The sequence below is a fragment of the Notolabrus celidotus genome, chromosome 6, assembly GCF_009762535.1.
Source record: "Notolabrus celidotus isolate fNotCel1 chromosome 6, fNotCel1.pri, whole genome shotgun sequence".
NCBI classification, from domain to species: domain Eukaryota; kingdom Metazoa; phylum Chordata; class Actinopteri; order Labriformes; family Labridae; genus Notolabrus; species Notolabrus celidotus.
The window spans coordinates 31645556-31768963 of NC_048277.1; the positions used below are offsets into that span (position 1 = coordinate 31645556).

General features: G+C 40.6%; 5 protein-coding genes across 11 annotated transcripts; 1 reads left to right on the forward strand and 4 right to left on the reverse strand.

Annotated features, from left to right (window-relative positions):
- Window positions 1-33998: 33998 nt before the first annotated feature.
- On the reverse strand, window positions 33999-42518 carry LOC117814879 (cyclin-dependent kinase inhibitor 1C-like). 2 transcript variants are annotated; one of them, XM_034686430.1, is made up of 5 exons: window positions 42438-42455; window positions 42208-42307; window positions 35492-40286; window positions 35212-35329; window positions 33999-34748 (listed from the first exon to the last, which is right to left on the reverse strand). In XM_034686430.1, exons 3-4 carry the CDS (start codon window positions 36027-36029, stop codon window positions 35214-35216), a joined length of 654 nt encoding a protein of 217 aa, XP_034542321.1. In that variant the 5' UTR covers window positions 36030-40286; window positions 42208-42307; window positions 42438-42455; the 3' UTR covers window positions 33999-34748; window positions 35212-35213. The 2 variants fall into 2 exon arrangements, with proteins under 2 accessions (XP_034542321.1, XP_034542320.1); XM_034686429.1 differs by having other exon boundaries at window positions 42208-42518.
- Window positions 42519-44912: 2394 nt separating this feature from the next.
- Window positions 44913-80129, forward strand: ptdss2 (phosphatidylserine synthase 2). 3 transcript variants are annotated; one of them, XM_034685493.1, is made up of 14 exons: window positions 45016-45305; window positions 47339-47390; window positions 47578-47944; window positions 55427-55528; window positions 60462-60544; window positions 62937-63004; window positions 64534-64668; window positions 67782-67832; window positions 68327-68440; window positions 70476-70594; window positions 70786-70900; window positions 71054-71199; window positions 71974-72159; window positions 76745-80129. In XM_034685493.1, the coding sequence occupies exons 3-14, from the start codon at window positions 47706-47708 to the stop codon at window positions 76896-76898; spliced, it is 1512 nt and encodes a 503-aa protein (XP_034541384.1). In that variant the 5' UTR covers window positions 45016-45305; window positions 47339-47390; window positions 47578-47705; the 3' UTR covers window positions 76899-80129. The 3 variants fall into 3 exon arrangements, with proteins under 3 accessions (XP_034541382.1, XP_034541384.1, XP_034541383.1); XM_034685492.1 differs by lacking the exon at window positions 47339-47390 and having other exon boundaries at window positions 45022-45106; window positions 45189-45305; XM_034685491.1 differs by lacking the exon at window positions 47339-47390 and having other exon boundaries at window positions 44913-45305.
- Window positions 80130-82448: 2319 nt separating this feature from the next.
- tmem168b (transmembrane protein 168b) lies at window positions 82449-90644 on the reverse strand. 2 transcript variants are annotated; one of them, XM_034685726.1, is made up of 5 exons: window positions 90401-90644; window positions 89133-90304; window positions 86074-86216; window positions 85682-85956; window positions 82449-83903 (listed from the first exon to the last, which is right to left on the reverse strand). In XM_034685726.1, exons 2-5 carry the CDS (start codon window positions 90267-90269, stop codon window positions 83356-83358), a joined length of 2103 nt encoding a protein of 700 aa, XP_034541617.1. In that variant the 5' UTR covers window positions 90270-90304; window positions 90401-90644; the 3' UTR covers window positions 82449-83355. The 2 variants fall into 2 exon arrangements, with proteins under 2 accessions (XP_034541617.1, XP_034541616.1); XM_034685725.1 differs by having other exon boundaries at window positions 89133-90644.
- Window positions 90645-92542: 1898 nt separating this feature from the next.
- Window positions 92543-103537, reverse strand: bmt2 (base methyltransferase of 25S rRNA 2 homolog). Of its 3 annotated transcripts, XM_034686070.1 has the most exons (6): window positions 103260-103537; window positions 97681-97822; window positions 97409-97537; window positions 95485-95599; window positions 94806-95134; window positions 92543-94696 (listed from the first exon to the last, which is right to left on the reverse strand). In XM_034686070.1, exons 1-6 carry the CDS (start codon window positions 103417-103419, stop codon window positions 94528-94530), a joined length of 1044 nt encoding a protein of 347 aa, XP_034541961.1. In that variant the 5' UTR covers window positions 103420-103537; the 3' UTR covers window positions 92543-94527. The 3 variants fall into 3 exon arrangements, with proteins under 3 accessions (XP_034541961.1, XP_034541958.1, XP_034541960.1); XM_034686067.1 differs by having other exon boundaries at window positions 92543-95134; window positions 103260-103536; XM_034686069.1 differs by lacking the exon at window positions 103260-103537 and adding an exon at window positions 98009-98205 and having other exon boundaries at window positions 92543-95134.
- Window positions 103538-110107: 6570 nt separating this feature from the next.
- Window positions 110108-115850, reverse strand: ppp1r3ab (protein phosphatase 1, regulatory subunit 3Ab). Its single transcript, XM_034686134.1, has 4 exons — window positions 114949-115850; window positions 114277-114347; window positions 114078-114172; window positions 110108-113532 (listed from the first exon to the last, which is right to left on the reverse strand). Exons 1-4 carry the CDS (start codon window positions 115848-115850, stop codon window positions 110542-110544), a joined length of 4059 nt encoding a protein of 1352 aa, XP_034542025.1. The 3' UTR covers window positions 110108-110541.
- Between the last annotated feature and the right edge of the window lie 7558 nt (window positions 115851-123408).

Below are 123408 nucleotides of genomic sequence, written 5' to 3' on the forward strand. Positions count from 1 at the left end.
TTAATGTGATGTGTATGATCAAGTTGTTCCTGGATTGCTTTTCCCTTGAGAATTAATTATCATCTTTTTTGAGTTTTGACCAATCAGAATCAAGTATTTAACCCTCCTGTTATGATGCGGGTCAAATTGAGTCCATTTTAGGCAATATATGCCTTTTAAACCAGCTACATGCGGCATAAAAATCTGGACAGCATGTGACAGAAGAGGTGTCGTGTTAATTTATCAACTTCACTTCATAAAAATAAACAAAAATAAAAAAATGTGAAATAAAATAAACAAAAATCTGTCCTATAAAACTATTGTATAGGTCTTTCCAACGTACATTAAAAAAGTTTTAACATGAATTTTCATGAAAACAAGTGAGTTATCCTCTTTGAACCATGATCTGTGAGAATTAAAGAACACCTATGGACTAAATCTGGATTTAAAAGGTTAGTAATGGATTAAAAATTAGATTTAAAAAAAAATGTGTATTTGGATTTTTTGGGGTTCTGACACTTTTGGATTATTGAATATACCCCGGGTCAAATTGACCCTGGAACATTATTGCTGTTCCAGAAAAACAAACATAACAGGAGGGTTAACAAGGGACTAATGGAAACTTATTTAAATAAATTCACTCTTTTATATTTGAAATGATATCCTCAGTGAAAGAGTTTTCTAAGATCGAAGACAAAATGAAGACTTTAGTGGGGGAAGTAAACACAGGACTTAAGTCAACAGCAAAGTTTAAAGCCTCTGATTCAGTTATATCAATGTGATTTGATGCAACACGTACACTGGTTAAGATGAAGTTTGAATTAACCAACTATACCAAACAAAGCTGATGCAGGGCTTCATGCATGAGGTGTTTCTTTGGACATTTCTTTGTCTGAAGTTAAGTTTGAATTACGAAAATGCAATCAGTGTTAAAAACTTGTTAATATGTCAATACGATTCAGAGAGGACGCACCCAAATTAAGGTTATTAAAGCAGCCCATTTCTATGACCAAATTTGTTTTAAATTGACATTGAAAGTTAGAGTATATTTACTCAAATTTTGTTGTTGCTTCAGATAAAAATGTTTTTGGTAGCCTTTTGTGTTGAGATCTCATTTTTCAAGGTAGTGTCCTTACTTAGAACTGAACTGGACTGTATCTGCAGCAGCTGAGAAAACATTATGTTCTATTTATTGAAGAAACAAGGGGCAGTTTATTACAAAATAGTCATCAACATCTAAGTCTAGTCACAACTGATACCCTACATTTTCCTCTTCATTAACATCTGTGCTCTCTGGCACTCGCGTCTGTTCCTCATCTCCTCAAAGCATCCTCAGACAGAGGATCACAGAGGTCCCACTGAGGGTTTATTCACAGATGGAAAAACTGTAATTGTTTATCACTGTGGCTCTCTGCCTACACTCAGCAACCGCTGCAGCCAGGTGGGATGCAAGCCTCCACAGACCGTCCTGTGCAGACGCAGCGCTGCCTCGGCCTGCTGTGCAACACCAGGCTGCTGCGGAATTTTCATTATTTTCAAAGCGGCTGCTCTTCTTGGGTGGTCTTCTCCATGTGTCGGCCCCCAGTATGTGTAAATATGCGTGTTTCTGAGCGTGTATGTGTTGGGGTGTTTGTGTCTTCTTGCTTGCAGATTTTGTGAATAAATTTTGCCAGTGTGGCTTTGCAAGTGTGCGCTTTTGCCCCAAAACTGCACAAGTCACGGATTTCCTTCCCACGTAATTAGCCATGGCTGCATTTTACGAGGGTGATAATCTTAACTGGGCAACAGCCAAGTGGTTAGGACACAACTAAATAGAGCTGCTGTCCACAGCTCTTTTTTTTTTGGAAGAAACTAAACTATTTGACTAAAATCTGGTTAAAATGTCATCTGTTTTCACGGCTACAAATAATGGTACAAACATACAGAACAGTAAAATAGTGACCCCTGACCTCCTGTTCATAACAGCTTCAGGGGCCCGTATCGACAAGGACTCCGGGAGACAGTTAATCCTTTCCAAAGGGTTGATTTCAGCTAGAATAGAAGAATGCTTAGTAACTCTTTAAACAGGACTTTTGAATAAGTTGTGTTTGCTTTAAATTAAGTGATATTAAGCTGATTATAGAAAGGCCAATTTGGAGGCTTATCAAACACAAAGGTACTACACTGCTGTTCAAACTTATCCCAGCCCAGCTTGTCTCACTCTCAACACTCCCTAAGAGAGCTGCATGAGGTGTGTTAAGTCATCCTTGCTGACAATTTGTCCCAGTGGCCACATATTTTCCCAATGCGCCACCATTGTACTCCAGAGGACATGTCTGTAAAACTGTTGAAACTAGAAAGCTAGTTTTATGTGCATGACCTCATCTCCCTGTATAGTGTACGGGACAGAGGTAATGGAAAGAGAAAGTAATGCACAGTTAGATAGATGACGACCAATAGGTAACTTTTATAGGACTCTTTAGGGTCCAGGATTCAGGTCTCATGATTTATCTATTCTCTCTTCACTTGTGATATTTTCATAACCACATATAACAGCTGCAGGCCTGTTATATTGCCTGTGCAACTGAACAAGTAACACGAATGGACCAGTTTTGTGTTTTCTGGATGACCCTGCAACTTTTAAAGGTCTTTTGTTATGATTCTGCTGTATGCGTGACAAAAGAGAGCAAAGAGAATCATGAAATACTGAAATATTTGTGGTGGTTTGAGGCAGGGAGGGAAATTTGATTCTCCTCCTCCAAAATGATTTTTCCATTGTTTTGGCCAAATCCACAAAACAGGGAAAGAGGCCAAGTACTGAGCCAGGCGAGCTAACTGTTCATCCCAGTAAGGCTGCAAATGTTTTTTAAAGTACACACCAGCTGTATGTGCTATCATACCATTATCTAAATACCAGTGTAGCACAGTAATCACAGAGAAACCACAACCAATTTTCTTGTCGTGTCTTGACGCACTGCCAAGTTACCAAAAATACTGCTCATTCGAGCTGGGAAATAATTCAGGGAGTACCATTGTGGATGGAAGAGCTGAGTATCTAAGAAGCCAATTACATATATTATGTTGTCCCAAATACAGTAATTATCACAAACGTATCATGTACCTCCAACCTCAAGTGACAATGGCATCCAAATATCAACCATTTAGTCTGACCTCCTTTTCCTTTGCTGAGGTCTTCAAGTACCAATAAATGTCATGCAATTATTTTTACATGTATGCCAGTCAAAGGCCCAACTGAGGCTTTGAAGGTCTCCTAACTGGTATTTCTGTATAGAGTACGTGAGCAGCATTTGAGACGAAGACAAATAGGCTTACAGAAACAATAGAGTGCATTGAATTGTATAGTAACTTATCGTATCATATCATATCTTATGGTATCATATATTAAGGTATCATATTGTAACTTATCTTATCTTAAGTTACAGCATCAAATCATGTCGTATCATAACGTATTCCTGTAGTTTCGAAACACAATGTAACATGATGCAAAGTTATGTTACGTAACGCAACGTAACACAGCATAATGTAACGCAACACAACCTAACGTAACACAACCTAACGTAACACAACCTAACGTAACACAACCTAACGTAACACAACCTAACGTAACACAACGTAACGCAACACAACCTAACGCAACACAACCTAACGTAACACAACCTAACGTAACACAACCTAACGTAACACAACCTAACGTAACACAACCTAACGTAACACAACGTAACGTAACACAACGTAACGTAACACAACGTAACGTAACACAACGTAACGTAACACAACGTAACCTAACACAACGTAACCTAACACAACATAATGTAACACAACGTAACCTAACACAGCGTAACCTAACACAACATAACCTAACACAACATAATGTAACACAACGTAACGTAACACAATGTACCGCAACAAATAGCAACGTAGCATAAGGTATAGTAACGCAGTTCAAGTTAACACAACGTAACTTTCACAACGTAACTTATGCAATGTAACATAACATAACGCAACTAAACACAATGTTACCTACAGTAAAGCAGCTTAACGCTAAGCAACGTATTGCAACCTAACAGAACACATTTCACAGTTTTATTCACACACTTTGTGCTATTTAACTACTATGAAACACAAACAAATTGTTGTGCCCAGTCCTCTATAACTTTTAGTTTTTACAGGAGAATGTCAGTACCCTGAATCAATACACCTTTCATATGTTTCAGAAAGAGGTAACTGGTGGACCGCTAATCTACAATAGGCCAGTGTGAGTTAGGATTACTATTGAAGGTAAAAAGAAGAGCAAAGAGAAGAGACTTGAGAAGTCAGAAAGACTTGTGGACCTTTAAAAAAGTCTGACAACCTCATATCTATGATTTTGATTTAAATTAGTGCAGAAACATGTAGAAGAGTTTTTCAGCAAAGATTCGACAGATTTCAGGTTTGAGAGTCTGTATGAGTGTAATCGTGTCTGTGTTTGTGTGAACATGCCTTTTTTTCTCTTCCCCGCTGACAAGAACAATAAGCCTGTGGTGCAGTCCTGAGGTGCAGCCAAAGCCAGGAACAATGAGAGGGGCGTCGCGTGCCTCAGCAGGAGGTGGTTCATGCCCCGGTCCTCGCCAGGGGAGGACGTTAAGAGTCAGCAACAGGACCAGGTGAAATGCCGGGCATGCCACAGTCCCATCTGGCTTCCTGCAATGGAAACCGAGAGAAGGAGAGAGGTGGAGGATTATGTTCACCTTCCTGCCGGAGGGGATGTCTGGGCTCGAAAAGGACAGAGATGAGTGGTGCTGATTGGACCTGGGACTGAAGAATCTGGCTTGAACTTCAGCAAGAGGGTAGGGGGTAAAAGGCCAGGGCCATAATGTGGACTCTTTCAAAACAATGTTGGACAAATTGTCCTCAGACGGATTGATAAGTATGTAATAACTTTATTCTGCAGTTAGGGGAGTGTGTGTGTACAATATATATCAAAAGTCTTACTCAGGTGACCCAAACTAAATGATACACAAAACTAGACTTGTATTAGTTTGTTCCACATGGTCCAACTTTCTCTTTTAACTGGTTGCAGACAAATCGCTGTCTCTCGTGCAAAAAAAAAATATTTTTTATTAAACAATGGCATTTTTTTGTCAGCATTTGACCGCTTTTTGGCCTTCATGTCCTCCCATCTCCAGTCAGACACTGTAGTTGCTGTCTAGAGACAACCCTTTTTAAAAAATACTCCCCCAAATTAAAGGACAAAATACTGATTTTAAGTCCACGCCTTGTTGAATGACACATACAATATTTCTTATCCAACACTCCAGTGTTTTGCTGAACTCCTCCTAAAGCAGGCATTGACGCACTTTAAAGTAATCTCCTCCACCTCATGTACTCCCATCACAATGTCTACAGCTGCTATGGAGGGATTGTCACTTGAAGAAAACCAAATGTTATATTAAGGCCTTTCTTTAAAGGACTGTTAATTTTGTGCGGTTAGTCTCCTTGCCCTCACATCACCCATTCCTTTGACTCTTTCTATAGCATTGAACTTTGTGGCCAAGGTGTAGTAACTGACACATGCAAATGTGTGCTAACTGTCCAGACAGTTTTAGAACAAACAGAAAATCCACAAACTGAAAACTCACAAATGATGCAAATTTGAAAGCACAAACGAAAGTCCAAGACAAACACAACAATGGGAATGTGCTGCAAATAAACAAAAACACACTCCTGCAAAAAGCTGAATGAAAGCATTAACATTAGAACATCAAAATGAATGAAACTCAGACAATATATGCAAACACTGCAAACTCAATCAGCACGATAGAGGTGCGTCAGGCCTGTAGCAGCCCTGGTGCAGCAGGCTTATGACTGATGGGAGACAAGGCAGTGAATATATTGATTTCGGATTGAGTCGTCAGGCCCATCTGTACATCTATTTGGTACGAATGTGGGGATCAGTTTGAACAAGAGGAGACAGTAGCACAGCCAACAACCTGATTAATTATCTGTTATAATGAAATATGGATCTGACAAATTACAAGTTTCATCTGTTTTAATTTGGGCCTTCTCATGCTGCAGCATATGTTCCAACTACATGCAGTTTCTCTAATGATCCCTCTCTCCTGATCCCTCCTTATACAGATTTCACCCTTACTTAGTTACACATTACAGTGTGATATCATGGGGGGGGGGGGGGGGGGGGGGGCTCTCTTTTACGGCTCACTTGTTTCCCTGTAAACTTTAATGTATACACCCAAACAGCCATGTGTTGTTAACACACACATGCACACAGACTCAGAGAGAGCACACTCACACACACATTCAACCTCGCCCATCCCCCGACCATCACTTTGCTGATTTGACACAAACAAGTTAGAGGGAGGCTGAATGAAAAACAAGCCCGGGCATATCGCTCTGCTCACTGAAACTTTTTGGCTCCGCTTCATGTCCCAGATCTCTCAATCACTCACACAGAGGGAGGACGGATTGAGGAGAAGAGAATCATTTTGTGTAAAATCTATCACAGTTTCCCTCAGCCATGAAGTGTAAATCCTCCTGATTTTATGTGCACCCTGCCTTCTCCCTATGGCAATCGCTCCTCCAGCTTTTCTTTCTTTTGCTCTTTCATGCCCTCACTTTCCCTCTCTGTATCTTTCTCTGTATCAGCCTCCCCTTCTTTCCCCAAGGTGTGAATATGATTAAAACCAAATGTTCTACGCTGGCCTTGAGACGCAGCCAGCATTTCATTTTATATAATTTTTTATTCATAGTCCCTGCAGAGAAGGAAAGAGCTGGACGCCAAAACACCTGGAATCACTCGGAGGAGGGTTTTAAGATAGACAGGTTGTGCTTTTAGTGCCAATACTGTGTGTCTCTGAGTGTGTGTGTGTGTGTGTGTGTGTGTGTGTGTGCATGTGTGTGTTTTATGAGCAACATATCTCAGCGTGGTAAAAAGTTGCGAAACATTTACATGTTTCCACTTAAAGCTCCTGTAAGGAACTTTCAATTTGTGTCCCTTGTATTGCCTCCAGCAGAAAAAAAAACGGTCTTTGGTGATTTCGTCCCATATACATTGTAGTGTTTTGACAATAAGTGTCACGCTGCTCTCTTTTAACTGTCAAATGCATCACTCAAGAATCCTTGCTGTGGAAGATGTGTGAAAGGCTGCATCAGTAGTGTGCAGTCTGACACCTACCCCCACCAGTGGTTGCAAACATTAAAAATAGTGATAAGGAAATGGTAAGTCTACTTGTTGATGATCTTTTTTTTTGGTCTTTTTAGGTCACGAAGAGTCATCAATGTTCATTTCAGTGTGTTTTGCAACCTGTCAAAAACTCCTCACTGGAGCTTTAATGGATAATTCCTGTTATGTCAGAGATGCTTGAATAAAGATACTGACTGTTTATAGCAAACAATAATGCAGGGAGATTTGGCTTTGCTCATAGAGAGGTAGCTCTGAAGACCATGTGCAGCAGTAAGGATCCAAACTGAACCAACCTGAACAAACACATATTTCAGGTAAGACAATTCAACAGTGTTGCTGGTAAAAAAAAAAAAAGGGTTTTGAGCTGCAGCAGATAAAACTGTTTTGAGCTTTGCCCGAGTAATTTAAAATCAAACTAGGTCACACATTCATACCTTTAGCCATGGTTCCTATCAGTAATGATAACGATGTCATGAATGCAGGATAAAGTTAAATGCTGAACTGTCTGATCATGGTGACATTGCCATGAGTAGAAATCATGCAGTCAGCAGAAAGAACAGGTTGTAAAGAAAACTGGTTCGCCATACTTTGGATTTTTTTCTCAGTTTGGAAGACAAAACATGTGTAAACAGAAGAATTAGTATTCCAGTGTCGGTTGTAAACTAATCATGGTTTGCATACAGACTTTAAACGTCCTGTTTGAACTGTTCGTTCTGAAGCTGTGCATACATTTCAACATTTACACACATCCGTTCAGTTTCACCTCCAAATGAAGCAAAGGACGTGTTTCTTGTCCTGTGAGGACTCTAAGTAGCAATGTGATTATGTTTATAGATCTTTGATCTTTTTAGGAGTTCAAATATTTTCATATCTCACAAAAATGATTAGAATGACCAAAAAAGTATTTAAAAAAAGAAGACTCAGCCATTAAAACTCAAAATCCACAATAGCTTTCTTTCTCTACAATTAAAAATTGAAGGACATTAAAATGTTGTCATTTTAAGGCACTGTGAAAAGTTGAATAGATTTTGAAATGGTCTTACTCTTACACTGATGTCTCTTCATGACCTACAGAATAAAATGAGATTACCAGAGACAATATTGTTAACTTCTTTATGCTGAACTTTAGTGCCTGCGTTGAGGTCAGATTTCCCACGAAAAAAGCATTTCTGATATTAGCAGTCAGATAAATACTCAGATGATAACGTCTGACAGTGAGAAGGAAGTTAGCAGGAGGAGTTACTTTATTTGCTGTAGTCCAGGGGTAATATAGTAGGCCACAGATGCCCTTTTTTCAGCTACCAAAGTTAAGATTATGCATAATTTGCAGATGGTGTTTAGTGTCACTCACTAAAGCAGTTGTAGTTCCATAATAAATAGAATAAGATAAAACACAGCCATCATTTAGCATCGCATTTACAACTTTTTAACTATTTAATGGAGAGCTTCATAGTTTGTAGGTGACCAATTGAAAGGACTCTTCTCCCTCTGACTGAGTTTGTTGTGTGCAGGTGTTTCTGTAAAAGTCTAAATCTGAAAAACAGCACTGCTGAGAGAAGAAAAACAGATGTGTGTAGATGTTAAAAATGCAGGTGGTTACTGACAGCTGAGTAAGGAAATGCAATTATCTGATTTTTTGTTTTCCTTTTATCAAACAGTCAGAAAGAATAAAACAGATTGCAGGCCAACACACTAAGAAATTGCATCAAACGGGTTCCTTTTAGCATATTAGTGTTAGATTTAAATTACAAAAGGAATCCACCAAAGCTTATTGACTCGCAGAGAATAAATCAATGTTTTAATTTGCATCACCAATGCTTGAGTCAAATTAATCTGCATGTTTTTGGCATCTGCCTTCAATACAAAGCCAGTCATTTCATCAAACAGCCTCATTTTCATATCCGAGGTCACCAGAGCTCTCTGTGGATCTTGATAGGTGTTTTGGGACGTGTTTAACCCTTCTGTCTCAGCGTCATGGCGTCCTGTCCTTTGTGTCAGATTTCGTTTAATCACTGTTATTGATTGCTCCTAATCACTGCTGTGGGTTTCATCTCATTTGGTGACCACTTCTTGTAATGATGATACGCCCAGTGCCATCTGTTCAGAGCGTGAGGCTAGATCTCGTTATCAGCCATGTGGCACCAATTCCCTGCAGACATGCCCATACAACAACCTGCTCATCTAGCATGGAGATGCTCCTGCCCACCAGCTCATTACTGTTTCCTGCAGGATACATTTGTGAGTTTGTGTGTGCATTTACTGAGATAGGCGCACGGGGGAGGATTTCTTGATATTTCCCTCCAAAATTGTGTATGCACATGAAAAAAAAAAAAAACTTTTTTGTTTTGGGGAACATTTGAAAAGTATTTTAAGGATGTAAATCTTTAGTGTTTGAAAACTTAAAAGGTGTTGCTCTTCTCTGAGCATTTTATGCATTTATTTCCTAACAGCTGTCTGCAGATGTTCCAGGTTGGATTCTGGTCTCTCCCCATCATTAGTCAAAACACCAAAGGGAGTGTTCGACATCCTAACTCAAGGGTAATTCTCAAACAACCTTCCACAAACGACACTGATCAATCATCAAACTAACTGTGGTGGCAAGCGTCTGGATTGTCATTGAGGGAGGCTGCCCAGAGGGAGGACACTGCACTGATAATGGGTGCTCTGTACTCTGCCTGATGGTTCACAGTTTTACAGCCTTTTACTGTGTGGTAACTCAGCGCCAACAGATGTGTTTACACAACCTTTATTACCTGTCATTAACAAGCTGTCAGCATGTGTGTGTGGAGACAACTGAAGGTTTACCTCAAAGACATGTGTGCAGGGGTTGAGCCTGATGAAGATATCTGAATGTGGGACAATCAGTGAAAGAAAAACTTGTCTTTTGGCTAACCTTATATTGAAGCATCTCAAATCAATTTTGATGTCATGCCATGTCTGTGCATGCAGTGAAGTGTTCCAACACATTTTTTTGTTTTACATTAACTTTGCACAAAGACTGGAATAAGTCAGAGGAGCGTTTAAAAATCAAGAACGTGTGTGAAGGTGGTTGGGGTTTAAAACATCAGGGAGTGTTAATGCCAACCAATTACAACTCCTGCTAAAGCCTGGTGTATACTCTGCATGGTAGCTATGCCATGGCCGGTGGCGTACTTCATCATGAGCACTACATACTTTTGAATTAGTGTCCACATCACTCTGCAATGCTCTGCCTGAGCGCTAGTTGGTAGTGGGATTTATATGCCTGTCATATCACCAGTTCCCAGTTCTGCTATTCTCTGCTTGTTGTGCACAGGAAACCAAAGTGTCTGAATCCGAGAGTATTATGTTGGCATTGCAGCTGATCCATTTCAGGCAGCAGCTGATCATACTGCAACTATTGCAATGAAGAACAAAGAGGAGACGTTGGAGGAGATGGAATGTACAACCGAGCTGCTCAATCAGTGTCAGCAGCATTACCGTAAATGGGCTTTAATGTATAATTTACTGTATAATAAATGGACGTTGTATCCGAGACATCACCCATCTGTTTCTGAAGTGCTGTTTTAAAGCCAGTTGTCGGCGGGTGCCATATTGGAAATGCTGAACACAACCTAACTTCGTCCGAGCTAGTGTGAAGTAAAGAGGCGGGCCTTTAGCCTTTTTACTAACAGCTACAAGGTGCCCACCTGTCCATCAAGCCAACCATGCCCTTATTAAGGCAAAACTCCAACAATAACACGTTCTTAAAAAAAAAACAAAAGGCTGTAAATATGTTTATTTTTGCATTAAAGTTAATCTTTTTTGAATGGTTGTCTATGTGGTTTCTGGTGTTTCTGCAGCCAGCCTCAAGTGGACCCTCAATGAACTGCAGTTTTTAGCACTTCTGCATTGGCTTCATATTTTAAGACCGGGGGTTGCCGCTTTATTTCAACACTTTGTTACATTTCTGAGGAGGTGCACATCAGGCTAGGACTGTAGGCTTTGCAGGGTATATTGCTACAGTGTAGATAACACACGGGAGTATATGTCAAGCTGGAGTGTGAGTCAGAGATGGGGACTCGAGTTTGGGACTTGGACTCTTGCACACAAACAGAAGATCGAGCGAAACATTTCAAAACATGTGTCTGTTACTGCGGCCTCTACATGAAACGTACTGCTGATGAGCACCGTAAAAAGATCCAACACAGACTAAGACATGAAGAAATTACTTGTGCCCACTTCTGTTGTGAGTTACTGATAATGTCATCAAGCCCATTGGTCGTATAATGAGTGGCCGGTTAAAAAGACAGCTTTTACATCTACACGTTTGCTTTATATGCAAACATTCTTAAAGACCAGTGTGCTGGATTGTTTGATACATGGAGGTTTCACCGTGCAGTAAACATATTTATAATAATAACTTTATGCTCCTCGGACCTTGCAACACACTGTTTTGTTCCTTTTTCTTGTGCAGACTCAGGGTGTTGCAACAGATTTTATCTATGAAAATTATGTTTTTAATGTGAGCATGGTTTATTGTGCCACATGTAAAGATTGTAGATAGCATGAACGATCAACCCCGTCTCAAGCTGGAGCTGAAGAAAGAAAATATCCATGATGCAGTACCTTATTTTTCACTCACAGAATAAGAGAGTAAGAAAATAGTTGTTATATTTTGCCCTCCTCTTGTTGAAGGTGTTATGAATAAGTGCTGAAGAAAGCTGGAGAACACCTCAAAGGTACTTAGTGTTTCTTTGTGTTACTGAAACTACTCAACCTTGAGAAAACACTGACTCAGCAAAACTATGAAAATGCCAACAGGATGTAATTGGAGTTTGTCAAGAGGAAAACTCAGGAAGGAGCAAAATAAATCAGAAATAAACTGTGCCATGTAAACAAACAATGCCATGTAAGGATGTGACAAAAGTCCTGAGGAGGGAAGTGTGGGTTTATAAGGAAGGAACTTCATGACGCTGCTACTACTACCATGAGTCACATACTTCTTCCATTTCAATCGAACAGTTTGTACTCTGACTCACTGCTGCTGTAGATAACATGTCACTTGTATGTCCTCAATTGAGCCTGGCTGTCTGCTTCAAGCTCTATAGCCTTTGCACAAGGAGTTGGTAGTTTAACACAAAACAACAGAAAGCTTAAATTCCCAGCCAACATATTGTAACTCAAAATAACGAACTAGCCAACGTAATCTTAGCCATCAGGAGCTGTATTCACATGTGCACATCAGGAAATAGTTTGGAAAATACACCACAAGTGAGTAGGCGGGGAAGATGATGTTTATATAATGCGATCAATGTGAGCCTGGAAGATTGATTCGTAACAGGAGGAATCAAAACATCTGAGCTTGAAAGGGGAGAATCATTCTGAAGACAAGAGTATAAAAGATGTCTGCGCACCCATCCATTCAAACAGCATTGATCAAAATGCAAAAACTGTTAGCACAGCATGAATCTCTTGCTTAGACTGCCATCATGTTGTAAACTGTCCTCTGAGATCCCCCATCCTCCACCCTCCATGTCTGACCGGGGAGACTTCACGCCGTGGGGGACGTGTGTGAACAAGAAACTTGGGAGAAATTTAGGGGCAGATCTCCCAAAACTTTCTAGAAGTTTTCAGAAGTGCATGTGTAAAAGAGGCTGCAATGTTATCAAGGACATGCTGGACTGCAAGCACTTACTGTTAGCTAAACATCTATCAAATGTACAGTAGTGTACGTGTGTTGTGTACTCTGAAATGTAGCCAGATGTACGACAGTAACAAGAGAGAAAAATGGCTGCCATGTAAATGTGGCAAATTCCAATCTCCTTCTGCATATGCTCTGGAAAAAAAGTCAATCCTGCAGGGGAAAATAACAAGAAAGGCCATGTAAAGACTTAAAGTGTCTGTTTATTTTCTGCCTGTCCACAGTTTGTTTCTTTTTCTGGTTGGCTGCAGCCAAAGCTTCAGAAAAGGCCACAGCTGCAGGCTGTAGTGTACCGTACAGACCACTACAACCATGGTGGAGCATGTCAGGCAAGCAAACAGCTTCAGTGGACACTCTGGGGAGTGTGTGTACATGTGTGTACGTGTGTCTTTTACATTGTGTGTTTAGTTATGGACAGCTGCCAGTGGAAGGATAGAGCACTAAGGGGGGGTTGGTTGTATATCAGTGTTTGCTCTGGATCGGCGCCAAAAGAGTTCTCTGTTTTTCTCAGCCATCGATAAAAATTGAAGGGAGAGACAGTGGGAGTGGGTGAGGGAAAAGAGAAAGAATAGGAAACAAGGAGGGTAACTAAAAATGTCAGAAGAGAGATACATTTGAAGAGACAATTGTGAGAAATAGAGAAAACTGCCAGAAAAATGGGTTGACTGTCCTCTTGTATGTTCATAGGGGGTTGGGAGAGGCAGGAGGATGAACAGAGAGTCAAAGAAGTAGGCTGAGGTGAAGGAACAGGGAGGAAAATGGCAAAAAGAAACAGGAAAAGGAAAAGAAAGGACAAAGGGAACAATGAGGGGAAGGAACAGGAGAAGTAGGAACACGGCTCAAGGTGCTCTCTGAGTCCTCAAACTGATATGAAGAGATTTCACTGATTTAACAGAGGAGAGGTTCAACAGAGCAACAGGTTTTTTATGTCAGAATTATAGTAAATTATATTCTGTTTGTAGCTGACTGGACAGGGAAAAAAGTGAGGCATAAAAGGTACTCCTTAATGACGACATTTATGCTTCACTTTAACTGATGATGGGATGAGAAAACAAACGAAGCATGGCAGGCTCAAAGAGTGAGTCAGTCCCCACAATGACTCCACTCCACAGCTGAGTTAAACTTGTACTTCCACTCAGCACAGCACTCATGTTTTATACCTCTTACTTTAACAGAATAAATAACAGGCCTTGAAGGCGTAATTGGGGGAGGGGTCTCCTTTGATTGACAGGTGAGTGCTGCTAGCTGTTTGCCAGGTGTTACCTGAGCTCAAGACCCAGCACTTTCAGGAAAACCTATGCACTTAAGTTTGACTCTTCTCCCCTGGAGTCCAACAGAGGAATGAGTTACCTAACTACATCTGATCCATGGAGTCCCATTCTACGTTTGATAAAGTTTTAGACCTAGCACTTTTGTGAATTCCCTCCATATTTCATAATATTAATGCTAGGATGATGTTGATACCAAAGGCAGTGATGATGGTGATGCAGCTGACAACAACTAGGAATCTAGATGAAGATTGTGTTAGAGGAAATTATGCCATAAAACATGATTATACCACTGCTGAGCCTCCAGCACTGCATGACAGCTCTTGATGTGTCCGACTGGTCTTGCACAGTCAGTTGTAACCCTCATTCTGCAGGGTTAGAGGTTAACTCTTAAATTAGCACCTGTGGCTGAAATAGCACGACAATTTCCAAATACTTTTCCTCTAGGTCCACCTTTTCGTTCAAGAATGGAGACAGCAGCAATGCCAAATTTGAAGCTTCCAAACAGCAGTCCGTAAATAATGCTGGACACAACATCCAAAATCTGCATACGATCTAATGTCAGTCCCTACTTTGAGGGATATCTTTGCATATATGGTGAATGGGCCGCGCATTTACAGACGCATGATGACATCCTGAACTGCCCATCACTATTAATCACATTTACTGCATTTACTGCTGGACACAACATCCAAAATCTGCATACCATCTAATGTCAGTCTCTACTTTGAGGGATATCTTTGCATATATGGTGAATGGACTGCGCATTTACAGACTCATGATGACATCCTGAACTGCCCATCACTATTAATCACATTTAATGACTCTCACAGTTTGGCCTAAGGAAGCAATTCAGGGTTTAGTGTCTTACTAAAGGACACGTCAACACGTGGGCTGCAGGAGCAGGGAATCAAACTGCCAACCCTACCGCTGAGCCACAGCCGCTCCAATACGTGCACACACGCACATGCACGGCTGGCAAGAAACACACACTCTTACACAAAGAGAGTGCGTCAGAGAGAAGCATATTAGCGTCATGTTCGCTCATCAAACTGAACAGCGGTTACAATCAGAGATTTACAACGACAGAACCCATACATTACCTCCTCTCTCTCTTACACACATACACACACACACACGCAGCAGCAGCAGTCCCATCATTCCCCTTTATGGACTTTGATCACAGACCACTAATCCAGCCGGCGCAGTGTTTATAGTGTGTAGTTGTCGCCTCTCTGCAGCTGTAGAGCTGAGGCTCTGGGCGTGGCACTGAATGACACGACTTCCAGCTTCATAAAGAGCAGCCAAGCCCAATTAGTACTGTTTTTGCACTACGGTGTACCCGGCCCGGTTACCCAGAAGTCCCTGCTCTTTTAAGATGGTCTTCTCTGGCTGTCTCTGATGAATATGAGGGGAAAAAGAAGCGGTGAGAGGCAGTGAACCAGCCATGTTAGCTAATTGGGAGCCACATCTGACACAGGCCTCTGCACTGATGTCAGATCTCAGGCCAGATGTGACTTTATGGGCAGATGAAAGATTTTTTTTTTCCATTCCCACAAATAAGAAATAAGTGGAGGTTTGTTCAATGACAGGTTTGTTAGAAGATAAGATAAAAGAATTGAAGAATAATGGTTTAATAACACTGGACTCAGCTTGTTGTAAGTGATTCAGAATCAAAGTGAAAGGCAGGAGGGAGGAAGATAAAAGAGGCCCGCTTCTTGGATCAGCCTGCTTTTTAAAAAAATGTTTGTTGTTGTTCTTTTTGAAGTTTTCTGTTGACGATAAGAGCCCCCTCTGATCATGGGCTTTTATTATTACACTACTCAGAAGGCAGCCCATTACGGCCATCTGATAAAAAAGAGCAAAACAAAAAGGCTGATTTGTGTTTTCATAACAAAAGATAAACACACAACATCTCAGTCCCAGTGGCTTTGTTTGCTTACTTTGCCGGCCTCCCCTCCCGTTTGTGATGCAAGTGTCTCTTGAGGCCGACAGTGTCTTTACTCGCAGCTTTAAAAATCTTAAAGCTCTCCGCCTTTGTTTTAATCAAAGGGGTGAAAATCCTCTTGGACGCAGTAGAAGCAGGGATTGGATCTTTCACTGAGACGGTCAACAAGCCACTCAGCTACCAAAGAGCCTAACACTTCACAAGAAAACACGTAATCCTCCTCTGAAGGGAGTACACATGGGGGGTCCAGTTAGTGTAGGTCTGCAGCTGCATGTGTCTCATCTCTAAAGATGATATTAAACCTGTAACTCTTAACTGGGTACATTTTACATCTTTCATCTTTCAGCAGATTTTATAATAAATGGATGCAGTATCTGTGACGTCACCTATCTGTTTCTGAAGCCCTGTTTTGAAGCCGATTGTCGGCAGGTGCCATATTGGAAATTCTGAACCTTACTTCTGTCGAGCTAGTGCGAGGTAAAGAGGCGGGCTTTGAGCCTCCATGTTAACATCTACAGCATTCCCGTCTGTCGGTCAAATCAGCTGTGCCTCTTATAATGGAAAACTTGTAATCTTAACATCTTCTAAACTGCTGCGATATGAAAAAATCCACCTCCTGTACATTGTGTGCCATTTAGGAAATGAGCAATTCAAACTAAAATCTTTTTTGTACCAGGCTGTAAACATGTTTATTTCTGCTGTAAAGATCAGCTTTTTTGAATTGATGTGTATATGATTTCAGGTACTTCCGGAGCCAGCCTCAAGTGGACACTCGAGGAACTGCAGTTTTTAAAACTTCCACATTGGCTTCAATTCTCGCGGGGAAGAGGTTGCCACTTGGTCAAACTCATAGACTGTATAAATAATGGACGTAGTATCCGTGACATCACCCATCTGTTCCTGAGCGCTGTTTTGAAGCCAATCATTGGCGGGAGCCATATTGGAAATGCGGAACTCAACCAGGCATAGTGTGACTTAAAGAGGCGGAGTTTGAGCCTCCTAGCCAACAGCTATGTGTTCCCGTCCGGGAGTCAAGTCAGTCATGTCCTTATTTGGGCAAAAACTTGTGATCTTAATATCTTCTGAACCGTCGCGGTAGAAAAAAATTCACCCCCAGTACAGTGTGTGCCGATAGAGAAATTAGCTATCCAGACTACACTCGTTTTTTGTACCAGGCTGTAAACATGTTATTTCTGCTGTAAAGATCCTATAGACTCCCTGTGATGTTAGGGACAGTAGCAAGAGGACCCAAAATTTACGTGTAGAAACAAGAGAAAAACTTAACACAGAAGTCACCTGGTGCTTAGGGCTTTACATTTTTCTGCAACCATTTAAAGACTGCCATATTATTTCTGTTTTACCTTCTGTATGGATTCATGTGTTCGTGTGACTGCATGCCCCCCCTTGCTCTTCTACTCCTGTCCACCTGTATGCAATCAGTTCATCACATCTCCTAGTCTGCTCACCTGCCTCTCCTCTCATCAGCAGAAAATCTACCCCGGCTCTTCATCCATTCTTCCCCAATCCCTACACTGTTGATACAAGACTGGTGGTAGCTACAGTATATTCCTTAATTGCTTATGTATGCCTGTGTTTCATGTGCTAACCTGCCTCTCTTTTGTTCCAGGATCAACGCCAGTCTCCCTGCCTCCAGCCTGCCCAACTGCCCACCTGCCTGCCAGACGCTTCCTATAGCTTCCAACACCTGCCGAACACACTCTCTACTCACGGCAATGCATTATACATCCCTCCTCCTGTTCCAACCATCAGCTACCCACATCTAGATTCACAGATAGCATCAATATGATTCCCACACTGCACTCTGCCTATGTTCTGCACCTGAGTTTCCAATAGAACCCACATCCTCTTTACTACAGTATCACTCCTTTAGAGTACGGCAAGCCACAGCTTAACCATAAAATCAAATCCATGTTCAAACTTCAGCTGATTTCCTGCTCAGGATGAGAAGCTCAAATTATGTTAGCTTTCCACTTTTGCAAAATGTAAATATGAGGACTCAAATTGTTACCCGTACAAGCGTACCAACTGAACAGCAGCTAAAGAGACAATGAATAGTAGCGTCTGGAGGGATATTGAGCCATACTCAGAGGTGAAACATCTTTTATAACTCATTAGCTCCAGTTAGACAACAGCATTTAACAGCATTTAACCCAGCTAACATGGCAGTAGTGAAGTTTTTGCCCCATATGGAAGGGGAAACAGAAAGTAGGCCTTCTAGTTTAAGGAAAGTTAGCTCGCTAACAGTTATGCTGATCAAGAAATGCTATCAGATGAGCAACGATTTTAGTCGCCCATGCCGTTCGATAGTGTTATCAGCTATCTGCTGATAGATGAAAATTTCCAACTAATAGTAATGTAAGCTATATAAGTCAGGGCTCTCAATACAGAGTGAGATTTTGGCAGCAGGGGGGTGGCAAACAGACTGCGTCTTCTAATCTGTGGTCAGTCTGCATTGCGCATGTGCATCCCTTTCTTTGATTTACCCAGATACAGTGATGCTATTTTTTGATTGGCTGTTGGGTAGCTATATTTCTTTCTTCCTTTTTGATTAGCTGGTGCGTGGCAAGCTCATTCTGAACTCTACGGGAAACCCACTTGATTCCTACCTGTTCCATAGTTTAAGGAAAAGCGGCGCAACTTGGTTGGCGTTGTCCTAGTAATTATTTTGCGTTAGAAATACAAAGCGTTGCGTGTGAGCGTTTGAACAGGTTGAAATGTGTGTGTCTCACGCCCAATGCGTGAGATTTGAGAGCCCTGGGACTGTTAGCTTACATTACTGTTTATATTTTCTTGCTAACACCATTTGATAATGTAACAAAATATGACAGGATAGGTGTAAATACCTAGCTAACAGTAATGTTAGCACTCTAACCAATGATTGTTAGCTAACATTACTGTTTGCTAGTAATGACTTATGGTTGTTAAGAATTGGTTGGATGCTAACTTCAGCTGTTGTGGCTTAGCTGTTGTTAGCTAATGAGTCATCAAATATGTTGATTTAGGTTGAAATATGCCCCATTTTATTTCAGGTTTCCACTTTCCAATGTCTTCCCCATTTCTGCTCACCAAAGTAGCCTTAAATGGTTATTTTTTGCCATGATTTCAATGATTTTTGGTGATTTTATTCTCATCGGTTCAGCATTGTAATTACTGTACCTCCAAAGCATGATGTAAGAGAAAAGGGGATGCTGTTTGAGTATGTTCAATGTATATAGGTGGACTGGTCCTTTAATTTGACTCCCAGCTGTAATTGATCAGACACAGTTGGGGTCAATTAAAGTTTAATCTTATTAAACCAACAGGTCTGCATTAAAAAAAGAAGCTACTAGAAAGTTATCCATCCATCTCAACCCTCTGCTTCTCACATCGGTCACATGGGGGCATACTTGAACAGACAGACTGCTCTTTCTCACCCGCTTCGGCCTGTTGTGACACACTCAGACACACGCGTGCACACACACATATACACACGGACACACAAGGCCTCACTCACAGAGGGCTCCGACATTCACTCTCACACAGGGAGACACCCCCACTCTTTTCAAAGTACACAATCACCATTCACTCTGCAAAATCCACACACACCACGTCCTGTCTGCTTGGGTACACTTCATCAACACACACACGCTCCTGCACACGCACACTCAGAGACACACACACACACTTCACAGAGGGCCCCTCGCCTTATTGCCTCTCCATTTGGCTGGTGCCATTTGTTCCACACATTTTGTCGGAGGCTGACGGAAAGCTGCTCAGAGCTGGTGGTGCTGGGAGGCCGCATGATGGAGGTGCTTGTCCTGACATGTTAAGAGACGTTTATCCTGACCTGAGACTTCATGGAGAATTTATCTGACATGCATGTGATTCTTTTCAAACACAGGACATCCTGATAAATCTGTTTCTACAAGAGTGAGGCTGTTAAGATTCAGATTACTGAGAATAAAACAACGTAGGGATTTTAAACTTCTGCTTGATGCATTTTCAAGAAAGAAAGATAAGGAAACATCTGTTTGTTGTCTGATTCAAATGTTGCAGATACAAGAGGAAAAATATATTTAAAGTATCTCTAGTCCAATTTTATCATTTGCATTACAACATATTATCTATCTTTGCATGCAATTGTGTTGCATCATGCTAAAATAACCAGGACTGAGTTCACAGAGAAGGAGAGGCAGTAGAGTCCAGAAAACGGAATTACTTGAAATAAAGTTTATAACCATGACAAAGACAAAGTTACTCTTATGGGTCTATCTTTCTGAAATCTTTGGGGAATGTTTCTTCCTCTGTGTTTTCTATGGAGCCAAATTTTAATATTTGTAGCCCATTTATTAATAATTTACACCCATGATAACCAGTAACATCAAAAGGAGTATGTTCAAATAGTGATTTATGGTCAAAACTTGTCTGTCAAAGCTTTCCCAAACACAGCTGTTCAACTCTTCTAGTTATTTGTGCTCCTGCTCCTAAGTGTCTTCCTACTGCCTTATCTTGCTCTCTCCCACTCCCTCTCTCCCTCTCTCTCTCACACACACCCTCTTTGGTTATCTCTCCCTCATTGCTAGTGAAAAGCTACATTAATTGTTTTCTGTGTGCACATGCAGGCACGTACAAGACCAAGGAAACCCATCTGATTATGCTTACATGAACTGGGCGGACCACACACCAGCAGGCACATGTGGTGAACACTCACGCGCACACACACACCCACACACACACACACACACACACCTGAGCCACACTTGACTCAGTGGGTGGTGGGGAACTCACCACATTTCTCCTCTTTAAACAGTGCAGCGATATGCAACGAGGAGGCGAAGTGTTCGGTTTAATCAGGGCTTAAAGAGTGAGAGTAGAGAGCTGGCATCGTGATAAAGGTGAACCGTCGTCTTTTAAGTGTTTTCAAAGTGTTTTTATTCTTTTTTAACTTGATTTCTTAGATCTCACTTCCTCACATGTCTTTCCAGAAGCCACATTTGAAACTTGTTGCAACAAAACATCTACTCAAGGATCAGTTAAAGCTAAAACATTAGTAGAAACAGACTCAGAACAGAAACAACAAAGCTCAGAAGTTAATTGCAAAATGTATCATTCAACAAAGTCCCAAACAACAGACAACTGCAAAACTATATCTGTATATTCATGTGGAAAATCAGGTGTCTGGAAAATAGCAGTCTGTAAACCATCAGGAGGGATGAGATGACTCCTGCTCAGGAGTTTGTATAGACTGAACCCAATGACCCCTGCCTTGAACTGGCCTTGCCGCCCTCTCTCTTGTCCCTGGGTTATAAGTTTCAGGACCGTCTTGCTCATGTGATGTCCCTACATATTCGAAGGTAAAGAAATGTCTCTTTGTCAGATGTTTTGCATTCAAAGCATGCTTTAAAAACTGATCGATGCAGCCTCAAACAGGCTGAGTTAACTGAAGCTCCACAAGTGAATATGAAACAGACGAGCAAAATAGATTCTCTGCAAAATGATTGACTCAATTATTTTTTTTATATCATATTACTGCTGCCGATGGGTGTCAGACACAGAGATTAGGATTACGCTGCTGAAACAGCCTTAGTTCACATTTTCCATGGGAGAGAATCACAGGAAGTGGTGTAATTGACTGTCAAAGAAAGCACATGGAGACTTTTTCTCAGAAAACAGGTACTGTGCACATACAGGAGAAGGATCAGCAAGTTCAAAAAGCTGTACTGTATTTGTAATTACTTAAGGAACCAAGCACCACAGAGTTTCTCTTCCCCTGTCTCTTGGTTTCATTCGACAGTTGTAGAGTAGTGGCTTTCTTTTGAAACAGTCGTCACACTTTAACACACGTACTCCAGACAATTTCTAGATACTGTCAGGACTTTCAGTCTGTGACGTTTTCAGGAACTTGCCTTTCACACATGAGGCTCACAGAGGAAGTTCATCTGTGTCAGATGCATCCTTGCAACTTGATAGACTTGTCCAATCTCCTGTTATTGGGACTGTATCTGAGTTAATATCAATCAAGCAGCAACCACCTGTATAAAAAAATGAAGGCAATGTCAGAGTGCAATAAACTGCAGTTCCCAGAGTGTCCAATTGAGGCTAGTTCCAAAAGCCAAGAATCCCCAATAACATCCATGTTAAAGTGCCCATTATAGCAGAAATTAAATATGTTTACAGCCTGGTACAGAAAAAAGAAGTTTGATCTGAACAGCTCATTTTTTTATTCTTACACACTGTACTGAGTGCACATTTTTAAAAATGCATTTGTTATAATGATACTAAGATAAGATGAGATATGACTTTATTGATCCCCGGGGGGAATTTAGGTTGTTGCAGCAACCCAGACATAAGTACAATCAAGAATAAGTTTCAATAAATATAACAAAATAAGAAAAAATAAAATTAGATAAATAAAGATAGAATACAAATTTAAAATATTTAAGATGTATCCAAATGTTACTAATGGCTTCAAGAGTTATGCATTGATTTGCATAATTAGGGGAGTGGCAGAGCTGACTGACCAGTAGCCGCAACATAGCCGTAAACCAGGAAGCAAAAAGCCCGCCCCATCTCTACCTGTCTTTTTGTCTCTCTTCAGAGGCCGATGGGGGACGACACTTGGACTATATCCTTGTTTCATAGAGTTTATGATATCAAGACAACATAAAAACATCACCCTGCTCACTTCCTTACTGTGGCCCTAACCTTGACCTGCAGAATTCACGCCTCGATTCACTCAACTTTACATGAACATTTATTGGGAGGGCTGGGAGTAAAAGGTCCGGCTTATGTGGGTGAAAAGAGTTTGCGTTAACACATGCAGTCCATTCAGACAATGCATGTGTGAGAGGAGCTAGTGATTATGCAGGTTCTTCATCAGTTGCTCTAAATTTGGGTGACAAGAGGTCCCCTCCAAAGGGGGTCCCAAGATTGATGTGAAGGGTCACACGAGGATACATATAGAAAAAAAAACCTGGTACACAAAACTTTCTTTTTTCTGGCAGTCTTCTCTTTCTTTTTCCTGTGAAATACTGAAACATTTACCTCCTCTGGACCATTTAATTCCTCAAATGGAAAATAATTCTCTCATAATAAAGAGCTGCCAGAGTAGAAGATAAAATGTTGAGGGGTCAAAGCTTAAGAGGGGCAATAATCATAAATCTGATGTATAGAAGTATCTCTATTACTTATCAAATTAAGGGGTAAAGCATGACACAGTTGTACTTGTAATTTAAGTTTCTACATGAGTTTGTTTCTTCAGATAAAGCGTCAATTAATGGTTTGATAAAAGCAGAAGTCCTGTCCGTTTTCACCTGTGTCTTAAAGAAAATACAACGTTATTCTTGTAGATATATCACCCTCAATAAAGACAATGATGCTGATTGTTTCCCCCATCATTCTCTCACATCTCCGCCATCTCTCAAGGAGTGGGTCAGGGATCAGTCATAGAGATATCGGGGGCTGAAGGTAAAAACAAAAAAGGTGGGGGATGAATTTTGAGGGCGGACAGGAAAGGGGGGATGCCCACGGTGTCCGGGAGCAGATGGCGTGCCTCTCCCTCTCTCTCTTTTTTGGTGACGTCCGCTTGGAATTGGAGAGGCCTTTAAGCATTCCTTTAGAGGCCTGAGACAGATAAGTGAGTTATGCAGTTCACCACCATCTGGGCTCAGACAGCGGCTGGCCTGCAGCTGACAAGTGCGTGCGTGTATGTGTATACTATAGTAATAGCACTGGGGAGGGGTCCAGGGTCTGTTTCCATAGTGACAGGTCCTATTCCTGGGGAGAGGTCCGTGCACACACTGGCCTGCGCACTCCTCCCCGGCGCTGTGTCGTCATTGTAAACTCAGATGCTGACTTTGACAACGTTTTTTTGTTTCTTTCTCCTTTTTTTTGTCCCTGTTTTGTCCCTGCCATCATTGTCAACAAATTTGGATCCTTTCTGGTGCAGCTGACAGTGTCTTCATGGAACATAGCATCTGTTGTGACACAGAGGGAGGGAGCAAGGGATGATGGCAGGGGACCATGTTAGGTTTGCCAATTTCCCTATTCCCATCCTTCTGGGCTTTGTGTGCATTGTAAGGTGCAGCGCTATGCTGCCAATTCTGATCTGCGCTTGACCTGCTGCATCCCTGCCTGTTGTTGTGCCTGTTAAGGTCTTTTGTTTTATATGGGGGGTAACATTGTGCACATGCATCTGGGAGTAGAATGCAGGGGATTTTTTTTTTTTAGATTTGCATTTTATTTGGTACCAGAATGTTACTCAAAGCCTTTTGTCAGAGAATCGTAAAGTTGAAGTTACATTACAATGCAGGAGGGATGCACAATGTGGATATCTTAAGTGTTACCTATAATCTGCCCCTGATGGCTGATACTGAAATAAGTACAGCTTTAGTTTTGTACTTAAAAATGTGCAGTTAAAGCACACCTGGGGGTAAGAAAGGCTAAGATTTAGTGAGCAAAACTGCATATTTGTTAATATTATACATCAATAAATTCTAACTGAAATCACTATTAACACACAAAAAAGAACAGTTTTGACTATTTCATTGCCATGCATCCTTTTATGGTTTATTGGTATATTTTCAAATTAATTTAATTAATTAAAAGAAATTCTATGTAATTATTTCTATTAATTGATCATTTTTTGGGCTTTTACACCTTTATTTATAGAGGAGAGGACAGTGGATAGTGTAGAACCTGGGAGAGAGTGGGGGAATGACATGTGGGAAGGAGGCCGCAAGCTGGATTCGAACCCTGGCCAAACACTTCATGGGCGCGCAACTTAACCATAAGGCCAAGTCTGCACCCTTGATTAACTTTTTCAATCTTTTATTTTATTTTATATATTTAAAACAGATCACTGTTGTGCATGCAATAAAGTCCTTTTCATGTTTAAGTCTTCATCCAGTCACTGGGCCGTCAAACCATGCATACTCCCAGGACCGACATCACAAGTCATTATGTCAGTGGTAAAACTCATGCCAGTGGTGTATTCCTGCAAAGACTGAGTTGGTATGGAGATCACATCATAGAAGGCAGTTAGGGATAGGTCTGCAAAGAAGCAGCGACGCAGAATACTGTTCAACATGAGTCATTAGCTGGTGAAATCTTTGGTATTCCACCTTGTAAAAAAAAGTGAGTCATGGTGTGGATTCAGAGATTTTTCATTAATTGTTTCAAGCTTCTGGTTGTGTCTGTTAAACTTTCTGCAGTTCTCAAATCAGCATTTCAGCACTCACCATTTTTTTGTGTTAATGCCAGCTGGAAATGCTGCTGCTGTGTATTTATACCTTTAGTTCTGACTTGTGTTGTATTACTATGATATCTGTGTATCAGCAACAGTCCTGAGGAAGCTTCTTTACCAAAACACAAGACACTGTAAGCCCGTTCACACCCTCTGAATAACACTGAGTCGAGTTTGAATTGTATAACTTTGGCCACTTTTATCCCTGACAGGCATTTGAATGCTCTGATGTGATACTGTGCCATCTCTGTGAAGATAAGCTGCAGCTCAGCCTCTGGATACATTGATTTCCATGTACACAATGTAGGCTGAATACCCACTGTGTCAGTACAAAACCCCAAAACACACACTGAGACTGTTTCCTTTTTTCTCTTTCTCTCTTAAGTCTTCTTCAAAGCAGCAAACCGCCACATCACCTGCTTCTCTTTCTCTGCAGACTATTCATCTTTCTATCTATCCATCCATAAACATGTGTGTGTGTGTGTGTCTGCAAGCATGCGTGTGTGTGTGTCTGAGGAGGCCTCTCCCGCTGTGTAATTGCAGTCTGCGTTTCAGCCCATTGCTGTTGCCCTGCTTGGAGACTAAAAGATGTTGCTAATCCGCCAACAGAATACAGCAGGTCAAGCAGCCAGCAGCGGCTGAATTCAACCCCGGGACCACTGCCACAAATTAGGACACGCTGACAAGGCCCTGCGGCATTCTGGGTATTGTTGTGAGCTGCCAACGGGCTTCTAAAGCTGCTGGCCCTGAGTGAAGGAGCAGCCAAGGAAAGGTGAAGATTAATAGTGGCTTGGTGACCCGGGAGTACGGATATAAATCTATATCGCCACCAGAAGCTCGGCTATAGTGCACGTCTGACATCTTGACAGTTGTGCACACACACTCGCACATCGTCTGCATTATGAGAGTCCACACTTAAAAACACAAGTTATGAAAATATGAAACAGGAGGAGGAATATTGTTAAATCAATGCTTCTCATAATCCTTTTTAAAAGTTCTTCAGTATCAGTTTTTTTCAAAATAAAGCACAGAAACCAGAGCATGATGCTAACTTCCAGCTAACAGGATGAGCCACAACTCCTCTGCTGCTGATGAATGACGGCCCTTTGTTGCACGTCTAATAAAGGCTGCCGTGGCCATCCTTTTTCTCCGGACCTGGCGAGCAAATGTGAGGCGTGAATAGCATTAGTCCGAGTCAGTGCACCCATAGCGGTGTAGCCAGCCCTGAAAACACAGCCTGCTAGCCCTCCTCCCAAAGTTTTATGAGCCAAGATGATTGAAGGAGAAGGAAAAGTGCTCTGCCAATAGGACAGGATCGGGAGAAGAGGAGCGAGGAGGAGGAGGAGGAGGAGGAGAGGCGTCAGAGATGGATGGATGGACAGATAAAACAGAGACAGCAGCCGCTCAACAGAGGACTCACATCCCCGTGTAAGGAGGGATGTGAAGGGGAACAGGTTTGGTGCAGAGCGGCTGAAAAGCCAGCGGACAAAGGGAGAAAGGGAAAGAATGGAGGTGGAGGACTCTGGCTGTCAGGACTGGCGCTGGGATGGAGTTAGATCTCATTTCTCAAGTGTCATCGCACTATCTGTGTCTCCTCCTCTCTCCTCTCTGTCCAATTACTGCCACAATGCGGCCGGCCCCTTCCTGCAGAGTTGCATATGGCTCTCTGGTTGTAAAGCCGTCTCTCCACAGTGAAGCTATGCAGTTATTGATGGGTACAGTATGTGTGGAACCCAAAGAGGCCACAGTGGATTGTTGTCGGAATGAGTGTGAGCTGCTGCTCTGACAGCTTGTCCCAACATGATTTCCTCTGAATGCCCACATACCACCAGCGTATCACAGACGATAAAGCAACAGTGTAGGACTAAATTAACAACTGCAGGCCTGAGAGGTGTTTTTTTTGCATGCAAATTCTATCATTTAAGTCTTTTAATGTGGACTTAATGGCAAGAATGCCAAAGATCTAGAAAGATATCCATTTGCAAAAAATGCACAGTACAAATGACTGATGCAAAATGCTGTTGAATGTCAGTATGCTCTATAAAACCTGCCATCCAATGAAAAAGAGGAGCATCAAATCAGACACTTTTTGGAACCTTGGACTACATATTTTTAAAGCTATCTTTTAGGGCATATACTTGGCTTTACAAGACAGAACAGCTGAAGAGAGACAGAAAACATGGGGGGTAGAGGATGGAGGAAGACATGCAACAAAGGGTCGAGGCCAGGAGTCAAAGGTTCGGACTGTAGCCTCTATGTTGGACGAGAGCTTTAACTCTGAAGCCCAACGAGCACCCTGGTACACTGAAATTTAAAGAAATGTCCTAAAATGTATTTTTCTTATGTATTGAATATTAAAATTTGAGTCCCTTCTCAAAATACAGGACTACTTTAATCACCTGGCCTTTCCAATTTCTTGAATAAACCTTTTTATTCCTTTAATTTTATGTCCTTTAACGTTTTGGTGTCCTAATTCTTGCTCAAGCTGTATCTCTGATAATTCCAATTAAACCTGATGCATCAGTGTCACATCAGTCTTATTTAGCGGAGCACTCTGTCTCTTTAATTTTAAAAAAGTGCTTCACAAATAATATCTGTAATATTAAAATGAACAACAAGTTGAATTTGCAGCACAGCATCTTTACACATCAGCTAGATTTCAACATGTGACATATGTGCCGTGGAGGCATTCAGTGATCACATAGCACCACTGGGTGCACTGGTGTGTGTCTTCTGTGGGAATGCTGCTCTCGTAAATCACACACACACACACACACACCATATGTTGATGGTGATCGAGTGAGTGAGCCTCAGAGAGCAGTGTTTGCTGCTGGATCAATCAAAGAGGAATCAGTGTCTTTTCAAGGATGCTTCAGTAGCTTCCTGACATGATGGATGATCAGGTCCTTCAGCTGCTGTTTGTCCTGTGTGGTTTAGTGATTTAGAAAAAATAATTGTTGACTTTTGCGCAAAGTGTACAGCTCAACATGTTGACATGTCATGTCAACAGATTCATTTAGAGTGGATAATTACATTTATGCAAGTATATACTGAGAAAAAAGGTTTTTTTAGCATCAAACTACAAGAGCAATGTGCGGTGAAGCACATTAAGACGAATGAGTAATCTAGATTGGATGTAGAGGAGGAGGAATATTCAAAGATATCAGCACTTTACAATTTAAATCAGTAACAAACCTTGTTTCTTTTATCACTCATCTGATGCTGCAAAACACATTTGGACATGTAGTTATAAATTAATTTTTAGAGACAATATCATTTGAGAAAGTGTGTGACTTGATGCTTTATAAAATAATTCAACCAAATCCAAATATGCACATAATTTGTGGCTAGAAATATGACTAAAAGATGTGTTGAATTAAATGATCATTGGCTATATCATTACAAATCACAAAGTGGCAAAAACTGTTTTCGGGGGTAAATAATGAATCCATAATGATGTGTAAAATAATTAATGTTCAAAGACTTTGAATAGATTTGTTATATATTACATTTTTGGACCCTTTTTGTCATTTCTGTGGTGGAATGAGGATGGAGGAATCCAGCACTTTTGGCGCCAAATCAATAGTGACCTTTTCACCTCTGAAGGCGGGAAAACTCCCGGGCCCTTTAGAGGATGACTTCCTATAATTGATGTTCTTCTTCCCACTCATAAAATGTCATCTTAAGGTCATGTGGTCAAGTGTTGCGTCTTTCATTTTGTCTCATGTTTCTTAATGTGAACTAATTGCAGGCCTCAGTAGCAGAAGCTGAATGATCACATTGTTTTCTATTGATCTCTTTGAACTGAAATCAAGTGACGGTTTGATCCCTTTCCTCAGCCATGATTCAATGAAGGGAGAGGTATCAGTGTCAGGACTTTTTCAGGGTCCTTTAGGCTCAAATTGGTTAATGTCCGTGATATTATTTTGCAGTGTGCATCCATGGACTGTGCAACTCTTACATCCTTTCACATGCTGGACTATCTTTGAGTTAAAAGCCTGCAGACGTTCTGTCCTAGAGTGTTTTGTATTCATAATAAAATCAAATGCAGTTCACAGTTTGATCAAAAACACACATATACTAATTTTAATAATTTATAACACATGGATTTCAATTTACTTTAAATATCTTTGCAGAAAATGCTGTAAATGAAATGCTTTTTGCACAACTGCATTTATTCTAACAGAAAACAGATCTTGAAAGTTTTTTGAAACGTGAATTTGTTTTAAACTTTGAGTTCTCCTGAAGAAAATCAAAGTGTTTAAACCCCCCGAGGCCTCCAGTTTTCCTAAGTGTTCTGTAAATTTGCAGGAGGCCGGACTAGACATTCACCGCTCGCTTCATCACGTCGTGAAACTTTGTTAAAGATCTGCTTTCTTACGCGCAGCATTAAAAATCCGATCCCCTTGATGCGTGGGGAGAGTAAAGTGAATTGATTGAGATGGGAGGCTGATTAACCCCCCACCTCCTCCTCCTCCTCCTCCTCATCTTCCCTCTCCTCCTCCTTCTCCCCTCTTCCAGCCGAGACCAAAGTCGAGATGCAAAGAAAAGGAGGAGACAGAAAGAAGATATTTGAAAAGCTGCCACGAGTTCCCTGTCACACCGCCTCCTGCGTGGATTGAGCCGAGCTCTTTGTTGTCCACAGGCATGAATACTGAGTGGATGTAAAGAGAGAGAAAAAAAAAAAGCCAGGAGAGGAAAAAAGAAAACACTGGGTCATATTTGCATGGAGAAAACTCAGACGCAGATAATTTGACTGACAAAACCACTTCGACATTCGATAAAAACGCTCTGCAGTCAGATTTTGTGACTTCTTTTTGTGTTTTGTGGTTGGCTTTCTGTTGTCAGCAAGACGTAGCCTACTATATATCGGGCATATGCGTTTATTTAAAGGAGAAACCCCCAGAGACTTTAAATACAGCTGTTCTCTGGCCTCATTATAGACTACTTACTTTCTTTTAATCGTGGCATTATTGCAATATTGGAAAAATCAGCCTGTGATTCTGCAGGCCTTTTTGCGCAAGGCTTCACCATCTTTGTTTGACGCACACTGACAGAGACATACAGAGAGAAAGTAGAGGAAAAGAAAGTAGAGGGAGAAAGAGAGAGAGAAAGTAGAGAGGGACACACGCACTCACACACACAAACAACAGATCCCTCCTCCGGATACAATCACCTTTATGCAAACACGTGGGCCTGTGTCTGCCCACTTCAGTCGTAGAGTGGAAGGGGGTTGGGTGTGGGGAAGAGGAGGGGTGCACAGGTGTCCAACAGTCCACCCACCCCACCCCCAAAACACCCTTTGCACGCCAACACACAAACGCTAACACACACATACACAGAACGAACTCTCGTGTCAAATCCGCAGTGCGCACACAATACGACACAAAAGGGAGACAACATGGACATCTTTATATTTCTGTAATCTACTTCCATCAAACCCTTCATAATTGTTTAATTACTCTTATTAATCGTCATATTAATGCATGTTTTGTGAGTTGAGAGCGCGAAGGGAAGTTTAAAGAGGCAGTATTTGGAGATCTCTGTGCGTAAAGCTCAACAGGCCCGTGCTGCGTCAGGAGGTTAAATTTAGGCCTGCAGTAAAATATATCAGCATAAACACAATTCATGCAGCGTTCAAGTCTTTTATCTTTTGTTACTATGGAAATAATTTCCCAATTCTTACTCGTTTTATCTGAATAACCCTTAAAAAGCTTAGAATAGCAGAATCCTTAATCGATATTTTGATGTAAAGAAAGTCAGCTTATGTTCAGATTAATAAAGCAGACATTGGACTGTTTTTTTTTTTCAATGATTGCGTGCTTATTTTGGTCTGAATCATCTTAAAATAATCAGAATCCTGAATCCAAGGCCTCGACTGGTCTCGCTATATGTAAAAAAAAAAAAAGAAGTTTTTTGGGTGAGGGGGGTAAAGGGGGTCAGGGAGCTTTAACTCGGTGACAAAGCCTCATTTGCAGGTCAATGCGATGGCACACTCGCCTCTCCTCTCCATCCAGCTCGCCTTTGTTCCCTGTCGCCTGCGCCGATGCCAGATGGTCATGGAAAATGCTAATTCTTCTTGGCTGATTTCCCTCCTTTCTGTGTTTAATTGCAGCCTTTGCAGACTGCCCCGTTAATTGTGTGTTTTGAGAGGAAAATACGATTTAGGTTTCTTTTTTTTTTTTACTGTCTGAAATTATATTTTGAGTTGCAACATTTGCAGGAGGCCTCAAAGCTTCTGGTGAAGTCTAAGTGGTTGAAATGGTTTGCAGTTTTCGGCGCTTTCAGGGGGCAACATTTTGGAGAGGGTTTTTCTGACGCATTTTACTAGGACTGGAGAGATTGTAAAAGCTATTAATGTGATTAAAACTACAGATTCAATCATGTGCGAGTCTGCAGGGACGCACACAGAGGCCTCTTTGTGCCTGCGTAAGATTCAATTCTGAGATAGAGTTGTAATTTGAAGGGAATTTCTTTTATCTTCTTTTTATTACTCGGATAGAAACATTAAATTTGATCCAATTTAAGACTTCAAAGTCTCTTTTTTTCTCGTTTATTTTACGACGATCCAAACATTCTTTATCTCTAAGTTTCAAATTCACACAAGTGTTTGAACCCTATTTTTGGGTACATACAAAGATGAACGTCAAGTCTTATACTTAGATAAGAAGATACATATTTCTATTTCGTTATTTGCGTAAACGTGGATCCTGCTTACGCGTGGATTACAATTTTATCCATCTTGCCCATAACAGCACACCTCAGGATAATATAATACATGAAGGTGCCTAATTTAATTTTGATAAACTGATAGAAGTTGATGTACTTGATTATGATTTCACTGATATCTGTGTGTGTCCCTGTGTTAAAGGTCAGAGAAGCTGACTGTCCATCAGCAGCCGCTGCTGCTGTAATTATATTCTCCTGCAGTGGGGCTGTTAATGAGCTCTGTATGTTAGCTGTCATCTCCTTCCTTTATGTCCATCATACACACAACAGGGCTGAATTAAGTCATAACTGTCGTACAGAAAGATCAGTGGTGCCCATTTAAACAGCAGAGGAAACATCCATGCAGTTGATATTGAAGCCTGCACATGGAAACTTTAATTATTCATGTCTTAATGTCATTTTAAGGCTCTGTATATGGACAGTCTGAATGACATGATTTATGGTCTAAAGTACATGCAGATATGTTCCTGTGTAATGAGAAGCTAATTCAGTTGAATATCAGGCCTTAACCTCTGACCTTTCCTGCAAAGGCTCAAATTCAAAGCCTCTTTAAGAGAATGAATGTGATTTTAGGTTCTATTTATTGGGACAAATTTTATATAGTTACACAGCTGTAGAGACAAATAAAAGAAGATGACCCCTTTAACTCGAAGGGGGGACTTGAGCCCCCTGAATGTGTCCAGTCTCCAGCACAGAGGGGACTTCATTAAAGTAACACATGAACAGCTGTTGTCTTTAACATGTAAACTATTGAGATTTTAAAACTCCACTGAATGGCCCTGCAGCTCCCCGTGGGCATATGGGCGTTAATTAGCTGGATATAGCCATAGATTAATTATAATATTTTTTTTAGCCAATCCGTATCAATGGAGCAGCCAGACAAAGTGTCTTTTGTTCTCTGATGCAGGACATTCTGTGGCTGACTGAATGGGTCTTGGCTATGTCTACATGGATTTGCCATATGGCAACAAAAAGGAAAGAATGGAGCCAGAGAGCGCTTTGTGTTGGAAATCAGAACAAGGCCGTCAGAGCTTATGGCTGCATGGTGCTGACAAAGTCACTGCTGCCATCAAAAGTCTCCATTTTCATCAAAACACCAATGTCATACAGTCGAAGTGATTCAAACTGATGGAGAAACTTAAGGGGCGAGTATTAAACGTGGGTCTATTTTTTCCTGCGCAATGCCAGGCTGGAAGGCCCCATGTGCATTCACTCTCTGCTGCTGCTGCTGCATTTGGCTTCTTTCAATTAAGGCTAAACTTGCAAGTATGACCTGTTGAATGGTTTGTTTCAATGGACGAGTACAATTACAAAGACTAGTAGTTTTCTTTTTGCAGCTCTGGCAGGTGGCCTCCACGCCCGGTGTATCCACGCCGGGGTAAACAGGGTGTGTGAGTGGGTCTTTAGAGGGCTTGTTGAGTGCGGGTTGCGTGTGGGGGTGTCTACGTGGCGGACAAAGCGGGGATCCAAAGGCAGCTGCTGCTTCTTTTAGAGGGGCGAAAGGGCCTTTAAATCCCAGCCTATATCCCGCAGCTGCCATGCTGCCCAAGGCTGAACGTCTCAATGCGTCAGTCCCCCTGCAAGGTATATCCTATATGAGCGCACAGAGAGGCAGACAGATACAGGTGGAGCGCAGTGAAAGGTGGAGTACCTACGTGCCGGAGGTACAGTCTGCGACAGCACTGCTTGAATTCTGGTTTTTGATTTACTTTGATTTGTTGAAATATGATTGTGAAGCTCATATTTCTTAGAAATCCACATCGAGTACTGAATGAGGACGCAGCGTTTATGAAAGCACAGTGAAGCTGTTGTTTCTGTTCCACTTCTAAATATAACAAAACACGAGACTGACACCAGAAACACACAAGGACGTCTATGTCTGTAATCTCGGTATCAATTTCAAGACCTATTTGACTCACAGCTATAGTTTCGAAACACACCACACTCAGCGTATATATAGGCCACAAACAAGTCACAAACAAATATGATCCATTTGAAGTGAAAATATTTTATTCTCATCTTTTGCGAGACATATTTAGGGCACTTGTAGAAAAACACACGCACAAAAAAACGGCTCAGAGACACAAAGAAACCTAATCTTTTCAAGTGTAGACTACTATAGAGAAGCTACATGATTGCAGAAACATCAAAAAATACAAAAATGGAAACAATAAAATAACGTGAAATAAAATAAAGTCATGCCCTTGTGGCTAAATCAACAAGGCATTTCACAAATATAAGGAAACATAAATAAATTATAAGTTAAAATAGTCTTAAAAATATACATTTACTGAGAAACCAGAACAGAATAAAACAAATTTAAGCTACTGTCTCTATAAAGCTGTACACTTTTGGCCAGTGTAGACAATTCTTTTTAAGTTATTTAGGATTGCACAGATGTTAAAACATTTAACACTGTCGAGTGGCTGTATGCAAAAGCAACAATGCTACATTTGTACTGGATAGAAGTCATTCAGGGAAGTTTTTTCCTCTCCCTTCCTTTCCTCCCCCAAACCGTTCAGTCCTGAGAGTCTGCTCCGGATTCCGGCTGCGCTCCGCCGGGGCGAACCGAGCCGGAGCAGCCGTCCGGTCGGGGGCTTTGTCTCCAACACACACCGTCCCCTCATTCACTGCTTTCCTCTCCGGTGTTCTTTAAGTTGCTGGAAGAAACATCGACCTCCTCTTGTTCCCAAAAAATGCGCAGGCAAAATAGTGCAAACAAAAAAAAAACCACACATCTGAGAAAGGGAAGAAGAAATAAAACACGGTGAGTTTTTCCGAGGAACAGTCATTCTGAAGAAAAGACGCAACTCAGCAGAAGGCGTCACCCTTTACCCGAGCATTTTCCCGCCACAGCGTGACGCACATCCCCCCTCCCCCAACCAGCAGTGTTACTACAGCGACTACTATCACTACTACTGCGATTTCACCATCACAAACTCTCCCCAACCCCCCCTCCCCGATAAGACGGACTGGCTCACGTAATCTATCAGGGTTTTACGCAGAAGAAAACATATAAACAAGACCCTTATTTCCAAACCCAAAACAACTACATGACTCCACATTACTTATTCTTATTCTTATTCATCATACATATATATATATATATATATAACAACGTTATAAAATAAAAGGGTAACATTAAATTACATTTTTTTTTTTTTAAATTCAACATTTGAAAAACACGAAAAATCCTCATACCTTCAGCGAATTCTCTTTCTTGGAGTTTGTTCCACCGGGATTGGAGATTTGGAGAGGTGGCACGCGCTCATATCACTTGATTTTCTGTCAGCAGCCCTCCTTCGTTTCACGAAAAAGTCTGATGGAAGGAATAAATCCAGTTAATTACACATTAATTCGCATTTTGGTGAAATTACGCACAGAAAAAATGACAAACTTGAGACTGATCAACACACACAAGGCAAATTAAAGTAAAGAGGACACACGGCTAAAGGTTAGTGTTCTTTAAATGTGTATTTACCTGTGATGTGTGTGTTGTTGTCAGGGGTGGTCGGCCTCTTGCGTCTCAAACACGGGACTTGTCTCTGACTCGTTTTCCCTGAGTTCAGCTTGTCTGTGCGGTTCTCCTGGTTGACCTCAGTCGTGCAAGGGGTGCTGCTAGAGTCGGGCAGGGCCAAGCGCTCCAGTACATCCATATGAGAGGTCTCCGGGAGAACAGAGTCCGATGTGATGATGGGTGTCTGCTTCACGGGCGTCGCCGGCACCCTGGTCCTCTCGTCCTGTACAGAGTCCTGATAAAACACGGGGGTCTTATCCACGACCACTTCTTCCCATGCGTAGTCCCCAACCAGCGGTGTGTTGGTCTCGAAATTAAAGTTCCACCTCTGCTGGTCCCGATCGGAAATCTCCCGGAGTTTGTCTTTCATCTCCCGGTTCAGCTCTTCGTGATCCACCGATCCGAAGAGGTTGCGGCAGACGCTGGTGCGCCGGTGGAGAGGGAAGGTCCTCCGGGCCACCAGCCTCTCCAGCGCACTGCTTGTTAACTGGACGTTGGACATCTCCAAGTTTTTCCAAAAAAACACACAAAATAGACTTTGATCCAAGATAAGAGAGTCAGGTGTTGTTGTTGTTGTTTTGCCTGAAAAGACGTGTGTCTCCTTCTTTCTCGCACGTATCTCCCCTCTTCACTGATTTGTTTAAATGTACCTTCGTAGTGAGATCTGAAGTATATAACCTCCCTACATCTCGTCACTCAGAGCAGCAACCTCTCGGGCGGCTCTCTCATTGGCTGCCACGGTGGCTCGTCCATCCCCCTTTCAAAAAAGTACGCACAACCCCCACCCTGATTTCCCATCGGCCCCTGATGCCCATTTGGCTGTGCGCCGAGCAAAGCGCAGCGATTTGAGTTGTCTCTCAGAGAACACCGAGTGGAGTTTCCCAGATGTCAGCGTCTGAGTGTTATAGTGCTGCACTTTCAGGTCGTCTTTACGCTTACACAAGCAGCTGCTGGGGATGCATCCATTATCGGACGCAGATCTATTTTCTCAGTATACGGTGTTGTGCGTCCGATGATGGACTACTAGGGGAACGACGGCCATACAGCGTGCAGAAAAGCACTATCTGCATGATGCACAATTAAGGAGTCAAAATCTGCCATGCAGCTTTGTTCTTTAGATTAAGTTAAAGGGAGTCTCGCTGTCCGATGTCTGACCTCTTTATGATACTCTGCACATTAACTGTGCACCCTCCTCCTTTTCTGTCTCACCACCACAACACCACCACCTCTTCCTCCCTCAGCGGGTCCTGCAGTGTACACTCAGCACTCTGCGTGGATTTCACACAGACAGAGCTGTTTGGTTTTACGCGCATGATGAGAGGTTTATATTTTCTAAAAGGCCAGCTTAAAAGGTTTCAAACGTTTGCACACTTCTCAGGCTCACCCTTAAATAAAAGCCATTTTTCCCGTGCAGACTAATCCCTATTAAAAGCATCCCTTTAGTTTGAAGATGCAATGGTGATACTGAAAATAACTTCACTTTCAAATATGTTGCTTGCAGTAAAAGAGGCACGTCATGATCATTCCCTGTTTAAAGGGTTCAGTCGATTAACATAGGTGCTCAGTTGCAGCCTGAAACAATGCACAGAGGTAAATCACTACAGCAGTCACAAGACCAGCCCGTCCTTTTAGAGTTAGAATACAGAGTACAAGTATAGGCAGGGTTGTGACTTTGAATCAAGGTCTCACGATACTTCACAAAAACTTGACTTTTCTTCTATTTAAAAATATGATTTTTATCAGAAAGTGTTCCTGTTCATCGAGACAGCGGAGGATCCAGTCTGCTGTCCTTACATTCAAACACAGCTGAGACACACAACGCCTTTACAGCAGATAGAAGGTACACAGCGACACGCAGCGGCGGTAACTGGTACTGCAGTTACGGAAACGTGCAAACTCAGCAAAACCAAGTGCTCTAAAAAAAAAAATCAGATTCCGTTGAGCGTTTGCAGCAGGGGCTTACAGCAGAAAGGTGTTGTGTGTTGTGCACATAGCAGAATGCTGATCCTGATAAATGAGTAAGGAAACTGCATGTGTCTAATGTATGCAAACCATCAGAGGTTAAAACTCTGTACTCTTTTCCTCAATGATTGTCATAGTTCTGTTCCTCCCAAATCTATCACCATTATGTCTCCTTATTGGGCTGATTTAATGTTAGATGCATATCCTCTGGATTAAAGGACATAAATCAGTTCTAGTCTTCTTCCATGAGGATAGACAGGCAGCTCAATCACACATTGTAGCTGCTGCTCCTGTGAGGTTTGAGGTTGTTCGTTATGAAAACTTTGACCTATGCATAACAAATTTACATCACTTGAGTGTAGGCAGGACTGATAAGGCATGGTTTTACACCTGAGATGCCTAATAAATACAGGTGTGACCACTTGTGGTGTCAGGACTGTTGGCAGCAACCAAGAGTCACATCTTCCACTCAATAAGAATCAGAACAAACTGTAAAACTATAAAATATAAATATTGCGCATGACTATTTCCTAACATACAGATTGGTAGAAGTATGGCAGAGTTATAAGGAGACTAGCAGCATGGACGAGTGATGGCCCTTGGAAAGAAACCGTCTCTGTACCTGGTTGTGTGTGTTTTGGCCAGCCTGCCGGGTGTCAGGTGCTTTGAATGAATACACAAACACATATGAGGTGGTTGGCAGCTCCCAGACACAAAAGGAAATAAGTTATCTATGATATAATCAACTATTCTATCAACGATTTCCACAATTCACAAAAATACAAACTCACTTTCTGCCTCAAGAAAGTAGAAGTTATGATAAAGCTAGAAAGGTGACTATAACTTCTAGAGGACGTCTATCCAGCTCAGAAGATGTGACTGTGTTGTCATTTTAAGGCGTATAAGTGTTAATTATTAAACTTACATATGAATGATGACACAGCTATATGAGGAAACTGCATTGGATGTGATGTTTTGTATTCGAAAACTGCAGGTAGTAATATCCATATGTTGGTTTATAGCTCCCTCTAGTGGTGAAAGCTTTCATCGCCCTCCTGAGTTTGTATGTATGCACAGGAGGCCATTTGTACTCAAATCAAAGAACTCTTGTAAGATGTATTGCAGTATATAACTATTCAGACATTAGTAACAGAGCTTCATTAAATCAGTCTCCTCAGAAGTGTGATTTTCATGCCTCATAAAAACACTGATATGGAACATCATCCTCTCTCACATCTCATTCTTCAGCTACAAGATGTACCTCACAGACTTCAGCTCCTCAGGCGCACTTTCACATAGATATCATCAGCTGAAGCGAATGTTTAAAGGCTGTGAAAAGTCAAAGAGAAAGTCTTTATTCAGAGGGAGAGATAAACCTCACTGCTTTCATCAGAGCAGCAGGTATGGTCAGTCCAGCAGTGTGAAGTCCTCTGACCTGTTTCTCTCTGATTAATGCAGCAGTGGTTTGGTTCTTTGATCTCTAAACAAACACACACACTCACACACTCCGCTGGCTAAACTTGCTCTTTGACAGAAATGGAAATACCCTCGGGGCTTATGCATTTAAAAACACGGAGGCTCTGGGGTCCACTGCAGACAAAGAGCAGGAACAGGTCTGGACACTGGGTGTTTAAAATGATGGTTGAACATGCTGCAGATTCAGCCAAAGATCCAGTCAATCACGGTAAGTCCCTGACCAAAGACGATGAAGAGGAAAAGAAAACTCAAACCAACTTTTCTGTCCAACGTCTATCTTAACAGAAAGTCTATTTCTTACAAATTCTCCTTGATTTATTTCATCTGACATTACATTTACACTTTTTTTTGTGTGCACAACAAAAAAAATCATCCAGAAGGAGAAATTTAAATGCTTTTCACTGTTTTAGTCCCAAAAAAAATTGCAATTGCTATTTGTAATGAAATGTGCTTTATAAATAACATTGCTATTGCTATCAAAAGACTAATTTGCAGTGTGACACAAGAGACATCCAGCAACAGAGTCCATAAACAAAATATCATCTTAATTGCAAATAAGGAAAATCCAACTTTCCTCTTACACAAAGTTTGCCATTTCTAAAAACGTCCCTTTAAATCTCAAAGTGGCTGGGAGGAACTTTACTTATGTTTTGGCTTTGGCGCCCCCTGTTGGTCTAGTTTTGTACATGCCAAGGCTGTATCCTGTGAAAAAAATCTCATCCTGCTCTCTTTAAATGTGTCATATCTGCTGCTGTGTCTTCATCACGCTCTCAGTCGTCTGGTTTTGCAGCAGTTTCAGGCATACAAATGATAATAAAGTATAGTCAGTCTTGTTTCTGGTGGTCTTGTTTTCTCTTGAAGGTTATAAAAAGTCATCACCTTTCATTTCAGCCTTCTTCACAAGGGGACTAAAAGCAAACAAGGCTTTAAGTAGCTTGTTAGTTTTAATCTCTACTATAAATGACCCATGCTTTATTATCTGCTGCTTCTGCTGAGAAGTGCTCTGAGCTCTTTTTGTGTCTCAGTTGAGGTTTGGTGTTTTTGTATGTGGCCATTTCAAGTCCCCCCCTCCTCCCTCCTTACCTGAACGGTCTGATCCCTTTTGATGTCCCTGAGGTGCTGCAGGCATCACCACAGGGAGGATAAACAGTCATTTGATCCCACAGCCATATGTGACACCTATAAAACTGTTTCTCTGCGTGCTGCCTTCACTCTTGAAGTTGGTGATGGTGCGACACACCCGGCTGGAGGGATTTCCTGAATGAGTTTGCTGCCGTTTCCTTTCTTAATGATCCCCCTCCGCCAAATTAAGAAGGTGTATCTAGGGGGGACAATAACAACTCTTTTAACAGCAGTGAGAGCAAAACAAAGCAGTGGACTATTTTCTCTTTCAGATTTGACTTCAAATGTGCAGAAATGTAAAAGAAACATGTACAAATTTAGCTCTGTCTGTCAAAGAACACAAACATCTAACAGAGACATTCGCAATTATGCATTAATGAGTGTTTATGTCAAACCAAAGCAGCAGTTTCAGAGCATGTCATTTAAAAAAAGAGAGGCGCTCTGACAGCTTCGACTGATATTGACTTCAGCCAAAATCAGAGTGTGTATTTGACTAAAGCCCTGCAGCTATTTCTGTGTCTCCGCTTTGATTTTTAATAAATCATGCTTTCATCTGGATGTACTGATAATGACACATCTAGGCTTTGAGGACATCTGTGCTCTTATTTTGTTAAGTGTTGATGGCAGATGACAGCTGTTACCGCCAGTGCTTTTATCCATGATGGTTATTTTTCTCAATAAAAATAGAACAGAAAAAGCCTCCTCCAATGACATTAAAATATGAAACAACCACAACAAAGAGAGATCTTTTCGTGCGTGAAGGTGCTTCAGAATGTGAGAAACTATTTCTGTTACAAACTTTTCATAATCAGGTTTATTCTGCAGCAACATAGTCAGATTTCTAACCCTAATTTGATCAATCATCCAGCAGCCAGTTCACTCAGTTTCAGCTGAAACATGCTCTGAATTACAATGACCTCCTGTGTTCAGACAGTGCTTCAAACATTCAGACAGAGCTGCTTGTTCAGGTAAAAGCTCTGGGATTGTATGTGTAATATTTTTGCAGAAGCAGAGACCCAACTGGAAAGAAAATATGAAAGCAGGCAGCTACGGGTTGCTGTTCTGAACTGTTCCTTTGAAGATAAATCTTTGAAAGGTGAGCTTTTGTCTTGCTGGCCACAGAAAACAATGACACCCTACCTGTCTCAGTTTGACTTGCATTCTGTTTGTAAAGGGCAGATATGTATTGTTGGAGGTTTAGTAGCTTCAAAAAAAGTCTTCCTAATTGTGGATTTCAAAAGCCAAAGAATAACCTTTGTGTGGAAACAGTAAAAGCCTTCAAAGGAGCAGCATTATTGGAGGTTTGTTTTGAATGCTAAATGTTTTATATCCCATGCAGTTAAACATTATATATGCGGTTAGGACCAAGAGTCCTGCCATTCATTCACCCTTATAATAACAAAACCTCTTTCCTGTCTGCACTTTATGACCTACATAGGATCCCAGGCCTCAGAGCCTGCAAACTAAATTGTTGCCTCAAGCCACAATCCAACACACACACTCACAAACTCAGAAAGAGTAAGGTAATCATGAAACAACATCTAAGGAGATCCACAATTTAGTGTTTTGCACACATATCTTGATCTGTAACAGAAGCGTAAATATTCTAATAAAGGGACACTGAAATTCTTGCAAACGCGCAATATCAAAATTCAACTCCTGACTTCGGAGTATCCTCACGTGAACAAAGATCTAGCAACAAGTATCACACTAAAGGTAATGTTCTAAATTTAGAGGAATATTGTCACTGAGAGCAAAACCTAATTTAAACAATCAATTAAAAGATGAGTGCATCATTTTCTCTGTGATGTAATTCTGTTAACATAGTAGGTCTATCAAAATGCCCCTTCTACTCTTTACCTCTGGCCTACAGACCTAAATTCTGCTTACACAAGAGAGAGCGTGAGATAGGGTGAGAGAGATATAATAGAACCATGTGTTGTCAGCTGAGGGATTTTCCCAACTGGGAAATTCAGTCTCCAAGGGAACTTTCAAAAAGAATCTTTGACAAGCAAAACATGGAGATGCAGTCCAAGCAAAGGTTGGAATTGCCCAACAGTGACTACTTTTAAAGAAGCATGAGAGCGCCTCTCACACAGACACAGACAGACAGTGCATACCTGGAGGGATTCAGCTGCATCATTTGTGGTTGAGTGAGCCAAGCCATTAGAAAACTGGTGAGTGGAAACAGCTGACTGATGGAAGTCAGATCCTCAGCATCTTACATTTGAAAAGCGTCCTTTTTTTTAATTTTAAGGTTCAATGTGTAGAAGTTGGAAGTCTATGGGCAGATGTGGAAAGCTGACTTAAGGTATAATCATATCAAAGTAGGTTTGGACTTGTGCACTACCTGTTCATTAACTCCAGCATGGCTTTCCTCTACAAATCCCGCCGTGCTGTACCGCCATGTTTCTACAGGTGCCCGGTGCGAACAGTGCAGTTGCAGCAGGTGTGCAAAAGGAGAGTGAACAAATTACTGCAATTTTAAACTTCACCGCTAGATGTCACTAACTTTGACACACTATTTCTTGACAGAAGTGTGATGAAAAGAATAGAACAGATAATAAAGTAAAAGAAAAACGAAATTAATAAAAATAAAAAATATCCAAGAACTTGAAATATGGGGATGTGAAGACGAACATTCAACACAGAAAAACGTTTTTCAAGTGGTTCAGTAATGTGTGAAAAATTGCTTTATTAATAAACTATCTTTAAATATGCATGCTTTGTAGATTAGTACAAAGGAAGTGCAAAGAAGGAATATCTTGATCATCAGTTTGCCTTTTTAAAAGTTGTTGTAATAATTGAAAATATCCTTAAATATAGATGTCCCTCATGTGCAGTCCTACATATTCTACAGCTATATCGCTTCTGTGTTAGAATCAAAAGCTATAGCATTTTCATCATAATAATTTTTACTTATTGGATTCAACTCCATACAACAAAATCCTTTGAAATCATCTTTTTTTAAGTAAAGTCAATTTAAAAAAGAGGGATTATTTAAATGAACCCATGAACACACCATTAGATGACTCCTCAACATTTATATATTTACATAATAATAATATTTTTTTTATTCAACAAAAATTGCTTCTATTCTTACTTCATGTATTGATTAAATTTTTTTTTTTTTTTAATATGTATTTAACATTTTTAAATAATACAATGACAAACACTACAGACATGTGCTCAAACAAATCAAAATACTCTAATGAATAAAAGAGACAAGGAGAGAAAATAAACAAAAACATGAATGGGACATATAACTCATGTTGATATATAAATAAAAATATATGCAATATTTCAGATGCTAAGATGAAAATCCTCTCCAAGAAACTCATTTAAAAGGTCTACTGTTTTATTTTTATTTTTTTAAATTATAAATCAATTCAAGCGTTTTTATAGTATAACTTTATTTTTATTGTAAATAAACACGGACATAGGGGGTACATTTTTCTTTTTACATTTGTGAATATGAAATTTACCATATAGTATCATTAAATGTACAATTAACAACATATTTGAAGTACTTTATAACAGCCTTACAATCAATAATGAGATTATATTTAGCTTTGCACATCAAATATCCTGTCATTATATGAGATAATTTCTTCATTTATGGCATATGACGTTTGAGGTGGAGGCCGGGCGGAAGTGACGACACATAATTACCCCAAACATGCTGTAACAAGAGAGGTTCTGATGAAACATGTTACTACAGTTCAGCTCTGCACCGCATAGTGACAGATGCACTGATATGTAACCGCTTATCACTGCTGAATTTAAGACCCTTGACTTTAACTCATGAGCTGTTGCAATTAAAGCGTAAAAGCGATTAAACGACCTCAGCTAAACCCGCCAGAGAGGTCAGACTGTCCAAGCTAGAAAAGACGCATACCAAAAGAAGAGACATTTCCGCTCCTAAAGTTGTAATTTCAAAATATTTTTATTCTCCATTCTGTTTGATTTAGAAAGGAATATAGGACTGGCATGTGAAACGTGTTAAAATAAAAGCATAACGTTTAGATTAGAAGATTAAGAGGATTGGATGCAAGTAGTTATACAGAACTGTGGAGGATTGCAGCATCATGATTAGACAGAGGCATAAAAACAGGTAGTGTTTATCTTAAAAATACAAACTGAAAATGTTGTTTTGCTACATATATCAGACCATCAATCAATCAGACTTTATTTATAAAGCACTTTTCATACAATGACATTGTAACACAAAGTGCTGTACATAAAAACAGCCTAAAATAGAATAGATTAAGAAAAAGACAATAATGTCCAATAACAATAATAACAATAATACTTTTTTTTTTAAGTAAAAACAAATTAGAGAAGAAAAGAAATATAAGTGGAAATGCAATAAAATAAATAGCTTAATATTAAAATAATTAGTAAATAGGATAAAAATAATAACAATAAGAAAATGGTAATAATTTGAAATAAAAAATAGGGGAAAAAATAAAATTGGAAACACAATAAAATAAATAAGTTAAAATTTAAAAAACGAATAAGTACAAAAGGTAAAAAAATAACAATTAGAATAATAAATTATAATAATTTGAAATTAAAAAAAAGAAGGAAAAAACAATAGTGGAAAAAAAGAAGTAGTATTAATAATAACATTAATGATAATAATAAAAATAAAGAATAAAAATAACAATTAAAAAAAACAGAAAAAATGAAAAGAGTTAACACCACGTGATAATCTACATAGAGCAGCAGAACGTATTCTTCCCTGAATTTAGAAGTTGTGCTACAGAAGGGAGTTAAAACCCCAAATGATCAAGATTAAATCTGCAACCAGCTTAATTGACCCAGGAAGCCTTTTTATACCAAATGTAAATGACCCTCTCTGATGTCTTGGTACAGTTGCAAAGTAAAATCATATTTTATTTTGAAAGAGCCAAACCGGATGTGGTGTATCTGTCACCGTGGGCTTCACATCAAACATCCTCCATGCCCATGTGATGTGCGTCTGGAGTGTAGCTCCACAGTCTGGTGTTACGCGCGGTTTGTCTTTTTGTTGCTCCTGTAGATGCAGCCTCCAGGCGGAATGTGACTCCTTCTTACAGCTGAATTATCTTTCCTTCAGGTTGATAACTTAGTAAACGGTTCGGAGGGTTTGTTCTGTTGTTGCTTATCGTTAGCATGCCCTGAACACATCCGGACCTGAGTCAGTATCATCAGGTTTATCCCTCTAATTCACCTGGTAAGTACTGCAGTGTTAAATACAATGTAAACAATACATTACCAGCTATTGTAAAGCCAATATCCATGCGTAAATTGAAGAACTATGTCTGACTAATAGTGTTTGGACGTCGCCCACTTGTTAGCAAGCTTTTGAGATAACTTCTCCTTGTTAGCGAGGTCAAATAGGCAGAAAATAGCCAGCTCCAAATAGCTAATGTAGTTATAAAAGCCAAGCTGTCTGACCTCCAGGTTTGGCAGAGCAGCAGCCACTGTGATTTGTTTACCACCAAATTAAAAACACCTCCAGTGGTTACGTCAGAAAGAGGTCGCCATTTCTGACATCTCACAGTATTGTCTCTTAGTTTAGTGTTGACTGTAAGCAGGTGCGTCCTGAAGGGTGGCCAGGGAGGGCATCCAGGGCGTGATGCCTCTGCGCTCTGATTGGCTGACCCAGGTGCTGCCCCAGAATCCTCAATTATGATTGGCACTCTGCCTGGACAAGGGCAAGGAAAGCACTCAGGTCTATTTGGACTGTGTTGGAATAGAATGCTGGTAGCTTTCTTGAATGCTACACTGAGACTTTTGTTGGCACAACAGTTAGGGTATCTATTTCATAAGACAGGTGTGAAGTTACTTCAGGTGCAGGAGTTTGTTTGTAGTTATCTGTGAACTTTAAATGTGCTTTTGGACAACTATTCTGTTTGTGAGTCTAAAGTAGGGATGGGCATTTCAAGCCAAAACACTATTGGATAATCACTGGCATCTATTTGGCTATTATTAGTAATCGGGCGGGACCATAGACTATATATATAATGGACGGCGCCGCTCCGCCTTTTCCCACTCTACAGTTTTGAAGCCAAAATATCCCGTTCCAGAACGTTGCCATCTTTTACATTTTCTGCAGCAGCTGTCAATCAAAGTGAAACCGGATGTAAAACCCTGTTTTTTAACCTTTAATAACTAAGGCAAGGCAGCTTTATTTGTATAGCTCATTTCATACACGAGGGCAACTCAATGTGCTTTACATTAAAAGATTAAAAGCATTGGAGACATTCAGACAAGCATAAAAGAACACAATTAAAATGACAAATATAATAAAACAAAAGAAAAAGAAAATTAGAAATATATTAAAAATTTAATTTAAAGTGGGTTAAATGAGCTAAGATAGGAACGCAGTGGCAAATAAAAAAGTCTTAATCTTTGATTTAAAAGAGGTAAGAGTTTGAGCAGACCTACAGCTTTCAGGGAGTGTGTTCCAGATATGTGGTGCATAATGACTGAACGCTGCTTCACCAAAAAGAAACGTTTCAGAAAAAGAGGCCTTGAACGAGGGCTGGGCGATATAGCCTAGGAATAAAATCCCTGATTTTTTTTAAACAAAAAACTGAATTTACAATTTTAATCGATTTTGTGTTTTTCTCCTGAAAATAGTAATAAAAGCAGTATAACTTTCAGCTAGATGTCTAACTTGAAATAAAGCTACAGTACAACTTAAAGAGACTTAATTTTCCATCTCATGAAAATAATAATTTCTTTAAAAAAAAAAAGTTAAAAATGTTACACTCAGGTGTCAGATCATATATGATAGTCCCCCCCCCCTCCTCAGTAAGGTGGGCCACCCGGCCATGCTCAGTCTCTGCGATTATCTCCGTTTCTGAATCTCACGCCTATACATATGTATTTCCAGCGACTGTCACTAATGTCTTTGGCTTCTTTTGCAATTAGCATTCTTGTTCTTCTGTTATTTAATGTGGTTAGCAAACAGCTTTAAGACACCCTATAGCCACCGTCTGGCGGGAATAATGTTTTACAACCAGGCACCGGGGAAAATAATGAAAATAGCACTTCTGAAATGAGATATTAATCACGTTAACTCTTCAATTTTTAATAAGTGAACGAATATTCAAGAATTCAAAAAGCATGTCCCATATCTAGCCTACAGAAAAAAAACTAATAGGATTCATATTTGAAGTTCTATTGGACTTCTTTAAAAGTTAAAAATGTTACACTCAGTTATCATGTCATGTATGATAATCCCCCCCCCCTGCTCAGTAAGGTTGGCCCCCCGGGTAACAGCGTGTGGACACGCCCCTGCTGCCCATGAGTAAGTGGTAGCAGAGAAGAAGTCCTAGCTTCCACATCTTGCATGCATGTCTGAAATGTGCTCTGCCTTGCTGTGCCTTGCTGCTGGGCGGTGTTCAGGACTCAGCAGCAGAAGCCTCTGCAGGCAGACGTGATTTTCAGGTTCTTGGTATAACTCTAAAAACGCTCCTTTCCTCCGACCACCCCAGGATGCCGACAGTCACTTGGGTGGGGCTGACGCGGATGACAGTACACGGGAGCCGAGCCCAGGGATAAACCACCGCGCTCAGGATCAGGGTTTAAAAGAAGGAGGGGGCGGATTGTCGGCGGCGAAGCCATGACCAAGTCCGAATCCAAGAAAAGCAGCGTGGCAGCGATCAGCGCCGCCGGCAAGTGCGCCACAGTCGCGTCCGCCGTCGAGCAGGTCAAGAACGGATCCGTCGAGTCAGGCAGTCCGGATCAGAGCGCGCACACCACCACCAGAGCCGGTGTGATGAAGCAGACATCCAGAGAGTGCCTGCACTGGAAAAACACGGAGTGCGAAGTCTATGACGACGGGACCAACACCTTTTTCTGGTGAGTGCTTTTTTCTGCCAATGTCAATAATGCAAAGTCAAACAGAAGCGCTGCAGGGCTGTGAGGGGACTGTGAAGGGGACTACCTGGACCAGGAGAAAACTGCACTAACATGCATGTGTTAAGGGGACAGGCTGGGTGTGTTAAAGCTTTTCAAGGTGAACTGAAAGACAGACCCGTGTGACCTCCATATATAACAACATGTTTTCACATATCTCACTATCTGTCTGTATGAGCTTTGCCTTTAAGATTGAAGATTCAAGAAAGCTTTATTGCCAAGTGAGCTTGCACACACAAGAGATTTGACGTGGTGAAGGGAACACTGGTATTTAACAGCAAGACAGTAAGGACACAACAAGACAGTAAGGACACAACAAGACAGTAAGGACAATAAATATATAAACCTAAACATAAATCCCAAAATTCTAAATAAAAATAAAAATAATATCTGTACAAAGAAAGGTATAGAATTACTTTTAAAGACATGAAATAAGTTAAATTAGCCTCAGCATGAGTGCACATGAAGTAGATGAATATAATAATAAAATATGTTATGGAATAAATTACAATACTGCACATGGTTATGAGGTATTGCACCGGAAATCAAGTATTGCACATGTATGTGATCTGTCACAGGACTCTTTAGTGGTTGCCAGTGTGATTGTTCATGAGGGATACGGCCTGCTCCGGTGCCAAGATGTTCTGGTGCTCAGAGTTCAGTTAACAGTTATTTTAAAGTGTTCTCCCGGCCTATAATTGATGCTTATAATGCACATCTGAGCTCAGAGCTAATTGCTAACACCTTTTTCTGGTGAGTGCTTTTCTAATGTCAATAATGCACCGTCAAACAGTAACGCTGCAAGGCTGTGAGGGGGACTGTGGTACCTGGACCAGGAGAAAACTGCACCAACATGCATGTGTTATGGGGACAGGCTGGGTAGGTGAACTGAAAGACAGACCCGTGTGACCTCCATATATAACAACATGTTTTCTCATATCTCACTATCTGTCTGTATGAGCTTTGCCTATAAGATTCAAGATTCAAGAAAGCTTTATTGCCAAGTGAGCTTGCACACACAAGGAATTTGACGTGGTGAAGGGAACACTGGTACTTAACAACAAGACAGTAAGGACACAACAAGACAGTGAGGACAATAAATATATAAACCTAAACACAAATCCAAAAAATCTAAATAAAAATAGAAGTAATATCTGTACAAAGAAAGGTATATAAGTACTTTTAAACACATGAAATAAGTTAACTTAGCCTAAGCCAGAGTGCAAATGAAGTAGATGAATATAATAATAAAATATCTTATGGAATAAATTACAATATTGCACATGGTTATGAGGTATTGCACCGGAAATCAAGTACTGCACATGTATGTGATCTGTAAAGTGTTCTCCCGGCCTGTAATTGATGCTTATAATGCACATCTGAGCTAAGAGCTTATTGCTAACAAGCCGATAGTGAATATCCCTGCCTGCACCTTGAGCAGAGAGTTACATGACACACTTGAGGTCAAGACAGATACTCTGACAATGCAGTAAACCACAGTTATGCATGACACAAATTCTCACACACGAGGGACTTACAGGGACATGCTGACATGTGCAGGATGCATGTGGCATGATGTTAGCGCTGGCACCAGGAATGTCGAGAAAAGTGACATTCTCTCTCTCTCCCTGCAGTCGTCTGTAATGTATCGCTGCATTGACCCTTCGAACCTGTCGCTTCAAGAATATTTAAGCCCGAGAGTGTGTGTCTGTGTGCCTCTCGTCTCTGCTGTGTGTGGGAAAGCAAGAGGGCAGGAAGAATCTGCTAAGCTGTCCAATATATTTCGACAGCAGAGGAGACCTGTCCTCCCAGAGAGAAGGCTTAATGAGAGTTTCTCATTACAGTGTTGGGACCTTGGCATCCAGGTTTCCTTGTATTGTTATATTCTGGGATTTAACAGGAACTAATGTGCAGCAGAGATACCTTTGTTAGGTAAGTTATTGAAGTGAACTTTTAAAAGGGCAATGCATTTAGAAACTTAACTTGCATTATAGAGCATAACTGAGCACAAACTAAAGCCTCCAGAACAAGAGACAAGTTTGATTATCACTCTTTAAGAACACAAGTCAGGATTAATGCAGTTGTTTTAGCTGCTCTTGAAGATGCAATATTGAGATACTGCATCTAAACTTTACAGTGAACCTGACTGGGGCTCACTTGGTTTTGTCACAGTGGAGCAGCTCTGCTTAATGACTGCATTTTCATCATCATGCACAATACACTGCATGCAAAACAAGACTAAAAGTAATACAAACTATGACAGACTTTTTGATGTAAAAAAAGCAGATTGCAGAATGGACACAGGACCACTAGATCAGGGGTTCCCAAAGTGGGGGTCGGGACTCTCTGTGGGGTTGCCAGACACTAATTGGGGGTCCCGAGATGATTTTTGTTTTTGATTAATCTAAAATGTTGTATATTGTCCATTACTGAAAATATGTATTTTTTTAAGTAATTCAATTTGAAATTAAAACCATGCAAATACATTATTTTCATTAGTTTTCTGCCTTTTTTGTTGCTAGATGGCTCCTAAGGTTAGGGTTAGAGTCAGGGTTAGTGAACAGTTAATCAACAAAAGCATCAGTAACAGCAATTAATTCATAACAGCACAGGACACAAAGCCACATGTGCATAGGTGTCTAAATTTCTGCAGACCAGCTGCCCTAGATTATTGCAAATATGCAAACTTTAGTATTTGTTTATTGCATGTTAAATCAACACAATAATAATCATTGCTATATTACACAGCACTTCTGCTCACATGGTAGGCCCATATTGCTGCTGTCGAGCGAGTCTGGCATTAAGAGGCGGGCTTTAAGCCTAGCCAACAGCTATAGTGTTCCCGCCTGTCAATCAAGTCAGCTGTGCCTCTCATTGGAAGACTTGTAATCTCAATATCTTTGAAATTACCACGTTATGAAAAAATTCACCCCCCGTACAGTGTGTGCCGATCGAGAAATGAGCTAACCAGGCCTGTGTATTTTTGATATCTGTTAAAGATGCCTCACATTGCTTGATAGGCTCTCTCAGTTTGTCACAAAGGAACACTGATCATGCACTGCAGCTGCAGCTGTAGCTGTTTACCTTGCAGAACTATCAGCAGTTTTCAGTAGCATTCCACACTTTGGATTATTTTAGGTTACACTGACATGATAGCTGATAAAAAGTCACGTGACTATACCAAATAAAACAGGCTGTAGAGGGAGGAATATGCACCACTGAGGGTAAGAAAAAATAGCCTGATTTAACCCTTGCACACTTGTATTGTTAATCACTATAATGCTGTTTTCTGATCACATTAGAGCATGCACACTCATTTAAATATATATACACCATATAATCCTGCTTTGATGTATTGAAGTGTATCAATGCAGCTTTGATCGGCTCATATATCCTAGCTTTGAAGATCTGACTGTGTTTGTTATCAGTCTGTACAGAAGCATTCTGGTCGTCTTGTGTAAAAGAGATGCAGCAAAGAGCCGTCTGTTGATGGAGGCCGCTTCCCCTGCTTGTTTAGCAGGGTCATGCATCACGTCTTATTGGCACAGGATGAAGTTGGCAAAGTGTTTTTTTTCTCTGATAACATCGGAAAAGCTCAGATAACCCTTATATAGAACTCAGCCTGATGAAGCAAACATTTGTGCTGGCACACTGCATTCGCCTTTTCCCTAAATAGCATCGCAGCCCACACATTTCAGCTCCAAAGCCCCCTTCTGACAGTGATTTCAGACTTCTAAAAATACCTCGGAAAAAGTTTTATTTTTAACATGTTTTTGAATCAGGAACTCTTTAGTCAGGGTGGTGACACCACTTAGAGGAAAATTGAGTTCATAACTGGATTTGATGTTATCTAAGTGTCACAAGGAGGGTGACCCTGTGACTTGTAAGGTGGTGACATCATGGAAACCAGAGCCGGCTGTGGTCAAACACAACGGGCTGCAGAAGATGTTGTTTTAAATGAAGTCAAGTCTTTTAAATCAGTGAAGTCAATCTGTTTTCATCAAGGTTATGTGATCCAGATTAGATTATGCACTGATTGGTCATCAAACAGTTTCCCAAGTTGAATCTTTGTTCCATCCAGAAGCTCAATATAAGTGTCATATTTGATCCCACGTTTGTCTTGTCGCTCACTTTCTCAAAGTGTTTCCGCTGCATGGTTCCTCTCCCTGCAGTGGTGCGTGGTTGTCAGGCAAGGGAGAAGCCAAGCCCTCCCTCGTGTCTCCTGCCAAACAGGTTGGATAAGGAGCTCGAGCAGGGAGAACATGCTAATGACACCCGGCTCACCGTGTCTGTAACTCAGACTGTAGGCCAAAGGGCTGGCAGACTGTGGGGGGTGACGCTCTGTAGGTTGACAGGTGACAATGGTCTCGTTACAGATAAGGCATTTTTTTAAAACCATGGCTTGAAAGCGTTATCAGGTTCCTTTGAGTTCTAAGACTTGAATCTGTAAATACCAAGTGGCAGAGAAAGCTACCGCGTCTCGTTCCACTGACCTTGTTTGCTGTTCCAGAACAATTAAAAACACATAACAGCGTTTGACTGTTGCGCCGCCTCACATTTCCCTAATGGGAGGAAACATGAACAGTTTATTTTTTTCTGAAGTGACTCATTATGACTGCCTTTACCCTCTCTGGAGAGCAGCTCTGTCAGGCAAATGTCACAGAACATGCTCGGGGGAAACTGTCTGGTGTTTGTGCGTTGTTTTGCTAGTTTGATGAGCTGAGGGGAACAAACTACACATGCTGTTTATGGTCTTTACTTTGTCCTCAAGAGAGCACAGTGTGTTTGTTCTGCCGAATGCTACCCGACATGTATTGATTATGATTCTTTTAAAAACAATCCTATTCATGGAGGTTTATTTACTTCACAATCAGTGTCAAAGTTCGCTCCCAGGTCACCCACCCGGCAGCACGCTGATGTTTTAAGCGAGCTGACTGGAGTAAATTTGACAGCTGATGCACCCCCGAGCGAACAAACGCAGCATCAGTGATAGGTCAAGCCTTTAAAAGTGCATGGATCGACCCTGAGCCTGAGTCCACGGATTGCTTTGGGTCATACCATTAATTATAAATATGTGGCTACAGCTAATGGCTTCATTGGAAATTCCCCGTTTCTCATAAGTTTAGTCCATGCACAAAATGGTTTAAAGAAACATCGGTCAGTGTTTTCCAAAACCCAGAATGACATCCTGAGAAGCTTTACTTCCACTATAATTGAAAAACATTCAGCGTGGCGTCACAGAGGAGTGAAGAAAGAAGAAAACACTCACATTAAAGGAACAAGAATCTGATCATTTTGTGTCTTTTTCTCCAGAAAACTCTAATTTGGCGATTAGTTTCATTGGCTAGAAATATACTTTTACAGTTTCAGAAAAACATGCCATGTGGGTTTACGTTTTCAAGATTACGACAACATTATGAGGAGGAATACAGAAGAAATATACATAGAGCTTACAGTATGAACTATTACTCATATTACTCACTATTTCTGTTGGGTGTCTGCGGTATTAAATAATACCTGAATCCATAATAAGTCATACTAATACTACTACTAATATGCCAAATCTTCCATCTGTTATTGATCTCAATCTTTTTGTCATGAACTCTCTTTTGACCTGCCGGGGACTCCAGATGAAGAATAGAATAGAATATATCTTTATGGTCATTGTAAATTGTGCTATGAAATTGAAGTGCAACCCATTCCAGTGCAAAAAGATGCATTAAAAGAACAGTAGTAAAAGAAGAAAGAAAAAAGAGTAGATAAAGATAAATAATAAATAAAAACAAAGAGACACACAGCATTCAACAGTCAGACATTCAAGTGATCAAATGATTGCACAGTCCCAATTTATGGGAGCTGTTGGCTAGGAGGCTCAAAGCCCGCCTCTAGCTCGACAGTAGTTATGTTGAGTTCAACATTTCCAATATGGCTGCCGCCGCCGATTGGCTTCAAAGCAACGTTCAGGAACAGATGGATGACGTCACGGATACTATGTCCATTATTAATACAGTCTTTGGTACAGCCACCAGAGTCAGTTTGGAGGTAACATTTCTTGCCTGGGTTTGAACCACCAGACGTCCAATGGATAGACGACCATCTCTTCATCATAGTGCATGTTTCCATCCATCAGAGTTACAGAAACAGCTTCGACAAGACTCCATGTGGTCTGGAGCTGTGGTTTCTAGACTGACGTTCAGAGGTCAGCTGATAGCTCTCTGAAGCTTCATCTGTCTACTTCTGAGTAATGCTAAACCAAGGCCTCCATCCTGAAGGGGACATGTGCACATATTGATTAGGAAAGAAATGCCTGTTAACATAAAATAATTGTCCTTATTAATTAACTTATTACTGTTGCAGTCGTGCAGCCAGCCAGGTTGATTGATCACTCTGAATTGCCCGTAGGTGTGAGTGTGTGCATGAATGGTTGTCTGTCTCTCTGTGTTAGCCTTGTGATAGGTTGGCGACCTGTCCAGGGTGTGCCATGCCTTCCGCCCAAAGCCAGCTGGGATAGGCTCCAGCCCCCCGTGACCCCCAACGGGATAAGCGGTCAAGATAATGGATGGATGGACTGTTGCAGTCTGTTCACTGAAAATGCTCGTATAGCAGCAACGATAAAATTAGGATTTTATGCAGATCTATGCAAAAACTAATGATAGATGATTGCAGCTATTAATCTGAATTCCAAAGTAGAGTATTAGACCATCATATTTTCTTTCTCTATTAATTACCTGCACTTGTATCCTCAACAACTTTCCCCCACTGCAGCACTTCATCCTGTTCCTGCTCCTTTATTGAACATTTGGGGGTCGCTCTTTGCATACCTTTGCACAACTGTTATCAGTGACAGGATAAACACAACTTTGCCCTTTGAGTTGAGATACGTCTCACAGATAGCATGGATGTATACTTTAACCACTAATCTATGTAACTATAGTAAGACAAAGGCCAAGGTGTGCTCCCTGCTGCTGAGAGATACGAGGCTGCAAGGACACCATCGTGGACTTTAAACTCAAGTCCACAGACGTACAGATATTATTACTGAGGTTTCTCAAAGCCTTTAATGATAATGTTGGTCCCAGGCACATCGAGACTCTTTCTGTCTTGCAGTCCTTGATTTAGAATATGTGGAAGTGACTCATAAAAATCACATCACCTGAGTATTTAATGGTTTGTTTGTTCAAAAGCCTTTAAACTATTTCCTGCTGCGGTAACCCAGTTTCTAACCACAAATCTGTTTCAACTCAGCTGTTTTATCTCCTCTCCACTTCCTGCGTTATATGAACATCTGATTAATAGAGACAAAGTGTTAAATCACAAGCTCAGAGTCTGAAAGCTTTCTATTCTTGTCATTTGTTGGTGCTTTTTAGGAAGTTTTCTATTCTGTATATATGATTCTAACGTCCATATCTCCCTCGTTCTGTGCAGGCGAGCCCATACTGTGACAGTGCTGTTCATTCTGACCTGTGCTCTGGTCTACGTCACACTGTTGGAGGAAACACCCCAGGATACAGCCTACAACACCAAGAGGTCAGTAGGCTGCACCCGTCACTTCCTCAGTGTCCTTGAATCCACTCAGGAAGCTTGTTTTATTGGTAAACAGAGCTATTAGTTTCAAGGTTTGTTCAAATCTGACACACTGGATTAGGTTATGATAAATCCAAGGCAGTAGATTATGAATGATTCACCGGATTGTGTGTGAAATAAGAGAAAAAGGGTTTTATTTGATGTCTTTTTCTGGGGGGTTGCAACTTTTTATGCCACCTTCAACACGACTTGGATGCCACAAGGCTGGCGCAGAGTGGGTGAGGTTCAGAATTCATTGTTTCAAATTTGATGACTTCCTTTTCCCAGCAGCATTATGGTCTATCCACTGAGGCGTTATTTTTATGCTAGGTTGCCAAAGTTGTCCCACGGCACTTCCACTTCCCTTACCAGTGACCTTTGGGTCTGGTTTAAACTGCATCATACTTGCTTTCATTCAACAGCATATTAACGAGAAACGGACCTCAGCAATTGCTGTTAACATAGTTGATATCAGAAGTCCCGCCTCTTCTTGATTCTGATTGGTCGGTGAACAAGAAGGGACATTGATGAGAGCGGCGGTGTTTTAACTGAGAGCGTTTTTGTGCTAAGTGCTGGAAACACAGAATCACATTGGGTTTGAATAGAAAACAGGCACTGTCAGCCAAAAAAACAGGGTTAGTGGACACGTCACGTACAATTTTTTCTCTGTCAACATCATGTGTATTGATATTTTAATACTGCAAATAAGAAGTTGGTACTTTTCTTTTTGGCCCAACTTCTATCTTACCAGCTTAAAACAGAGTATCTAATGATACCAAGTCTTGATCAGATACTTCTATCTCTCCACTTCAAGTACAGTAATCACATGCAAATGTTAGTCATTTATAAAGCTTTACAATGCACCAGTCATTATTGAAATATTTCACCCATAAATCTTATGTCATTATCATTCATAAATCACATGTCACCCAGGGTCTACATTTCTCCTTACTTACTGTAAAACCTTCAACCTTCAACCTTTATTTGTATAGCACCAAATCACAACAAACGTTATCTCAAGACGCTTTTACAAACATAGGAGGTCTAGACCACTCTATGTTAAATTATGAACAGAGACCCAACTTCAAGACAAGGTAAGACTCAGTCTGACCCCACCTTAATCCATCATGAGCATTGCACATCGCAGTATTTAGCTAGTTACAGTGGCGAGGAAAAACTTTCTTTTAACAGGCAGAAACCTCAGGCAGGACCAGACTCATGTTAGACAGCCATCATGCCTCGACCGAGTTGGGTCTGGAAAGACAGATAGAGGGGAGTAAGAGAGAGAGGTGATAGTGATGAGACGAGTAGTAGAAGTTGTTGCCGCTGGAGTCCAGCACGTCCGTATCAGCTTGAGTCCAGAACATCCGCAGCAGGAGGACGTCTACGGCAGCTCAGAGGAATCTACCTCAATTAGCGGCCCAGGCTTTTATTTGTTTCAGTCTAGAACTCATCTTGAAGACAGGCTTTTAATACACTACCAGGCACACCTTCTCATGCAATGGTTTTTATTTATTTTAATTATTTTCAACATTGTAGATTAATACTGAAGACACCAAAACTATGACATAATCTGGTTTTGCCCTAATCTGGATTACAACAGTAGTCAAATAGGTCTATCCATTGTGTGCTAACCCTACCTCTGAACAACACAACTGATGGTCTCAAACACATTAAGAAGGAAAGTCATTCTATAAATGAACTCTTGACAAGGCTCATGTTAATTAGAAACCATTCCAGGAGACCACTTCATGAAGCAGACTGAGAGAATACCAAGAGTGTGCAAAGCTGTCATGAAGGAAAAGGGGGGCTACTTTACAGAATCTAAAATATAAAACATATTCTGCTTTGTTTAACACTTTTTTTTTAATTAAATAATTCCATATATGTTATTTCATAGTTTGATGTATTTGGTATTAATCTACAGTGTTTCCAATAATTAAAATAAATACAAAACCTTGGATGAGAAGGTGTTTCCAAACTTTTGGTAAACATGCTTTTTGAACTTCAGACACATTTTTTGCACAGTTAAAATGGGAACAAAAGTACTGTTAATCCAAACCAGCAAGAATATTTACCAGTTTACAAAACCACTTAAAAAAGAAGAGTATCACTTAGATCAGGGGTTCCCAAAATTTTCAGCCTGCGACCCCCAAAAGATTGGTGCTAAAGACTTGAGACCCCCACTGTCCCTCAAATTATGATTTAATGTGGCTTCATTTAGCTTGTCTGCAGAAAATTAGCCTACCTATATGAGCATGTGGCTGTGTTTCCTGTGTTGTTATGAATTAACATACTGCTACTGATGCTTTTGATAAGTAACTGTTTACTAACCCTAAATGTAGGAGTCATCTGGCAAAAACCGCTTGTGGGTCACAGTTCAGGCTGCAGCTTGTTTTTTGTGTTGCTTCTGGCCTTGCAGAACAAAGTATCACACAGAGCCTCTTCTTTAACCCTGATGGTTCTCTCTGTTCTTTTAACTCTCAAGTTGTAGTTGGTTAAAAACTGAAATAATTAAGTCCAATTTTTGCAAAGCTTACTGGAAATTAAGAGTACACTGATTTCAGCTATTTTTACAGTGGTGTTCATCCCTCTCTGGTAGAGTAGAGAAGAGTTACATCAGTTTTGGTGATCATGCACTCAACCCCTGCTTCTAAATTCCAGTGCCTGTTTTCAGAGTGTTAAAGGAACATCTCACTTTAATTCCAACATTTTTAGATTTGCTTTTTTAGAGCTCACACAGATTTTCTCACTGTGACTGACTGGGCTTCTTCACGTCTGTTTATCTGACTCACAGTAATCTGATGACAGTTAGTACGTTAGCTTAATGTTCAACCACCTCAGGAATGTGAGGATTATTTAACACCTCAAAAGAGCCGCTTTGTTTTCACAGCTTTTATGAATTAACTGCGAGAAACAGAACATTAGTTTAAGTCTACTGATAAGGAAACGGGTTCATATTTTAATTTGCCTTTCGAGAAAAAGTGCCTTTGTGTGTGGGAGTTTAATTAGAACAGTGAAAAGGAGAGGAAGCTGGAAACATGGTGTGTGTGTGTGTGACAGAGAGTGAGTGGTTGTGTTTGTGAGGGATTGTGGGACGGTTCTTAACAGGATTTGCTGTAGTCAGCGCAGTCTGGCTCGTCGGGATAAAGACCCTAGAGCTTCTTCCTGGCAGCAGCGGACACCCTCACACACGCACACACACCCACTCACAGAGAGTCTAAATCTCACTCATGTATGCGTCCACACACTAATGGAAACACTTATCCCCTCACTCTCCTTTTAAAACATCATCCTTTTGACTAATTTGTTACTACCACCCGTTCACACACCAACGAACACTCTCAGAATCACACACACACTCATTCTCACAATCAGTCACTCACTCACACACACACTAATGCCCCCACACTTGTTGGCAGGCCTGAGCCTGAAATCTCATTGTGTGTCCAGTTGCGAAGCCTTCTGTTCATTTGTAAGCTAAGAGCGGCGTTGTCGCCCGCTCTCTTTAGTTTTCAGATGTCAACACAGCGGAGATTAAAGGCGATACAGCCGAGCAGCAGGTTGGGATTCATCTCATCTCCGAGTAAACACAGAGGGAATTATAATAAGGTCAATGATAGTGGCTCAGCTGGCTGAGACTGGCCTCCAGATTCATGTGAAATCTCATTATGTCACATTACGCTCCCCGTCCTGGTCTTTGGACCTATATTTAGACCTCTTACATCGATGGTGTTCTGAAGAGCTTTTAATTGATTTCAGTCGACACAGAAAATAAGAATACTAGTCCCTGAATATTCTTTCACTCAAAACTCTGTCATCATCTGCTGAAACTGTGGACAAGAAGATGTCCCTCTGCTCTATATAGTTTTTCATTAACGTTGTATTATCCTATTGCAATCTTCTTCTAAGTACCCTCCAACAAAGACCATTTAACAATCATACAGCAGCTAGCCATCTGCCTCAGTGAGTTTGACGTTGAGTTCCTCTCTCACAAATCTCACACAGGCTTGCTTTCCAACCAAGTCAATGCTTTGAATTTTGAGCCCCCAAGAAGTCCCTGTAAACAATGTTTTAAACCCAGAACAGGGGCTTTAAAGATCGCCTTGTGTCACTATGAATCTAAAAGTTTGAAGTCCAAGGGCTTTCAGGCTTTTTCAGTCCAGGCTTCTAAACTGTGGAACGACCTACTAGCTGAAATGAGGCGTGCTACTTCTGTATGTAATTTAAAATCACTTCTTAAAACAATTTTATTGTAAAAGGCCTCTTGATGTCTTATTATGCATTCTAGTACTTTGGAGTTCCTTTATATTTTTTATTTTTATTTATTTATTATTATTATAATACTTTTTTATATATATATTTATTGTTTTATATATTTATATATTTATTTTTTTATTTTCTTTGTTTATTTTTGTGTTTTTCTGTGAAGCACTTTGTAACTTTGTTTAGAAAAGTGCTATAGAAATAAAGATTATTATTATTATTATTATCATTAAAAGAACTTCCAGCTTCACACAGACGACCCTCATCTTTTGAGGAATTTCTCTGTCAGCTGTGAGTGACTTTAATCCAATTGGATTCTACTTATGCACTCAGCCCATTTTAGAAACACTGAAGTTACTCAAAGTGCTGCTCAGTGAATAAAAAGCAGGAATAAAAACAGTGAAGTGCATAAAGCATGAAAGTCTAAAATGGATCAAACATAAAAATACATAAACACATAAAGGCACCACACATCTCTCATGCTGGGTTAAAAACCAAGGTATAAAAAGTAAGTGATGTGACTCTACTGCTAATTCTTTCAAATGTTCCAGCTTGAATATATCTGTAATTGCCCATACTGTAACATCAAATCAAACTAAATCCCTTTCTCTTTGTTGTTTTGCTCCTGTAGAGGTATTGTGGCAAGCATCCTGGTGTTCCTCTGCTTCGGTGTCACTCAGGCCAAAGATGGACCCTTCACCCGACCACATCCAGGTAAGAAGAGGACACTAAACACACTGAATACTGAACCAGCTTTTTCCAGATTGATGGATTTATTTTCATCTTTTCATGTCAGGTGGTTTTGATGTCACTTTTTTCAATTCTTAAAGAACTGCTTATTATGGCGTCATGTAGTGAGCCATGCAGGGAACATTTAACACAGCTGGAGCAGACAATTTATGTGACATGTATTTGTCCTATTACATCTTTATGATAATAATGCATCTGTTCAATATGCATAAGTATTAAAAACACTTGTTTACAGACTGATTTATCCCAAAAATATCTGCCATTAGAATGCAAGTCAGGATCTTTACTCGACTTAAATATCATGCTGTTATCACTGGAAGCTCAGGTATTTAGTCTGCCTGTCTAATGGCTCATGCATCGATTCTTCCTCCATTTATTTCCTCTACAGAGAGGAAAGAGTACCTGAGCACTGTTACCACTAATCTTATCAGGGGCATCATATGAGAAGCATATGTTGACTCTGGAATGAAATCGAGATCCTCTGAGTGCTGCTGATCAGTCGTCACAAACGGTAGCATAATGCTATTGTCAAATTAAAAAAAGACAACTGAGTAAATGGAGAACTCAGGAAGGCGGGTCGGGGGTTTTCCTTACGAGGATAAAGTCCATTCAGATCAATTAGAGAAGAAATGGAACACAAACAAACAGGCATCATCTGACTTGGTCTCATAGAAGTTATAAAGACTTGAATAGAAATGAAAAGACATGAAAAAACATGAAAATGATTCACTCCATTTGAAGCACGTGAACCACTCCCACAGATCAGTGAGCTGCTTTTTCAATGCAGTACAATAATCTTATTCAAGGGTTTCATTACACACTATGAGAGTGAGATGTAGGCAATACACAGACATGCAAATAAAGCATCATATCACAGCCTCAGTAAGATTGGCCGGCAGGTATAATCTCACAGATCTGATGCAGATGTCTGTTTCCAGTTTGGATGTTTAAGCTCTGTTATAAGACAGCAGCATTGGAGTGTGTGTGAAGAGTTCAGAGTTGTGTTAGCTGCTTGTTTTAAGGGAGAGCAGAAGGGAAAAGTGGTCGAACTTGTCGGGTTGTGTCTCTCACGTGTACACGAACACAAACACTGAAAAAAGATGCTGTTATAAGGCTTCAACTGCAGCAGAAGCAACACCCTCACCTTAGTTTTAAGTTGATATGAGCCTGCTTTGTCAAGGCTGCCACTCGCTCCAGATAAGAGCATTAGCTTCATATCTGAGTGCCATCTAACCTTGTCTTGTAGTTGTGGTTTTGTCAGCCAGTACAAACAGTGCAGTGTGTGAAAAGTGGTTCATGTTGAGGTTTTAAAGCAGGTCAGTCGTGCAGAGTACTCATCTTGCGGCCCACACATGTTTCCTTCCAACTCCGGAGGGAAACACAGAAAGGAAGGAAGATAACAGGGTGTGGATGTCACATGAAGACGCGTGCTGAGTATTGTCGGTTGCTGAAGGCGTGAAGTAGCCGGGCAAGAACTTGATCTTGTGTTGTTGCATTACTTGTCTTTTCTTGCTCCCTTCTCCCTGTGTGAGCTGAAAGGTGAGGGGAGTTTGTTGAACTGTGTGTGTGTGTGTGTGTGTGTGTGTGTGTGTGTGTGTGTGTGTGTGTGTGTGTGTGTGTGTGTGTGTGTGTGTGTGTGTGTGTGTGTGTGTGTGTGTGTGTGTGTGTATTTGATGTGTGCGTCATACTCCGTGACCTGTTGAGCCTGCCAAGTAGGTTCAGTTGTTGTGCATCTTGTTGCCGTTGCATCACACGTGTGTGCATCCTGGGAAAAGAACCCAGAGGGAGTTCAAGTTTACAACATGAGACTCCCCGTGGTTCACCAGAGGGGAGCGTCACAGCAAACTGAGATTATACATCAGTTTACAAATAACAACAACAGTTTGAGTTAATCCTTTTTGTTGGATGAGAGCTTTAGGCTTTTAACAAAATAATTAAAATAATTTATTATCCCTCTGTGTGAGCTGTTATAAAGAAGCACTGATGGAGCTGAAATTGAATGGAAGCCAAATTATCTGTTACACTCCCACTGACTCAGTCATGATTGAATATCTCTGGATCCTTTATAACAGAAAAAGCATGCTCCAATTTATGTTGTTAAAGTAATTATGTATTAAAACATCAACCGAGAAAGGCTTTGACTGAAGGAAGCAGCACTGAAATAGCTGGGTGATGGTAGAATCAAGCGTCACTCACACTCTGTTGAGATTTTACAAAATGTAGATTATTTTTAATTCATCAGAGAAACTAAGAGGAGTCTTAAAGTTCATCGGATGTCATGACACACTTCATGAAAGCTGTCTTTGTAGCCGCTGTTCCAACTCTCACCATCTCTCCCTCCTCTGTCTCTCTGTAGCTTACTGGAGATTCTGGCTGTGCGTCTCCGTCGTCTACGAGCTGTTCCTGATATTCATCCTGTTCCAGGTTGGTATTGCTCAGATACTGAAGTCATGATGGGCTGAAACACTTAAGTGAAAACATTCATCACCAAAGGGCAAACCTCATAGAGATCACATGCAATCATGAAGTATCTTGATGACGTCACATATTTATCTTCATTGGGTTTCTTACCAGTCTCAATCCCCAGAACAAGGAAGAAACACTTCTGAAATCTTTGGATTCATATATTAACCAAGTCAGAGGAGCTACTTTCTGAGGATACATGTGGTGCAAAAGTGAAATGCAGTTTGGAAAACAGACCCAAACAGCTGCCAACATGTAGGATTTTGTTAAGAGTTCTTCTCCAATCCTTGGAAGCATCTTTTTATCTCTCCCAGTTTAATTCAAACGTCCAAATCTGTGCCAGACTGTGGAAACACTTTGCAGCTGGTGAAGAGTTTTTTTTACGTAAGCCTGAACATTCTTCAAAGAAGTTAAAGGAGCAGGATCATGCTTTTTCCTATTGTACACACAAGTGTTAAGTTAAAATGTTGGCTGTCAATTGTAAACATGGGCAGAGTTTCAAACTGTGTGTAGAGTAATCCCAGGATGAGACCACAGGCTGCTCTGAAAGTCAAAAAGTCACACGAGAACTTAAAAAGAGAGGGAGACAAGATTTGCTCAAATCATGACATCACTGATCGGTGAATCTCCTTAAAAGAAGACGATGACAGAAACATCCTGCTCTGTTTGTTGCTGGAGATTTTTGTTTTAGTCCCTATCCAAACTTTCTGGATCAGATTCAGTCTCTAAAATATACAATATAAATATACAACTTTAAATTTAGATAAAGAAACTCAACTTAGCCACCTTGCAACAGTGGTGGAGGCTTCTGGAGTGCTGAGTTCTTGGGAGGGGGGGACCTTAAAGAGACAGTGTTTGAAATGAAGCATTTCTGACTGAGGCTGAAATCAGGGTTTTCAAACACCAAACTTATTTAATTATTGATAAGTCAACAGTATTCCAAGCTGTAAATCATGTAAAGCTAATACAAAGCTATCATAAGGATGATATGAAGCCTGAAAATGAACATGATGCCCCCTCTTTAGATCACTAATCCATCTACCGTCTAAAAGATTGCAGCTTCGTGACAGCCTCCTTTAGCAGCTGTGATGTGTGCATCAAAGATGTCCTATTGACAGACAGAAGAAAAACAGCTTCTAAAAGTGCAGTGGAGAATTTCCAATATCATAAAGGTGTTTTACAACAGTGTGTATAAAATGTTAAATTGCACAGAAAGAGTCTGCAAAAGCATATTCAGATTGTTATTTATCTTGTGATCTGTGATATCAGTTTTAAAAAGTTATTTTGAACTTTTGACAATTTGATCACTTAAAGAAGTTTTTCTTCAATCATTTTCATCCCTTTGAATATGTCAGTTTCCCTTTATAACCTGTGGTGGGAGATGAGATTTCAACATTAACTGTCCCAGCTCTGTATATCTTTATGAAAGCATTGTTTCAGAGACAAAAAGTGCTAATAGAACTTTTCTGTTTAAACTCTGTGACTTGTAGACCGTGCATGATGGCAGACAGTTCATGAAGTACATCGACCCCAAGCTCGGGGTAGCTCTCCCCGAGCGCGACTATGGAGGAAACTGCCTCATGTACGACCCGGGAAACAACACTGACCCCTTCCACAACATCTGGGTAAGACTGCTCAATCATTTTCCTCTGACATATTTTGAATTTGCAGATCTGAAATCATGTAGAAGCCTTCTCAAGTTTGTCTGCAGTCATCTGCCTTCCTGGGAAATCCCCAGAGTACTTTGTTATCCTCGATCTTCCCCTCTGACTCCAGTGCTCCCTGCCTCTCTCTCTCTCCCTTGCTTCCCTTTCACTCACAAACAGACACAGTCAGTGTGTCTGCATGCTGCTTTGATGTTGAGGCTTGTTTCTGGTGCACATTATGGTCCGTCAGTAGAACCAGGCACTCTTTCCCCCTCAGGGAAAGTCTGCTGCTGTTGCTGTTGCTGCTGCTGTCATGACCCACAGCTTGCTCTACTGTTGGCCTGATTTCAGTCTCTCAGAGTGGGTCAAACTCCCACATCTCCACTAAATGACAGATAATCTACAGGAGCACCCCTCCTCAAATGTCAAATGAAGACTAAATATTGAAGAATACATTCAGTGACAGAATAGTTTGAATTATAAAGGTAGAAGACAAACTGAATGAACTATTATGTTTCCTCTTTGGTTCCAGTGTGAACTAATTATTTGTAATTATTGGAACATAGAGGAGGGCTGCAGCATCTCATTATTTCCATCCTTGAATAATACACTGATTATGTTCTTCACTAACAGTTTGGTCAATAAATCTCAGAAAACAGCTTTAAATAAACCTTTTAAAACTAACAGCCCAAGGCTTTATATTCACTCAGCTTGTTTATTCAACCAAATATTCCAAACCGCCCTAAGTGATGAGAAAACATATCATCCTTGTGCTTGACAAGCTTCAACCATTAAACTAGTTTTTAGTTAAAAATGCCCCAAAAAGTTCTGAAGGATGTTTTCTCTCAGTACTTTTCCATCTATGAAGCACTCAGCTCCTGGAAATGTTGAAGTGGTTGCTTAGACTGAGTTGCATCAGATACATGCCATGATTTCACCCAGGCCTGACACCCAGAGCCACACAGAGTATAAAGATTTTTAAAAGCAAACTTAAGACCTACCTTTTTAGTCTGGCCTTTAATTGAATCTTATCCTATCTTACTTTATTTATTATTATTTATTTTTATCTAGTTCAAATTTTAGTCATTTTAAAAGTCATATACTGTCTTATTTTTTATATCATGTTATTAACCTTGCATATGGATTGTGGGATGGGTTTGGGATTAGGGGGGGTCTTTCTTTTGTATATTTAATTTATTCTATTTATTACTACCGGTATTATTTTTATCTACAGCACTTTGGGTTACAATATTGTCATATAAAAAGTCAGTCCCTCCAGGAAGTTGCGATTTTGCGATCGCAACTATCAACGCAAATTCAACCAATCAGCGCGATTTTTTCGCGGCCTTGCAATTTTACACAATCACCGCAACTTTCCCGCAACTTTGACCAATTACCTTAACCTCAGCCCCTGTACGTCATCGGTTTTGTCATCAATTTCACTTCCTAGGAACATAAACGTAAGTCCTCACTTGATCTGCACTTTTCAACAACAAAACACGCACAGAGAACGGGTGAAAAGAGAGGACAGCAGGCAGGACAAGTGACGATGACAACGTTGTAATTTATAGATTGAGGGGCTCAGTGTTCGCTTGGTCTCTACCTGCAGCAGGTGTGCTTTATGAACCAGCTCTCCTCACCTCCACGCATCTGTCTCATCTTCATTGAGGATTTTTACCCCCGGTGTGCGTTAGTGACAGAGACACACCCGGGGGACGTCTGTTTACTGTTTGAGGTTTGACGTTGTTGCCGCTCTCACCGTAAAAAGCTCTGCGTCTACAGCTTGATTTAATCCAGTTTGGTGATACATCAGATACCTTTAGTAAGTTTTGATCAACTCCTAGTCATCAAAGATGCAGATTCACTTCAGAGTGCGTGAACTGCCTGTCAAGTGCCTCTGTCACTGCAAGGTACATTCAGGGACCGTCGTAAATGTGCAATACAGCCCTTTCATGGCATTTTTCTGTGAATCAAGAGAATCAAAATACAGTCAGTGGCCACATCAAGAATGTTTTCTAAAAACAACTGTAATTTAGCGTATTTACTTGCCCCTGAGATGTTATTGGGGGGAAAAAAGCAAAAAATAAAAATCGCAACTTTCACCGCAATTTTTTTCAAAAAGCTGTCGCAAATTCAGGCTATTTGGGCCGCAACAATCACAAAAAGATCCCGCGAAATCCTGGAGGGACTGAAAAGTGCTTTACAAATAAAGTCTGATTGATCGATCGATACTGTGCTGCTGTATAAATATTGTGGTGGAACTCAACTGGACTCTACAAGTGAATCATTAACGACCCACAGCTAAAGCTAGATGATGTGCTCACACTGTAGGGTCGTGTTTTCAATAAGTTACTCTTTGAAAACTCCTCCACATTCTCTCTCAGAGAGATTCCCCAACTCCAGGGCATGTGTAGAAATATATAAAGCAAACAAGAGCCTATAAAGTAACAACTTTTTAATAATTGTTACTTTATAGGCTCTAGTTTGCTTCATATATTTATTTTGCACTGTCGACTTTGTTACTGTGACACTTGAATTTGGGGCGAATAAAGGACTATCTTATCTTATCTTATCTTATCTTATCTTATCTTATCTTAAATTTGTAGCCACTGCCTGAAAGTACAATAAGAAAGAAAACAGACAGAAACAAAAATAAAACATATATAAAAATGAAATAAAATAAAAAATATATACCAATTTAAAAAAGGGGGAAATAGATAGAAATAATCCCAAAACTAACAGTCAAAAAATAAAATTGACAGATTATTTACAGCAAGGAACAGTATGAACATAACTAGTCTAACAAGAGAAAAATATCATACTAATACCTATTCACACATATACATATTTATGCACACATAAGCCCCTGTACACATTAAATTAAATAAATGTCTGAGGGAGCCATCTAGATTTCTAGCACATTCAGTGTGAGCACTCAGACAATCAACAGGACAGTGTTGAGTCCCCAATGAGGCAATGTGTGAAAATATGCTACATAAAACTATTTGTAATTCCACCATAAATTGAGGCTTTGCAGCTGTATGTGAAGAAAATGTGAGATTAATTCATCTTGTTGTTTTGTGTCTCTGCAGGACAAGATGGATGGCTTTGTTCCAGCTCACTTCCTGGGGTGGTATATCAAGGTAGGTGTGAATGGAGTGGGCTGGACATGTTACACCTGTGTGCTCTCACCGATGGGCTCTGACTGTTCTGTTACTAATGATTGTGTGAAGAAGGACCCAGTTTGGACTGAATGAGTGTCAGTCAGTGTGCTTGGAGAGAAACATCTGGCATGTTGTGTCAACATGCGAGGAATGACAACTATTTCTGGTTGCACATGGCACATATTTGAGGACACTGAGGTTTCCATGAGTCTAACCCATCACCTAAATCATCCAGAAGTAGTTCACATGAGTTAAGAGTACAGGAACACCTCCCTCTGAAATCTCTGAAGTCATTCTGAGTCTTCAGCCTGCTGCTGTGTGAAAAAACGGACCGCCCCGGTGTTCTCTGTAACATTTTCAGCAATGGGAAAAATGTTCACTTTCTTTCTATGGTATCTCTCTGACCTCCTCCCACTCCCCGCCACTCTCCTCCTCCTACTCACCCTCTCCTTTTGCTCTCTCCTCTTCCTCAGACTCTGATGATTCGCGATTGGTGGATGTGCATGATAATCAGTGTCATGTTTGAGTTCCTGGAATACAGCCTGGAGCACCAGTTACCTAACTTCTCTGAGTGCTGGTGGGACCATGTACGTATAAATATTACAGCTTTTTTTTTTCCGCTCACTTTGAATTAACAGCTGTGCCCTCAACACAGATTATATCTTTATTTTTAGGAGATGGATTTTCAAGGGGCTTTGAAGGTTGTGATTGGATGAAATGCAGAAACAGGAAGTTAGCAGATTGTCATAATGATAGTGCTAAGAAGAAGATGATGATGATGAAAAGCAAAAGGGCAGAAGATAAAAACTGTAAAATAGTAATCCCTTGAATACCCATTCAGAGACGTCCACATTAAACCTGGAGCACCTCTTTTTTCAAGTTTTCCATCATTTTTGTTCATCCTTAGAATTAAAAAAAAGCTATGTATAAGGCAGCTAATTGTCCATGGTACTAAGACGCCATGGTACTAGGGATGGGCATTTCAAGCCAAAATACTATCCGATAATCTCTGGCATCTTTTCAGTGATTATCCATAATCTGGCGGGACGAGGTGCTGCTAGTAGCAGCTAGTGCTAGTAGTTGTCGGTGTTTCTGTGACGCAGCAGCATGGCGTGTATGTTTACATTTTACAGCCATGCTCAGTCTGAATCTCACACCACTACATATGTATTTCCAGCGACTGTCACTAATGTTTTCAACTTCTATCAAGCACCAACCTCCGGTCTTAAAATATGAAGCCAATGCGGAAGTGTTTTAAACTGCAGTTCATCGAGCGTCCACTTGAGGCTGGCTGTAGAAACACCAGGCACCACATACACACCCATTCAAAAAAGGCGATCTTTAAAGTAATAATAAACATGTTTTCAGCCTGGTTCAAAAAACGGTTTAGGTCTGAAGAGCTAATTTTTCTATCGGCACACACTGTACGTGGGGTGAATTTTTTTATAACTCTGTACTTTAAAAGATATTAAACTTATGAGTTATGCCCAAATAAGGTCATGGCTGACTTGATTGATAGGCGGGTACTCATGGCCGTTAGCGAAATGCTAAAGGTTCGCCTCTTTACCTCACACTAGCTCGGATCTAGCTATGATCAGCTTCAAAACAGCGTTCAGGAACAGATGGGTGACATCACGGATACTATGTCCATTTTTATACAGTCTATATATAGTATACTTCTTTTGCTTTTTAATGCAGTTAGCATTCTTCTTCTGTTATTTAATGTGGTTAACAAACAGTTTAAAGACGCTCTATAGCCACCGTCTGGCAGGAATACTGTTTTATAACCAGGCACCGGTAAAAGAGATGAAAACAGTACCTTCAAAATGAAGTAATAATCACATTAACTCTTCGATTTTTAAGAAGTGAACAAATATTCAAGCATTCGAAAATCATGTCCCATCCCTAGTTCTCATTTTAAAAATCTGAAGCTCAACAGACTCTGCTTTGTTCTCACATTGGTGTTAAATATGAATAAACTGCAGTGAACAAGCATGAGCAAGGTCAGTTTCTCTGCAGGTAACTGTTGAAACATGTTCTCATTAGACCCCTTCGACTCAAAAAACATCAACTGCTAACTGTAGAGAAATAGTACAACATGGAGCGGTGTCTTCCATGAAGCATCCAGATGTCATTGCAGTACAGTAATATCCTGCTACTTGACGCCAGCTGCTTCAGCATCAAAGCTATTTCATTCTCTCTACATTATTTATTAGAGCAATTACATGGTAATTTAGTGGCATGATAAGAGCGTTGTTTCACACCGGTAGGACTCTGGACAGCTTTAAAAAAAGACGAGTGGTAGCAGGAGGGATTATGCAGACATCAGTAAGTAGCATTGAGCACCAGAATAGAATGTAAACAGACAAACAGAGGGGCTGTGATGTGATGAAGACATGTTGACTGTAAAAACAAATTAAGCCAGTAAGAATGAAGTGTTATATGTATTTATAGAGTACATAATACAATGTAAATAACCTTTAAATTAAAGAGACAGACCCTCAAAGAGAAGGCTGTTGCGCCTCAGAGGATGTACATGTAAAACAAAGTGTGAGTTAGTCTTCCACAAGCACAGTGGATACCTCTATTCACTGTTTGATAACGTTGTTTCTTCTTTTATAGTGGATCATGGATGTGTTGGTGTGTAACGGTCTGGGGATCTACTGTGGCATGAAGACCCTTGCCTGGTTGTCGATGAAGCCCTACCAGTGGCAGGGCCTGTGGAACATTCCTACATACAAGTAAGACTTCACACCGCTGCACTAAGCCCTAAATAGAACCGTCTCTCTAAAACGGGATCTAGTTTATTCGAATATCGTTTGATTTATTTCTCCTTGAATGAATCTGTAGAAGAAGAGTTGTGCTGCAAAAAAAACAGCATGGCTTCATTATGTTTGTTTATTTCTAACTTATCTCTGTTGTTACACTCCAGGGGGAAGATAAAGCGTATTGCATTCCAGTTCACACCGTACAGCTGGGTGAAGTTTGAGTGGAAACCAGCTTCAAACCTCCGTCGCTGGCTCGCTGTGTTGGGAATCATCTTCATGGTAAGAAGTCTTGTTCTTTATATAGATTTATATATTTCTTCTTGTCAACATGAGCCAAATTGAGCATGCATAGACTTTTTTATTTGATATCATATTACATATTAGGTGCAGGGTTTCTTACACTCTGAGACTTGTGCCACTTCCTCTCCTTAGTTCCTTCTGGCTGAGTTGAATACCTTCTACCTGAAGTTCGTGTTGTGGATGCCTCCTGAACACTACCTGGTGCTGCTCCGTCTGGTCTTCTTTGTCAATGTGGGAGGCGTGGCCATGAGGGAAATCTACGACTTCATGGATGACCCGTGAGTAGCAGCAGCAGGAAGCTGGTTTGGGGAGTTACATGGGGGTAACAGAGAATTTTGTATGCTGTTAAAATGTGTTCATTTTCCAAACATGTGCTGGTCCAGCTACTTAAATGTAAGGATTAATACTTTGTCTGTCATGTCTGAAAATATAAAATCAATCAACTCATCAATCAGTATTTATTTGCATAGCGCAAAATCACAACAGAAGTAATCTGGAGACTCTTTACAAACAGAGCAGGTCTAGACCGTACTCTATGTTTCATTATTAACAAAGACCCAACATCAAGACAGGATAAGATCCAGTCCCATCTTATAGACAGGACTCAGTCTGACCTCATCTTAATCCACCACGAGCAGAGCACTTTGCAGCATTTAGCAAGTTACAGCGGCAAGGACAAACTTCCTTTAACAGGCAGAAACCTCCAGCAGGACCAGACTCATGTTAGACACACATCTGCTGAGACCGTGAGGGATAGAGGGAGATGAAGAGAGAGAGATGATAGTTGTGAGATGGATAGTGGAAGTTGTAGAAGCTTGAGTCTGGTTTTGAACTGCTGGTTGGACATAAACTATTTGAAGATGTCCTTTTGACATATGTAGAAATGGATTACTCAAACAAGAGCTCTGTCAAAAGATGGATCTATACTATAAAAAATGTGTCAGTTTTAGTCTATATATTTTGTGTTGCCAACACCGCAAGCAAACTTACAAACACTCCTTACACTTAGATGCATCTTTTTTCCTTAACACTTTTCCTCATTGTCCCATCAGGAAGTTCCACAAGAAGCTGGGTCAGCAGGCGTGGCTTGTAGCAGCCATCACAGTGACGGAGTTCCTCATAGTGGTCAAGTACGACCCCAACACCATCATGCTGCCCATCCCCTTCGTCGTCATGCAGTGCTGGTTTCTAGGACTCATCCTCATCTTCACCTGGACCCTGTGGAGGTTCTTCATCAGGTAAGAAGTGGTGCTAACTGAGCAGGGTAAAATGACGAGAGGTAATACAAAATGAGCTCCAAAGCAAAAGAATCAGGACAATCCTCCCTTGGTAGAAGTTTTGGAAACACTCTGCAGCCATAAAATATGCTGGTTCAGATGAAGTTTAGAGCTGATTTGTCCTGATTGTTCTGGCAGTGAAAAAGTGTGAGTGTGGAAAGAGGAGAGGGTTTTTTTGTAGAGACTGAGCTCATAATGTCTCATAATTCCCTAAACAAGGGATTAGAATAAAAGAATACCTACAGTACATCCAGTTCAGCTATTCTGCATTCAGCTTTTCTCAAAACAACTATTTCTTTTGAATTGCCAGAATTAGTTTCCTCACAACAAGCCTTTAAATTTTATGGTTATGGTTTTAAATGACCGGGTCTTATGATCTTATCCAATCAGATTCATAGGCCTTGATTTTTCCTCCTTTGGCTCATGATCCTCTGCAGCGATTTACCTCGGCTACATTTTAGTTTGTCTCACGTTCTGTTGAGCTCTGTTCCTGTTTCCCCAGCATGGTAAGCTTCTCATATATCTTTTTCCCATCCTTCCTTTCCTTTCCCTTCTTCCTAACTCCATCTTTCTCTTGCTCAGCAGTAGTGTCCATGCACAGTGAGGTAGGTATAAGAGAGAGACGCTCCCAGTTGTTGTACAGTGTTGTATCATTTTATTTAACGCATCACTGTTGAAATCATTGATTTGATTGAGAGGATCTTTGGGATCATCGACACAGAACAGATAACCCTTCAAATGAATCCTTTAACTGCATGGCACTCCTCAGTTTTTTTCACCTTGTTAAACCTATCATCTTCATTTTGGGAGTTTTCCTTCACATTGCAGCTGGTTAAGGAGCACAGATGGCAGCCAGCTTGTGCTGACACTGTAGAAATGACAGTCAGGAGATCACTGATTGAAGCACAGAGAAACTGTTTGACTCACACACACTCTTTGTGCCAGTAAGCATGCCAGCTCCTCCTACTGAACCATCCATTATCCTAACCAGTGTCTCATGGTGCACCTTCTCCATTCATACTCTGCAGTGCATTCAGGACACTGAAGCATGCCACTAATACCCTCTGACGTCCTAGTGAATTAGTATTCCTGGAACAACATTCAGTTTCCTTCAGGATTGATAAAGTTGAGATTGTACACCACATGTACACAGCAGGGGTTCCCAAAGTGTGGGTCTTGATCCCCTGGGCGGTCACAAGACTCCAATTGGGGATTGAGAGATGTCCTCCAGATTATTGATTTTGTTTTAAGTAATCTAAATGTGCTTATTTTACCCATTATTTTAAAAAACATAGACAAAAATAATAGTTACATTTGAAATAATTACATTTCATTAGTTTCCTGCCTTTCTTGTACCCAGATGACACCTAAAGTTATGGCCAGGGTGAGCTAACAGTTCATTAACAAGAGGATCAGTAACAGCAGGTTAATTCACAGCAGCACAGGAAACACAGCCACATGTGCATGTAGGTGAACTCATTTTGAAGTATGAAGTATGAAGCAACATTTAACCACTTCAAGGGACAGTGGGAGTCACAAGTTTGGGAACCCTGATGTACAGAAGCTATAGTCCACAGAGTGGGCGGCCTGGGCTCATCAGACACAAGCCCATGTCCTTCTTCCCAGTTCCTATTGTGTCTACTGTCCTATCTTTGAACAAAGGCAGGGAAAAAGACCCCAAGAATAATCTTTAAGAAACAAAAAAAATGTTACTTAATCAGCATATTACAACAGTTTGCAGATTTCCATCTGGAAGCAGTGAAGACAAGCATTATAAAGCTTGAATGGCTGTTAAACATTAAAAAAAAAAATCTAGATTAATCTCAGAATTTAACCAGTTAATCGCCATTAATCACATTTTTAATCTCATGCATTGAATTCCATTATTTTGTGTATCAAATCAGTTTAACTCCATACACTGTAACACACTCACACAATCAAATGTCTGCAATGAAATGTACTTTATGACTTGACCTTTAGATATGTTGCATTAAAAGCTGCACTGTTCCACCAGTGAGATCTCAAACAATGACAGCTTCAAGGTGCTCATTCTGATTCAGTGTACATATATATATGTGTGTCTATATCTTTAAAGGATAACACTCTTACACATATTAAAAATATATGCAGGAGGGCATGTGCAAAGTGTCCAAACAGCATCAACATGGTGTGCAGTTCATCTGAGATAATTTGATTACTCGCTGACGTCCAGGGATTCCTCGTTAATGTGACAGAATTTCAACTCTCAGGAGCTCGTAGCCGGTTGCTCATATGACTTTTGACCTGTCAACTGAGCTGTCTGGGAATTTGTTGTTGCTTTTTTAAAGTGGAATGTGGCATTCAAAGGCATCGTGGTGTTTATTTCAATCATGGCAGCAACAGCAGGAGCAGGAGGTTAACTATGGTGTGTCAAAAGGCACAAAATACGCCTGCAATCTAAAAAAATGTAGGCGTTAATTTCTGAGTAACACATTAATGCTGACAGTGCTGATAGTTTTTTCTTCTTATTGAGGATGTCCAAACCAAGGTTATTATAGTTTTGCATTTTTCATTAGTTTTTATTTTTATTTCGTTTTGACTTTTTGTTTTTAATTTCAGTTTAGTTTTAATTAGTTTTTGAAGCGGGTTTGCTAGTTTAGTTTAGTTTCTATTTTTTGAAAATGCTTAGTTTTAGTTTAGTTTTTATTAGTTTCAGTATTAGTTTTAGTCTTTTTTGCCTGTGTGCCTGACCGGGGGTTAGCTTCTGTTTCAGGGTAAGGGGGCTGGGTGCTCTCTCTTGCCTTGACAAGGTATGCTAGGTTAGCCGTCTTGTGTGAGCTTTTCAAATGGACTTTAAGATTAGTGGGATTTTCCCCCTTGAGAAATGGTCCACATATTTTATCACCTTCCATTGCAAGGCACTTACTCCTATCAGAGACAGTCATATTCAAAGTAATCCCAAATGGGGCTCTGCCGCTTTCTCCTGACTTTCGCTGCCATTAACGCTCCGCAGGCAAAGTGTGGACGCGTGCCTGCTTGTGCGAATGAGCCAAATGAAGTGAAACTGGCAGAAAACAAACAAAAAATTCATATCCTAAAAAAATAGGCAATACTGGTAGATACTCTGTAGGATAGTACTTTCCCTGGGGTGTCGGTCAGAACACACTGGACAGGAGACAGGAGGGAGCTCTAACCGTTTAGTGAATATTCTCCTTGTACAGCGCAACAGTACAGCAGACCCAATGAGGCCACAGAGGCCAACACATCAAATAAATACACAAACATAAGGGTGATGGTCACAATATGGACACTTAGGCTAGCATTACTGACCCTCTATAGTGTTATATAATATGGTGACTCACTGATACATCCTTAACAATAAAATAAGCAATAAACAATAATCATTGATACAGAGATAATGATTCAGATGCTACCACTACAAGTATACTAATAATCATATCACTGTAATACCACTGCCACCAATTAACCATTAACACTTATAATGATAAATGAACAGAACAGGATCATATGGGTGATTAATAATATGAGATGACGCATGCCCTCATGGCGTCTATTTGCTCTCTCGGGAGTTTTAACACACGTGAATGCCTATGGACAGGAAAAGTCAGTTCTCCGTCTCATTATACTTACTTGTTGGGCATTCACACAGGAACGGTTATAAACAGGGCAGGTAGTCGGAGCGAGAGAGTTCGTCTCTAATCCCCTTGCAATTCTGCCCCGCGGTGAGTGCGAGCGCCCGTCAGCTGCATGCTCCGTTTGGCGCGCTCCCGCGCAGATGCAGAGAGCAGAGAGCAGAGACGTCCACCCGATCAGTCTCAATCTTTATTACATATCCACTCAAAATACTGAGTTTAAGACGAAAACTAAAGACATGTTCTCTATCATTTTAGTTTATTTTAGTTAGTTTTGTAAACTCACAATACAGTTTCAGTTAGTTTTCGTTTTTTTTGTGAAGCCTCGTTTTTATTTTTATTTCAGTTAACGGAAATGTTTTTTCACCTCTCGTTTTCGTTATTTCGTTAGTTTTCGTTAACTATAATAACCTTGGTCCAAACGCCTACCTTAGTGAACAAACAGTCCATTTAGCATTAATAGACATTACATGAAGATTTATAAATAGTTTATAACACAATATAATGTTGTTGTGAGCAGGTCAATCATTTCAAAGTGTTTATGAATGAGCATTGTTGTCAATAATTATCGCCTCTCCAATCTTCTATTAAAACTATGTTTCCTCAATGATTCCTCCTTTCTCTGCACAAACACAAGCCTCCACTTATTGGTGTTTTTAGAGTGGTTGTAAATGCGTGATGGGGTTTAAGATAAAGTGTTGACATCTTTGTTTTTAATCTTTGTTGTGGTGACGTTTCAAGATGTTATTACTGCAAACAACAGACATGGGAAGTATTTTTCTCTGACCTGAAGAAGAGTATTTTTCAAAATGCAGGTTAAAAACGAGCCAAACATTTAAGTGGGACAGTAACAGAACTAATAGTAACAGAGCCTGTTTTTTTTCGAGTGTTTACCCTCTCCCTTCTCCTCACAGGGACATCACACTCCGTTACAAAGAAACCCGCCGACGCAAACAGGAAGTCCCCTCAGACCGAGAGCGACCGCTGGGCAACGGCAGCACAGTGACGCCGTCTGGCCGGAGCAAACTGAACGGCAGCTCGGAGATAATCCGGCAGAGGAAGTCCTGAGACGACCTCGACCTCAACCGTCCAGTCATCAGCAGCTGGAGGGGGTGGAGAAAAAAAAAGGACGAGGTTTGAGAAGACTGAACGAAGCACATGTGGAGACAAACAGAAGGACACATTGATGTGATGTGTAGACTTTTTTGTGCCTACATGAACCAAGTAGTCATTCAACAGAGAGGAGAGGTGGAGGGGGGGGGCAGTTTTCATTCAGCGCTTTGTATAGTTATTGTCTTACTACAGGGATTTACCTCATGCTATTTTTTATGAACATTTGGGGAATCATACACAGGAATAAAAAACACCTTTGTTTTATTTATATGTTACTTTGGATGCCGGTTGATGAGGGAGGTAGAAAGAGTTATGATGAGCAGGGAAGTAGATAGATAGAGTCGTGACCAATAATTGTGAGCATTTCGCTTTTTTCTCCGCCGCACTTTGTGTCAGAAAACTAGACGAGACATCAGGAACGTGTCTTAAATGTAAATAAGCTTCCTTCTGTGTCGTGCAGGTAAAAGAAAGGAGAGTATTTGGAGAGGTCACTAATGTTGCGTATCAACCTTGGATTTTTTGGTTCACAGCGTTCCCAAGCAGCAGATCAGATAGAGCTCGGTTCATAATGACATTTCTTCTTTTGTTTGGGGTAAAGATACACTCTTTATCTGTTGATATATGCGTTTCTGACAGTTCAGAGCACTCTTGTCTTAGCTTTGGTGCTTCACTGGTGATTAGTTGTACATGTGGGAGACAGTATCAGCTTTTTATTTACAGTTCAGGGAGGAGTGTGGAGGTTCCTCCTTTCAGTCCCACACGGAGGAGAACTGCCCAAAGCCGAACTCTCCTTTTGCTCTTGAAATAAACAAACGACGACTTTGTGTATAAAAAAAATCAAAAAGAAGATGTACCATATTCTCGGTATTTAACTGTTGATATTATACATGATATACGGGATACACTTTGGGTGTTTTGTAGATGTTTTTGTTATCGCTAGGTTAAATGGAATATGAACACTAGATTGTACTGACGTTCGTTTTTTGTGAAACCAGGTGCTGAGCAGCACTCAACTGAACACCTCCATGACAATCACACCGACAGGAAGCTGTGCTCCCTGGCCGGCTGAGACATGTTGGCTTACATTCAGCAGAGATCTGGACGTTCCTCCACTTTAATGCGTTTGTAAAAATAATGCTAGACTGACAGCTCATTCAGTCACATCAGAGGCTTTTATTTGACATCTGATTCCTTTTATGCCAAATGTTTTGTTTTTTTTATTTAAATCTCACATTTGAATCAAATGAATCGTTCTGGGGTGTCTGAATGAGACGATAACGACGATCCTCTGAAGACTGAGGGAAATGAAGGTTTAGGTTGATGTGTGCTTTGGTTTGGGAAGAGAAGCAACTTTTCCAGCTCTGTGGGGGCGGCCATATTGCACACACACCAAGCCAAAGCTTCCATTTCATTCTTGCTTAAAAGCCATAAATGCCACCAAGACTCACACAAGCTTTTTTTTTTTCAAACTTGCTGCTAAACCTCATTTACACTCCTTTGAATTTCAACACAGTCCCAAAGCCGTCAGGATCCTCCATGTCAGCGTTTCAGGCCGGAACAATGGAAGTTTCTTCAGTACCTTATTTCTGCTTCTTGAATGTTTCCACTAGGTGTCATCTCAGCGATTTCATCGTCAGTCTCAAAGCTTTTCAATACAAAGCCGTGATGATCAGAAAATTCATCCCAAGTTACCAAATATTCAAACGAGCGGTGGAGAGGTTCTCATAAGGGAGAAAAACTAAATATATTTTGCTTTTTGGACTTCTAGGCTGACAAAGATTTTAAAATCAGCCTCACTTTAAGTTATAAAGTCAGGAAAAATAATCAGTTTAGAGTTGAGAATTCTAGTTACAGCTGCAGTCGTAGATGTTCTGAACTTGCTTTACACAAACAGAAATGGTCACACGGGCGTAAACCCTGCAGTGTGCTTCATTGTCTTGTTCTTAAATCAGTCCCTCAGAGAGCTTAGTCTTTGTGTCGTTCAGGTCTTGTCGCTTTCACCGACTCATTTCGTGTGTCACTCATTGCGTCCTTCTGACTACACACTCCCCAGTAGACAGAATCTAAATCTGTGAATGTAAACCCAGCAACATTCAGTCCTGGTGAGATGCTCTTGTCATCAGTTATTGATTAATGATACATGATATGACTTAATAGTCAGTCTTTGTCTTACATCACAGCAGCTCCATTTACAAAAATAGAAAGACAAGGTCACAAAGAAACACGTGTAGACGCAACATTTCAAAACACCAGACAGCATCTTCAGAGGCCTTCAACATACTTCTATCTGGGATTAGACCGGTGAACAGTGGCGTGCTTCAGTCTGACCTCATTAAAAACCTGGGACCCTGCGTCTCAGGTCGGGTGGTATTGATCACAGTGACTGTTTCGATCACGGTTAGGGTCAGAGACAATGTTAGCCAGCCTTATTCTGCTCTTATTGTAGGCTGACTGGGAGTCGAGGCGGATTCAGACTGAACAGATATTATGCCATAAAACACTAAAAGTGATGTTTGTCATTTATGCAAGGCTAATCCTTCTGTAGCTCCCGTATCTCTCGATACAGAAGCTGCTCTGCAAATTTAGACCCTCTCCTTCATGTTTAGCTGAACTGTTTGTACTTGTTATCCTATGCTGTAAAAGTTCAGTCACTTGTAAACTCGGTGGGAGGTTCGGGCAGTTTGCATGTTTTCCTTCTTCCTAAACCATTTTACACACGTGCTGAGTATTCACTGTGTAGCTGCCTTGGATTGGGTGGAGATGCTTTTGTTGGAAATCACCGAAAACTTAAACCCAACTCAAGTCATGACTTTGCACATCAGCTCTGAAAACCACACGACAGTGACTTCAGACTCTTTGCCCATGAATGAGTAGTGGATGGAATTAGGAACTAGTCCCGCCCCCCCCCCCCCCCCCCCAAAGAAGACCACCTCTTCCTTTAATGTGTTTGAGGGTTCAGTGTAGTTTCACCTGCAGCCACATGAGGGCAGTAGATGGATTCTCGCTTTGCTGTCTCTGCCCCGTGTCGTCGTCTCCTTGACAATGATCATTCACAACTTGCTGTAAAAGCCATTTTCAACATGGTTTGTGTAAATGTGAACATGTTAGAGATCATACGAACTGAAATATGCTGCTGCACCACATAATTTTATAATGTTTTCAATAAAATTTACTAGAAAACCAAAAGATACGCCTTCAGGTTGATTTTGTTTTAAGTATGTTCATCCTGTATCTTTGTTCACTGTGTTATGATCCTGTAGATATGAAATAAGATTTTTTTCCACTGCCTTCGCTCACTGACAGAAGCTGTATCTCTGCAGGATGAAGACCACTTTCTGTCACCTGACATGAAGCTGAATACTTTAACACAGGTTTGACAAGTTCAACGGAGGGGTCGGTCATGGCACACTTGAGATGCGGGCTGTTTTCAAACCGCTTACTATACTAGCAGTATGTACTGATTTGGCCAAAATTCAGTATGTAGTAAGTAGTATGTGAACAAGAGCAGAATCTGCAGTTTGCCAAAACTACCCCGATGTTGTTCTGATTCGGGAAAATCTCTCAGTATGCATCAGACCAGTCTCCCTTGCGTTCTGTTTCCCACAATGCACAGCGCTGAAGTTCCACTTTTTATGTTTTCTTCTTCTCAACAGGGGGCACTCAGTTTTTGAGAGCTGTGAAAATTACTATAACCCATTTCTTAATGTAATAAATCCTAAGTGATGCTAATGAAGCAGTTTTGCTCTCGGCTTGGCCGCTGTTTACTTCTGCTTTCTGAAACCAGAAGTCAAGCAACGCCTGACCCAGCATACTGCAACACAGATCAAACAGAACAGTCATACTACATAGTATACTACCTTCAAACGCAGTATGCAGTATGCAGTATGCAGTATGCAGTATGCAGTATGCAGTATGCAGTATGCAGTATGCAGTATGCAGTATGCAGTATGCAGTATGCTATACGTTCTGCATGCATACTACATTTAGATAGTATGTAGCAGGCAGTTTTGAAAACAGCCGCACACTCTGCTATCTGATAGAAGCTACCCGATAATGGCAGATTTAGCTAGTCTTGGGCTGTTTCCGAAACGGCCTGCTACATACTACTTACTAATGTGGTAGGCAGTAGGTATTGCCTACTACATACTGCGTTTGAATTTAGTATGTAGTATGACTGTTCTGTCCGACCTGTCATGCAGCATGCTGAGCCAGACTTCGCTGGATTTCCGGTTTCGGAAAGCGGAAGTAAACAACGGCGAAGCCGATAAATAAAATGCTTATTTAGCATCCATTTATGATTTAAAAAGTTAGGAAGTGGTTTATATGTAATTTGATAACTTTCACAGCACCCAAAAACGGATTTCCTCCCGTCAAAAAATGAGGAAAAAGAAAAAGCAGAACAAGCACTATGCATTATGGGAAACAGTACGCATGGCAGACTGGTCCGATGCACACTGAGATATTTTCCCGAATCAGTAGACATCCGGGGAGCTTTGGCTTACTGCAGATTTTGCTCTTGTTCACATACTAATTACTACATACTGAATTTTGGACATATCAGTACGTACTGCTAGTATAGTAGGCGATTTCGGAAACAGCCTTTGTGTCAGTATGAGCTACTTTTGTTTAACATCCTCTGTTTTTAAATGTAGAATGAAATAAATGTATCATTTGAGAAGCTAAAAGTTTTGAAATATAATCTTGTTAAGTTGATAATGTATGATTATGAAACAAATCGTTTTAAGCTTGTTCTTTAAAGTGCCTTACAAGTTATTTTTCCCCATTAAAGGTAAAAGTTTGAATCTCAATTTGAAGGTAGAACTGAAGATGGCATGCTACCTATTTGGGATTTTAAGGAACTTCTTTTATGTCATTCTTTAGCGATCAAACCATAATAAAGGAACGACATTACTGACCTCCAGATGACACAAAGAAAGTATATCATAATCCATCTTTTTCAGATACTTAGCACCACATGACAGGATTCTTTCCAGGAGAGTTGGAGGAAATGGCAAGCATTCAAGGACTGTTGAAGGATGATCCATCCATCCATCCATCTTCCTTCGCTTATCTGAGTCTGGGCTGCAGGGGCAGCAGTCTCAACAGGGAAGCCCAGACACTCCTCTCACCTGCCACTTCCACCAGCTCCTCTGGGAGAACACCGAGGCGTTCCCAGGCCAGCTGAGAGATATAATCTTGCCAGCGTGTCCTGGGTCTGCCCCGTGGCCTCCTCCCAGACTGACATGCCCGAAACACCTCATGTAGCTCCTCTCGATGCGGAGGAGCAGGCTGAGCCCAGACACCCTGCAGAGAAAGCTCATATCGGCCGCTTGTATCTTGTTTTTTTGGTCACTATCCTAAGCTTGTGACCACAGGTGAGGGTTTGGACGTAGTTTGACCAGTAAATTGACAGCTTTTACTTCTGGCTCAGCTCTCTCTTCACCACAACAGACCGAGGTTTGTGTATATTTATAGGATCATAAAAAAAATGAAGAGACATTGAAATTCATAAATAGAGCAGCGAAGTCCTACTTCCCCTTTATTGCATAGTTTGATACATCTTCATCTGATTTTCTCTTTGCAAACTCATCAAACTGATAATAATAAAACTTGCATATCACAGTGACCTGTAATAAACCTCTGGAAGAAAATAGCCCCCCTTTGTGTGATACAGGGTTCATTATCTCATAAATACTATAGTTCTCATACATGTCTGCTTGTAGTGCAATCATCAGTGCAGGCAGGACTCCCTGAAGCAGCTGCAGAGGACTCAAACCAAACCCCTCAAAGCTTGATAAAAGGCTTTAGGAACAGACGCAGAGCCGTGCAGGGAAAAGAACTCAAGGCTTCGAGTGTAGAATGCATAGTGCAGTAAAGAGGGGTCAAATTAAAACAACAGCATAACATCTCAACTATAAAAAAAACACACAGCTTAGATTAGATATATATAATTTATGCCTGAGATCTTATGAAAATGTACCTCGGCAACTTTGGTTTAAGGTTCAAGCGATCAGCGTCATGAGCTGCACTTTAAGGTGAAAGGCACAACATGTATGCTGTTAAGATCCTGCTGGAATCAGCTGTGACAGGAGATATCATACAACTGTGCAAAACAGTGTCAATGTGCTGGTTTTCATCCCACATGTCTGATCGGGATGTTTGTTTTATCAAAGCTAAAAAAAAAAATCACACGCATAGAATAATTATCAGAATGTAAAAAACTGTTACTATGTTTTTAAAATGCATCAGTAACTAAGGAATTCGTTTTACAGTAACAAACGAGCTGCTGGTTAGAGACAAAGTGTACGATCCAATAGCTGCCTATTTCCAGGGTCCAAAAAAACACAGATTGACATTAAGAAAAAATAGATGTATTAAAAACTCCTGACAGTAAAAATAGCCCTTGTTTGTGTTAAGATCGGACCAGTTTGAAGCCCTGGCCGGTGTCCAGTACGGCCGGAGGAAACCAGTTGAGTTTGATTCTCTTGAGACATCGCAGGCAGACGCCGCAGAGCCACAGCAGGTTCAAACCGCCGCACCACAGCGCCAACTGCACCACCGGGTACGTCACCCGCGGGAAGTACATGCTCCAGTGGTTGGTGACGTCGCTTCCCGTCGGCAGGTGCAGCGTGTAGTCGCTCCAGTGTTTGGAGATGCCGTAGGCGGCAGAGACGCCCCTCCCCCTCCCGGACCACTGGATGTTGCTGGTTGAGTCGCAGTTGTACTCCACCCACTGGGCGGTGAAGTCTCCGAGCTGCGGGGGGTCCTGATCTTCCACGTCCGTCACTCTGGCGAGGGTCGCCCCTTGCACTGCCACGTACAGACCCTCCACCCTGCTGACCTCCTTCACCCACTGGGAGGAGTTGTCGCAGTCGAGGACGAGGATGAGGCGCGAACAGGAGCCGCCGTTTTTCTCCCTCCACCACTCCAAGATCTGATCCAGACGCAGAGTGTCTCCTCCTGATGGGGAAGAAGAAGATCCTCAGATTACTGAAACATACGCCTTATGATGAGAAAGCTAGAGTCAAAGGGACCTCAGAGTTATTCTTTATGATTTTAAAGCTTTCGCATGTCACTCATCTCACTCAGGAGATTTTTTAAGACACCTTTAATTCTTTGATGGACTATCTTTGGCTCTTTGAGCTCAAGTGGACAGTTGAGGAACTGCAGTTTTCCGGCTTAATTTTTCAACACCTGAGGTTCAGCAGCATGTTGCATTAGGCCATCTCTTCTTATCTTGCAGCATGATCCCATTTCTCACTTCTTCTGCACTACAGCAGTTAAGGCTGATTTATACTTCCGGGTCGAATCGATGGCGTACCCTAAGCAGAGGCATACGCATGTAGCCGACGTGCACCTCCTCCAAAATGTAACTAGGCTTAGGCTGTTTTCGAAACAGCCTACTATACTAGCAGTATTTCCTCATTTGGCCTAAGTTCAGTATGTAGTATGTGAACAAGAGCAAAATCTGCAGTATGCCAAAACTACCCAGATGTCTACTGATTTGGGAAAATTTGACAGTATGCATCGGACCAGTCTGCCTCATGTACTGTTTCCCACAATGCACAGCGCTCGTTCCACTTTTTCCTTTCCTCTTCTTTTTTCCTCTTCTTTTTTTGACGGTGGGAACTCAGATTTTAGGTGCCGTGAAAATTATTAAATTCTATATAAACCACTTCCTAACTTTTTAAATCATAAGTGATGCTAAAGAAGCAGTTTTGCTATCAGCTTGGCCGTTGTTTACTTCCGCTTTCCGAAGTCCGCGGACAGCAAGCCCCGCGATTGGTCGGCTCTGCGGCATTTTTATTTCCTGCATTTACAGCACTTCCGGGATCCCCGCTCATTGGCCGTGTACTTCATCTCCTCCTCTCTCTACTCTTCCCTGTAATCATGTCTGTATGATAAACAGCAACATGTATCAGCTGTAGATTAACATAACACGCTCTGAATCGCTGTGGAAAAGTAAACAGAGATCGTAGCGGGGCCGGAAGCAGGCGACTGGCTATCATAGAGACCACACTGCCCTCAGGTGTTTCAGAGGAGAATTACAGTAAATTTGTTTCTGTTTTTACATTGAAAAGATTTCCACACCCTTAAATTGTGCTGTTTTGTCTTTATATACCCATTTCTCTCTCTTCTTCCACTTCTTCCCTAACTCACATGAACTAATATTTCCAAACTCTGTACACAGATTGAGTCATTAGCTTGAGCTTGTTTCAAACACTTGAGGTTGGTTTATTTCCTGTTTTTTGTACCTGTACATAATACAATTATGTTTGTATGTCTACTGTTAAATGTAATGTTGGAACCTGCAGCTGTACTGAAAAAAAAAATTCCACCAGCCTGGCTGTGTGGTCATTAAAAGAATCAATCAATCAATCAATCAAAATCTGTAAATTTGCTGTCCTACGCAGCTCCAGCAGTCATGTGACTAGGAGACAGGAAGTGAAGTGTTTTGTAAAATAAGTGTTTTATGTGCAGGGGATTGTCACGGTTGTTTTACCGTGTGCAGGAGATCACCGAGCCGACTAAACGTGCAAAACATTGTCATATCGTCACTCAAGGATGGTTATATAAATAACTAAGTGTAGACATATTAATAAGAAAAGAAGACAACCAGCCACTACAGTAATGATACACACTACAACAACATCCCAGTTATTATATATCATTATCATTTAACTTGTCATTTTATCCTTCTTCAATTATGACTGCTTCAGCGTGTCACCCCTCCTCACCTGCCAGCGCCCACTCTCCTGAGCGGTGACTGTGGCCGCTGTAGAAGATGATGTAGGTGTCGTGTCGAGGCCCGTCCGCCGTGCGAAGATCCAGGAAGGATTTGATCTTGGCCTGCAGGGCCTCCAGAGTCACCCCGCTGGTGGAGTAGTCGCAGCCGAAAACCTCGATGAGGTGATGGGCGAAGAAGCGCTGCACGCTGTTCAACATGCCGGTGGAGCGCCTGTTCAGCGCGTCCACCTGGTCAGGAGGCAGCAGCATGGGCTGACCGTCAGGGCTGAGACAGACGGAGAGGAAACAGAGGAACTTCAACATGTCTGTTTGGATCAGTCAGTCACCAACATGAAGAATACATAGAAAGTGCAGGAATATTGATTCATGTATCTCACACTACCTGCAGTAGTTAGTGGGGATGACCACCGCATAGCCCACACAGGTTCCTCCCAGGCTGCTACCAAGTTCATGGAAGAGGCCGTGGAACAGAGACTCCAGAGGCAGAATGAGGAGAAGCATGCTGACGAAGAAACTGCTGGATGCCTGCAGAGAACATTCATGAGTTATAATCGTTCATAACTGACTCATACGTCAAAAAAATCAAGAATGCAGGGACATGAATCTGCATGCATTACTCCAACATTTCAGAAAAAAAAAACCTTCTTGGTGTGGAGAAAATGTTGAGTGATGTGTAATCAGAAAGTAATGATACTTATTATAGCAGTTATTAATGTGTTGGTCTATTTCAGGCCAAAGCAATTACACGACTAGTAAAAACAAGCTGTAGGACTCATCATCAGACCATCCCTTCAATCAAACGAGTGATCAATAACTTGAGTCTGAAAAACCCATAATGCTTCACCACAGAAGTCTGAAGAGTCACGAGGTGAGTCATTAAACAAGCATGTCTTATATTTAAAAACCCCTTTTATGAGGTGGTCTAGTGGTTTGAATGCCTGCTCTGTGTGTAGTGGTTGCAGTTGTTACTGGTTTGATTCCTGGTCATGACCCCTTGTTGCATGTCTTCCCTTACATTTCCTGTCTCTCTTCATCTGTCCTAACAATAAAGGCAAAAATGCCAGAAAATGTGACTTAAGAAACTAATTCTGTGTATTCTTTTTCTGGCTATACTTTATCATGACCATATAATTCTATCCTGTGAATTTGGGGAAGATTGGAGTCACATGTAACACTCAGATCCGTCGTGAGTTCTATTCAAGAACAGGTGAGAACTGTAGGGCTAAGAGGAATCATCCTTTTACACCTTACAACAGGATTGTCAAACATGCGGCCCGCGGGCCAAAACCGGCCCGCCAGAGGTTCCAATCTGGCCCGTGGAATTACTTTGCAAAGTGAAAAAATTACAGAGAAGACATTAACTGCAACTTTTCAATAAAAGTAACTACTATTTCAAATTTGTCCTCTAGGGGTCGCATAAAATCATAGTGCTGATGGAGCACACCTGAGCGGCTCTTTTTTTCCAGGACTTTTTTTTTTCTCAAAGTGAGAAAATAGATGACTTGCTGTTTGCATAATCCGGTTGAGATTCATAAAGTCTTTTTAGAGCACTATAAGATGATCAACTAAATACTAACACTAGCACTACACCCCTGCATACAACACTGTCCAGCAAGCAAACTGTTCCTGCTGGAGCTGAGGGGTCCAGAATAGTCAACTTTACAGTCTTCATTACTATAATATATATATATATATACATTATTTTGCAGTAAACATTACACTCTGTGTCAGATGAATGGGAAACCTGTGAGACTCATCATGGCGAAAAATAAAACAGCTGTTTTTGTAGAAAGATCGTTCATTAAATGTGAACATTTACAGAATGTACTTGTACTATTTTGCACTAAAACAAAGGTAAAAATGTAGAGTTGTTGTTATTTATAGGTTACTATGTTATGATTTTGCTGGTCAGGCCCAATTCAGATTAACTTGGGCTGTATGTGGCCCCTGAACTGAAATGAGTTTGACACCCCTGCCTTACAAACTGCGTCTGAACACGACAGCATTTAAGCCACACATTGATTTTCTTGGGTCTCCTCAATCAACAATGTTTTTCCCAGGATTAAATAATATGGTGTTTTTTTTTCATTCATGACTTTAAAGGGGAAAATGTGCTTTACTGCCAAACATTGTGGCCAATCAGAGAGCTGTTGAACTGGAGTTAAAGTAGACCTTTTTATGTTGACTGTGCATCACTGCTGCATCTTTGAGACTTCACAGCAATACTGGACATGGTTCTTTTTTAATCAAAATCTTGACATATTGCTTTTTAGTTAACATGTTAAACCAATTAAAAAATATTAACATTATTATAATTTCTTTCTTTTGCAATACACTTGTTAGAGCCATGTGTATATCAATGTCGTTGGACTGTTTTACTTTGTTTGATGCACTTGTGTACACATTAAGTGGCGGGTGTGTCAAGTCAGGTGTAGAGACCCAATTAGTGGCAGGTGAGCTGCCTACCAGGAGCAATAGCTTACAGTTTTTGACCGCCGTCATCGTAATCTTTGTCATTGTCTCGTATACAATAGCTTTAAGCCTTTAATTCTACAAATTCATAGTAGATGTAAGTGTGGATTGATCGGCTGAGCCTTTGTTGTATGTCGATGTAAAATAAACCCGTTGCTGTCAATGCACGGAGCTTGGACTTCATTCATTCATCCATCCTGCACGAGGACAGGCATCAACTCTGAGTCCCGGTAAAGCAACCCCTCAGTGGCTTGTTGGTTTTGTTTTGATTGGCGAAAGCAAGCCACTACAACACTGTTTTTTGGATTCTAATATACCACAAGAGGAGGTGCTGCAGGCAGTGCTGAAAGTAATGTGAAGTTAACGGCTCCTATGGGCAAACTACTAAATGATGCCATACCTACATCACATTAAAAGTTGTTTCCTGTGCTCTATATTCTGTTCAAAAGTTTTTATATCTATGTATATTGAAAAACATAATACTGATATGTAATTGTAGCATCTGAGTGGGGCAGCAGTAGCTCAGTCCATAGGGACACTTGAAGTTTTGGCAAGTGGTGGCTGGAGAAGTGCTGGTCCATTTGCCTGGGCACTGTCGAGGTGCCCTTGAGCAAGGCACCAAACCCCCAAATGCTTAGGTGGCGCTGGTTAGTGGCAGCCTCCTCACTCTGACATCTCTCCTAAGTGCATGTCTGTGCATGACTGTATACCAAACTATGTGTATGTGTAGCAAGGTCAAAAAGAACACATGAAAAAAAAAAATTCACCCATGGAGATTAATAAAGTACGTTTACCTTTACCTTACTGAGTGGCATGTCTGTCTGCTTCCTGTTTTTGGACACTTATTAAAATATCATCATGCCCACAGAGTAGAAGATGCCTTTTGAAGTGGAAAGCTTAGTGCTCACAGGCTAGACACATGTAATCATGGGATGTCTGATATAAGATCTGATGTCTGGCCTCCCTTACCTGCCAACAGAGAGCAGCCAAAGCCACAGTGGACACCAGCGTGAAGAGCACCAGGCGTTCAGAGATGAGGCAGAAGTGTCTCACTCCCTTTGAAGCCATCACTTTGTCCAGCCCGTTGACCCCTGACCCTTGAAACACACAGAGCCTCTGGCAGTCACTGAGCTTACTGTGAAAGCCCCACACTGTGATGACAAACACCATGTGGCAGATCAACCAGAAGAGCCCGCAGACTACAAAGCCTGGGATCGTCAGGTACCACTGGTGCAGGTCTGTCAGCGTCCGCGCTGCCAAAGCGATGAAAGTCCCCTCCAGCACCAGCAGAGGAAGAAGAGACAGCCGGCGAAGGAAACCCCCCCACACCAGGAAGGGCTGCCAGCGCTCAGTCACAGACAGCCCGCTGAAGTACACATCCAGAAGGGGGTCGCAGATGAGCTGACTGAAGAAGCAGGCGAGGGCGAAAGGGTTGGTGCTGATTTCCAGAGACTTGAAGAACAGCACGCCTGTGATGACAGCAAAGCAGATCAAGTTGGGTATAGCCAGGAGAGCCTTCATCCGGAGGGCCACCATGACCATGCCTAGGGCCACCACCAGAACCATCACACTGAAGGACTTCTGGATGAGCAGAGCTGTGCTGGCTGCAGCAAAACCCACCAGCTCCAGTCTCTCTGCAGAGGTGAGAAAAGCAGGACGGTACCTTGTGCATCCAAAGAGCCGGTCCAGCAGCGCCCACAGAGTCCTCAGAGCCACACTGACCAGCAGCAGGTAGTTGGCAGCCTTCTCCTTCAAGTCACTCTCCAGGATGGGACTGTTAGGGAAACACTGCAGCCCCAATAGGAACCCCAACCACAGGTGGAGGAGGCTCAGACTCACCCTCTCCATGTTGAAGTAATAGTACACTACACTTGCTACTCCGAGGACGATCAGAGCCAGAACTATTATGACAAGAAGAGTGGACTCTGCAGTCTTCTCCCAGCGGGTGTAGAGTCCCAGAAACAGGGCGATGAGGAGGTTGAGGCTGGACAGGTAACCCAGCCCCCGCACCGACGACCACACGCTCACCTCCCCGTTCACCTCCTCCAGCCGGGTCATCGCTGCATGAAGGCAGTGGCTCACACAGTAACGAAGGAAACGACACATTATGAAGATGTCCTGTCTTCAGGCACAATCAGGCACTTAAAAAAGTTAAAACCGGTCTGTTAAAGGTGTGAAATCTCGCGATACCTTAAACTAAATCAGGCTAACTTGTTGAAAGTAGCTAGCTTAGTTACCGTTAGCTGTTAGCGATACATCTTCGAACCGGTCAGAGGAAGGAAGAGTTAAAGGTCACATCTTCACATCTTGACCGTCTTTGTTTGTGGTCTTGTGATTGTTTTCCGACCCTGGCTCGTGGTGTTAAAAGAGGGACGCCCTGGACCCTGCTGTTAGTTGTCATAACAGTTGAAAAAGTTTGTCACGTCAAAAGTTTGTAGTCCGATGACAGGCGCCATCTATGGCCATGACGCTACCTCTGACTACGGCAAGTGCCGAGGGACAAAACTGAGCAGGGAAACGCGAAAGCAAAACAAAATATTTTAGAACTTGGAAATGTGCAATCATTTCTACGGAAGAGGATTAGGGCCACTGGCGGAAAAAAAATAAGGTTACATTTATTTTAAATTATTATTATTCTGAGAAAAAAGTCAGAATTCTGAGAAAAAAAAGTCAGAATACTAGATTAAAGTCAGAATTCTGATACTGATACTGACTTTCTTCTCATAATAACAATAATACCATTTTAATTTAAAAAATGACCTTCATTTTTTTTTTCAGTGTCCCTAACCCTCTTCTGTACATTTCATACTAAACTAGTTTGGATTTTACATATATAGGCTTAAAACATTGGGTCTAATGCTGAAAACTATTTAAAAGCTAATTTATTTAGAATTTGTAAAAAAAAATTAAAATCTCCCTTTTATGATACTTGATTGTTTTACTCTCCATTATAGCTTTTATTCATCTTGATTTATTTATTTATTTTACTGCTTTTTTCTGCATATCCTTAAATGCTTTACCTTAATTGATGATTTTATAAAATCCAGTAAGGCTCTGCAATAAAAGTATGTTTCAAGAAGGGATTTAAAAGAGCTCACTGACTCAGCAGACCTGATCTCCTTGGGCAGATGGTTCCATGTTTTTTTTCGTTATTCCTTTTTACTGCTTGTATCCCCTTTTTATTCTTTCTTCCATTTATGTTTTAAATTGTCTTATTTTCTTGGTCCCTTGGCCTCAATTCTTATCGTTGTGTTCTTGGGATTGTCTGTGTTGAATCATTGTTTGCGTCTTCTGTGTTCGTTTTCCTAATGTGTGATTTTAATTCTGTTTAAAGTTTAGAGTTCACTTTGTGTTTGCTTTTATCTGCACTTTGTAAACTGTGTTTTTTATAAGATGCTATATAAATAAAGCTATTATTTTTTTTATTATTATTATTATTCAAACATTTTTAGAGGTGTTTCATCTCATACAGACCTTTTTTTAACTTGTTTTTCCAAGTGTCAAAAATGAACTATTCCACAATGATTGGTGTTTTGGCACAGTGGGACATGCTCTGTTTTTTCCGACCTGGGTTCCACCTTTGACAGCTTTCTGGCAGTAATTCAGACGAAGTTATTTCTAGCTTCTGCTGTTGCACTTCTGTCAACAATGCTTGAGCAGGAAGCGGCTATATGAGGTCCAATTCCATTAAAAATATAAGCAAAAGGGTAACAGAGCAATAGTCACATTGAAACATAATACTGAGGTCAACTTTGCAACTCTTTCTTAAAACAAGAGTGAGAACATTTTTCTTTCAAGGTTTTTTTCTTCATATTTCTCAGTGTTATCAACCATATTAGTTTATTATTTGCCTTAAGGTAGAAAGGTATTTTAAATTAAAAGGTTAATAGCTGGTATATTAAAAATGTAATACCCCATGTATGTGAGCTTTCTTTTGCTTTTGCTTTGTGTTTGATGCATGTACTTCAATAAAAAATGAAAATGGGCATGGACTTGGCCTACTGGTTAAGTTGCGGGTCCATGTAGTGGGCGGCCCGGGCTCAAATCCAGCCTGTAGCTCCTTTCCTGCATGTCATTCCCTCACTCTCTCCCAGTTTCCTACACTTGTCACTGTCCCCTCACCTATCAATAAAGGTGTGAAAGCCCAAAAATATTAAATAAAATAAATAAACGCTTTCCTGATTGTGAAAATCAAGATTTATTTATATTTTTGGCTGCTGATATTGACAACAAAGTTTGTTTAAAAAAAAAAAAAACAGTCAATCAATGACTTGATCTAACTTCTGAAGCATACCAGCCTCTTCATTTCTTCCAAAGTAGTAAGGTAATACTTTGATTGTTGAAGCGGTAACAATACAACAAACACACACACAGACACCTTACATTTACATTCATTTATAAAAGAGAAATACAACCATACTATAAGCACACATTGTTCGGCATGGTTGGAAATGTTGATAATGTAGATGAACCATTTCATGCAAATGGACCAAAAGAAACACTGGAAGACAAATGCACCATTTAATCACAAAACACGCTGCTTCGAAGTCGGAATATGTTTGGTACTGTGATTTTTTTTTTTTTTATCCTGTGAAAAGAGAAGGAGCTATCAGCAGAGAGAGAAAGGTTAACTGGAAAATGATATGGAAATGGCAACAACACACTGCGCAACATCAAAACTGGAAATGTTTCTTGCTATCCATTTAAATGACGATACAGAGGAGTGGGTAGATTGTGTTTGGCCAAAGAAGCTTGATATTTTTTTTTTTGTTAAAAGGTGTGTATCATTTTCTCCAGGGACATGAAAGTCTTCTCACAACATACAGCAAATAAGAACAAAGAAGGCACCTTAGACTTACTGGTATTATTTTATGGGCTCCTCCTACTGTTTGTAAAACTGTCATCATAGGAAAATAATGACATTTGGTGGCACCCTTTGGGATCGATTATAAAGTGCCACTGACACAAAAAACATGTCAACAATTCAATCCTTCATTCACACTGACAAACCTGACCACAGCCACACATTCAGCCTGCTCAGTGAAAGGCAGACACACACACTTACAATTCACCAGGTAGTATCTTTAAGCTAAAATCTCCCCACCAAGGATTCAGTATCTTCAGATCCGGTGTCACTTATATTGCTAAAACATAGATTATCACCTGTTTCAGAGGTTCAGTCTGACAAAAAAGGGTACATTAGTGCAAATCTCTTCAGTCGAGGAGCTCACGTATTTCTGGAGGCAGAACACTAAATATATTTTGAACACATCAAAGTTACAAAATGTTGTCAAATGATACCGGTGCTGTCAATTTAAGTTGATATGGGTCACTGGCTTACAGTGTTGTACTCTTTTTCTGCCTGAGAACAAAAAAAGTATCTTAAACTGAACGGGAGATAATTCCGTATTAATATTTGCAAAGACAAAGAGGGAAAAAAAAAAAAAAAAAAAGTGTAATACCTACTTTGAAACACTCGTACCTTGTTACACATGAATCAACACAGTTACAGTTTCACATTAGTAAACTAGTAATACTCCTACCGTATGGTTCTGAAAATGTTTAAAATGCTACAAATACCACTTTCTTGTAAAAGATACACAAATCATTCAGATGATGCCATATTAAAAATGGCATTGCCACACTCAAACACTGGACAACACCAATGTTTTTTAACTGTTGAGATTATGTATTTCAAAACCCATGAACTTTTTTTTTTTTTTTGTCGTGTTGGAAAACTAAACGCACATCGAGAAGTTTCAGAAAAAAAATCAAGCTGCACAGCTGTGACAGAAGCAAGCGTACCAGTCCAGTCACTTCATTTCAGTCTCTCCAGTGCAATCAAACTCCTGTCACTCTGCTCTGGTTGTTGTATGTATTTGCCTTTTGTTGTAAGCCGCCTGCCACACTAGCTTATTCAAATAGAGTACAGAATGTTGACAAGCTGACTTTTGATGCTGAGTGCTGATTGGAAGATGGGATTGAAATCAAGGAGAAGGGAGTTTTCGATATCTTTAAGGGCATTCGCTTTCCAACTTTTAAAAAACCTAGATATTTATCAAAATATATCCATCTTAGTGTGTGTAGTGTGTCTTTGTGTGCGTGTGTGTATGTGTGTGTACCCTCAGAGGAGTGTGGATTTGAGAAAATAATCTGTAAACTTTGCTCTTTCACACTGTGCAAACTGCATTAGTTAGAGGAGAGGGAGGGGGGGGGGAAGTGGGAGAAGAATGCAGCAGGTTAAATTTGGCAGCGCAGCAGTTGAAGGGGAGGTGACAGTTTGGTAGAGAAGGGGTTAGGTGGAGGGGCAGAGAGAGAGGGGGGGTCGCTGGTTTTGCCTAGCTCTGCAGCAGGATGGGGTCTTCTAGCTCGTGGAAACCAGGCACCGAGCTGCTCTGGCTCTCCCCGGAATCTGAATCATAGGGCGTGTCAGGTAGCTCCGTGAAGCCCCAAGCCAGCTGGTCTTCCTCAAACTCGGAGCGCACCTGCACGGGCACGTCGGCACACTCCTCCTCCTCGTTGGAGTGGAAGTCCTGAGGGATGTAGAGCATCTCAGGGTAGTTGCGCGACACCAGATCACTGGTGGTGGCCAGACACACTTTGCGGAAAGCGATGAGATGCATGTGGGAATACTTGACGTACTTGTAGCGCTTGAAGCCCAGCGACTCAACGGCGACACGCCAGCTGCGCATCATGAGGGCGTGGCGGTTTTGGTGGGAAGAGTCAGGCGTGATGATGAGCAGCAGGCCGTGCAGCTCCAGCAGCTCGTGGGCTTTCTTGCAGCAGATCCAGCGCTGGTACGGGGAGGGGAAGTAGGACAGGAGCAGGGAGAAGACCACGACGTGGAACAGCTGAGCGGGCAGTGTGTCGATGGGGTTGTGGAGCTGGCGGAGGAACGCCTCGACCGCGTCACCAGCCAGCTGCAGCGGCTGCTGGAGCTGAAGGTTGAGGAAGTCACACTTGTACACACTCTGAAGGAGAGAAACATATGCAGAGTCAGCACTTTGAAGTGGTTGGAGCGGGGTTTTCTGTGCTGTATTCTTGAACTGTAATTTTCTTTGCACATAAGTAGTTTCTCGTCTTGCAGCTGCAGAATGTGAGCTGCTTTTTGTTCCGCTTTCTGCTGACTTAGCTCACACTGACTGTCTAACCACAGCACCGATACCCCAGCATGAGTCATTTCTACAGTTGCCTTTTCTCTGTAATAACAGCAAGTTAAGTTATGTTACTGAACAGGAAAAACTCCCTCATTTGACTTTGTTTGTCTAAAATCTTGAACTTGTGAAAAACAAATACAAATGGAAATAAAAAGCACTCATACCTCGACTGCAGGCACTATGTCAATACCAACTGTAAGGAACTCGTCAAACTTCAGGAAGGGGTTGAAGCAGCTTCCCACATCTAGAAGGCGCATTTTTCCCAGCTGAGAGATTGAACTACGACACAAATACAAATACAAATGTGGAAGAAATGTCAGCGCAAACAGTTAAATATAAAACTAACAGGCAGAAGTGCAAAACAGGACCCAAGGGTGCCTCTATGTCTGATTACAACCATATTGTCAAAAGTACTTTAAGAGAAAGCTTTTCCACAACAAACACAAACAACAATGCACACAAAAGTCATTTTAAATTACATTTCTGACTGCTACAGAATATTTTATGCTACTTATGTTTGTTAAAGAGGATGACAGAAACATAGACGATTAGGGGGCGACCAAACGTTCATTGCAAAATAACTAAGGAGGCTTTTTAAAAGAAAGAAGACCGATAATAACAACTTTATACATTTTTTGCAACATTTTTATTATAAAATATATTTAAATGGTGCATTATATTTATTTAATATGTCTACATGTGCTTATGTGTGCATTAACATGCATATGTGTGTATAGGTATGTTTGTTCATTATATTTTTCTTGTTATTAGACTAGTTGCTACAGTATGTTCACACTGTTTCCTGCTGTAAATAATCTGTCAATTGTATTTTCTGTCTGTTTGTTTTGGGAATATTTGTATTATTTACTTTTGATTTAATTCAATTTTGATTTTGGTTTTGATTTTAATTTTATTTAATTAATTTTTTTTATTTTATTTGGATTTTATTTTATTTCTATTGATTTTTTATTTTATTTTACTTTATTTTTGATTCATTTTGTTTTGTTCGTTTTCACTTTTATTGTATTGTCATTATTTGTATGTCTTGAATATTTGTAAAAACTAGAACATTACAAATCATGAAAATAAAAAAAATATACATTATATATCTTTATATTAACATTATATTTTTCATAACATAGGGTTTTTCTTTTCTACTTGAATTGCCAGGACACTGGAAACAAATGCCGCCTCGTTTTGGAGACAACTGTATGCTGTTACATTTTAAAGTGTGTATTTTAGTGCAGACACTGAATACACACTCTTTCTTCAGAAATGAAGACAAACGTGTTCATTTCTGAACCTCGAGAAGGAGAAGTACTTTTGTGACCCTACCTATTTCCCCTTTAAGCAGAAATATCTGCTCATACAAATCTCCACATTTAATGATATGCAGTGTGAAAGTGTGAAAGACAACTTAAAAATCAATCTGAGTAAGCAGTGTGGACACTGTTGGACGAACATTGATTAAATATCTATTTGTGAAGTATGGGTAGAGGGCATGTGACAGTGGTACATTGGACATCTTGTCAACTTGTCCAAAATGTCTTGTTAAGACTGGTATTTTGTCATTCTCATTATTTGTGCATTATTTTATTATTGTTATTTTTCTTTATTGTCTGATACAGTATTTTTCTTCTCTGTTTGTTGTTTTGTCTATTTGTTTGTTTTTTATTATTTTTCATGCCAGTAAAAGTCACACATTTTATCCTGATTTTGGGTTTTTTTTTACTCTTCGGCTTGGCACTATTTTGTCCTGTATGTTGTTGATATGTGTTGTTAAAAATTCAAAATCCAATAAACTTGAGTCATAAAAAAAAATCAATCTGAGTCTGTAAACTTGGTCCTATCCAGCGTCATATTTTGAAGAAAATAAGCACAAAGTCTAACGACGTGTTTGTGTTTTGTGAAGTTAAATGTGTAATACATCTATAATTGGTAATGCCTGCGTAGGTCCACTTTCCTCATGTTACTTTCTTGTACAAAAACTACAAAACAGCTTAGTGCAGATTAGCTTCTGGAACACATTGAGCACGATAGATTCCAGCATTCACATTTAACTGAGCAGAACTTCTTCCTGAAGCTTACCTGGGGATGGTGGTGTGCGGTTGGGCACTTACAGATGCTGCACTCAGACCCATGGCTAGCACGGCACTCTTCTCATCTTTCTCCAACATTCTTTTCATCCCGCCATCCAAGAAATATTCTTGACAAACACTGAGGAAAAGAAGAAAAGACATGAGACAAAACTTACTGTGAAAGTAAGAAAAGCAGATCCTGAAGATTAAGATGAGTCAGAATTCACTCTCATAAGGTCTTAATCTGCAACTTGAAGGCGTTTGAAATCAATCAGAACTCACCTGCGACACCATTCGATGCGCCCCTCTCCTTCGCAGTTTTTGGTCCAGTGGTTATCTGCTAGGTTCTTCATGGCGAGGGCGTACTCGCTCAGCGTCTGCTCGTCCTCACAGTGCTCGCGCCAGATCTTGTCAAAGTCACCCACTGAGGAGAAAAATGTCAAATCAGGACAGAAGAAAGAAACAAGAAAACAACAAAGAAATGAATGAAAAGGTCTCACAACTTAAGCTGAAAAAGGATGATATCAGCTGCTGAGGCTTGCTGTAACGGCCTCGATTTATCCCCCAAACTCTCCCTCCACAGCTGGTGGAAAACATCCAGAAAACTTACTTGCCAACCTTGGACAGTACTCCTTTAGAAAACCCTGCTGAAAACACTCAGTCCACATTAGCTGCTGCATTGCCTACATGTTCACCCATCTCTGCCCGCAAAGAAGAAGAAGAACTTATTCTCTATTGTATTAACCACCGCATAAAAAATCCCTTTTAGCACATCTCTGCAGTGACTGAGAAGTTTACGGCCCGTAGCAAAGGCTGCTGAGGGAGAAATCCCATGACCACAAGGAAAAACTCTTTATCAGATTTTACAGAAATGAAAGCACAACAACAGGAGTGGTGGTAAACAGCCGCGCTCTGGAGGCATGACCGCTGTGATTCAATGCCAAGCCTACCAGATCATGCTTTACTTATTAACCAATCATGAGGTCTGCTCGCACGATGACTTCTCTGTGCTGCTGCGGACTCCAAAACAACCAAATTCTCTCCCACAGTCATAACGTTATCAGACTGTAAATAGTTTATGCAGAACATGACTTGATAGGACATCATTCTAACACACTTGGATTATGGTTATGCAGGGTTTTAAAGGCCCAAAGGAAGAACAGGGGCTGTGCAGAGAACAACAACCCTTTGACTGTTATTGCATCTCTTACTTAAGTGTTTACTGGAGCACAAAACTGAACTGTTATGTTGTTTTTGATGATACAACATTGAGTTTGAGAGCAGAAGTATCATCAAACTTGGGGTTTTTTTAGCATCTGAGACCAATCAAATTTGACTCTTGATATTTCTAGCTGTTATTCATGCCATGTTAAAAAATGCTGCAGCCTGGTCGTCACTCTTCCACAGTTTGATAGTGATAAAGAAATACCAGGTCTCTTTTGTCACAATAAGCACTTGGCACCTGCTGTTCTGAATTCTCCCTTTCTTCCAGTAGGACTTAACTTTTCCTTGAAAAAGAGTCTCTGCGTGTGTGGAGGCATTTCATCGTGCTTTAATCCAGGGCATTTCAGCATTTCTGGTGGGCACTTAACTCCAACTACAATCAGTCTTCTTCAAGCTCCGAGCTGAATTAGAACTTTGCATTAGAGCTCTGGAGCAAAATGTGACTTTCTTCTTCAGGCAGGGAAGATTCCCCGCACTGTGACTCCAACTCAGAGGTCATGTGTCAGTGTTTACTGCTCGGTGTTGCAAAACGTTTCTTTCCAAATTTCCCAGTTTTCGTCACGTAGACTCATAATAGAAAGAAGACGGAGATATTTAATGGAAGGACAGAAAACTCTTCATGTGCTCATGGATATATGACCCTGATATCACAGAGCTGTCAGCTCTTTTTGTTTCACTAACTTGAACTTTAGCACTTTTAGAATTGATTTTAAAGTCTTTTTACTTGTTTTTAAAGCTCTTAACAGCCGTGCTCCTCCATACATCACTGATCTCATGTTATTTTGTGTTCCAGCTCGATCACTGAGGTCCTCGAATGCTTCCCTTTTAAATGTTCCTCGTGTGTCTCACACAAAGAGAGAGAGCTTTCTGTTTTTACACCCCTAAGCTGTGGAACTCTCTACCTCTGGATATTTAGAAGGCGAGCTCTCTGAGTGTTTTTAAAAGTAAACTTAAGACTTACCTTTTTCATCTAGCTTTTAATTTGGAGTAATTTATTTTTAGCCCTGGGCTGCATTATTATAATAATCATTGCTTTAACATTAATTTATCTTATTTAATTATATTTTAATCTATGTATTTATTGTATTCATCTGATCTTGTTAACACTACCTTATTTTTAACTTTTCTTTCCTCTCTTAATTTCTTTATTGATTTTAATTCATTTTTAAGTATTTTATTTGTAATCATGCCTTTTCTAACTTGACAATTGCTGTTGTTTTCTGTCTCTGTTATTCTGTGAAGCACTTTGGGCTGCATGTTTGTGCATGAAAGGTGCTATATAAATAAAGTTGAGTTTGAGTTTGAGTTGTATTTTGTTTTGCATTTTTCTGATCAATACAGGGAGATTATCCTGCTTATCTTATTTGCAAATACAGACGTGTGAAGATTGATTTGTTCAGTAAAACAACCTCTTTGGTAAACATTTGGTCGAAAGAAATCACAGCCTAAGGGTTTCAGTATCATCTGCTCATACTTTGAGGTTAATTTTAGGCTTTCTAGTCATTTGTGAAAGCAGAAGAAAATCCTCCCTGAAGTGGCCTCAAGTTCCTTGATGGGGAAATATATGATCTGCTTGCTGCAGCACAAGATCAACCAAAAGAGGTGTTGCTAAACATTAGTATTCCCCAGACTTTAATCTATGACAGGGCAAAATTAAGGGGTAACTGGATCCAAAGCATAAGAGGAAATAAAATAAAGCCAGTTACATCTAAACTATCACAGAAGTACTTATGGACCGGGATAGGGAAATACCAAAAGACATTCAGACCACTAAAGTGATGGCACAAGCTGCCGGTTCCTTATTATATATTGTTTTGAAATGACTGGCAAAGTTATAAATCAATAAGCATCACTTCCTGCACTGACTGGATATAAACTTGCTCCTCAGTTTGAAACAACTCACACAAGTTTCAGCCTCATGTCCATAAACACACTATGGATTAATTGTCTGTGTCATCATTAGTGAATCTTAAGTTATTTTAGGGGCAGTATCTGATGCAACACCTCAAATACACAATACACAAAGACAATTTGGTTGTAAAAGTTGCACCAAATGTTTGTGAGTCCACAGAGTTATCACCTCAGAGCAATAGAGAGGCAATATAAAGTCAGTCATTATCAACAGAGAGGCATTGCTGGTATCTCTCATCAGTAATCTATTAAGTACGGTGGCCCTGAAGGACAAAACTAATTTACAAAAGATGAAACACTTTTACAAAGTTGGAGACAAATTCACATATTGGAAAACATGTTTACATTAAAGAAAACAAAATTACAAAATAAAAAAAAGTACTGGTACCAAACGTCGCTCCATTTGGTTTCTCTCCATCCAAAACAAACTCAATGACCCCTCACTCGATCACTCCCGGATCACTTCCATCAGGGGTGATTCTAGGATTGGATGTTTAGGGTTGCTGAGCCATGCAAGATAAATTTCACTGTTTTGTACATTTTAATGCAATTTCACTCCCACATTTGTGAAAGAAAAGTCTAACACTTTTTGGGAAAGCCTGTGACTAAACCATCAAATCTGATAAAGGTAATTTAAATGCTGAGCCACAGCAAAAGAGAAATGGATTGGAATCATAAAGGAAACATATGGTGACCCTAATTTCTGGGGAAAGACAACTCATTTTGATCCAGCAGCTCCTCAGCATATATAAACAGGATGTTTATGGAGTAAACCAGCCCCCTATAGCGAGTACCAAAAATACCAAAAATTGACATTGGAGTTATTTTTTGGACTTTCATTTAAAATGCAATGCACAACATGTGAAATGCAGTGGAGCTGCTGCATTTTTGTTGTTGAAATATTACTTTTCAACCAAGTACTGTGTTGGAGCAATGAAGGGATTCAAGTGTTTATATTATGTTATTTTGAGGTTTAGGGTAGGATATTGTTTGTATACTTTTTGTGGTGTTATTATGGTGTTTGTTTACAATATGGTTTATTGTGGGATCAGTTAATTAGGTTATTTACGGGTCATGTGTTAGGGGCGGGGATAATGAGTTCATTTAGGCCACCTGTGTTCTTTTGTTTTGCAGGTAGAGAGAGGGGGTGAGCTGGGTCTCCATACTTTTTGTTGACCGCTCATTTTATGCTATTTATCACTTATTTTTGCTATTTTCTGTTTGTGCACTTTATCATGAGTTGATTATCCTTTTTTTGGTAATAAAAGGTTAAACTTTTTTTTTTGTGCAATAGTGATTTTTTGCTTTAGCACCTCCGACAATAACTTGGCCCAGCGTCAGCCTCTCTTTTTGGTCTTTGTAGTCGCTATATACTGTATGGTTTTTAAACTTTTGTAGCTTGTTAAAGATGACATGCGGGAAAAAGAAAAGAAAACATCTCTCAAATTTTAGGGGTGCTGGGATTCAATTTAGAGGTGCTTCAGAGACCCCAAAAATGGGCTAGAAACACATATGACTCCTGGTATTTGGTACGTTCCCTTTCCTTTAAAAATAAAGTAAATGTTGTTTCAGAAATGGTAAAAAGTGATCCGCCGCTTGTAAAATTGTCTCACCACTTGTAAAAGTGTTTTTTGATTTTGTAAATTTGTTTTCTTAAAGCTCCTGTGAGGAACTTTCTGATTGGGTTGATTTTGGCGCCCAATGTGGACAGAGCAGCTCCTCTTACAGCTGATTTTTTTTTTGTATATGTGGGCGTTTTCTGAAAACAAAATATCATCCTGCTTGCAGTGAAATGTTTTACTCACTGTGAATATTTGTTGTTAAGTTAAAAAGGCTGTTCCTTCAGAGTGGTTGCAGGCATAGAAAATTACAGTAAAAAAATGTATCAGTCGTGTAGCTGCTGGTCTCATTTTGTTTTGTAGCTCATAAAGAGGCATCACTGGGAATTTCAGCCTGTTTCATAACCAGTCAAAAACTCCTCACAGGAGCTTTAAATGCAAAATTGTTTTGGCCTTGGTAATTGTTTTGATTTTGTAATTTTGTTTTAGAAAATGTAAATTTGTCTCCAACTTTGTAAAAGTGTTTTTTGATTTTGTAAATGTGTTTTCTTAAATGTAAAATTTGTTTTGGCCTTGGTAAAAGTGTTTTGATTTTGTAAATTTGTTTTCTTAAATATAAAATTTGTTTTGGCCTTGGTAAAAGTGTTTTTTGATTTTGTAAATGTCTTTTCTTAAATGTAAATTTGTTCTGGCCTTGGTAAAAGTGTTTTGATTTTGTAATTTTGTTTTATAAAATGTAAATTTGTTTTCCAAAGTGTAAATTTGTCTCCAACTTTGTAAAAGTGTTTCCTCTTTTGTAAATGTGTTTTGTCCTTCAGGGCCACCGTACTTCATGGCTCTGTTGTCAGCACACTGCTTTTAGAAGGAGATAATACTTGTTTACTCCTAAAAGCAGCAGGTTCTGTTTATAGTGTGTGTGCTGTTGTTGTTAAAGCAGCTTTAAAGGCCTCGTTCACTGCGCTCTGCTGCTGCTACAGATCTCTATAGTTTCAGAGCTGGGCTGTGAGCTCGTGGAGGTAAAGCTAGCAGGCAGAGTTCACAGTCTTTACTTGGATTCATGCAAAAAGGAAATTATTTACTTCAGTGTGTTTTAGTTAAGATTCAGTGAGCTCCTGAGGCTGCAGGGCCACAGAGAGAGACACAGAGGGGCCCACTAAGGCTGCTTACCCTCTCTGTATTTCCTGCGCAGTTTTCTGTGGACGTTCTTGACGACTCCAGACAGCTTCTCCTGCTCCCTCTTGCCCGGCGCCTCCTCCGGGATCGACATGTAGAACAGCTCTCGCTGGTTTTCCGTCTCCCCTGTCTCGACATTGTCCCTGAGGTCCATAGCACCGCGCCGCCGATGCTGCTGCTGCCTTCCTCCGCCAGTGGCTTCCCCTTTCCCCCAGCTGCTAACGGACCGGCGAACCGGCGCACTGGGCAACAACGCGAGAGCTGATTGGCTGACTCTGACAGACACGCTCTAGAACTGACAGACCGTTGTCCAATCACAGGCCTGGAATCATACCAGGCCCTGAGAGCATGCTGTGACGCGTTCAAGTCCACCTTGTAAATTCCTATACTCCTGAAGTTGTTTTAACACCACAAAACATGAGAGGAAAAGGTTTCTGGATTTTTTATATTTCATAAGTAGAGTTGAAATTTATAATATAACAGCCTTTTTTGTATATCTTGTTCATTCAAGGTTTTCTACAGGAGCCATTCCATATGTTTTATATTAAATAAGATAATACTTTGTTGATCCCCGGGGGAATTCAGTTGTTGCAGCAGACACAGACATGAGAATAAGTTTAAATAAGTAAATCAGTACACTAAAGACTTCTGTGACAGATCACATACATGTGCAATACTTTGATTTCCGGTGCAATACCTCATAACCATGTGCAATATTGTAAATTATTCCATAAGATATTTTATTATTATATTCATCTACTACATGTGCACTCTGGCTTAGGCTAATTTAACTTATTTCATGTCTTTAAAAGTACTTCTATACCTTTCTTTGTACAGATAGAGTTTTTATTTTTATTTAGAATTTTTTGGATTTGTGTTTAGGTTTATATATTTATTGTCCTTACTGTATTGTTGTTAGGTACCAGTGTTCAATTCACTGTCAAATTCATTGTGTGTGCGAGCTCACTTGGCAATAAAGCTTTCTTGAATCTTGAATCTTGAAGTAAAAATAATAAGAAAAAAAATGGTACATAAAGATAGAATACAAATTTAAGGTATATGTAAATGTCACACATGGTGTAAATAGTTAGAATTACAGGCAGTAGGCAAATATTGTTCCGTAGTGACAGGTTGACATGGTGATCATATGGTTTAGTTATGACAAAATGTAAGCAATATAAATAAATAAATTTAAATGGGTATGTAATATCATATATGGAGATAAAGATAATAGAACAAAAGTACTATATAATAGTACCATGATCAGTTGTAATAACCAAATCATAATAATGATATAATATAATGTAATATGCATTATAATATATGCTCCAAGTTGAAATGAGAGGAACTTGAACAAGCCCAGCAATGTAATAGTTGGATGAGGGGCGGATCCAAGGGATGGCCTAATTGGGAGGATACTTTGTCAGGTGATGGTGGGAATGACGCATGGCAAATGTGAAAGTTGTGAAAGTAATGAAGCTAGAGTTGCCTGCCTGAACTAGCAGTTGTTCCATTAATGATGTCATCAGAGTACTTACAGTAATCAGACATCATGTAATGAGGGAACAGATTGTTTTTTCCAAAGATCAGATCTTTACCATCTTAGTGGAAACAGGACTACTATTGTATTTGTTTTCCTTACTCCTACCTCTGCACTCTCGCTTCACAACCAACACATTCATCCATCTTGTCAGCCGGCACCAGCCTCGAACAAACGACTTCACCGCTAACAGGCAGCAGTCCAAACCACCACACCACTGTGCTGCCTGGCTGTACTTTTTGGGGGGTTTATCTACTTTCCATTGCATTATGGTAATTCAAAAGCTTTTTCCAAAGATCCAGAAGTCAAGGCTCAAACCTGGAACCAAGTTGCTGAGAGGCAGCACTGTCCACCTGTCAGGAATAACCACTTAGGATTTAAGTATTGTCTGGTACATTTCATTAGTCCAGTCTGAGAGAGCTGGAATATTCTTGCTCTATACTGGAAGACCACTACCGGGAATGGACCCTGGAGCCCTCTTGCGGGGAGACAGCAGTGCAAAACCTCCCACTAATGTTCCCCTTTGCAATGCTTCCTTGCTAAGGTTAGGGCTTTTACTTTGCAGTTCAGTTTAGGGATTCAAACTCATTACCCACACTCTAGTTGGAGAGAGCTAGAACATTCTCACTTCACATAGAAAGCTCTCGCTTGGATTCAACCCTGATTTAGATCATTTTATATTAGTGATCAAAATAGAAACGATTAGCGGAGATTTAAAGGGTAACGTCTTCCTCAAACCAAAAGATTCAATTCATTCAATAAAATGCAGGAAGAACAAGTGAAGTTCTTTGAGTTCTTTATTTAACATTTACATTAATAGACCTGTAAGATAAACATCTACCAAAAGAATGAGATGGGCAGGACAAATTAAAGGAGTTTGTAGATTGATATGAATGTCACATTGGGTAATTGTAGCTGCATTCAGAGATTTGCTTTCCAGACTGTATTTATAAATTCTTTGAAACCCCCTGCCAGAACATAACTATCCCTCTCTTCCAAAAATAACACGTAGCACATGATGGTAACATCAGTGTTTGTTTTAACTGGAGCTGCAGCGAGGCCTGCTGTATGCACGGCTGCTGCAGTGTGCAGGAGCTGTCATTGTTAAACAGGTGGCCGCTGTTAATGTTATCAGAATATGTAGAGGAACAGGTTTAAGGTCCAGCTCTGACACTCTGATATGATGCCCAAATAAGCTCCACCTGTTGTAAAGGAAACAGCAATTACCTTGTACCACACAACAAGGGGATTTCATGTTAACAAAGTAATGAGCATTCTGAATGAAATAGTTTCTCCATTAGGTCTGATCTCTCTGTTACGCCATCATGCACCTTATTTATAACCTCTAAAAGACAGAAATACCAGGCTGTTGATGTACAGAGCTGGACTCAGAATCCCAGAGCACGAGCAGAGTATTTGTAGAAAAAACATTGTTGGTAAATCCCCATCACTGAAAACTGTATTGAATTTCAATGAATCGTTTGCAGAGAAGGATGGTTCCCCTCTGCTGCCTCACTGGTGTACAATGTTTTCATGTTTCCTCCATGTTTCCCCTAGTTGCTAAAAATGTTCATCTAGAAAAAAGAGAGGGTGGTAATCCTTGGAACTATTGCTGGAAATCTCCTGGCAAGAGCATTACTGCAGCTGTGTTCAGCTCAAAAACACAGCTAAAAGCCAAAGTTCACAAGGCAGCAGGAATGCTAAAAGTGTCTAGATGTGACTCTCTGTTTCCTCTTAACTGTATAGAACAGGCAGTGGATGCTGTCAGAAGAGTGTTCTGCTTAACTAGACTTCTTTTCAGATTGATACTAAAGGCAGTATGACGGAAACACGACTGAATTTGTCTCAAGGTTCCCTTTTTAGTCTAACGTTGACTAAATGTAATGGTTAATTCTTTCAAAATAAAAGATTAGAAAAGGAGGAAAGGAAGTTAGGAATAAACGCTACTGGCTTGTATTCTGTCCTGGGCTGTTTGATCACGTGTAAATACTGATTATAGGGCTGAATCCTTATACATGACATCCAGAAAGTATGAGAGTGAGTTAATACTTCTGCAGGTCAGGTTGATGCCGAACATATTTTGATCCTGATAAGTGGTGATAACGGGATAACAGGTTTGAGAATGCAGCCCAAGATAAAAACATTTCAACAGGTCAGGATCCGGATGCTGCATTTTTGTAGAGTTTCAGTGTAACCACAGAACTCTTACAAACTTCCCCAGATGGGCTAGATGTGTAAAGCCCTCTTAGGAACACCTTGATACAGTATGTGAGTTTGGGGTAAACAAATGAATGTCTTTCTTTGTTTTAAAGGTGCAGCATAGACTAGCAAGCATGAGTGTAGATTCTGGACTTTACAACAACATGAACGGCATATCGCCTCCTCAAAAGGGAACATTTAATGCTCCCCCTGGTGACTAGCTGCAGTATAGGTCTTAAAACTCACCTCCTCCTTTAAAACAGATTTAACTTACATCATACTTAGAAATTTAAATACATTTTTCTGTCGAAGTAGTTAGTTCTGCTGTTCCTGATTTATATGCAAATGTTAATTTTATGATAATTTTAGTTCTTATTTAAAAAAAAGAAGAAGAAGGGTTGACAGCTCTGTCAACAAATTGAAGCTCCTGCAACGTTCAATATTAGATTAGTAAAGTAGAGAAGGAACAGATGGAGAAACTTAAACCAACACTAACACAGGAGTCATTGAACATTCCACAACCACAAGTGTCTGCTTCAAATCAACACAACAATCTATTCTGTACCAACCCGAGGGACCTTAGAGGTTTTATTGGTTGGTTAAATATCTGCTTTAATCATTAAAAGATGTGACGTCAATCCTGTGGCTCCATAAGGGACAATCTCTTCTCCAAAACACTTCACCAGCACAACATGTTAGTGCCAATGACTGTGCTGTATTACACATACTTCTCTAGGAACAGTCCGCTTAACAGCAGATCAGATTCTTGTCTTGATTTGAAGCTGGCGCTCAGAGCTAAGATGAAATCAATGAGTCTTGTGTTAGTGTTAATTTTTCTCCTCCTGTTCCTTCTCTGCGCTGCTAATCTGGTAAACACTGCAGGAGCTGGCATTCGTCAACTAATCAAGACTTAACATCTCCCAAAAATGAACACTTGCACACAAATCAGCATGATAAGAACAAAATGTTTTACCAGAAAGCATGTGTGAGAAAAATGTATTTTAAGAGTGTTTTAAGTCTCTAATTTGAGCCATGTTCCGTCTGTTTGAAAAGAGGAAGCGGGCTTTATGACTTTTACAGCAGCAGGCCACCAGGGGGAGCTGTGATTGTTCTGGCTTCACTCTAGCTAGCTGTTGTTCTGTCTATGGTTTTATACAGTCAGTTATGCAGGCGCTATCTTTCCCTCTCTTTTTAACAATGGGGGGAGATACACTACCAGTCAAAAGTTTGGAAACACCTTGTCATACAAGGGTTTGTATTCATTTTAATTATTTGAAACACTGTAGATTAATATGAAAGACATCACAGCTATGAAAGAACATATATGGAATTATTGAATTAACAAAAAAGTGTTAAATAAAGCAGAATATGTTTTATATTTTAGATTCTGTAAAGTAGCCCCCTTTTTCCTTCATGACAGCTTTGCACACTCTTGGTATTCTCTCAGTCTGCTTCATGAAGTGGTCTCCTGGAATGGTTTCTAATTCACATGAGCCTTGTCAAGAGTTCATTTGTAGAATGACTTGCCTTCTTAATGTGTTTGAGACCATCAGTTGTGTTGTTCAGAGGTAGGGTTAGTACACAGTGAATAGCCCTATTTGACTACTGTTGTAATCCATATTATGGCAAAACCAGATTATTTAATAGTTTGAGGTCTTCAGTATTAATCTACAATGTTGAAAATAATTAAAATAAATAAAAACCATTGAATGAGAAAGTGTGCCCTAACTTTTGGCCGATAGTGTACGTATATGCGAGCCATATTGATACAGTCAACAATGTAGACTATAATAATAATAATAATAATAATACATTTTATTTAGAAGCGCCTTTCAAAACACTCAAGGTCGCTTTACAGACAGATTAAAACACAATAAATAAAACAACACGATAAAATAAATAAAAACAACAAGCAAAGTAACACCAAGTTAAAAATGAAGCAGTGGAAATTAAGCAGGGAATGCAGTTTGAAACAGATGGGTTTTGAGTTTTGATTTGAAGAGGGGTAGTGAGTCAGAGTTTCAGATGTCTGGTGGGAGTGAGTTCCAGAGTTGGGGAGCAGAGCGACTGAAAGCTCTGCTCCCCATGGTGCTGAGACGGGCAGGGGGCACAGAGAGGTGGAGGGAGGAGGAGGACCTGAGGGAGCGAGAGGGGGTGACAATGTGGAGGAGATCAGACAGGTACGGGGGGGGGAGGTTGTGGATGGCCTTGAATGTGTAGAGGAGAATTTTGAAATTGATTCTGAGTTTGACCGGTAGCCAGTGGAGCTGCTGGAGGACAGGGGTGATGTGGTGAAAGGAGGGGGTTCTGGTGATGATGCGGGCTGCAGAGTTTTGGACAAATTGAAGTTTATGGAGGGATTTGTGAGGGACACCGAAGAGGAGTGAGTTACAATAATCGATACGGGAAGTGACGAGACTGTGGACCAGGATAGCAGTGGTGTGAGGGGTGAGAGAGGGGTGGAGATGGTTGATGTTGCGGAGATGGAAATATACAGACCGGGTTATGCTACTGATGTGAGAGTTGAAAGAAAGTGAGCTGTCGAGGATGACACCCAGACTCTTTACCTGGGGGGAGGGGGACACTGTTGAACTGTCGATGGAGAGGGAGAAACTGTCGGCTTTGGATAAGGTGGATTTGGTGCCTACAAGGAGGAGTTCTGTTTTATTGCTGTTGAGTTGAAGGAAGTTGGAGGTGAACCAGGATTTGATCTCAGAGAGGCAGAGGGTGAGGGAGGAGGGTGGGAGAGTGGAGTCGGGCTTACTGGAAAGGTAGAGCTGGGTGTCATCCGCGAAGCAGTGGAAGTGAATACCGAATTTGCGGAAGATATTGCCAAGTGGGAGAAGGTAGGTGATGAAGAGGAGGGGCCCCAGGACAGAGCCCTGGGGCACACCTGAAGTGAAGGGGGAGGGTTGAGAAGTGAAGGATTTGAGTTGAATGAACTGACTTGTTCACAAAGTACATGTTTATCTTAAAGTTTGAAGAACTGTCGTTATACACTGACCTCTCTTTCATGAATGCTGTAAACATGGATAACATCAAAAAGTCATTACAACACATATAATAATTGTCCATATCAATTTATTCAACCCAGACCTGAGACTAAATGCAACCTACACACATACACACAACACACTGACAACTTTTATTTACACCTGCAATAAGATTCATATGCAGCGCTGTGCGGGGGTGATCAGCGTGAGTAATGGTCCGTAGCCTGAGTGCACACTGTGCTTTTATGTACATTAAAGCATGATACCTGGCTTATACTCTTGATAACAGAGAGTTAGCGTCCTCCCATAGGGAATATAGAGACTTTATTCTGATATGTGTCATATGTGCTTCACATTAATGCCCATCGTGTTTTTTTTTTTTTATTCTTCTACTTTTCTTCTATTCGACTGTTACTACTTACTTTGACAGTGTGGTTTTTTTCAGATATAGGGAAATATCCAATGTAGAAAAGTGTAGTAAAAACAGGGATTTAAAGTCTACTAACCCTACAGACCTTTGTGGGTGCCATGCAACCAGCACATTTTAATTCAACCTATTCTTGCTGTTTTTAACCGCCTGCCTCTCTCCTTGAAACCAGAGCCAAACCAAAGACATCAAATAGAGCCCAAAACAAGCCATAAAATCATAATGGTAGGCCACAAGTAAAAAAAACAGGAACAAAGCAACGTAGAGAAATGCTTTCCCAATATTTCTGCAGGAAAAAGTCTCTCTCCACCAGGAAAGCTTTCTGTTCATGTCCTGTTCACTTTCTGCAGGTTGAGGTGCTGCCACAGATTGGAAGTCGGTTGTCTCCATGTCCTCAACGTTATCCTGAAGGCAGCTGATGTTTTGATCCTCATCCACAGACTCACTGATGGAGGGCATGGGTGTGGACAGCAGTTTGCCTCTGTTGATAGACGATCGTCTGCCCACACTGAATCCTGTGTCTTTGTTCCTGTCTTTGCCGGCCTGCGCCCCAGTGTGAACAGCCCTCAGACAGTGCATGTACAGCTCCACCTCGTCATCCGAGTCTGACTCAGATGAAGCGCCGTCGTGACTTGTTCTGTCGATGTCATGTGTGTCGTCAGAAATGTATGAACCTCCATCTGCAAAGGTGCTCTCCTCCTCGTCTCTATCGGCTTTGGATGAATCACATGTAATGGTCTCGTGGGTTTGAAAATCTCCCTCTGTGTATGTTTTAGTCTGGATGTGTGCATGTTGAACTTCTCCAGTATTTTCTGTTCCATTAACTCTTCCCTCCTGCACATTGTTCACCAGAGCAGATAAACCATCCTCGACCTTGTTTTGTGTACTTTCTGACCTCTCTTCAAAACACACAGCTTCATTTTCTCTGTCCTCTGTTTTCACGCTGTCTGACCCTTCATCATCTGCAGCGCTGAATGGGATATTCTTTTTATCTGGATTCTTCTCTTCTTCATTTTCCAGCATTTGTTTCACCTCATCAATCTTTACACCTGCTTCATCCTCAGTGCTCAGGTGTATTTCTTCAATTCTCTCTATCGCCTCTCCCTTACGGAAAGTTCTCCTTTTAAAAGTGACATCCTGGAACTTTGTAAAGTCTTGTTCTCTCACCTTATGATCATCTCTTGTCCCTACATCAGTCCTCTCTGTCAGCTCTTTCTCTCCATCTCTCTCTCTCATCTTATTGGCCTGAACTCTAACACCTTCCTCCTCCTTTTCCTCTCTGATCCTCTGCTCGTCTTCTGAAATATCTGCAGCTTCAGCTTCTCTTTTTTGTGTTATCTCCTGCACAACTTCATCATCTGTTTTCTCTCCCTCCTTCTCTGACGTATCTCTATTTTCTGATATAATCTCTCTCCCTACATCCTCAAACTGTTCTATGTGGTCTTCTTCTACTGCCTCAATGTCCCCTGCTTGTATACAGATTTCCTCTTCATCTGTCAAAATGCTTATCTCCTCTTCCTCAACCATCATTTCCCAGTTTTTAACCTCAGATGAACAAAAGTCTGCTAGATCAAGATGCTTTGTTTCTTCTTGTTTCAGTGTGTCTTTGTCTTCATCTTGAAGCTCTTCAGTCACGTCACCATATATGCAATCATCCCTCATCATCATTACTGACTCATCTACCATGTGGGAGCTGTTTGCCTGTTCTTTCACTCCTTCCTCATGATAAGTTTTTTCCTGAGTTTTAAGAGATACCTGAAGTGCTGTGTCATCCTTTCCTTTCAACGTCTCCAAACAAGACTCAGAGCTTTCTAAAGTATCTTTGGCAGCTTCTAAAAAAGCTTCTAAAACTGTATCTTCCCCTGATGTGACTATAGTTGTTGATTCAGTTACTATTTTGCGTATATCACCTTCTTCTTTCTCACCACTGCTGCAGGTGTGTTGCTCTGTCTCATTACCAACACGCCCTGATTCGCTCTGAGAAGATTTAAGAGAAGTATCTAAACTTTGTGCATGTGTTTCATGTGGACCAGTTTGAACTTGTGTGCATGTTTGCTCTGACGGTTCATCCTCTGCTTTTTCTGCTGTGGTTTGGCTCTGGGGGTCATGGGTCACTTTCTTTTCCTGTGCTTCTCCCTGGAGATCTGAACTCTCAGCTAATATTAGTTTATCCAACACATCTGCACTTAGAACGCTGACAGTGTTTGGATGTGCTGAAATCATTTTGGGAACCTCAGAAGCATTTGTGCATGTTTGATTTGAATGTTTGAGCTCATCTGTAACCTGCAGACTCTCTGGATTGTCCAGGATGTCATTTGGTGTCGCACTGAAACTTGTTTCTTCCTCTTTTATGAGATCTAAGCTTTCTTTGTTTGATGATTCAAGAGTCTTGTTCACATTTCCCTTAGTTGTGTTGATGCTATCACTGGTATCTGTAGGAACAGTGCATCTGGTTTCTCTGTCTTCAATGTTCGGTGTAGCTTTTACTGAATTTCCTTCATCAGCTGAGCTCTGACTTTCTGTTCCTGCTCTGCCAAACGCCTGACGATACAGTGGAGCCACCACAGTCCCAAATGTGAAGCTGTTGGACGGGCTAACAAGGCTGTCACTGCTCACCGCTGAATCTAAACCGTCCTGTGCTTCAGCTGCAGAGTTGTCCTTCTGAGTGCTTCCCTCAGCTGTAGAGACAGACTTGTTGGTGTTGTTAAGCTCAGCAGAAGCAGGAATTGAATGCAACATGTTGTCTGGGATATCTGAGGCACTCTCACCTCCTGTTAATGTGGATGAGTCAGCCAGACCAATGCTCTCAGATGTCTCTGTCTGGTTACTTGAGGTGTAGTCATGTCCCTGTAGGACATCAATGAGGGGCTCACTGCTTATTCCCACGTCTCTAGAGACGTACTGAGAGTCTTCTGCGCCGCTGCTCTCCTCAGAGAGTGAGTTTACATCTGAGTGCTGATCTTCTTGATCTACCTGTTGTGCTTCTGAAAGGGATTCATCTTCCTTGGAGTCAGCTGCTCCATTTCTTTGAGAAAAGTAGTCCCTCACTCGGGCCATGCGTGCAGCCTTTCTGCGACTTCTCCGGCTGCAGTTCCGTCTGCTCTTCGTCTGTCCATCAACAACAAGGATACATTTGTTTTAGTTTTCTCTCACAGTGTTTATGGCATGCAGCTGTCATTCAAATTTGCATGAAGCTCAGATGAAATACAATCCTTGTCTGCATTTTTTGAAGAAATATAACAACGTGAAAGCTGCAATATTTGCAGGCCATGACACAGTACAAGGTGTCCTTTAGGTGTGCAGTACATTATGTCACACTGGTGCTACTCAAGCCCTGGTCATGTGACATTCTTTTAGAAAGTGCACGGGGTCATGTTAATGTTTCTGCTCCTCTTGTGCCTCATAGATATGTCTTTAAGCTCCCTTTGACAGCCAGAAATTCTTCAGTCTTGTTTAAAATACTTTGCAACGTCCAGTCAGAGAGGTCAATATCATTTAAATAGACTCAAGTACCCTGTCAGTCCCAGTGACTTAAATAATATGGTAACTTTTATTTGCATTACACCTGTGTTGCAAACATAACATGTATTGATTGGCCTTGGATGTCCACACCAGAGTAAATCAGTGTTTGAGTAAACTGAACAGGCACTCACCAGTTTCTGACCATCTTCCTCCGATGCTCCCGACTGATCGTCAAAAACGTCTTTTGCCTTCAGAGTCTCTGCTTCCTCTTCTCGTTTGGACACATCTGGAAACAAACAGTTGACATAAACATTGAGATTGCACGACAACAGCCACATTTTTTTTTATTTCTTAATGATTAATTTAATCTCACAGCCAGCAAGTATTCACCTGTTTTGTTAGTTTCCTGACATGATGAAGCTTCCATTGCTGAAATGTCTTCCAGAGAGGAGAAGTTTTGACTGTCGATCAATAAAACAACAATCAGTCAGATTGAATCTATGTGACTGGATCTCACATATTTGTATGACTATCATCAAAGGAATCGATTTCATGAAAACATTTCATATATTTCTGCTGATGTTGTTCATCAGTGCAACTTCCTTATATTTATCTATTCACAGATGTCCAAGATTGGTTGCACGATTCCTGCAAGTAACCATAGTTTTGTCATTCAGCAATAAAGAAGAGAATATTTCCCCCACTTATGGAAAACCTAAAGTAATTACAAACTACACAAAGTCCCTATTTGAGTCAAACTTATTATTCACCTAGATACATATTTTGAACCGTCCTTATGGTATCATCCTTATAATATCAAGGCTTTCAGTAGATAACAGCCTTCATACAAAACTCTTCTCATTTCTTTGTCAGGCTACTAATTCAGATTCAATGGGCACGAACATTTTTGAATGGTATGTTAAGCCATTCGTACTCCTCAAGAATGGTGGATGTTTCTCCTGACCACGTAAGATTATCAAATTTAACTACATTGAATTTCGTCTGAAAGCATCATCACTGACATTTTAAATCCACATCAATAAAAACACTTTGAATCCTCACCCAACGATCTTAAGGCAGCTTTTCTTCTTCACATTTTCCCCATGTGGTTTTTTAATCTCCTCCTTAGCTCTTTGATGACAGAACAGTATGTAGTTCCTGCCGTTATTGTTGGCCCAGAACGCCCCAAGCGTAGTCTCATATCGCAAACAGAAGTCCACCCTGACCCCCTGCTCCCCAAACGGGGGCACTAAAGTGAGTTTAAATGAGAAACAGTCCATCAGACCCTCACTGGAACCAGGGATGTACTCTGCCAGGAGGTCAAAATGGGTGGACCAGGAGTCCAGAGTGGTTCGGACGTACACCGCCTTATCAAAGGAGACGTTGAGTACACGGATCACTCCTTTCAGTGTTGTGGTCCCTGGAAGTAACTCGATGGTCTCTAACTCCAGTTTCTGATCCCGGACTCTGGTGAACAGCTCCTCAGTAGACAACGGAAGTGAGAAACTGAAGGGAGATATGAAGTATTCCTCTGAATCTTTCTCTCTGCCTTCACTAGAATCATAGTCTGGCAGCTTGGGTACATCCCAAATGTCAAACTCCTTCACTTGCACCAACTCAAGGCCTTTTGAGTCTGCGAACGACACCCTCCTGGAACCACAAAGGGGCGGCACGGGCTCCGAGTCCTCGTCACTGAGAGAGCTCTTTCTTCGGGGGAGAGGAGAAGACTTGGGCCTGATGCCGATCACAATGTCCCCCTCGTCATCGTCCACATCCACATCCACTGAGCTGAGGCCTGGCACTCCGAGGAGGCTGCAGGCCTCAGAAAGACTCGGTTGTCCAACAAACTCCATGGGGCTCCCAAGGAGAGACTCAGCGGGAAGTGAGCTGCAGTGCTTCTGCTTCTGGCAACTGACATTCAACATGCTCTGACTTAACAGATGGAGTCGAGTTACAGATGACATTGTTGCAAGGGCCAACGCTATAAATAGGGGAGAGGAGACTTAAACTATGTACAGTAGTGTAATCGCAGGAGGAGAAATATTATTCTCTGGGGTATTTGTGTGATATTATCTGTATTAAATATACACATTTATCTCATTTTTGTGCAGCAAAACATCCATAACTCTGCAGAGTTTTGCTGAAGTGTAAGTAGTGCCCCTACAGTAGTCTCATTGTAGTTTCTAGTCCAACTTTAACAACTATTCCCCGGAGAGTTACAGAGCTGTCTGTATAAAAAGCATGAGAATTACGTTGGAAGCTATTTGTGTTTCGCTGCTTTTCAGCCGGACTACGTCACATGAGATTTTAAAGAGAACAAATGACCTTTGAGTACTGTTTAAGCCCCAAAATAATTTCCACTGACCGGTTCCGGCTGCTGCCTTCCTAATAGTATGATTTATGTCAAGGCCTGAGAATGTGTTACAAAACACTTCCATAGAAGCCTCCTCTTTTATCTCCGCGTCACATATCAAGGTTTATCTGAAGCATAAGCCAGTTGAAAGTTATGCTTTGTGTTTATTGTACTTCCTGTGTTTATCTGAAAACTGTGAAAAGTGGCATGTCAGGAACAAGCGTTGGTTACAGTGGTCAGACTTTAATCTTACAAAGCAAACAAAACATATTTTAACAGTGAGTAAGAGAGGTTTATCTTAACTGTAGAGCTCTGAACTGTATAAAAGAGTGTGATATAGTCTTGAAGGAAAGAAGCAAACTTTCAGATGAATCAGGGTCTTATATAGTACTTTGAATTTTGTTGCTGTGCCAGGATTTGGAAGACCGAAAAGAAAGAAATGGCTTCAACAGTGAATGCTGTCAAGAGCACCCTTACCAACCCAAACCTTCCACCAGATAACTCCGCAGAAGAAACGTTCCTCCTATCTAAGCCTGCGCTCTCTTATGTTGCATTGATAGCCAAAGTCCTCCTGGCCTCCCCTTCCCAAAAACTCAACCTGGCGTCCATCTACAGAGCGATGGAGGAGCAGTTTCTCTACCTGAGCAGACGAGGTCCAGGCTGGAGGAACAGCGTGCGGCACAACTTGTCTGTGAACGAATGCTTTGTGAAGGTGAGTCGCTGTGAAGATGGTCGGGGTCATTACTGGGGCGTCCACCACGCTTACCTGAGAGACTTCCAGAGGGGGGACTTCAGGCTGCACAGGAAGACCAGAGGAAGGAGGGAGAGGGAGAGTGAGAAGGAGCGATGTGACAAAGTGGTGAGGTGTCAGTCTTGGATGGAGAGCTTTTTGGGACAGTTCTATGACAGCAGGGGGGAACCACAATGCCCTCTGCAGGAACCAACAAGGTATCAGATGTGTTCTTGGGACTGGACCCGGCCACACTTTCAGCCTGTCAGTCTTAATGTGGGATGGGTACAATCTGCGAGACTCAGGCTGCCAGACTCTAATAGCACAGCTACAGCTGTAAGAAGGCACGACAGTCAACCCATGACCTCCAGACCCCTGCGGTGCTGGGAGATGAATGACCCCACTCTCACAGGCATGACAGAGTCATATGACGGGAGGGTCATGACTCCACCAGCACGAGCCTTTGTGCTCCCTCACTGCTGGTGTTTTGCTCCAGTCGTCAAAGAGCTCATGAAACCTTTACCTCACAGAATCTACTTTTAGATTCACCCTGAACCGTCCAAAACAATCCTACCTAACATTTAAAAAGGTGGACACTGAGTGGGACTTTTTCTATCCCTGAACAAACAGATGAATGTCTTCAACTTATTCCTTCATATGGAAACATGAGGGCAGGTAAACACTAATCCAGTAGGTGGCAGAAAGTTACCTTTGCAACAATATTTTTAACTCAACCATACATGATCCTGCTTTCAGACGTATGATGTGGAGGTGTTCTTTTTGTGCTCAATTGTCACTTTTAGAAAAACATCCTTAACTTTAAAAATCATGTGAATGTGTGTGTGAGTGTGTGAATACTTATGTGTGTTTAAATGTAATCACTTGTGTGTTAGTTGAATGTGCCGTATGCTTCTCTGGGTTTTTCTGGTGTATGAAAGTGTGCATGCTTTAATGATTTAATTGCTGTATCTTGACTCTAGAAGTGATTCATTATTTTATTTGTTTTTATTTTACCTTTATTTAACCAGGAAATAAAAACTCATTGAAATTAAAAATCTCTTTTTCAAAAGCGTCCTGGCCAAGAAAGGCAGCAGCACCGTTTACAGATTTTTCTGACAGAGTAACCACATATACAAACATAAAACAAGACATTTTGAGGACATTTAAATACATGTCATAACAGATTAAAACAACAAAATGAGTGTCCAAATAAACCATCATCATAAGTACATCAGGCAGAACACCTACAGCCCAGTGTGTCTACCTCCAGTTCGTTTAGCATCACCTTAAAATCACCAAGTGAGACAGCTTCATTTAGCTTCAGCTCTTTCTTTAATTCATTCCAAGAAAAGGGAGCTGCACATTAAAAAGCCTGTTTACCCATCACAGTTCTGACCTTTGGCACAGATATTAAGAAAAGTTCCTGGGATGGAAGTCCCTGTACTCTTCTTGTATTCCTATGTTTTTACCCTCAGTGTAAAGCATATTGAGCTTACTTGTAAAACTGACATTACAATCACACCTTAATTAAAAGCACTAATCCACGTTTAGGTGTTGTAATTATCACCATGTTATATCCTCTTACATTTGTCTTTGCAAAAGAGATGTTTTATATTCTGAGTCTGCAAAAGTGTCCAGTATATCTCACCTTATTGTTCCAATAGTTTGCAGTCAGTTTTTTGGTCCTCATCATCTTTCTTCATCATGTATTTGTGCAGCCTATAAAACATATGTCACATTAAAAAGCTCCCATCACAAGAAACTGTTTTTATGTGTGTATATTTAAATCGGTAAGTCCCCATGGGAAAGTTTTAGGCTGTGATTAAAGTCAACGTAGCTGAGAAATGCACTCGCCTTTCTTGAGCTGCATCCAGTCTCCTCCTTGTGTATTTGATTTACTGTTTGTGTTCATATCTTGTGTAAATTATAAATGTTAAATAGACATGTACTTATATAGTCTTTCTAACCATTCAAAGCACTTTTACACTACTCATCTCATTCACCCATTCACTCACTGATGGCAGAGGCTGCTATAGTAAGGGACCATCAGTATGAGCTAATCTCACTCATACACATTCACACACTGCTGGACAACAGCAGGAGCAATTTGGAGTTTGGTGTCTTGCCCAAGGACACTTCGGCATTTGACTGCAGGAGCTGGGATCAAACCGCCAACCTTCATATTGATAGACGACCAACTCTACCCACTGAGCCACAGCCGTGTAATAATCTATGTTTTTATTCTAAGCTGTTACTGGTTGATGGTGTGCTGTCTTGACCTCCTGGTAATATGAAGGTCAAATAAATAAAAGGAGACATGCTTTAAAATTAGAAAATAAAAGACTAAACAAATAGAGAACAACAGAGCATGAAGAGGTGACTGTGCAGAAATGTCTTGTACAAAGTTTGTACAAAGTTTAGCGTCTCAAAGTCACGTCAGGTTTCGTTTGACAAGCTGTGTTAAGCTGAGGTACTCTAGGGTACACTGCATTTATAAACAGCCCAAATTAAAACACTTTTATTTGTTTTTAACAGCTGCACTGATGTGATGTTCAAATAAAAGAGCAGACACGACTGTAAATAGCTCTTTGATAACAGTTTGACAGTTGTGTAGCAGCAGAGCTCTTTTTTGTTGTTCAAAACTTACTGCATATCTAAATAAAGTCACAGACAACTATACTTGTCTTTTCTCACAGAGGACCGTTCGTTTAATCATGAAAGACAATAAATGATGCTTGTTTTCAGGCATTATGTTTTTTTTTATTGAATTGTGTATGTCTATGAATATCAACAAAGAAAAGTAATGCCTGTGTAGAAGCTTCTCTCTTAAAAATAGGCGACTGGACTGGATAGAAGAGCATTATGTTCTTTCTTTATCTTATGCAACATCATACACTATAGCTTCACATATTTTAATGCTGATGTTTCTTATATGATTTGTTTTAAAAATAAAGAGAAAAAATGACATGGTAAGCACTTAAATTAAATATTTCTGAAGCTGATTTGGTAAGAATCATGTTTCTGTTTTTCACATCCTGCTGCTCTCCCTGTCTGTAACACACTGAGTGACACCGTGACTCCTCCCCCTCAGGTAGGAACACAACTCTATCAGTCCTCTCCCATCCTCACTTCAAACTGCCTGACTTAGAGACATCAACTCCGCCTGGCTGCTCTGAATTCAACTCAACACCTTAAAGGTATGTACACAATTATCACACACACAGAGACGTCTTAGATCACTCTATTATTTTATCTTTCTGCTTCTGTTTTTGAGACTGAATACTTAAGTTAACTTTTATTTCTGCTGACATTTAAGGAGTATAGGAGGACATATTTTTCCTCTTGACTAATCTATTCAATGTCAGTATAAAATGAGACATGTGATCGTAAAGACCTATATAAAAAGTATTGCAAGCTTTTATGAGTGTTTACACCCTGACAATAAGAGGCCACAGAACATTTACTGACATATATGGTCTCTGATAACACTGATGTAAGTTATTACAACAAAATTTAATATCTGTCACTGGTTATTATGTGTCTTCAATTCATTAACATGTCAAAAACTTAAATGCATGCAGACAGCCGCACTTCTTTTTATTGTAATCAACTTGTAACTTGTTTATTTGAATTATTTTTCGCACTTTCTGTAAAGTGACTTTGAGTACCCAGAAAAGCACTAAAGAAGTCCTATCAAATATTATTATTACTTATTGTGCACAAGATCTGGGTAGCATTTATCATGTCTTTAAATTGTAGTTTATTGTGCTGAAATATCAAGGATATTTTGCCTGTTTTAGTGGCATGCAATTACAAATTTAACACTGAATACAGTTTAGTTACATTGATCCTAGTCTGTTCTGTCTGTAAAATTTTGCAAGATTTACAGCCCTGCATGGTGGAAAGGGAATCTCAATATTTGTTGATTATAGCTGGTATTTTATGGAGCATGCCTGGCCACACATATGTGGAATTTATGGAGTTGTTAAGCTCAATCCTAAGTGTTTAAATCTTACATCTTATTAATGTTGACTCTTTTCTTTCAGTACCTGAGCTGTGATGCCTGAGTCTCCTCTCAGTCCTCCAGCAGCTCGTCAGACCCCGGCCAGCAGCCTCCTCAGTCACACAGACAACGGGGCAGGAGAGAGAGCAGCTAATGGGGACTCCTGCAGCGGATTCAGTGCAGAAAACTGGCAGAGTCTGCACCATAAACAGGTATCCTTATCCTTCACCTCCCCCACATCCTCCTCTTCTTCTTCTTCTTCCCTTGTCTCTTCCTCTTCATAAGCAGACAGAAGGACAGTGTTAGACAAACAGATGTCAGGGGAAATACAGCACATCAGCTCCTTATTGGACGTCCTCTGACAGGACACCAAACCTGTAGCCTGTGGCTCTGTTGACAGTGTCGAGATTTCTTATGAGATCTGATCCGAGGGAGTTGACACGCTGAACTCTGTTTGCCCTTCAGTATTAGTTTGTCGGACAAAGCCAGGGAAGACCAGACTTCGACCAAACACATGCAAGTGAGAGGCAAACAAGCATGGCCCAACATTACATCTGATTGTTGATGTTGATTCTGTCCCAGGGAGTCTTAATCTATAGAATCAATTAGACAATAAGGTAATAAACATCTCAACAGCACTGTTTATTATCTCATTATGTCAGTTTTGCTTTACTTGTTTCTTTTAAATATATATTCTAATCCTGTAAAAGACACTCAAACAACAGATATGTTGGGCGGCTGTGGCTCAGTGGGTAGAGTCGGTCGTCTATCAATCGGAAGGTTGGCGGTTCGATCCCAGCCCCGGCAGTCACATGCCGAAGTGTCCTTGAGCAAGACACTGAACCCCGAATTGCTCCCTCTGTTGTTCAGAGGTGTGTGAATGTGAATGAATGAGAATAGCTAACACTGATGGTCCCTCACTACATAGCAGCATCTACCATCAGTTAGTGAATGGGTATGAATGGGTGAATGTGACGAGTAGTGTAAAAAAGCGCTTTGAGTGGTCAGAAAGACTAGAAAAGCGCTATATAAGTACAAGTCCATTTACCATTTACCAATCCATCCATATGTACTAAAATGAAAATAAACATCAGCATAGTAGAGGCTCTACTGGTTTCCTCTGCAACTGTGAGGGTGTTTTTTGCAAGATTCAGCAAAAACACAACTATAGTCAGAGATAACGTCATACAGCAGCAATGTTGACTGTCTGCCGGTGGAGCATGTGGTATGAAAGTTTTTCAACCTACAAACTCTGAAAATGTGACAAATGAGGACAATATAGAAAGAAAGGCATGTGTTTCTTTCCTCACAGCAGCATCTAATCCACTCACCAGAAATGGTGACTGAGTGGTTTGTAAAGCAGGAGAAAGAAACGAGCTGCATGTCAGTTCTTTCTTCGAAACGGAAAAGTTTTAAGTTTAAATAATCTTTGTTTCATTTCTTTTTTTTTTTTACAATAAATCACAAAACTGTTCACATGCATTTTCAGAATACCATCTTTTTTTTTTTGCATTGCTTCAAATATTATTTAGACTTCTGTGAAATAAGACGTTTGAAGTGGGCTGAAGATGAATGTTATCCAAGCTATTGGAACCTGTACTTTCTAGCACGCACATTCTGTATGTGTGTGGTTGTGTTTGTGGATGGTTGGTGGGATTATAAAGACAGACTTTTTTAGATTACTTGATCTCACCTAGTTTTGTTTGGTTCATTTGGTCAAAATAACTTTTTCCTGTCTCACATGTAGACATTTTTCTTCCTTGCACATTGTAAAAAGTAAGATAAAATACTGAAAATGCTACAATTATTACATATAAATAGACGTGCATTAAAAATACAAAAGGTTTTAAATGCATCACATTTCAATACTCAATACTTTCAATAAAAAACATGAACATTTTCCCTTTTTTTTGGCTAATCAATACATTAATATACTGTTCAGTAATGTAATCAGACCAATTAATTTGTTCTTACAAGCAGTCTGACTTATTGCTGCGCCAAAAGTTGAGTTATCTATGTAATTTTCACTGATCTTATACTGCTTGTTGTCTTTTTCAAAAACACAGATCTCATAGGATCACCTACAAAAATGACAAAGTTGAGGTTTTTCTTAAGCTCTGGCATTTGTTTCATTTCATCCTGCAAGCCCCTAAGATATTACTCCAACCTTCCTTGAAAGGTCAAGCCTCTGTAATTCATCAGTAGATAATAAGGCGTATGAAGAATAAAGGTATACAACTGTTTAAATAATAAGCTTTTTATCCAATTTATTCTAAGTAAGTTAAGGCCTCTGCTAATATTTTTAAACATTGTTTGTAAGACAGCGTGTTGAATTCATAAGTGGCTTTTGTTGTTTCTTAATGCAGTCATGGCAATCGTGTTTCCTCGGTTTGACTCCAGACTAAAGAGACAATCACTCTAATATTTGTCACTCGA

Coding starts and splice junctions, on each gene's coding strand:
- tmem168b (XM_034685726.1), bottom strand. CDS start 90,269: ATGTGTCGTTTCCTTCGTTACTGTGTGAGCCACTGCCTTCATGCAGCG. Junction 86,217..89,132: donor TGGCTGCTCTCTGTTGGCAG/GTAAGGGAGGCC, acceptor TGTTCTCTGCAG/GCATCCAGCAGTTTCTTCGT. Junction 83,904..85,681: donor AGGAGAGTGGGCGCTGGCAG/GTGAGGAGGGGT, acceptor CTTCCCCATCAG/GAGGAGACACTCTGCGTCTG.
- ptdss2 (XM_034685491.1), top strand. CDS start 47,706: ATGACCAAGTCCGAATCCAAGAAAAGCAGCGTGGCAGCGATCAGCGCC. Junction 64,669..67,781: donor ACCCCTTCCACAACATCTGG/GTAAGACTGCTC, acceptor GTGTCTCTGCAG/GACAAGATGGATGGCTTTGT. Junction 67,833..68,326: donor TCCTGGGGTGGTATATCAAG/GTAGGTGTGAAT, acceptor CCTCTTCCTCAG/ACTCTGATGATTCGCGATTG.
- LOC117814879 (XM_034686429.1), bottom strand. CDS start 36,029: ATGTCCAACGTCCAGTTAACAAGCAGTGCGCTGGAGAGGCTGGTGGCC. Junction 35,330..35,491: donor CAACAACACACACATCACAG/GTAAATACACAT, acceptor TCCTTCCATCAG/ACTTTTTCGTGAAACGAAGG.
- bmt2 (XM_034686067.1), bottom strand. CDS start 103,419: ATGGACCTCAGGGACAATGTCGAGACAGGGGAGACGGAAAACCAGCGA. Junction 95,600..97,408: donor CCGCACACCACCATCCCCAG/GTAAGCTTCAGG, acceptor TTTGTGTCGTAG/TTCAATCTCTCAGCTGGGAA. Junction 95,135..95,484: donor ACATAGTGCCTGCAGTCGAG/GTATGAGTGCTT, acceptor TCTCTCCTTCAG/AGTGTGTACAAGTGTGACTT.
- ppp1r3ab (XM_034686134.1), bottom strand. CDS start 115,850: ATGTCATCTGTAACTCGACTCCATCTGTTAAGTCAGAGCATGTTGAAT. Junction 114,173..114,276: donor TCAGGAAACTAACAAAACAG/GTGAATACTTGC, acceptor GTTTGTTTCCAG/ATGTGTCCAAACGAGAAGAG. Junction 113,533..114,077: donor AGGAAGATGGTCAGAAACTG/GTGAGTGCCTGT, acceptor GTTGATGGACAG/ACGAAGAGCAGACGGAACTG.